Below are 144,179 nucleotides of genomic sequence, written 5' to 3' on the forward strand. Positions count from 1 at the left end.
TCAAATTCTACCAGAAAAATAGCAAAATACATCTGCCTATACTGTGGGATAGAACACAATACCTAGGATGTGGCAGAGATGCTAGAAATGAGATGCATTGCCTTATAGTACAGGAATCTGGAAAGCAAGCGCTTCATGGATAGAGAGGATAAAACGGCATTTCTCTTTTAAAAGAATTCTTCACAGGCTACTTCCAAAAGGCCAAATGGGAAAGTGGTGCAAAGGAATGCTAAACTGGGTCAGAGAGCTGGCACATCACCTAGCTGCCTGCTCCTTCCTGCCACCAAAGCAAGCTACTGTCCTCCAGCTTTCCTTCCTGGAGGAACAGAAAGCAAGTTTTAGCACCTTGAGTTTTTCAAAAGTTGTGTTAGAGACTGAGTTTTGAGATGATATGAGAGTGAAATTAAATCATCCATAAATGGAAGGTATGAGTGCCACTGTTTTATAACTCTATGGTCAAACCTGCATAATTTATGCATCTTGAGGATACTAAACCTGAGTTTCTATATGCCAAAACAAAGAAGGAAACTTGGCTTCAGTCTATGGGCATAAACACTGTCATGTCTTCGTTTCTTGGAAATAAACATTATAAGCCATGGTACTGCCACTAACAAAAGAAGCTTGTCAAACAAGCTCCACAGTAACTTTATTTTTTAGTTTACAAATATGTGAGAGGTGAACTCAACATAAATCTGGGAAAACATTGATGATTGCAAGCATACTCTCTAGAGCCTTTGGGAAAAGCAAAAGAAGCAAAGTTCAGAGTTAGATTTTATACATATCTGTGTGTATATATATATATGTCATATATATAAACACAGACAAAAGGAATTTATTCAACAACTGGTAAAAGAAGCTTGAGCTTTACTATATTTTGCTATAAAAGTTGCAAAAACTTCCCGGTTACTATTTCCCCAGAGCAAATGCCTTCTGTATATCATTCAGGTGGTGGACAGTGATTTCCTGATTCTGGTCACAGCCCAAGAACTTGGAAAAGTTATTAAGGTGTTTAGCATATTGCAGGGGCAGAGTGTGCTCTCCATCCTAGGGCAACTGAAGGATGTATGAGCACACAGGACCAGGTAAAACACTGGGCTTCAGACAAACAGAAGCACTGTGGAGACATGAAGGCTTGTTGGACACGCAAAAAAATACAAGCCATCTTATATGAAAGAGCCAGTCTTGATGGCAAAAGAAAAGTTTTTGCAGCCATTGTCAAATTAAGGCAGTAAAGCTAGGGTCCTATTGCATGAAAAATTAAAAATGAAACTGTGCACTGATGTTGGGCTGCTCTTTTCACCCCCTGGGACAAACTGAACCTGGGCCTGAGCTTGCAAACCCGCACAGCAGGGCTGGCTTGGCCGTGCTGCAGCGAAGGGAGCAGCCTGCACCTGAAGATGAGTATTGAGAAGATGTCCATGACCTCCAGTTCAACGCGTCAGTAGAAAATAGTGTCAAAATTAGTAAAAAGCCTTCAGAAGTGAATGTGGTGTTCGCCTCCGACCGGTATTCAGCCCGAAGCATATGCGTCTCCGTGCTGCTGTGAATTGTCTGTACATGGAAATTCACAACTTTAAAAGGGCAGAAGTTATCATGCCATCAGATGCTCATCACATTTATATTCATTTTAGCAAATCCAGGATTGGCCACAGACTCCTTACATATTTTATGATTTACCAGAATCTGCTTTAGTCGAAGAGACCTAATTCTTCCATTACACATATCACCCATCTTTCTGGCAGCATAATTTACATCTCAAACTGGAATAATTTTGCATACTTTTCATTTTAGCATTCTGACATCTTAAAAAAAAAAAAAAAAGCTTTAATTCTGCGGAGTAAATTATCATCAACCTTGGGAAAAAGTCCTGGAAGTTATTAATGCTCCTTTTATGCATAGTTGTCTGTACAGTTTTGGTGTCTTTCTCCTCTCAGCTCTGTGTAGTGATATATTAGCAAGAGTGTCGGAGAGCATATGAAATACAAAACAGGACCAACTTCGTGAGGTTTATAAGAACATTTAACACATGACATGTAACTTGAGTGTTTTCCCAAGGGAATCGTGCAACCTTTGTTTACTCTTGGACTTTTCTTCCACAGTCAAGCTTCTAATCTTTCTGTATTCAAAGAACGTGTCTTTTACTGTTCAGTTCATTCACTGGACTGACACACATCAGTGCTAAAACAACCTAAAAAGCTGTAGAAAAAAAAAATACTGTTAAACAGGGACTTTGAAGCAAACCTTTGGTTCTGATTTTCTGTACTTCTGATATCACAAAAAGGGGGTCTTTATTAAAATTAACTCTGAAAACAAAAATACTGATGTTTCTGGGATGTTACTCTAAAACTTCAGTGAGGTCTTGTTTATTCCTTGTTAATCCTGTCTGAGATGAATGCACTGGAAGCACTTAACCAACAACAGCAACATTCTTCTGGTGTATTCAAGCACAAGAAAACACAGAGGTTCTCAATATACACAAGACGGCAAATTTTCAACATTTTTGAAGGTGTTGGGTTGTGAATCATTTTAAAATAAATCCCTCCTGCTTCCAGAAAGACAACCTTTTTTTTTTTAAGTCCAAGTGTTATGAAAACTTAATATTTGTGTGTTTTGTCAGTATTTTTTAATATTAATTAATTATATTTATGTAACATGTAGAAATTAAGTAATTTTACAAAAAATAAATCCAGCTTATACTTTTTTTCCCCCAGTAAGATATAGGCAGTGTATATACACAGAGGTGGAAAAAATAAATCGAAACAGAACTGTATTTAGTAGTAGAAGTCAAATTCCTGTTGGTGTGTGACTTGTTCACATCCAGCACCAGAAAACTCCTGGAAAGATCCCATATTATTTAAGCACAGGAATCAGGAGGTTCAACTTCTGGCAGGGCCTTGTCATACCTGAGTGCTCCCCAGCCCACCTGCAGCCATCCTTTCCAAAGAGACAGGCTATTGAATTATTAGCTGGGACATACGGTAATGGCATATCGGCAAGGTAGATGCTCTGTATACTCTTGGGCTGGTATAGAGGGAAAGGCACCAAATGGGCAGGAGAAAACCATCCTGGCAGGGTGATTCCTGTATCTCCAGCATCTCTGCAACGTGCCATTTGCATCTAGCTAGAGCCCAACGATGCCCCTGCATGAAATAAGGTCTGTACCCTGGCTACCCCATGCACCGGGCAGGGAGAAGGGAGGAGAAAGACATTTCCCACAGCCTCCTCCACCCCTGCTAAGCTACAGGCTCTCACAGAGATTGCATGTGTTAAGGAAAAAAAAAAAAAAAAGTCTTTCTCAATGCTAGGATTTCCTCCTGATGTAAATTTTCCCTGCTGTGCTTGAGTGTAAGAGAAAGTATTTGCTGCTAGTCACCTTTGCGTGTGAGGTAATGTGCACTGAAATCTCCAAAGGGCCCAAAAGAGGCTTCAGCAAAAATTCTGGGACCTTTGCAGGGTGCAGCATAACCTCTTTATCGGCACTACACTGCTTCGTGTGGTGCAGGAGACAAGAGAAAGTTTTGTACTCTCTAACGTATAGCCCATAGGAAGACTCCTCTAACTGTACATATACAACGCACCCTGGCTTCGCTAATCCTTTTATTCCTGGTACGGCCAGATCTGAAATTTCCTCAACGGCTGCAAACATTTTAGGGGTGGATTTTATAACGGTAATCAGTGATTCTAGAGGAAATAAATCTATCCCGTAGCCCATAGCTCTGTATAAAGCATCCCAAGAAATAAGTCAGGGAGACCATCAGCAGTGAAGAGTGCTACATTTCATGTGCTGCCACAGAAATGCTTTCTGGCTGAGGTCTAATATTAATCTATTTTGTCCCTGACATCCAGTAAAACTACAGTGTAGCAAATGCTTTTAAAACATACATATTCAATAGCAGACGCAATAAAGTATTCAGAACTGTTGGTATGAAGAAGGTTCACACACACACAAATATCTTTGAAACTCCAGTTAATCAAGGTGTCAAAGTAACTAAAGCAGTTTTACAGATTTTATTGAAAATAAATCACTTTATTATATACTGAAATATATATTATTGTTTCCCCATAGAGTTTTACTATCCAGTTGCCTGCATTTATTTTTTAAATAGAGTATCTCCTGCCCTCTTTAGTCCAGTTTTTATAACTACATTTACAAAGGAAATTCAGCATTAAAACCTATCTTTAGTCTGCCTTCTCCTATTGCCCTATGCAAATAGCCCATTATTAGCCATTTTCTGGCAGAAGTAGCTGAGAGGAAACAGAAGAGGAAATGATATAATGGCTCCAGAGCCGCGCGTTTCCTTTCTGCCCAGCTGTTTGCGGGATGACCTTATGGTTAACTGGGAAGCTGTGAGGTGGCATTGAACCTCAAAAGATTTACACCTTTGTCTTCTCATTTTTCAGACTGAAGCTTCCATGCAGGAATACATAAAACTTCACAGAACTCAGTCTGGGGAAGGTTAAAATGAGTGAAGGGAAATATTTGATTCGATCTAATGGACATCCTAATAGATATTTATAGACTTCACAGGGAAACTTTTCACTGAACATTTTTAACTCCCATTACCAAGTAACTGCTTGCTTTTTTAAGTATGAGATCTGGTTCAGATCTAAAATAGCCAGCGTGTTGTTAGACAATGCATTTCTTTAAAATTCAGTATTACGTGAAGACTCTTATTATTTCATTCACTGGATGATTCTTTTTTTTTTCCGCCACAGTGCACAGTTTCTAACAGCTTAATGCTATAAACGCACAAATAATCACACGTCTATAAAGATACTGCCTCTACATGAAAAGCTTCACAATCATTTTTTTTTTTCAACATTTCTCCCTAAAGTTAAAGGATGTCTAATACAGTCCATGTATATAAAAGAAATGCTTTCAGCATTTTGGACTGCTTTCTAAACTGATAAATTTCACATTGATAAATGTAAATTCAACAGCAGTTCTCCTGAGATTACATTTTTTCACCCCCAAACTCGTTTAAAGTTGAGGCACAGTATCTAAAATGGATTTTAAATATTAAAAAATTACATCTATACTCAGAAATTTTATACATTTTGCCAGTGGACAGGCATTATGAATGCAATATATTGGTACCCTAAGTCATGTAAGTAGTTGTTTTACCCATATACTATATCCTAACTACTAAAACCAAAATTGCTATACCTAAATAAGCATAAAGGTGTTTCTTATTCCCCACCCATGAAATTCAATGACATTTTCTGGTCAACAGAGTGATGAGGACTCGTCCAGGGCTCTATCTCTACTGGTTCCCCAGTAGGGCAGTCTGCAATGGGGTGACCCAGGGGACTGAGGAGGATCGCCTGCAGCATCTTCACTTACGGACTGAATTCAGAGTCACTGAAATTAGTATTCAGGTTCACCCCTGGGCATTTCTAGGTTGTATGTCATGTTTTAAGACTGATCGTTACAGATCTTTACCTATGTAAACCCCAGTGACTTTTAATACAAACCTCAAATTCTACAGTACCTATAGAAAAGAATTTTATCTTCACCTCAACCTTCAAGCCATGAACATGCCAAAAAATACCAATTTTCCTGAGAGGGTCCAAAGAAGTGTTTCACTGGACTCATTATTTGTCACCAGGAAGCTCCCAAGTAATTTCGACCACAGAAAAAAAATGTACCACATTTGTAAGTAATGTGTACATGTTTTCTTTCCAGCTGATCAGCCCTGAGAGCACATCAGATTCAAAGGATTTTGTCCAGCTCTTACATTAGTTTTTAATAGCAAAATGCGAGTGTGCCTTCCACACTTTAAAAACTGACTGTAATCAAAATCTAATTAGTATTCTATTTTACTAGTGGGAAAACTGAGAGAAATGCACACAGACATACATGGTGTTAGATATTAAGCCAAAAGATGTCTCCAGAAACCAGCCATTCATCTTTTGCCTTTTTTTTCTTTATCATCAACATCTTGTCTCTTGAAATATAGACATCACTAAATCAAAAACACTTACCTTTTCACATCATTATAGAATTGCTCAGATTAAATAAGAGCGCTGTACAGCTTTTCAAATCTCAGCTCTGTTTTCAAACCACCAGGGAGGGCTAGTTCTTCCTGCTCAGACAATTATCAAATTGTTGCCAATGTGAGCGTTCCTTGTATCAATCTCATTATTATTAAGTAGTCTAAACCACCGATGGATCTCATTACCATCACTTTGAAAAAAGGTCACAAGGTAGCATCTGCAATTTACTTAAAATTTATCATTAAAAGTAACCCTTTTTTAAAGAAGATTTAGGCTGCTTTAGTGTATTTCTGATGTTAACAAACAGAACTCTTAGAGACCTGAGGAGTCTGCTCGATTTTGTTTGGTTGTTGTGGGATTTTATTCTTTGTTTACTTTGGAAGTAACAAGGACATCATCATCCGTCCTTTGTTTTCCTGGTGGAACTCCTGAGGTTATTGGGTGGTTCACATTGTAAAAGAAAGCTAGGTCAAATCACTAAAGATGAAGTCCTTACTGAAAAGTTAATTAGTCACTGAAAATGCATGAGCATTAAGGAAAAAAAAAAAAAAAAAAAAAGGCAGTTTTAGCAGGACTTTCTCTTAGCAACTGCTCAGTTTTCATCATTTCATTTTGTGATGGTATCACTTTATCAATTTTCCAGCCATAATAATAGTCTTAAGTAGGTAAGAAACAATTTTTTATTCTGAATAAAAAGTATAAAAATTCCCTTCCTTATTTTTTTGAAAGAAAAAAAGACTGTCAGAACTTGTTTATAAATTACAAATAAACACAAAAGAGAACAATCCTTGCTGTCCATCTCCCACTCACTTTTAAGTAGATCACTCTGCAAAATATTTTGCAGTTGGTTCGATATTTTTAGAGGAAAACATTTTTGCCCAGTAATACAGAAAAAAAAATAATTGCTACCACTTCCTTCCTCTGAGAAAATGACACATAAAATTTTATATTTAAAATTCAATTGAGAAAGAAACTATTTTTTACCCAAAACCTTGTAGCTATGCAGCCTTTTTTTTTTTTTAATCTTTTTTTTTTTTTTTTTTTCTGGTCTGTACAGCCTTATGCTGCATTTTGGATATGAACTTAATATCCAAAGATGTTGCAAAAAGTAGCAACTTCAAGTAGAGACAGAGACTTATCGGACAAACACGCAAGGGCAGAACATACAAGATGAACGGAACAACACTTCACAAGTTCAGAATATGATTGCTCCAGATAACTATATACTCTTAGATATTTTCATTCCTGTGTCTCATTAACTCCCCTTGCTCCTGAAATGGTATCAAGTGTGATTTCTTTCTAAAATAGCTGATAAGATCATCCAGCTTTTTAGGCACAGATCTGCTATATTTCAGCTGTGCAAATCAGTCATCAAAACACAAAAATGATCCCTATCAACATTTTCAACTGTTGTCATTTATAACTATTTAAAGACCATTTTACATTTCTTCACTTGTTGTGAAGAAAGGGAAGGTGCATATTTTTATGCATCTCACAGCAGATAACGCAATACAGCTTTGCATCAGGCTCTTTGACCTGAAAGCGTGCAAAGTATTAGCTCGGTTTCTACGTCCTATAATGACTCAACACGTTCTTGCCACAGACAAGCAAATGCCTGAAACAGTACAGACCGAAATGTAAAATCTACAAATACTTTTATGAAACAATGGATTTGTCTGTTTCAGAAATGTATTCGCCTAAAATGTGAAATGTCGCTGTATAGACACAAACATTTCATGAGCAAACCATTTATATATCTTTCTATTTATACTTACTCATGCAACTCTACATAACAGCTCATAAATGTAGGTCTTGTAGTACAAACATCCATAAATATACAACACACACACTATATATGTATGTATATTAATATTTGTAATAGAAATAATATCTTTATATCTTCTAAAGGCATCCTTTGTAGCTTTCTTGCCTTTTAAATTCAGCTATTCTTGAACACAGTTTGTCTTTGAAATATGTCAGGATAATGCATTATTGAAGTACTGTACTGCTCGCTTTTTGAGACTGTACATAAAATCAGTCACGTTCAACAAATTTCCATTTTACTTAGGTCTTTTTCATAATTATTCCTCACTTCTATCACAGCCCTGTCCTCAAGAGCTCTCTGGTTACGCCACTAAAATTAACCGCACACTACAGGTTATGCCTCCAAGGGACTTGCTATCAAGAGAAACCTAAGGTAAAGGAAGAAAGCAAAATAAAATCCTCTACTTTTTCTGAAATGGATATGACTAATATATGAACCAGGTTGCAAAATTAAGCACCGGACAGATGAACTAGATTTGAAAAAAAGTTTCTTATTTCACCAGATGTGTCAGAAACATTTGGTTTATTTCTTAATGTATGGATTTTGAAAGCCACCGGGGATAACATATCGGGGATTTAAAACCTGTCTTAAAACTTCTGGCTTAAATTGGTATCATTTTGTTCAAGAAAGAGTTAAGTCTAACAAGCAGAAAAAAAGAAATTAACTAAAGTAAGGCCCTTGTGATACAATGACACTTGCTCTATGCTCTTACAGAGAAAAACATGATGATAAAACACCACAAAGAGGAGTGTTATGAATTTTATTAATGACTAGAAGACAGTGTGCAAAACATCAAAGGTCTGTGGAAAAGATTAATGACCCCGTGTGAGACTGTTTAATTACCTCCAGCTAATTAGATTCTTGACCAAATTTTTAATATCTGCATTCCTTCTAAAGCCTAATTGAGATTCCACATTATTTATCAATCTTTCAAAAAGCCCTTAGTGTGCTGCTTTTTTTTAGGGTTTTTTTTTCCCTTTGCACTTTGACTCCATTTATGGTCAATTATTAAATAAATAGCAAAGTAACTGTTCTCTCCAAACTGTATATGTGGAACACTTTATGCCTGTTTATTTTGACTAGGAGACTATCATTGGCATCTTTTATACATAATGAAGCACTCTAACTAATAAACTGACTGACTTCACTGTAAACAACGTTGATAATATTTTTGTTATCTGGGCTGTGCTCAGGAACTCCTCATGTGGTTTCTGTAAATTAGCCTTTGCTATTGTCAGTTAATCCTTATTTCAGTTTACCTTGGTCCAGTCCCAGGCCCGGAGTGGAGCGTTATCATGCAAACTGAAGAAGACAGCCCTCGCCGTTTGATTATTTTCCCCCGTTCATTTGGAAGTACTTTAGTGCTATAAAACACCGCTATTAAATGACTTGCCTTTATATAAGGAAATTGATGTCAGAAGGCAAGGGACACATGTAATAATTACTTATTTTTTATACCCCTTCAGAACTCCCCAGTTAGGCACTGGCATGAAAAAAGAGGCCAATGTGTACAGCACATCTAAAGACTGAACTTGGTTTAGGGTTTTCTGCAGAAGTTCTACCATTTCAGTTTGGAGTGGAAGAAATGGGGAAAAGTCAGGCATTTCAAGGTATGTGATGGGGAACACATTTTTTGTGTACAGATTGATAAACAAAATACTTCCCAGTTCAGAGGAGGCAGGGGACCCCCCGGTCTCCTGCTTTGTTTTAGGTATAAAACAAAGCGCATTTGCTTTGGAAATCTTTTTTTGTCATTTTTAATATAAGTAAGAAAAATAAAGTGTGCACATGTGAAATTATATATTTATAATGCATGTATAAAACAAAACACTTTGGGAAAAATTATTTGTAATTCCATATAGATTTTTTCAAATTATCCACTAGAGTTTAGCTCATAAAATCATAACACATTTACAAAAATATATGGAATAGCTTAAAAAAAAGAAAAAAAACATATTCTCTATTAAATTTTAATAGGTTTTATGTTATTTGTATAAAATATTGTTGGCTGTACCCCTACTAAAATACACAGGATTTTTTCCTGTGTGGTAGACATGAGTGTCTGCATGTACAGACAGTCATCAAAAAACCCCACTACAAGATGATCTATGCCACTGTAATAAATGTAGAGGGGACAGGGCTTTGAGGGAGGGATCGCTTTTTTCATTATCATGTTTGCAAGAAGCCTTGTCCAATGGGATAAGAACATCTATGCAGTATCACAAAACACATCATTTCATAATATAAAAAGTATATGTCAAAATAGCAAACAACGTAAATCAATACAAAAGTATAATGAACCAGGCATTAAAGAGACACATAATACATTATGCTTAATTTCTTGAGAGTGACAAGAATATTTGGTTGCTTACTAAATCACTCACAGGAATACTGCAGCAATGAACTTATTTGGGATCCAGTAGTCAGAGCTACTTGATCTTTCTGATGCAATAAAAAGCTTAAAGTGCCTAAAATCTATGTATCCAGATATTTATTCTCTGCTCCAGCTGGTGGAGGAGTGCTTCAAACCCATTAAAGATTTTATCCTTATAGCTATGGATAATAATGATATAATTTGTATCATATCAGTGCACCAAAATTGAGGGTCATGTTTTTATGCGAGGTACTTGGTAAAGAAAGAATTGGGAAAAACAGGCCCTGTTTAAGAGAGCACCCACGTTTTGCAAAACTGAGGGTCCGTTTAATAGTTTCCCATGGGAAAGGAACTGAGATTTCCTACATCTCGCCCTCCAGACCACCCTTATTTCTTTCACCCAGCCGTCAGGTTCAGCAGGGTCAGTGGTTTCTCTCTTACAGACTGTACGTACCTGTCTGGGACACTCTCTGTGTGCCTCTTACATCTGATCTACGACGCCAGCCCCAAAGGCATGACAGGTGACGGATACTCCTCAGTTTCTGGAGGACCGTGATGGATATTGGTACTGAAATAACTGATCTGGAGAGACAAGCTGGTAATGGGATTAATTCAAATGGCAATTCAGGCCCGGTTTAATCAAATGCTGCATGGATGTGCTATAGATCAAGCATTTAAGTCTGGTGTTAGAGTCTCCGTCAACCCAGGGAGACTCTCCTTCAGTCCGTGTGGGCATCCTCTGCCCTGCCCGCCACCAGGCATCCTCCAGCCCCAGGGATTTCCCTTCTCCCGCCTGCCACAAGCACAGGCTCCTCCGGGGAAAGTTCACACTTATCACCCCACGCTCTGGCAAGCTGAGCAATTTTATATTTTCCAATACTCCATTTCTTTCCAGCGGTATGGATGCTGCTGATGCTACAATAATAATAATAATTAAAAATAAATAAATAAAAACCAACACAAACCAACAAACCAAACAAAGCAAACGAAAAACTTTGTCCAGCTTAACCCAGTAGGAAAAACATCTGCGATGAGGAGGAAAATCTGGACAGTTGTATAGCACCCAGAAAACATAGTGCTAGGCTACGGGGAGGGCACGAGGCAGCACAAGCATTTACTTACTTTAAAAAAGAATTTATTAGCCCAGTCTTGCCCCTGTGGCCTTTGAGAGACTCAATAACGAGCTTGTCTCCTTCTTCATCACCCTGCTCTTTCACCTAGGAAAGACGGGCAGGGGCTGGCGGATACCTCCCCTGCGCTGATCAATAACCTGCTTCCCCCGCAGGAGGGACGGTCAGCCCACAGGAGGACACACGGGCAAGAGCAGAATTTCTGCATTTTCGCTAATATTTATTCTCAATATTCTTCTCTGAGAATCTTTGTTCCATCTCATACGGGATATTTAAAATAACAGAATAATGGAAGCCAAATAAATATACTGAAAGAATACAGTAAGACAAATTCTGTTTGAATTTTTGGTTTGTTGCATTTTTAAATAATTTACTTTGTACTAATCTGCTATATTAGTTTTTGCCTTTATACCAATATGTTCTTTTATATCGGGAATTCTTTCATAATTTTACATCTTTCTACACCAAGCCTGCCCAAAACCAAGATCACTTCTAACTTAAAGTGCTCCTAAAAATTTGAAGTGCTCTATTAATTTTAAATTGCTCTACATCATGTCTGCTTAGAATTCCAACTGCTTTTTCACGCAAAAAATATTAAACTATAAAATGCACATCTGCAACATAACAGCTACCCAGCTTTTTTTGATTTCAAACATCAACTTTCTCCCGTTTTCCTTTATCTTTGAAAGAAAAGAATGCTTTGGGAGAAAAATAATAGAACGACTCATCACACGTTTTATTACGAGCCTCCCTCTATTGAAAACCTTTTAGGTATGTCACAGGACTAAATATATTTTATGTCTACCAATTGGTAGCACATAGTCCAGCCCATTAACCCGTTGACCTCAATAAATTATGATTTCCTAGCACGAGCGGTATTGCTAGAAGATTGACACATCACCAAACGCGCACTGAGGGTTAACAATACTCCCCAGGATTTTTACAAGACGACTTCTGATCTGAGACTTCTGTCTTGCAGGCAGTTCTTTCGAAAACGCAAACAAAAATGTTTTTAAAGCCTTTGGTGTTTTTAGAAATCTGACTTCATCCTCAGCAACGAGAAAAAATGGCATCGCTTCCAGCTGAGCCCCTGTCACATTATCTGCGGAACAACAAAGGCACGGTGCAACACCAGCACAGCCTTTCCCACGGTGGACCTTTGCCAACGCAAACCTCTGCTGCGGCACTGCGCGCTCGCCTCCCGCTGCGAGGTCGCGCAGAGACGTCTCTCTGCCTCCCTTTGCTCACATCAGTATTTCCACGGAGCAATACTCTCACCTGACCCTTAAAGGTCTATGCAATCCGGTCCTGGTTAGTGATCGCTGGCTATCTCCTACCACCTCCGTCTTCTCTTTGATGTTCTTAAATGGATGTTGTTAAAAGGAACTTGTTGAGTGAAAGACACAAAAACTCTATTTACTGAAAAGATAGGACTGACTCAATATAGCAGTGTACTTTGGCGGCCAGGCTGATTTTTAGGAAAGAGTTTCAAACTGAAGGCCTATCGTTTCTTCCACTTGCATAGCAACTCAAGCGCCAACAAGTGGATTCACTGTCAAAGTCATTTTACTTGTGCTACTGTATCTGAAGCACATTATATTAATCTATCAAAGGGTCACTGCTCCTTTAATGAGTGACCATAGATATACATAAATACAAAAAAACCCCGTGCTCTGTATATCCCATGTATCAAGCACTTCCAGATCCATATATATTTGCTACTTTGCCATGCAGATATAAAACCATCTGAGTGATGTGATGAAGCAGTAACCCTTCCCAGCTACAATGCTTTATCATGGGAGTAACTTGGGAGGTGCTGATTATTTACACACAGTCTATCACAATAAGCTGCTCTTGGGATATCTTCCAAGCAACAAATTCAAGCAGAGTTTCTTGACTTTAAATTGGAGCTTGGTCTCTACATACACTATGCTTTTCAGAGCATCTGTCTATTACCAGAGCAGCCAGGCTCCTGCTGAGGACACGGACTTTTGGTCCAGAGGGGCAGGTCATCCAAGATTAGATGTACATTCCCAGCTAATAGAGGAGTCACCCCCCCTGCCTTGACCAAATTCCAGTTTCTTTTCTGATCCGGTTGGATCTTGTATTCTTCCCTGTCCCATTTTACACAGCCTGGAGCTGAGATAATCCCAATCCCATCTGCATGCTTCTCTGTAGGAGAGCAGCATCAGTTTGTTACTGATGTAAACAAGACTTGTACCTTAAAAAAGGTTGTGATTCTTTTTTTGGCAGCTGCTGTAATACCTTCTATCCATTTAAACAATTTCCTTTTTACATTATCACAATGTAACCTGTATTATTCAATGCTGAATCCTATACTACTTGTGCATCCATGTAAGTTCATGGTGGCGTTTCTGCTCCTGAAGACTTGTTTGACACTCTCATTTTTTCTGCGTGCGAGCACTATCAGGTGAAACTTTTTTGGTCATACTAATCTTACCAGACATACTAATCTAAGGGTAGCTAAATGTTTGTTTGCTCTACTTCAAAGACAATTTCTATGGCAAAGGCATTGAGGTTTTTGTCTCAAATGAGATTAGCGATCCATTATTCACTGGATCACGACTTCATTTCAAGGCAGAGGTGGCAGCTTTATTTATGCAATGTGGCTTCTCACAAATAGTAAGCATTAGACCACAAACGTTGTAACGAATCAATAGCAACAAAACGAGAGGGTGATCTTGGCTTTCACTCTGGGAATTACATCTGCCCCAGCTGAGGAGGAGCCACCCACAGCCATCCACGCTGCCTGCAATGGCGGAGCTGCCTCCTGCAGCCATGAACAGCCTTCTGCCAGACAAATAAATGCCTCTACCTGTAAATGTGATCAAAACACCCCATGTAACTTTCAGTTATAACTCACAGCCAGATTGCATACTTATTCTTCCTTACCTCTCAAGGCAGTTATGGGGAAGTTATGTTTTGGGAACTTCATGGGAAAGTAAGCCTTTGTTAGCAGAAACAGTGCGACGTTCCCATGAATCCACCTTAGCTATAATACCTCCGCCACTATTGCGATTTCCACTCTCCAGCTATTTTACCAGGAAACACTGAACTCAAATTTCCCCTTTACCCAACTGCAAGATATTTAAAACAAAGTGGCTACAGTTGCCATAACAAACCACCCATCTCTATCCCATCCCCTGGGTAAGCCTTCTGCTAACTTAAATGTTCTCAGTCAGAGCCCGAGAGAGGCAAAACTTTCCTGTACAAGCCAGTGGTCCAATAAAATATTTGCTGGATGCAAAACATGTGGTTATATTGCGTTTTGTTAAGCAGTTTCCTAATAAAGGGCAATGCATGTTCAGCCTTCATAGTAACTCAGATGTGACACAAATAATACAGCAAATAATTACGATGACCTTTCGCTCACCTCAAATTTAAACAAAGGTTAAGCTGCCCTTTAGAAAAGTAAATATTTTCTGTAGTCAAATAAGTGTAGACACCTTTAGAAACAAGGATATATTGCCAAACTAAACTAAACTGAAAATGGTTGCAATAGAATAATTTCAAAACATAAAGGATGCAGAGCTGCTCAGCAGAAGCAGCAGCCAGACATCCTGGCATCGCGGCCGGTCCCTTACCTTACAAAACTCCCAGGCTGATCTCCATATGTTTTCCAAGAACTGTTGCTTGAAATTTCTGTCCAGTCACAGCAGATAGGAAAGAGAAATATTAAAAATAAGAAAGTGCATAATCTCCTTGCCCCCTTAAGTCTGGTAAACAATTTATATTCAATTTCATACAACAGAATGAATCTACGGACCTTTAAGTAATTAAGAAACAGACACTGAGGCTTAAAAAATAAACTTAATGGAAAATCTCACATCGTGGCCAGGAAATGGCTCATAGGTTTTATTTAGTTCTCATAGTCTAAGGTTTAGCTGTTAGCTAGATAAGAGCCAGGTGTGTTTTACACATCTAATTTGTTTAGTCTGAAGCTAATTCAAACAGCGCTTTTTAACTACAAGTCCGCACCCGACTTTTAAAATCTAAATCCAGAATGAATGGGTGTCATACATATTCAGGGTCTCTAAATGAGAAGGATCACCTCTGGGGAAGGAAATTCTCATTTATTTCTGGTACGCTTGGTTTTTGGGGGGGTGGTCAGGCATCGTTCTGTTAACTGTGTTAAGATGACCAGCAGAAAGTCGGTGTTGCCCAGCGCAGCCTCTCATACCAAAGGCAAGAGGAAAAACCACATTGAAGACCACTTCTGAGTTTTCAGGGCCAAATAACGTCTTTCTGCTGACCTGTCCAGCGAAGGGATGAGAAATGCCCTAAGAGGTCTGATCTTCTATTTTGACATGAGCAAGCCATGAATCCCCCGTGGCCGGGCGAGGGGGAGGCGGCTGAGTGTGCGGAGGGAGCTGGGAGCCGCGGGGAGCTCTGTCGGGAGGAGATGCTGTCACCTCCGGGGACGCGTGGGGATGAGGGGCCATGGCTGCAAATCTACAGGCAGACATCGCATTGGCAGGGGTAGGTAGAGGCTATATAAAACATGCACAGATGTTAAAATCTTGGATTCTTAACGTTTTGACCTTCAACCACCTCTGACGATAAGAGAATTGCAAAATATTTGGTCAAGAATCACTTCATACATGAAAAACAATAGAGTAATTTGTGGCAGTAACATTCATAATGCTCTAATACGGGGCAAATCATAAGAAAACAGATGTAGTATCCATCATTACCATTACAGTGTTGACTAACCTGGCTTTCAGACTCTGATTGAGACTTCCGATCCTATTGGGTATTAGTAACATTCAACTTTAACTGTACTTTCCTTTTGACAAGTATTAATCGTGCCCTTCTCTGTTTGATCTACTAAAAAAGATAGTCAATGAATTTACACCCTGTTACTTATTCATGAACAAGTTGTGCCCCTGAATTTTAACATGCTATGCCTTAAACTGTTAGCTGTATATCTGCTTTATGTGATGTTCCTACATAAGCTGGCAGTCCATCAATTTAGTGTCCATACATTTCTTTGAAAGCTATATTATAATTAGAGCTTAGGTTAATACTATTCAGTAACCATAAAACAGACATAAAATAATTATAACTCATTTAGTGAAATTAGAAAAAGAGCAATTATTAGACTCCCATTGTGAGGCTTTGCTGTGAGGGACAGATAATCTATCTGCAAGATGTACTTTAAGAACACCATTTTGAAAGAAATAAACTAGATAAATTACTGTTTTGTTTTGGTTTAAGAAAACTTAGACCTATAAATACAAGTTCAACAAACATAAAGGATGTGTGTAAGGGAAGTGAAAGTTCTACTGCAAGAAGAGAGATTAAAATATTTATATGAAGTTTTCCTGGCATTACCTCTCAGGATGTTGTGAAGCTAGATTTGTTAATATTTGCAAGGCATAAAATACTACAGTGATGCGGACACAGGCCTATAAACTCTTACAATTAAACGTGAGGATGTGCACAGTTTGATCAGGAGGGAGTGGACTCACTGATGCTAATGTTCGCCTCAGCACACTTTGAGTACAGGATTTCTGGTAGCTTTAATGAAGTTTTTATATATCAGGAAACCTGGTTTTGAAATTGCCTGTTTCTGATTCTCTGAGCTCCTGGTATGCTGAGATATCCAGTTATACAGGAAGAAATTACTTTTCGCTGGGAATGCACCTCCCTGGCTGAAATACAGCTTAGGACTGTATTGAGCTGACAATTTGCCCATTTTTTCCTTCTTTGGCTGGAGACTAGGATAGCAATCTTTCTGATGAATCAGCAACTAAAATAATATCTCTTCCTGATGGACTATTGTCCAGCTACTGTTTGCACAGATGCAAATCCCTCAACATCTGTATTTCCAAGTCTTACAAGGACAGACCCTTCTTCAGATAAGAGGGATTTTTTTTCCCCCAAATACAGGATCTTTGCATGTCTGAATTGTGACTTTCTTTTCAGGTCTTTGGTCATATGGGTCTTTCTTTTTTGTACTCTTTTAGTAATAGAACGTCACAGATTTGTCAATCTATGCCATTCATAAGGAAGTTTGACTTTGTTCACCTCGGAAGAGCTCTGTAAAAGCCAAATGTTTCTTCAAGAGTTCCCGTGAGAGGAGAAGGAGGACCTGAAAGAAAATGCTCCACGTGGTACTCGGAGCCCAACCGAAGAATGAGAGAGGCCCAGGTCACAGGGAAATCAATGTGTTCATGATAATGTGTAAAACACATTGCTATAGCACAGCTAAACCAAAACACAACCCAGAAAGACTACTGTTCTAACTGCTAACATTAAAAACCATAATGAATTAAACACCAATTGGCTTTAAAGTGTCAGTAATTTATTCAAAGCAATACTACAGTGATATTTCTCATTGCTTTTAGGGTCAGCACATTTAAGATTCATATTTTCAGTCTTATCTCTATAGTTGAGAGAGACAGAAAAAAGTCTCTATTATCAGGCTGATTTCAAAAGCTGGAGGTAAAAACATCAAATGTCACACAATATGGCAAAAATTTATCAAACTATTAAATTCTTTATTTCTTTAGAATAATATCTCTAGAATGCTTTTGAACTTTCAAAGAATCCTATAAATTCCTCCCTACTTAATTTATAGGAATACTAGAAATGAATCACAATTAAAATCAAGCTTTTTCGCATTAACACACACAAAAAAAGAAAAAGCACATAGAAAAGACTTTTTTTGTTGTTTAAATGCATGTGTGATTCAGTTAAGACTTTCCTGTGTTCATGTAAAACCTTATTTATTGGTTTACATTGAAACATAATTTCTCGTTAAATGAACCCTAGGAAACAGAAGTCTGATGAGAGAAATTCATCACTACCAACATTTGTAAAAATGGAAAGGGTTGTGTTATGCTGCCTGTTTAAATAGTGTAAATGTACTGTTGTAACTGTAGAAATGGGGGAATGACCTGACTTCATCACTAATTTTACTTTCCAAGTGACTAGTAAATTCTCCTATGCTTCCTGTTAAACAAAACAAAAGGCAAGTTCAGAGAGCTAGTACCTCTGACAGTTGTGAAAGACAGGAAAAAAATGAATGACATTCTCCAGAGAATATTTTTCTGTCACTTAAGCAGTTTACATATTTCTCTATTTTTACCGTATTTTTCTTCTTCTGATCACCAGGGATCGTATGTGAGTTTAGGGTCATTAGGGCTATGTCTAGTGTCAGACAGATTCTGCTACAGTCAGATTTTTATGATGACAGCATGAAATTTTTGGAATGCACTGGTGAGTTGTGTGACTATTGTTAGACTGTCATTAAAAATAAAAAGAAAAAATATATATCTCTTCCCTTTATTTTACTGCAGGCAAGCCCTTGATTTTAAATTTTGCAAAATGTAGCAGGATTTCTTAGAAGACATGAAAAAAGTAGCAAGTAAGTTTAGTAATTAGTATTCCAAAATATATTGCAACTGATTTTTTCCCTTTTCCATCAAGAGAGAGTGAGAGAAGAGAAGATTTTTTCAGCGTTAAGAGACAGGGAACAATCATTGGGAAAAGGCAAAATAAAAAAGCAAATTAAGAATTTGACCTTTTTATTAATTCTTTCTTTCCTTCTGCCTCCCTCCTCTTTCTTTTCAGTGTTTCAATCTGTTCTCCCCATCCTTGGGGAACACTGCTTGAACCTGCATTTGTGAATTATAAGCTCTCTGTACTGTACATAGCAGTTGTTAAGGATCAACTGATTAACCATTTTATAGAAGATTTAGAGGACTCATTCCAATTTTTACTACTCCATGTGGTTTTTAAATATTGTAATGTTTTCAACCAATATGTTTTCTGCCTCCCAGCTGTAAAACAACATGTATTGGCTTGGGGGGAGGGAATTTGTTTTTATACAATTTTGTTATAATACAATTTTTTCATGCTACTAACAGTATCTTCTGGGAAAGAATAAAAACCCCTCAAGATGAAATACTGTGCTCTTCACTCTTCACTTACTCACTTAGGTCAGTGAATTACGGTAATCCAAACATTAGGTATCACAGTATACACTGAACAACCTGGAAGGGACAGATTATGGGATTCATGAATTCGCTTGGTTTTGTTGGTTTAGCGAGACCCTTTACATTCTTTCCTATATTTAATATCCTGTGTATTTTTTAATGGGACAATAAAGGGCTCACATAAAATATGTCAAGCTCAAAAGACTTCTCTGCATGGGCACTTTTGTTGTACATGTGGGTTTGTTTCAAGACACTGGGGAAAACAGACATGGCCCAAATTCATCCTCTCTGCAGCTTGTAGCAACAGTATTTTCTCTTGGGGTGACTACGGACTCCTTTACCTTACAATAACTCAAAAAGTTGCAGAGTAAAAGCTGGCAATTGTCCTAAACAAGGTGACAAGTAATTTTGACACTGGTGTATTGAGCTGGGGAGGTGTTCTGAGCACCTTAGTCTTTGTTTTCTAATGGCCCTAAAAGGAAAGCCTTTCCTTCAGGAAGTTCAGAAGTGGTTTTCTGTGCATTTTATGGATCTAAAATTCTAAGGGGTGATTTTCAGTAGCGACTTTTAGATCTTTACTCCTTCTGCTGATCTCATTGCAATTGTTAAAGTCTTTCATCCCATCATGTTCCTACCATTGCTCTACAAAGAATGTACCTATTTACAGAAATGGATGTGTATCACTACCAACATCACTGATAATGTTATAATATGATCATATTATCACAATATAACAGTTAATACAATGTGAACTATAATGATTGTGATTATAATTTTAGTTAATGTTGTTTAGTGCAATATAGTAATGCTCTAACAAGTACAATAGCAAAACGAATACTTAAGGTCCTGACAAGGAGCAAACATGCTCCTTTGGCTAATGTAAAATGTATACTTAACTATTGATTTCGCAACAAAATCTAAATACTATCAAAGAGTATCAATGTACCTCACATGAACTAACCAGGCAGGACAAATTTAAATTGGTTTATCCTGCTTTCTCTGTGAGCTAAGCTAAAGTAAATAAATTCACATTTGCCACAGAGCACGTACATGGGCATTCACTGCAGAGCCATTGATGCCCAGTTAACTCGTGTCTAAGCTCTAAATCAGGAAGGCATTTCTATGCGGCTTAATAGACCCTTCTTAATTAGCACTGGAGCATCTTCATTTCACTATAAACAGAAGAGTGGCTAATTAAGACATGATCAAATACATGATCAGATCTGGGATTCTGCAAGACACCACCCCTCTGACTGAATATTGCTTGGAATTATGAGCTACCAACTGAATTTACCTCTTGCTCTGATCCAGAAAAGCGAATCTCCTAAGGAACAGCCTGAAACCGGCGACATTCAGTTAGGATGCAGAAGATCCACATTCAGATTCAAGCCTGAACCACAGCAGGTCTCCTGCAGTTTTTAGATTAGGAAGAGCCTCTCCCCTCCAGACTCTCTTTGCACCGCATACTCCATCTGGGACCTGGAAACTTTTCCACATGAAAATTCTTTGAAACTGGTATTAATTACTAATTTGGCTCCTGATAAAATAAAAGCCTTTACACAAATAATACCCAATAAGCTGTACAAAGTACTCCCCAGGAAGACAACAGGAGTTGTACAAGCATTGTACATGTAAGGGAAGAACTTGGATCTGCTATGTCCTAGCACTTGGACTTCCATGCCAATCACTTACAGATCTTCTTTTTTCCTCTATATTAAATGATGACATTTTCTTCCTAATTTCATATTTCTTCAAGTGGAACTTGGAGGTTCCTGCAGGTACCAATCCAGAGGGCACCACAGAAGAAAGAAAGACTAGTAAATCATACAAAGCTGCAAAGAAAAAGGTCAAGAGAGTCTAGATATATTAGTTTACTAATACCTGTGAATCTTATAGAATCTGTGTGAAACATTTCATGCCAGGATCTCTTAATTCTTTCTGTGATACTCTGCTACCTGTAGAATTTTACTGCAGTACTTCTCCCAGCACTCACTAACTTAAATTTCCCATTACAGAAACACAGATTGCACAATCAATGCATTCTTAATTTTTTAGTTAATGATATTGTAAACGCCTGCTGTACCTTTCAGAGAAAAGCACCAAAAGCTCTTTTCTTATGCAACAATTTTTCTTATATAATTTTCTTTTGCAACAAATTTCTTCTGCGTGCAATATCACACAATTTTTTTACTGATATGCTGTTCCTAATACTAACACTGCTAGGAACTCAACAATATTTAAACTTTTTGACCGCTGCATTTGCATATGTGTTAAAAAAAAAGTTAACACAAGACTCTTAAGTGAAAGAAAAATGTGAAAACTTCAAGATACAATCCTGTGAGCTTTTGATTCAAAGCATCACCCACTCTGCTACAAAGATTTTCACAATAGATTTGGTAGGTTTGGGCCTTCAGCTCCCATGAGGTATGTAAAAGAAAACATCTTGTAAGGTGTACATCAATTTGACACAAGCCAACTGCTATGAGAATCAGATAAAGCTGCCTTGAGCTTGGAAGTGTACTCACAATCCAAGTCATCTGCTTGATGGCTCCATTACTGCCTATTTATAAAGTATTTGCCACATATTTACAAAGGAGTTACGTGATTATAGGGATCTTGAAATAGGAAGCACTGCCAAATTATATAGCTATAAAAGTGAAATGAGAATCCAAAGTAAGGTCAGGATGTCCGTGTCTAAATATAACAAATACTGCACAGGATTGGATGACACAAATGGTGTTTTCACAATCAAAGGCATTGCCTGTCCTGTTTCTGCCAGATAAATCACTCTTGTATTTCCCCTCTTCAAAACTAATCTATTGTGGTTTGCATAAAACTGAGCTCAGTGTTATGTCTTGCAGTTACTGTATCTCCAATGTCAAACTTGCATTAATCAGCTTATTAGACATGGCTTAGATTGTACGTCACCTCCAAATTTATTCACAATTTTCCTTGACTTTATCTGGAAGACTTGGTCCAATCCATATTATGTCTTACCTTTTGGCTGTTAACATTGATAGCATCTCTTTTTATTGGACTCTTGATGCCCACTGATGTTTTATGCATAATGATGCTCAAGTTTAATTGAGCTGTAAGCTTCAGTTTAATTATGAGCCTTCATGATACCTTCAGCACTTTTTCTTCTCTGATTACTGTAACTGGTTCTCTCTAACCCCTTTAAAATCCTTAATCTATTAAACCACTTGTAGACAAGTCATTTTTAGGAGAAAGTCTAATTAGACTATTGCAATTATCTTAATGCATCCTCAGTATTTAGGAAAAAAAAAAAAAAAACCCAAACAACCTGAGTGAAATGCACTTTGTGGAATATTCCAAACACTCACATTTAATGATCTGATTCACTGCCTGTGTCTTGTGCTTGGAATGAATTTATGCGGAGAAAGAAAAGTGACACTTGAAGAAGTCATCTCTTTGGGTAAGTTTCTGTTCATTAAATTTCCCACAGACTTTATAGCTGTGACTTTAAGACTTACTGTGTAATTCTGCTTCTTTCAGTTTCAAAGGAAGAAGTAAAAAATGGAAAAAATCATGGCAGATACATACAGATACATAAATTGCATTTCTTTTACACAATTCATTTACATATGTCTCTAATGTAATTTCAAAAAAAACCCAACCATGAAGTATTCAATAGATCAGCTTTGCCAAAAGTCTGGTGGTTTTTCATGGAGTTGGAATGACGGAAGCTGAAATTATCCATATTTCAATAAAAATAATGAAGGAAACTAAGTCTGGACTTATATTTACTGCTTTTGTAAAACCAGATGTATCCCAAAAAATGGCGTGTTTGATCCAGTTCATTCTTTCAAGTACAAATTCTCTCTATACTTTCTATACTTATAATTTTACATATTATATGCATAACCCCTTCCAACTGACTATGAATAATTAGTACAGACATTAAATATTTTTCCTCACAGTTTTGAGCAGGATCCTCGGTGTCATTTGACTATCATACACTGTGAACTGCTAATGGTAAGAAGCGTTACTTATATTGGGATCCGTAAGTGTTTTCTGGGATCAAATTACTGCATAAAAACCATCCATAAAGAGACATGGAGCACTGGAGGGATGATTTTCCTGAGATGGCTCCAGACGAAGGCAGCAGCTTATTTACTGCAGAGTGTATCACTCAGAAAAAAAAACCAAACTTAAGTATACAGGCAATATTTCATCAATTTTGAATTATCTATAAAAATTAACACTTTATAATAAATTTCGTACAAAAAAAAAGAAAATAAGTAAATTAAGTAGAAAGCACTAACCCCTAAGTCTTTTTGGATCCAAATCCTATGGGCTGTTTCTGAAACTGAGATTCCTAGTTAGCTGACATACTTTAAAATGCTTCCTGAAAGTCTGAATACAAGTATCAAAATAAGCCAATTACATGTTATTCAAAAACCCAAAGAAGAGATATCTGACTTTGAAATTCTTTTGGTACATCTTTTTTAATTTTTTTTTCTCCTTTTAAAAATATCTAAGAAATTTTGTAAATTTTATGGCTATGGGTCTAGTAATTAAACCCTAAAATAAAAAAGATGTCACACTAAGGAAAAAAAACACAACAGCCTAACAAATGTGTGTATGCAAGAGAGAGAGAGAGAAGGGAGCTGTACATTGTCTGGTTTTGTTCAGTCAGACTTGAAAATCAAATAAAGTCTAAGCTCTCTATTTTTCTATGTCTTAATGTTGTTTGTGTTAATAATGCACTGTGATTTATATTGGCATATGCATTGTGAATGTGGAAAATAAAAATAAATTCATTTTAAAAATTAGAAGGGCAAGGTTCAGCATTAATGCTGACTTTTCTCTCTTTAGTTCCAATTTCCTTACTTCTCATTGTATAAGCATAACCTTAATGTTACACAAGTTGCATGCATGAAATAGTACTTTATTTAGTATATTGCTTTCCTCTTCAGGATTCGTCACTTGTTCCCTAATTTATATACTTGTTTTCTGCAACAGGGATCTTGATGGGGTTTTTTTTCCATTTCTTCACTTGATGGCCATGTAATTATCTGCCTGTTTGGTTAAATTCCTGATTTTGGGATCAAATAAATTTCTTGCATATAAATGAACATATCAAGTACAAGGAACATATCAATTCCAAATCAGTGATTTGTCTTCTTGCGTTATAGGGTACTTTCTCTAAAGGCATCACTTTACATTACGCACTTCACCAAGTGCAAGACTGAGCTTGCAGTTCTTGAGATTGCTAAAATTTTCTGCTATGCCTATCCGAATAGCGTGATTTGCTGAAACAATCCTTATGGAGGACAATTGTGGTTGCCTAAGGAAATGCAGTATACAAAAGTTTACAGCTTATCAGCAAGTCATGAATATGTTTTTTTCTGTATTAGAGAAAGGGGCTGATACATTTCCTTGTCTCTTTCTGCTCCTGTTTGCTTTTTTCATTTAAGCTTTCTGCAACTTCAAGGCTGTAATTCAAAGTACTGGCCAAATGTGCCCAGAGTGTATTCATATTTTTGTAAGAAACCTATTTAAAATATTTAAAATCTATATGACCCTTCCTAAACAGCAATCTCATTTTGTATCAGGGAAAGAGGTATAATTTCTCATTTAGAAAAGAAACGGTCCCCGTTTGTCTTTATTCGTTCAAAGCAGTATATATGACTTTCCATAATATATTTATAGTGTTTGTATTGTAACGCAATTTTTCAGGCAGGAGGCTTGTTTTTGTTTCTTCCAGATCCATGACACAGAACACTAAATCTTGTCACGGGGCGACGCAGAGTGAGTTTCGGTAACGCTCAAACTGAGCCCAGACCAAGAGGAGAGCGAACAATGGTGGGCTGACAATTCTCAAAAGCAGAAGCACTTTTCTGCCAAAAACATTCACAGCTGCCTTCTCATTTCCTGGGAAAGTCAAGGTGTTCCCCTGGACCTACTTTACAGACTTGTGATTATGCGAGTATTCTGGTCTTCCTTTGTAATATATGCAGATCAATTCAGTCTTGTTAGTATTACCCCATCCTCATTCCTGCAGTCTCATGCCAGCCTCATCTGCGAGGGTCGGCAGCTCTTAGCAGCTAAATATGCCAGCATCCACAGCTGCTCTCACTTTGCGTGGCTCTCTCTGCAGCGGGGCAGTCCTTGTTTAGTGCTGTCTGCTGCTCGCTGGATGCCTGCGCCCGTGCATACCAAATGCCGGGCAAAGAGGGACACCGGCAGTTGTCTTTCCTTCTACGTGCTCCTCGCTCTTTGGGGGACGCCGAAGAATTTGCCTTACTCACTCGTATCACTGCTAATCCTGACGAAAACCTAATTAATAAGCCTCCCCCGCTGTGCTGGTAATCCTATTGCGCTCTCCATTAATGCCGTTCACCAAAATTTGCACCTTTACCACTTTTGCATCGACTGTACTCCAAAATCCAGCCCCGGAGTAGCCAATGTAATCTGCAGCCATTCGGGTTTTTAGTACTTAAAGCACCAGCTCAGACAACCCATAAGGAAGAGCTACAGTCTGAATATTGCAACTTCTAGCACACAAAAAAGCAGTACTCGGGTACTGAAATGTTATCATAGCTCAAACTAACCGCTTGCAGGCTGCCAAATGATTCTCATGCCTTTTTGTCTGGCCCAGGTCTTACCTTGATGCATAGGGAGTTCACTTCCATCATTATTCCATCCTCGGAAGAATCAGGCAGGAAAACATGCATTATCTTCTGCCCCTCTCTGTTTGCTACTTCGATGCCACAAACCTGGGAAAGGTTTAAAAAAGTGTTTCTGAATTTTTTTGAAGATGTGTCTTCTTGGGGAGAGACTTACTAAGCTAAATCCTTCTTACTTATCCCTAGTAAAAGACAAGTGCCTCTACCAGAAGGAAAATACAAAGTTCAGTCACTATTAGAGAAAATGACACAAGTAGCTCCAAAGTTTGGCAAATGCAAATACACACACTTAAATCCAGAGCAGAAACACAACACCGTTCTTTAATAATTAATCACAGAAACAAATCATATGGATCGCCTTCACTCAGGGTCTTTAAATCAATTCACAATATTTTTCTAAGAGGTTACGCTCTAGTTCAGCAGAAGATATATGCATGATGTAGAAATGGCTGAGATCTACAAGTCTATGCTACAGAAAATCAGCCTAGATATTTTCAAAAGTTTATTGTGCTGTTACAGGTATGCTATTCTGTACATAAGAAAATATTTTATTCTTAGAAGCTATATTGAGCAAAAGGAAAATGTTCCCATCTATGCATAGTATATATTGGGGAAAAGACTTAAAAACTATATATGCAGTTGACCATAGTTTTTAAAGAAGTGTTTTAGAGGAGATCAGTTCACACCACCAGCATGAGCGATGGTTGATGTACCTGGAAAGTGTGCACTTTCCCAAACATTCTTAAGTCTCCATTAATATTTTGCCAAAAATGTGGGGTTTGACTAGGAACATAAATCTCTGTGAATGAAATCAACTACCAATAATTCATAATTTTGATGGAATATGAGCCACTGTGTCTAAAACCTGGAGAAAAATAAGATCAATAACTGGTTCGCTGTGTGTTTAGCTGGCTTGCTGCTCAAGCCAACATTTATTAGAAATTATTTTTCTTCTGGAAAATGGCTGAATCTGATGTGTTTACTCTTTACACTTTCAACATATTAGGAAGTGGAACACAGTTCTCGTTTGGCAAACACCAAAAACTGAGATTCGGTTACCAAAACCAGGGGTTTTCTTCTTGCTTGATTCAATATTTTTGTAATAAACTCTTTTACGCTTCAGTAAAGAGTCCTAGTGAACTGTTGGAGCATTTATGTCAAATGGTCAATGCTAATGGCACCAAAGACCAATAAGGCAAATGATTTAAAAACTAAGAGCTGAAACACTAACGTGTTGCAGGGAACGTTTATTGGTGAAACACAGTATCAGAGAGTCAACAGGAGAGACAGAAGAGTCTACCTACAACTGCTCTGCATGGCGCTCTACATCTCTACATCTGCATCCATACAGATGGTAGGAAACACAGACACGGGTCACACCGACAAAGGACAGAACTGAATTCAACCTTCTAACATTTTGGCTGAACTTGACCGTTATATTTTCTTCTCAGCTGGAAGTGTTATGCACACTCACAAGTTGGGGATGATTGCAACCACATTTCCCTACCTCCAGCTACAGAGTACCCTCCAGCAATCTACTTTCTACTTGCTGTGCCCCAGAGCAGCTCTTCTCCTGTGAATGTTTCTTGTGGCTTGTATGAAGCACAGACTTTTAAATTTGATAGGTGTGAATGTTGTATTAGATCAAAGTAAAATTAAATGATATTTCTCTGTTTCACTATCAAAACTGTGGAAGCTGGTAATTTGGCAAAAAATGTTACATTTGTATATTTTAGGGTCAGTAAGGACTATTACCACACCCTTGCTAACATGCTAATTGTGTAGCCAAATGCATTTTATTCAAGACTAGATTTTTCTATGCAATATACACTTCATAATTTCCCAAGAAAATATTTACTTAAAAACTCATAGGAAAAATATATTTCATGGGGAAAAGGCTGCTGAATTTAAGTAGCATGGCAAAATACCATGTTTTGACTGGCATTCTACAGTTATTAAGACACTATTTTTTCATAACTTTTAATAATGTGTTTCACTTCTGGTTTATACAATAAATCTCTCAATCACTTGATACTGAAATCACCCTCAAAATTTATTTTCTTCCATCAGGCATACGCACCAGTTTGTTTTTTATAGGATAAACATTATTATTGTAGGGTTTTCCATGGATGTTGACTACTCACTACTGACTGATTGACTGACTTTGGAAAAACAAGATTGCTATGACTTATTTTAAGACACTATACCAAGAAATTCATAGACTTTATAAAGACAAAGTGAGAAAACAGATCTAAATTAGTGGGTTTCACTTAAGAACTCATTTCAGTCCCTTTGATGTTGTTTCTTTTTTTTTTTTTTCTTCCCAAGGAGTCAGAAGTATTTAAAAAAGACTAAATTTGATAATTCTTTCTGCCCATGTATATGAACGACCTCTGACAAAGGTTCCCTGGAGATCTTCAGTGTCTACCCCGCAGCCCAGGATCTTGCAGCATGCCCAAGTCCTCTTGGTCTGCTAGTCAATGAAAGACACTTCTGCTTCTCTTACTGCTTTAGTGTCCTCTCCTGGCAGTCAGAATCTCCTTGGTGTATACCTTCTGCCTCATAAGAAAAAGTTCACTTTCAGAGATCCTTCACTGAAGGATGCACCCAACCGTTAAAGTGAGCTTTCCTTTGAAAAGCTCACATCATGTAACAGCTCCAAACCCTCATTTCAGCTGCACGAGCCAAATGGAAAAGAAAGGCAGAAGTTTTTTTTCCAGGGAAAATCAGGACATGTCTCTGACACACAGCAAGATATTGAGACATATGTCTGACCTCCCAGAGGAATCCAGAAACTATGTCATGAACCCACTTAGAGTAAATGCTCTGTCTCTGCATAACTAGTCTTGTATCGGGGGGGGCTATTTTAGACCCATACTTTTATTTTTAGGACATGTAGAGTTACATATGTCATACATCCATAATGACTGTAACTATGAGTGTACTTACAATAAATTCATTGCAAAGAATGGATGCAATAAGGGAAACTGATCCCACAGAACCAGAGGAAAGAAGAAAGAAATTACAAGAAAATTAAACAACATCACTGTTAGAGAGGGGAAAAAAAAAAAAAAAAAGAAAGAAAAGAGAATATTACAAGAGCCTTGTAGAATTATATTATTTCTCTTTTCCTTCTGGAAATACCTCTCTTGCTAGTGTCTAAGCTTTTTCATAATAGTTTTGTATGGGTAGAGCTCAATCACTTGCTAATGCCCTTGTGCAATCAAATGCTTTTTTTTTCCTCTTTTGTTCTTTGTTGAGAACTTCCAGTTCACAGAAAATTTCTTTCACAAGTAGCTAAATTTTAACAGTGCTAAATTTAATCACATATAAACTGCTTCAGCATTCAACATGGTCTAGTTCTTCCTGTATATCTCAAATCAGTTTTGAACTGGTGATGTTTCCAAACTTTGTGCCAAAAAATACGTCAATTTTTTGTTGTTGTTGCAAAGATCATTCATTAAAATATTACATAAAATAAGTTTTAAGTCTGATCTCTGATAACCTCTACTCTAATTTTCTTCCAGCATGTCTCTCCACCTTTTACTGCTCCCCAACATATATTTGCTATATCTGGTCCTATAGCTATATCATAATTCTCCCAATTCTTCTTACCATTTTCTGAATGGTACCACCTCAAATTATTCACTGAAATCGTTCAAGTTGTAAATATTATGTTTGGCCTTAAAGGTCCTACTATTTTCTCTTTAACTGTTTGTATACATTATACATGTGTTGTGTAGAGGTACATCTTCCACCTCTCTCTGGTCATTTAGTATTTTGGCTATTGAAAACATGGTCTTAAACAGGTCATTAGAGCTGAGCCTGCATTGCTCCTGTAATTTCTCAGACTGAAGTACCTAAGCTGAAAGACTCAAAGTATCACAGATGAAAAGGTTTAGGGAACAGATCCTGAAAAACGTAACTGTTAGACTACAAAGTCCAGACTACAGGTTATATATACTGTAAATAAACTGAATAGATACAACCGAATGTACAAAATTTTACCAAATTAACATCTGAGTTAATGTAATCAGAGTTTTTAAAAAGGTTATTCAATTCACGGAGGAAAAGACTGATATTTCTTTGTGCCAGCCTCCAAAAGGTATGGAACTACTTTGAACTTTGTATTATAAACATTTCAGACACCAGTTAAAAACTTATGTGTTATGTGTACAACTCTTTTGAAGTCTGATTGCAGCAGTTTACATTTAGAAAATGTAAAAACACTCCTGATCTCCAAAGCTAAACCTAATCACCTGTTTTAGCAGTTACAGGCTCCAGCTTCAGAGGCTGAACTTCTAAACGGGGCTCAACTTTTGACTACCATCAACACAAAGACAGAGGAGTTTCATGACTGTAACACCAGCATGCAGCATTTTCTAGTCTACAATTTGGCCACATAGGTAGACTTTTGGTCTCAGTCCCTTATACAATGGAAATCTCCACGTGTACAACAGGTAGAGCAGATATCAGCTGGTACACTGAGAGCACTGCTTTCCATGCGGACCACATTTGGTCCCATCGATGGATACTGTTATGGGATGAAAGTCATTAATAATTCGTAAGATCATTCAAGTTCATTGTCAGACTGCGTGCCACCAGTTTACTCTTCAAATTCTGGAATGCTAAAAATATACATAAACCTACCATACACTGAGATTTATTTATTTTTTAATTCTGTTCTACAGATCACTGTTGTAGAAGCAGACTGCCAACTAATGAAGTTGTGATCTCAGCAGCAGACTTCCACATAAAAAAGGATTCTGTATTTGGAAATCGAAAGCTTTAGTCTCTAACATTGTATAGACTGCTCAACACTTGCCAAATTCTTTTCTAAATCAATTTACACCAGCATAAAGCAGATGGCTAATAATATTGAGTAGCAAGTCATTACTGTCATTCATATCACCTTATGAAAGCTATTACTTTTCTTCATGGTAAAGGAATATCTAAAAACAGCAGGATTTTCACAAACTGCAACATAAAACTATAAACTCAACAAATTCACCCCTTATTCACTATTTTCTCGATTTCATTATCTTACTTTAGCTGCCCCATTTTAAGCAGACAAATATCTAATATCTTTCCCTTTTCAGTAAGAAAATGATGAACCGTCTTTCCATTAGGGCCATTGCAGTAGCTGGTGTTTAAAACATATTGGCTCAGAAAATGAACTTTCTGGATTAGAAAACTGGTAATTTTTTACAAAGTAAAAAAAATTAAAATTCTCTGTTTTGGAAAATCACGGTTTCTGCACCAAGGTTAGTGACAGAAATCTTTAAATCATATCTGATGCAAACAGAAAAGGCAAAAAAAAAAAAAAAACCACATTTGGGCAAGTTTGCTGTGTTAGTTCCAACAGCACAGAGAAGCAGAATGCCTAATCTTTGGCTATGCATGAGCTTCATAAACTGCCTGAGGGACTGGCAGAAAGGGACAGAAAAAACAACAGTACGACCATTTTCACATAAGAACACAGCTGGAAGGAGAGATAATAATGATGCCCTCCTTATGCATAGCAGTCCTGTGTTTGGAGCACTTGGGAAAGAGTTTACTGCTTCTCTGGAGACTACGCACAAAGTCAAGCTACAGATTAAGTTGGGAGGGGGTCATCTACTCTTCCAAATGAACTATGGACCTCTTCTTCTTGCAGATGAACAAATGTGGATAAAGAAAAAGGAAAGTCACAAGGCAAGAAGTAGAGTGTGGAAGAGGAAGTCAAGCTTTGCGTCCTAATGATGAGGGCACTCAGTGTGGGGGGACGGATAAGGGATCTTTTCTGTACTATTCTGTTATCAGTGGTTTCTCTCTAGTGGCTGAGCAATGGAGAACTGGCTAAATCATACTCCGGGAGGCACATCCTCAGTGACACAAAACGTATCCAGCATTGCAAACCCTAACAGGTCAAAGCTTGTTTGTCTTGCAGGAAGTCAAAAGGCTTTATCAATTACATAGCGCTATTCTATTCTTTATCTCCAGAAAATTAAAAGCACACCCAGTCTGTCAGGTTCACCTGAGTTCTCTTTTACACACTATTCCGCTTCAAAATGCTAACAGTTAGCTTCTTAAATTGAAACCGAGAAGAGAAATTTCAAGATAAAACTGTGGAAATAGAGAAATGTAGAGATCTGGCTCTTATTCTAGTTATCATCCGGGCAGCTCTGTGGCCCACAGTAAAAAGTGCTGAACCCATACCCTGAGCCCTTCATTTTTGGAAACTCTCTGGATTTTTGGAGCCAGGACGGCAACAGAAATCACATTCATCCTGGATGAATCCACTCCAGTGGTACGGTGTGGTACAGTGTGGTTCTCAGCAGCGGGTGCTTCTCCCAGCAGGTCCACTCCCACCACACTGGACCACTTTTTCATAGCCCAAGCTAGGAGAGCCAGGGGCTCCCACACCCGCAGTGTTAGTGTGGCATTAGATTTCTGCAAACACAAATCTACCCAAAAGTTCTTGCAGCTGAAGTGACCTTCTTAAACAGCACTTACAAGAAATATAGAGGCCCTTGTGAAATTGCTCTTTGCAGATAGGATGGAAACTAACCCTCAGTCACTCATTACACACCTTGGATAACTGGTTCTATTTCAAGTCTTCCATATTCTTGTGGTACGTCAGGCTACGATTTTACTTTTATTTTTTTCCGATGACTCGAACATTCTCCATTAATCATTTGGATGCATTTGGCATCAATACAATAGAAAGACTACGTTGACCAAAATATAAGCCATTTATGCCTATGAATAGAACTTCCTGGATTCCCTTAGCTCACTCTTTAATTGTTGGCTGTTTGTTTCTTCTCATGTAACTATTGGTTTTCAGAGCAAAGCTGGTCACTGCATTTTGCATTGAGTAAACACAAGTCTATCTGCTGTTTCAAAATGCTGGAGATTTCTTCCAAAAAACCCCACCAAGTTTAACTTCATTTTTTTAATAAAAAACAGTTTCTTCTGATCTTCGTATGATAATAAACTTTCCTAATATTTTCCATTGAAGATTAATACACTTCTCTAGAAAGTTATATCTAATTTATGTGACTTTAAGGGTCATGCTTTAATAACAATGATGAAACACGATTATTACTTCCTAATGCTGAAATTACAGTTTTTACATTGTAAATTTTTCCTGCTATGCGCCCTGTGGCACTAACATTTTTATCACTCCATGTGTTTCTAGTTTTAAAACCTTTACCCCTGCTGTTTGAAAAATATTTCTCATTTTCGTCCCCTATGGAGTACAGAAATCCCTAAAGGCAAACCATTAGTGATCTTTCTGCCTTTTCCCAAACACTTATTATGATCACCAGTGTTGCTTCCACTGCCTCATTGGCTTTTGGTAAAGTATGCAAATGAGATGTTCAAAATACACACTTTTTGCAACTGTGCAAGTTCATACTGATTTATAAAATGGGAAGGCTATTAAAGTGACTGAAAATGTCAGCAAGATTTATGCATGGGTGACAAATTGTATTGGAAATGCTCATTTTTAACATGCTGGCCTGGGTTCCTTCACTTTTTTAAAAAGTATTGTATGTGATACATTTGCTTTAAGGCCACTTGCCCCTCCCATCTCCCCATTTGTTTTAAATATACTCTGACAGTGACTTTTTCACCAGGAAAATAAACAAAACTATTCGCATTGATTGTTTTTATCATGGAAAGCAGAAATTATTTTTCTTCTTACTTGTGTTTTTCCATGAAGCTATTTAAGAAGTGACTTTCACCTTTGCTTTACGATGAAACACTCGGGGACCAAACAGCTACCTTCCTGGAAAAAATAATGCACATTATCTGAAACAGCACAATTCTTCACATACTGGTATAGCCAAGTCCTGTCCTTGGGTACACACACACGAGTAACACTCCATTTGAGACTGCAGGGCTTATATTTCAAGATAGAAACAGCCCTGACACATGTAGGACCCAGTCTATGAGACCAATGTTCATTCTCAAGCAACAATAATTCCATATCCAAATATCATAAAGACCATTAAAAAAATCAACATGTGCCGCATACAAATATTATAGCTGTTGAATTTGCCAAACATGGATAGAGCAGACATGGAATCACATGAAAACTAGTAAAGAAACCCTATTTTATAATTGTATGATAAAGAAATATATTATGTATCAATGAAAACACTATAGTACATTTCACAATAGCAAGGAAATGATGGAGAAATTTATGAGGGTTCATTTCAATTTCGGCACCGAAGGCAAAAGGAACCTTGTCATTGATGTTAAAGAGAAAAGGTTTAGGCCCATAATCACACATCATATTATCAACATATGTAAAGGTCAAAATTTTATAAAGAAAGAAAATCAACAAACTATTGAATGTCTTGAAACACTCATACATAATCTCAGATGTATAATGAGAAATGCTAGTCTGATAGAAATATATTTATAATTTCTGTCAATGCACAATATTATGTGAGGGTTTTTAAATAGTTTAAAGCATAGCGTGTTCTACGATGCTAATACTAAGAAAGAAAAGCTGTGCTTTTGTGATTACTTTCTTCTATTCCTCTGCGTTCAGTTTGGTGCAAATGCCAGCCCTATGAAAGATTAAACCAGTGTTTGGGTTTATGCAGCGATCCCAGTACGCAAGGTTTCATGTCACCAGTCTGCAGGTTCAGCCACCTAAGCCATATGCTCAAGGTACTTAAGCACCTACTGACCACAGATATCAGTATTTCAACAGTATTTAGGGGCACATAAATGCAAATGCAGCTTTTAATGATCTGGTCCTTACTTGTTTGTTGTTTTTTTTAAAATTAGTACACGAGTGTACTTACACAGCGAGTTCAGTACATGAAACAGCAGATCATTTGGGTACCCACAGCAACTACAGATGCAATCCTGCTTCTCCCCAAATTCAAAATGCTTTAAAAGTTATTATATAACCCTTTGTATTGAAAAATTCAATACTGAGAACTTAATTCTACTTTTTATATTCAGATCAGTCAGTACCAGTACCATTATTGCTCTGATTTTCCTAATTAGTTCATTAAGTTGCATAATAATTGGTTTACTGCCACCCACTTTTTATGATGCTAGAACTGTGAAAATAAAATTGATTTAGGGCTTTATTCTGATCTATTATGCTTACTCACTCACATATCCTGGTGCTTGCTGCAGGTTTTTTTCCCCTTCGTCTCTCAAAGTCTGCATATTTTTCCCTGGTTTCACTTAAAATGCAGCCCATATTCCAGTTTTATATAGGTGGGTTTCAGATGTGCATTTTACAAAAATAAACAAATAACCAAAGCATTGCCAATGGAAAACATCTGTCTCTCACCTTAGGAGGTCAAGATAAAACTCAGTGTGTGAAATACAATGTATGAATTTAAATTTATTTCCATTGTGTTAATGACATATATCAATGCCTTGACATAAGTATCTGGCATATTATAATAATGGGGTACCGTCCTAAAAGAGACGGCTTGTCGCTGAAATATCCAGACAAAACCATGAAGCATTATATGGAAAAGAATAGGGCAACTATCTGTTGCTACCCTGTCTGAGTAGCATGGTGTACGATCGCAGGACAACAGAGAAGGCAGCATGTGAAACCCAGCATGTTTCTCTCTGGAGGACAAAACTAACTACGTAGTCGTAGAGAGTATCCATTCAATGCAGATGCCTGGTGCGATGAGAGAGAGAGAAAAAATTCAGGTCAGGAAGGTGGTTTGGATTTGGAAACAATTTGACATGAACCCGGGTTTCATCAACACTGAATTTATATGGATGACTGGAAGAACACTCATTTCTTTGCAGTACACAATAAAGCCGTAGCATCCTCGTTCTGGGTAGTCACAGCCAGAACAGGGCAGCAATACCACACCAAAGGATGCAGGAAATACGCTCAGATACAACATACAATCAGCTGTGGAGGTCACTGTTTTGGAATAGAAGTGAAGTGAAGTGAAATGAATTGACCAGGTGAAGTAAATTGCTCTTCTCATATTTTTTTTTCCTTCCCAAAAGCTACCCTGCCAAAACAGAACAAGGAATGTTTCATCTCTTCATCCACTATGTGAAGAACGCACAGCAAAAAGAAAAACAAAAAGAAGAAAAGCTCCGAAAAGTTATATATTTGCTTCTGACTTGAAGCACTTATTGGTTGGAGGCACTTCTGCACATTCCCAACACCAAAGCCTCAAAAAGAACTCCTGCCATCTCCTCCTGTGGAAAAAACAAGCGAGGTCCACACCTTGCAGCTCCCAGTGGCCTAATCCAGAAGCCCAACCCCAAGCTGTATTGGTAAAATGAATACAACAGAATTGGAAAAACAGTGAACAGAGGTTTTCATGAGTTTTTCCTGCTCTTGGACAGCTTTTTTATTTTTGGCTGTCAACTTCGCACCTCTTGGAAATGGAAGTATACAGACGCTATGTAAATCTGATATTCCCTCCAACAGAAGCAAGGAACTGACCTCTGTGCATGTGTTTCAAAAGTTGTTTATTGAGATTGCAAACCGTTTAAAATGTTATTGGGAATGCAATATGGTGCATTATATTCTCATGTTTACCAGATGGCTGCCTTAAACAAACACCATTAGTTGTGCCACTAACGCTTCCAAATGAAGAGCCACCGGTTTAGAGGTGGCTAAGACCTTTCAGTCCTCCCTGCCAGAAACACCTTTTTCCTCCCAGGTTCCAATACACGATCATTGCATTAATTGCTCTGGACCATCGAGCCTCAAAACTTTTGTGCCAACCGACTGCTGTCCACCCTCAAAATTTCTCTCGGACGACGAAACACTCATCTCATCAGAAATGTAGTTAAAAGCACTCCTGAAGATGCAGTTGACTGATTCTGACTGTAACCAGTTGTTAAGGCATCTAGATAACAATGTCTTCAGACTACAATTTGAGAACCACTGTCAATCCCATTTAATACACTCGTGACAACCTGAAGCACAACTTTAAAGAGAAAGAGATTAATCCACGAATACTGTGCTGCAGAACAAGTTCTGTAACTTCTGTCTACACTGAGATATATTCATCCTGCTATATTGATATTACCATTTTCCGGAAAAGGGCTATCGAGTCAAGGGCCAGTTCTTCACCATGTAATATTTCACTTACATTACTCTATTTTCCCTGTTCTCCCAGAATATGGCCTCATTTGATGAACATTTTTTCTTGCTGATGTAAATATTTTCAAACATTGCCATAAAAATTTCATTACAAAAGTGATTGAGATGTTTTGGGTAGTTTTACTAAAAAGAGATGATTTGCACATTTTTTTCATATATACACTTGAAGGGAACTGATGTGAAGTTAGTGCTATAATAAAAATGTAAATAAAATTCATTATAGTTCATAGATTTCCCGATATCATCTTTATTGACTCGATATTATTGAAATACGTAAAAATAAATACAAAATTATTTTGAGAATACATCAGTACACCTTATTTTATCATCATAAAATAATAATGGAAAATTCCTTCAGGAAAAAAGATGACATTTACAATACATGAATTTTCTTATGTTTTCCACAAGTGTGATGTTACATAAAATTAAATGTATATAATTAATGTTCCTCTGTTTATGAGCAGCATTGCTTTATTCTTACTGCATACAATGTCTCAATGCCAAGACATAATATAGACCCATTGCAGCCAATTTCCCTGCAGTATCACAACATTTTTACGGTTTCTTGTAACCATCTAAATCGTACTACTTGAATGATGCTTGTCAATGAATCTTTTAGCTTAATTGCAAGATGTCGTCTGTGCTTCACGACCTGTTTTTGAGGTCAAGTAACATTTATATCTCACTGGAGCAAATATAACTGTTAGCATTGAAATGCAATATTCAGTGGGTTATATGCTGGAGCTGACAGACATCAGAGATGATTTTGGATTCTCATTAGATATTGTAATTTACTTTTAGCATGTAACTCAGAGCTGACAAAGTGTGGCTCGGATTTACAGATTTGGATTTTTTTGAGCATTTCCTCACATCCATGGGATACAGAGTAACGTGGGAGGTTAAGGGACGTCTCTGCCCTGACCTCCTGCCCCAGCAGGGTCAGCTCTGGGGTCCGACCTGGTTGCTCAGGGCTTGATCCACTCGTGCGCTGCAAACCTCCAAGGATGGAGATTGCACAACATCTCTGGCCAAGCTGCTCCCCTGCTTGACTGCCGTCAGGGGGAAAATGTTCCTCCTTGTATGCAGTGTGGAACTCTACCTTTCCAACTTATGCCTGGTGTCCCTCATCTTCTTGCCCCACACCAAGTGCTGAGTACCGGGAGATAATCAGAGCCCTTAGCATCCTGGCCACATCCCTGCTCCTAGTGCCCACCAGCACCTGGGCATTTTCCCCAGACCTGCTCACTAACCAGATAGTCCCCAGCAGAATTGTTCACAGGAATTATTCCTTCCTGGGGCGGGATTTTACATATCTCCCTGTCGATTTTCCTGTAGTTCCTACTGAACCACTCCACCAGGTCCCTCTGAAAGCAAGCCCTCTGACTTGAGTGTGTCACCTGGATCCCTAGTCTGGTGTCATCTGCAGGCGTGTTGCGAGCGCATCTCATTGCCTTCTCCACGTCATTGATAAAGATGTTAGCACGGAATAAGTCCCAGAGACACCCCTGCGGGTTCTATCACTTTTCACAGACATCCACGGGTCGGGATTTAATCCCCCCTTTAACTCCTGCCCCCTCCGAGCCTACTCATCCAACCAGGTTTTGTTTGGTTTGTTGGTCTGGTTTGTTTCCAACTTCAATTGAAACCACCTGAATTCTTTCCTAGTTCATATTCTTCAAACATTGCCTTGCATACGAAACTCTGTTCGGACAACATGTTACCAAATTTTATGAAATTTCAGTGAGAAAGGAAAGCTGAAGTTTTATTGTCTCCACAGACAGAATAGGAAGATTCTACTGCCTGGATAAATTTAAGAGTCTGAGTAGGAGTACTATAAAGTTCTCTACTCTCTTAGTCATTCTGTGGTTTACATCATATGGGAGAGGTATGGTCTTGCGAGCACCAAGTGAGCACAAGTTTAGAAACTGGGGAGTTGAATTCCAGTTCTGTTTTTAACATTAATTTGTCATATGTGTGGTCAAGTGAGCAACTAATCTCTGACCAGGGTTCAAGAGTATAATACATAGACTTAAGAAGCTGTAGTGCCAGCTGAGAAATGCCATGACTGTACGGCACAAAGCCCTGATCCAGTAAAACTTCGTTCTGCCCCCCAAAAACTCTTCAATGTGTGGCAATGGATCAGCACTCCCTTCACAAGCTTTGTGCCAGAGCAGTTACCATCAGCCCTCCTCCAACCACTATAAAACCAGCAGAAATTTCTCTGAACTGTACAGTTCACCAGGAGTCAATAATGTGTACACGCTGATTGAGAACAAATTGATACTGCCGGGTAACCTGGCCGTGGCCACCACCAGTACCCATGGTCACATCACTGGTCCACAGCCTCCGCTTCCCTGCTCATAACAAAACAAGTCACCAAACAAAAATCACCACTTTGAGATTGGCAGTGAAGAATCACAATACTTCTTTTCTGAAGAATTATTTTAAATAAGCTCTGAATATCAAGAATTACGCTCTTCCTATTGCTAAATACTCCGTACAGCTGTAACATTTAACCCAGCCCTGTAATCGGCTCTGGGTAGAATTGAAGAAGTATGACACCAAATCCGAGGATAAACATTTTTGGTTTTTTACAGTGGATAAACAGGCATTCTTCTCTGTGCACTCCTCACTGGATCATCAAGCCTTTGCCAACTTGATTACACAACTCTTAACTAAATATTTGCCAACTGCAGCTGCGGTACTAAGTGGTGCTGCTTGAAAATTCCTTTAGCAAAAAAAAAAAAAGAAAAAAATTATTACATCACTTTTATTTCCAGCATCTTTTCTTTTTATGAAAAAAATCCATTTAAGAGTATTAGATGGCATGTTGAAATGAATAAGAACTTAAAAAAAATATATATATCTACCAATAATTTTATATTTATTGCACTTAATTTAACAAATTATTGCACAAACTACATAGACAGCATTTTTCTGGTGAAATTATTATACTTAAATGAACTTTTGACAATGTATTAATTACAAGGACATGACCACATTTATTCTGCTGATCCGGTAATTACATGCATTAAAGAAATATTTATTCAGAAACCATGTAGTGTACTTCAAAACAGGCTTTTATTGCCAAGTTACATTTCCTGTACACAACTGCCTTTTTGCCATTTATAAGCCTTTTTCAAACTTTTACAGAGGGCAGAAAGGGGAACAGAAATGCTTAGTAAACTCTGGAGTGACAACTTTCTCTGCACACTTGAAAGGACCAGCAGTCTCTCGGTCAGACACAGATCTGGGGCTGGATGGAGATGTTGGGGCAGCTCTCTACAGATGTGTCCTACCTGGGTTTTACACTGCTGTCTAATGAGAAAAAGATAAGAAATAGGTTTGATAATTTGCGTTCTAGCTGGCACAAAATTACTTTGTGTTCTCTAGATATGAAATCGATGCAACCCAGCATACCTGTTCTTTCGATACTAAAATTGCACAATATTTGCCTCGCTAAATATGTAGATAGCCCTGATAATAAAGTTTTCTGCCATCATAACATGCCTGACCATTCAATATGCACAGGTGAAATGGAAAAGCATTTCAGTCTTTGGCCTTGTCACAGAGAGAGATAGAGAGCGATAGCCAAATTGACCACCAGGTTTATTTTGCAGTTTGTGGCGCAGCCTTTGAGTTTCACTCAACATTAAAACCTGTGAGCGACTAAAACCTGTGAGTCACTAAAATAAGAAAGCCAAAATCTCAAAACCACAGGTCTCATCTCCAAAACTGAATCTAATTTTTCTTTTTAGCCAGTGTACGTAAGCACTCAAATTTTCAATTAGTTTCTTATTTTCTTTTAAGGCCATCTAGTTCTGTTGCATTTGATAGCCAGTGTAAAAAAGTGAAATATTCTCACTTGCATCACAATCCTTCCATTAAGCAAAGGAGAACATCTTCACAAAAGGAGAATGTTTGTCTAAGCTAACACATTTCTGTCCTTTTCTCTAAATGGATGTTTCAGAATGCCAGGAAACATATTTATGCAGTCCTCTAGTAATGAGCTGTTCTTGCCTATCAGCAGCAGCCAAAGGTTAGAGCCACCTGAAAAAACTACTGTATGTTTAAATAACCTAATTCTGCTCTATAATTGTTCTTAACTGTTACTATACAGACCTGGCTTTGGATTCTTTTTTAGCATGTCATTACTTTCATTTTAAGGAAAACTTATGATACAAGTGAGGAAAGAGTAAAATTTGGAATTCTGAAGCAACAGCCTTAATTATCATAAGCATACCAGCCAAAAGAAACAATTTGTTATAAAAGAAGGGACGTCACCTGCTATAAGTGGTCTCCCATTAACAAAATACAAAGGAAAGCACTAAGGGAAACAGGCACGGTGGTCCAAACATTCTGTATGGAAAAACATGGGTTTATGTTCATTCATAGTTTAAGTCTCTAAATTAATACAGAGGGACCTTTCCTACCCATGTGAAAAGATTTACTCATGCAACTTGGTGTGCAGAATGTTATTCTAAGGTAATTAGGACTGTTCCATTGTATTTCTGCCTTAACTATTTTAATGAATTTTTTTTTTCTTTGACCGACTGAGAAATCCTTTGAATTGAAGTGCAATGGATCAAACAGATAGATGGAGTTACTGTACTAAAAGCAAATGAATATTGACATAAATAATCCTCATTTACTTTCAAATACTACGTTTTGATAAACTGACTGCCACAATAGCATGGTTACTTCATAATCTCTATAAACCAGTTTAGAGGAAAAATACAGGCACTTTTGTTTTAAAATGTAGACTTATTTAATCATTTATTTTACTCATTACTAGCATATAAATACATATATATATTCCACAAAAATAAAATCACTAAAATAGTGGGTTATTTGCTAGAGCTGACATCGAAAGAACTCTCTGGTGGAAAATATATCAAGCTGATCTTAACATTACAGGCTCTTTTTCAAACCAAATTTTAATTTTTATGGTTTTCATGATTTCTGGTAATTGATTTTCATAGCTAGCTGAACTCTACTGCTGTTGTTTTATAAATTATCTTGATTTTCTGGATAACATTTAAAAAAGTGACATAACTGCCAAGCTACTACTTGTCTCCATGCCTAAGAAACATTTTCTGAAAAAAAATATAATTATGCAGAACATGACTGGAAGAAAGCTAAGGAAACCTCTGACCAAGGACTTGACAGGCTGATTCACATCTCCTTTTCAATACATAGTTAACCTGCAATCCTTTCCAGCAAAAGTGCTGCCTAGCCCACACGCACTACATTGCTATCAGGGAAGGAACCATTTTCCACCCATTGCCTTTGCCAGCCACAAGCATTTTTTCAGGAAACTGTTACTTCTAGCCATTTGTCCTGAAGGCTTTCCTTTTAGAAGCATTGGCAATGAAGTAGATTAAGTTGAAGACAGTAAAATATACTAGAAGTAGAGACAGTAAAAATATTGTTCAACTCTTGGTTTCTCAGGGACCTGTTTTGTTGATCAAAAACTTTCTGTTTTGCCCCAACGCCTAACAAAGATAATTGTTCAAGCTATGGTATTTCAGAGTTCCACTACTACTACTATTCCTTATTTCTTCCTTTATTTTATAACCACTCCTCAAAGAGCATTCCTGATAGCATTCTGACCTTGAAGCAATATCATCCCAACACTCCACTTAAACTAACCACCTCTTCTGCACCCAAGCAGAGTATCTCTGCCCGAGACCGCATGCTGCCACAAAGGCATAGCTGCGTACTCACAGGCTGAGCCAGTGAAGATACGATACAAGAGGGATGCAGATGGGAGTTGAAAGAGGCTACCAAGAAGAGTAAAGTTCGTTCTCAGGGAAATCTCGGTAGGAAGGCTTTCAGGAATATGTGTTTCTGAAGGAGTTCAAAGCAATGGAAAAAGCTCAGTGAGTGAAAAGTGAAGGGATATGAGACATTTAAAAAAAAAAAAAATTGAATGTGTTGAGAAAAAAATAAGTAGCTAAAAGAGAGGAATTAAAAAGAAATTACTGCAATGTAGTTGAAACAAGGATTATGGACAGCCCTGGCTTGACTCCTGAGTTGTAATGGGAATTGAGGGTGAGTACAAGGAAGGAAAGAGGAGCTATGTGCTAGTAGGGATGGAGAGTAAGGTATTTTCGTAGCTGCACTCTGGAAAGAATAAAGAAAAGGAATGAAAAGCTTAAGGGGAAAAGATTACAGTAATCAAGGGAGCTAACAGCCATGACAGGCATGGTGGAGAAAGCGGAGATATAAAGAGGGAGCTGTGAGAAGACTAAGCTGGAAAATGAATATGTAGGAAAGAGAAAAGGATTAAAATCAACTTGGAAGCTGCAATCCTGGCACCGGGGAAAGAAAAGCAGAGAAGCCTGCCATGATAGTTTCAGGATGGGAAAAGAAAGCATTTGAGGGAAAAAAAGACTACCTGCACCCAGTACTGCTCCACCTGATGTTGCCTCCAGCACAGGAACCATCTAGTCTTTTCTGACCGTGAGATAACTATACATTATTTAAGTGAAAACTGGAGCAGATTTTCTTTTCTTCTGGTTACTGTTAACTATACGAAAAGGCCAGTAAAAAGTAAAGAGCATGCTTTCTCAGAGTAATTGCCACGATAGCTGACAGCAATGCTAGACTTTTTTACTATAGCTATTAAGACAGGCGGGGTAATGATCACTCTTATCCTTCTTTAGTCACCCAAAATAACACAGAGAGGCACCAATCCTGAAGTCATATTACGATACCTGCATAAGTTAGCTTGGAGTCTGGCACACAGAATTAAAGCAGAAGTTCTGATTTACTTAAAAGAAATGTTGACTCCCACTGCAGTGGGGCCACAATTTGGCTCTAAGCAATTTGCCTCAATTTGTACTGCAAGACAGCCAGACAAATAAAGCCCAGGTGTCTTAACTCCCAACCTTCTAGTCAAAAAGGTAGACGAAGTTTCCCTAGTAAATAAAATTGGACTGGTACGTTCCACATAGATGTTATCTAGTGCTGGTCCCTGGTGTTAGCAATGGCACTTGTCATAGAATCAGACTCCTAGAATGGTTTGGGTTGGAAGGGACCTTAATGATCACCTAGTTCCAACCCCCCTGCCATGGGCAGGGACACCTTCCACTAGACCAGGCTGCTCAAAGCCCCATCCAACCTGGCCTTGAACACTGCCAGGGATGGGGCAGCCACAGCCTCTCCGGGCAACCTGTTCCAGTGCCTCACCACCCTCACCATGAGGAACTTCTTCCTTACATCTAATCTGAATCTACCCTCTTTCAGTTCAAAGCCATTACTCCTTTTCCTGTCACTACATACTCTTGTAAAAAGTCCCTCTCCAGCTTTCCTGTAGGTCCCCCTTAGGTACTGGCAGGCTGCTGTAAGGTCTGCCCGGAGCCTTCTCTTCTCCAGGCTGAACAACCCCGACTCTCTCAGCCTGTCCTCATAGGAGAGGTGCTCCAGCCCTCTGATCATCTTCGTGGCCCTCCTCTGGACTCGCTCAAGCAGGTCCATGTCCTTCTTATGCTGGAGGCCCCAGAGCTGAACACAGTACTGCAGGTGGGGTCTCACCAGAGCGGAGTAGTGAGGGAGTATCACCTCCTCAACCTGCTGGTCACACTTCTTTGGATGCAGCCCAGGATATGGTTGGCTTTCTGGGCTGCAAGCACACATTGCCGGGTCATGTTGAGGTGCTTGTCAACCAACACCCCCAAGTCCTTCTCCGCAGGGCTGCTCTCAATGCATTGTCTGCTCAGCCTGTATTTGTGCTTGGGATTTCCCCGACCCATGTGCAGGACCTTGCACTTGGCCTTGTTGAACTTCATGAGGATCGCACGGGCCCACCTCTCAAGTCTGTCAAGGTCCCTTTGGATGGCATCCCTTCCCTCCAGCATGTCGACTGCACCACACAGCTTGGTATCATCATCAAACTTGCTGAGGGTGCCCTCAATCCCACTGTCCATGTCACCAACAAAGATGTTAAACAGCGCCAGTCCCAATACCGACCCTTGAGGAACACCACTCGTCTCTGGTCTCCACTCGGACATCAAGCCGTTGGCCACAACTCTCTGAGTGCGACCATCCAGCCAATTCCTTATCCACCGAGGGCTGCATCCATCAAATCCATGTCTCTCCAATTTAGAGATAAAAATGTTGTGTGGGACAGTGTCAGATGCTTTGCACAAGTCCAGGTAGATGACATCTGTTGCTCTTCCCTTATCCACCAACACTGTAACCCCATCATAGAAGGCCACCAAATTTGTCAGGCACAATTTGCCCTTAGTGAAGCCATGTTGGCTATTGCCAACCACCTCCTTATTTTCCATGTGCCTTAGCATAGTTTCCAGGAGGATGTGCTCCATGGTCAGGCACAGAGGTAGGACTGACTGGCCTGTAGTTCCTCAGGTCTTCCTTTTTTCCCTTTTTAAAAATGGGCATTATGTTTCCCCTTTTCCAGTCAATGGGAAGTTCCCCAGGCTGCCACGACTTCTCAAATATGATGGATAGTGATTTAGACACTTCATCCACCAGTTCCCTCAGAACCCACAGATGCATCTCATCAGGTCCAATGGACTTGTGCACCTTCAGGTTCCTTGGGTGGTTTCAAACCTGACCTTCTCCTACAGTGGGCAGTTCTTCATTCTCCCAGTCCCTCCCTTTACCTTCTGCATCTTGGGCAGTGTGGCTGCAATTCCTCTGTGCTGCTCTTCAGGTGCTCTCCTGCTGAGCTGTGATCCCTCTCCAGGCTCTGGGCATCTATTGCTGGCACTGGCATCAAACTGGTAGGAGTGGGATGGATTGAGGTTCCCCTCCCCCAGCAAATCTTCGCCAGCTTGGCAACCCTACGGCCGAAGATGCTCTTCCCCTTATCTGACAGATGGATCCCATCAGCCCCCAGGAGACCAGGTTTCTCAAAGCAAGTCCCATGGTCTAAGTAGCCAAACCCCTGGCTGTGCCACCAGTCCCGTAACCATTTGTTGATTCACCAGATTCGACTGGCCCTTTCACACCTCTTCCCTTTGACTGGGAGAATTGATGAAAAAACTACCTGTGCTCGAGACCCTTACCACCGCTCCCAGGGCTCTGTAATCCTTGATACTCCTCAGACTGCTCCCAGCTGTATCACTGGTGCCTACATGAAACAACAGCAGCGGATAACGGTCAGTGGACTGTACGAGGCTTGGTAGTCTCTTGGTGATATCCCTGATAGGAGCTCCCGGTAAGCAGCACACCTCTCTAGAGCGTGTCAGGTTAGCAGATGGGTGCCTCCGTACCTCTCAGAAGAGAGTCGCCTACTACTACCACCCATCGCCTTTTCTTAGTTGTGCTGGTTGTTACGCAGGGAGCAGATGGGGCTGCCTTACTCAGCTCCAGCGTCTCTCCCGATGTGGCAGGTCTTTCCTCTTCTGTCTGCAGAGCAGTGAAGTAGTTCTTCAAGGGCACCTCAGGGTTTGGGGGAAGTCTTGTCCTCCTGCAGGTCCTTGCTCTTGCAAGCTTCCATTCTTCTGCATTGTTGGCCCCCCTCCCTTCTGTGTGTGCAGTGGGGGAGTTTTTGGCTGTTTGGCTGTGGGTCCACTGCAGACTGCGCTTGGAACCAGCTATCTAACTCCTTCTCAGCCTCCCTGATGTTACGCAGCCTTCTCACCACCTTCTGCAGCTCAGCCACCCGCTGCAGGAGGTCCTCCACCCCCATCAAGGACGTGGTGGAAGAGCTGGAGTCGCCAACCTGGTGACAGCAGCAGCTTAACACACCTCTTGGAGTGAAGAAAAGTGTAATGTATAGCTTTGGTGAATTCTTCACTGATTATATTTATTTGGGAACTGCGTTATACCTAATCTCATTGAAACCTTTAACTTCTCATAGGGTTTTCCCAATAATATGCATACTGAATACTTAGGCTTAAAATTCCCTCCTTAGAGAATTTTAATACATTAAATGAGTCATTCCTCCTTGCTCTAACCCCAACTTGTTTTGTGACAATGAGAAAGTGACTTTTTGGAAATGATGACCCTCTCTAGGTCATCCACAGGTTATCTGGGCTTGATGGAGATATTACAAAGTGATGTATGACGGTCTGTGCCAGAGCATGTGACCAAAATGGTCTCTTTGGGCCTTAAATGTCATACTAACTCATGCCACTTTTTCCTAGTTTTTAAACATTTCAGCAGTAAAGTGGCTGTTATGTACCTGACAATAACTGGAATGGTACCTACTGATGAGGTTAGCTTTTGCTTTTCATCATTTTGCAAGAACAATAACCACGACTGCCAGACTAGACAAATCTTGTTTCTCTCTCTTAAGAAGAGCCAACAAAGTCAAACAGACGTATGTTTGGTTTAAGGAAAACAGGCCATTTGACAGAAAAACAATGTCATTGTGTGATTTCAAACCCTTTTACTACTATAACAAACATCAATTTTGAATATAGAATAACCACTGCAAGGTGGATCTAAAGTGGATGCTGCTAAAGGTTATGCAAATGTAGGAAATTATAATTCTATCTCAATGTCATTACATGTGTCTACTTAGATGCACATTTTCTGCTATGTTTAAGTTAAACAAAACACTAAATGACTGTGTAGTATGACATCTCATTAATATGTTTCCATTCACATCTGTGCCTTTAGTATTAAAAAAATAGGCTGTTCTAGTGATAAGAGATTAAGTCCTTTAATTAGAAACAAATGACAAATCACTGTTAACCCCATGTGATGCTTTCTAAAACTTCCATCAAATATTCCCCTTAAAACATTATTAAGCACAAGTTCAGCAGATCTACTTCCTAGAAAGTGCTATTTAACAAAACCCAGGCAGGATGTTAATACTGAGGCCGAATTACAGGTTGCCAATGCATTTCCTCCAAGGGGATTGACAGGGGATCATTTTGTTATGGGGCCACCTCCAGCGTGTTGTGACAACCAGTCATTACACCTCTGAGCACAGCACTCAGCTGTAGGTTTCTACAGGATGCAAATAGCTCCAAATGGGTTCAATTTAGAGACAGCAGATAATGTATCATTCACTTCTTTAAGGTAGAAGCTTTTAATTTTCAAGGAAAAAGAAAGAGGAGTACATTTCAGTCTCTGGAAATAAAGATCTACTTAACAAAGCACGCCAGAAAAAATTGAGAATAGAAATAACTATTATAAAAATAAAAAGCTTAACTTGCTCTTTTTACTTGTCTCAGAGACATACAGGCTGTGTTAGCCAGCATCCCTATATATTTAGGATGCCATACAATTGTTCATTTAAAATCTGTGCTTTGCAACTAGTGAGAAATACTAGGGAGTAAGATTTCATATTTGCATAGCAACCCTTTCATCTTGAGTAATCCCAACAGATTTTGCAAAGTACCCATACATGAGATCAAAATGGAGAGCAATAAGTAATAAGGACAACTAATGCATAGCATAGGCACAGTAATAGTTACAAAAAATAGTTTAACCCCCAAAACCAGGGATAAGGAATGTCCAACCTGTTTAAAAATGGCCATGTTCATGAAACACAAGTAAGAATTTGCTAGTCCAAAACACAAACATACTCCCAGGTATTGCAAGCTTACACATTTTTAAAAGTGCTGAATATATAGTGAACAGAAAACTCTAGGTATGTAACGGGCAACAGATTCACAAAGTTTTGATTGTAACTTATGTACTTCTATCATCTTATTGCTGCCATTAAGCTCCAAACAAATACTTTAAACAGTGCTGTAGTTTCTCAAAGTCCACTTCTTCAGGAAATATTCCACAGCTAAGTCAAGAGGCCTTAAATGTCTGTGATTAACAGATCTACTCTCTCTCTTTCTCCCTCACTTTCTATGTATATATATACATATATATGTATACCTACCTAACTATCTGCGTGTGTGATATACTTTTAAGTATCTTATCTATGTAACAACAGGGGAGGGTCGTTTTGGTTTGTGGGCTTGGTTTTTTAATGAAACATGGGTGCCTACAGAAAGACACTTCAGAAAACTGTTTTTCCACAACTACCTGTCCATCGCAGATTTTAGCAAGCACTACAGACAACTTCAAGAGTTTGTATGTTTATTCAGTTTTGGTTTGGGTTGGGTTTTTTTCTGATCATCCACAACACTCTGACTTAACAAAAATGGAAGTTAGCATCTGACAAAGCCAGACAAAAAATGCTTGCCTACTGAAAAATGCTGGCCAAAGGTGCAAATGTGGGTACACTTCTGCAATCCTGCCATAAATACAGTCCAAAAGGGAGGTATTTAGCTATTACATGATATATTAAAGAGCTGAAGATTTGGTATCAAGTGTATTTCTCTTTGTCTTCAAAGTAAAGGAAGGAATATGCAAATCAAAAGCCAAAGCAAATTAAAGGTACTTTGTAACTGACATTTTAATTATCTTGTTTGGATATTATTCATTTTATTTATTCTTCTAAATGCAAACAATTCTGGACCACTGTATAAATATTATCTCCATTGGAAGTCTACAGTACCTCTAATAAAAACGTACAATTGCTTGGCTACCAAATCCAATGAAACTTATTCTAAACATATTCATTATAACAATGTAGTTCTGCAGAACACACAAAAGACTTTGGAAAGAGGGACAGTTTAAAACAGGCCAGTGAAAAGATGTAATTAGGGCTGTGTGGGCTTGGCAAAACCCTCTCGACAAACAAGCTTGAGGTTACTTTTGCCAAAGCACTCCAGGCTTACTGAGGTTTCATTACGGCGAGGAGAGATTAATTCTGGTAAGTATCAGATACAATAGGATGTAATCAAATATAAAATAATAATAAAAAAGAAGCCAAATGGGAACGAAGAAACTGAACCCTACTCAATGAGAGAGTTAAAATACAACCAGCGTATTAAGTGTCTGTGTTACAAGTGATTCCAGTTGGTGCAGGTTTGTTTGGAAAGAGGAAAATCTGCAGATGAATTAGTAGGATTATCATGAGCAATTTATTTTCTGAAAACACCGTCAGGGCCCTTGTCTGTACTTGGACTTTGCCCACAAATATACAGGGAGTTTCATATCTTCTGATCACCACACAGATGCGTTTGATGAACACAGCGTGCCCACACAAACACACTCTCATGACTTGCTCACGTGGCAGCCATAAGCTTTTCGGGGTTGTTTCATCTTCAAGGGGGAATGAACCTTTCCAAAAAGGAGCACGTAAACAACTCATCCAGCTTTGATTGCCGTTGGACGAGGGAGAGACCAGAGCATGTATTTGAAGTGTTTCAAAAGATTTAGAGCTTCAAAGGCAAGCGTGCAACTCCTGGTGCTCAGGCACAGCAGACAAGGACCTTCCTGTCCTCCAGCAAGCACGCTGCTTTCTGCAGGGATATTCCCTCCCATGCACAAGCAACATCCTCAACACTGAGCAACATCAGTGGAAGATGGCTTGTCCTTGTAAACGCTGGCTTCCAGCAGTTATCCTTTAGAATTGCCCCAGCCTGGATCCTATACATCTGGTAAGAATGCACAGCTGCCCAAACCAGGATCCTTTGGCTCTCATTTGGTCCACGTAGCTAAATCAATCCCCCCACCAACGAAACACAAGATGCCATAACTGGACCTCCCCCTGTCCCCAGCTCTAGGTACACAGCTGTCCTGTTCTCTTGTCTTGCTCCCACTGGTGTCCTGAGCAAAACGGTCCCCGTTAGGAAAACAGCCTCTGCACCACCCCACTGCCCTTTGGTCTTTGCAGCAGCGCTTGCCCTGCTCTACCTGGGATGGAAAAGGACCAGCCATCGCGGTACCTTCTGCCACTTGGAAAAGGAGCATTTTCCAGCATCTGACAGAGCATAAAAGCAGCTGTATTAGCTGATGGTCCCCCTCTGCCTCGCCGTTATTACCAGGAGCTCTGAAATACTGCACCCAAGCCATAACCCATGAGTACACCAACAGGTAAGCCTTATGTCACACATCCATCTCTTGCAGACAAATCCTCTGTTAAATGAAACTGAATTTCATTTCCCAGAGAACAGGCTTTTCCCACATCAACCATTAGCAAGAAAGAATCAAAATGGTCCAACCCAGTCTGCTAAAATTAGGCTTGAAACCCTATATTCTGAATGTAAGCGAGACATGAGCTGGAAAGGTGCAGCGTGCTCGCACACCTGCCCATTTTGGTGGGTGCTGTGTGCAGCCCATCAGGGTGCTGGCGGGGGGGTATCATACCACTTCAGTTTGGATACCTAAACATAGACCTGGGATCCTAAATTTAGCTTCATCGCCTTAAATTTTGGCTTAGATTTCTTTGGGAAATGAAACAGCTAAACCAGTTGTTAAACCACAACCTCGGTCAGCTGGGGAAAAAGAAAAAAAAAAAAAAAAAAAAAAAAAAAGGCAGATTCCTGTACAATGCTATTGCATTACAGCTCACTACAGGAACCAGTGTGGTTTTAGCAGTTTTCTTGATTTACTCCATATTTCTGCATCACTGGAGGAGGCTCGGACAGCCACCAGTGCGATGGTGTGACCGGTCCCAGCCCACGGTCTTGCTGTGCCACAGCAGGAACTCAGCCCTGGCATCCCAGAGCCACACTGGATGGCAAATCGATGGGGAAAAAAGCCCAGGGATTTCCGTCCTCCCAAACACCGCTGGGGAAAGCAGGGCTGAGGCCAGCCCAGCACCACCAGCCTCTGTACCATGGCTCGATTTGCCCCATATCAGGTCCTATATGCATGTTCCTGTGGGGCAGAGGAATTGCTTTCAACTTTTCACAGCCCACAAGTTATCAAGATACTTTATTGTTAGGCACAAGTCAGAAAGGTGCTGTATAATCACAGTAATCACTGTGGACAGCCATAATAATAATAGTAATAAGAATATTTAGATATTTTCATCTTCAAAGCACTTTTAAAACATCTGCTAACAGATCTCCCCAGCCACTGTTTAAAGAAGACAATAATTATAACCCTGCTGACACTCAGGGGTGGCAGAGATTTCTGTGGGGATTAATGATGCCATTCTCATCACAGCCAGGCTGCCTTGCTGCCATTTTACAGATGTGAAAACCAAGGTTCAATGGAAACGGGTGGTTCTCCCTGTCGTACCAAGAAGCTGTGTGGGGATTCACATTTCAGTGCTCTCAGACCTGTTCCATCCTCCAGCCCACTAAGAAACACTGCACTTAGTAAAGAGTCATAATTTGGGGGGGGACAGAGGAAAATTCAAGAATCTATGTTTTGTGACTTTTAAAGTTTTTTTTAATCTGAATTACGGTTTGCAATACCCTGGGATTTTATTTCCCATGCACTCTTACCCAGGGGCCAGGCGGGACATCTAGTACAACTCTGATCTTCCCTTTAAATTTAATTAATAGTTCAGGGTTTGCAAGCTTCTTTAGTTGCCTATTCAAACCCCAGCCATTTATTTTTAGGGAAACTTGTGCCAGTGTTCAAAATCTGGACAATCCCTTTATCTGTAAGGAGTTGCAAGGACGTCTCCAAGGCAAGCCGTGCTAATTTATGGTTGACAAAATGGCTGTGGGTGCATACAGCAACATACAAAGTTACCTTGTGAGCATATAGGTTGATTTTAGTTCTAATCATTAGGGGTTTGGACCTGAATCTTAAACCACTTGAATCCAGATGAACCGCCTCCCTGGAAGAAGAGTCTCAAACGGGTGGATTGCTCACAACCATCACCTTCCCTAGCTGTGACATGGCTCCACCACCTCCCCTGATAGTTAAGTTCCCATTCTGGCAGGGAAAATAATCCAATTTAGAAAAAAAAAATGAAATATTAAATGTTAATAAATAAAATTGTTCAATTAACTCAGGTTCTGGAGACGGTTTTCTTTTGTAGAAGGTTGTAGTGCAAAGCCACAGCCTGATAAGAACCTGAGATCTCAGGGGTAAAACACTATTTAACCCCTAGTTCAACTTCTAATGAAAGGAAACATAGAAATGTAGCTATAATTCAAGATATTGTATGGAAGTCTGTTCAAAGTTTTTTCAAAAATATAAATTACAAGAGATTATTGATTTTTAAAAAGCTTACTTCAACAATCAGCTTTCTATCTCATTCTATTTCACTCTCTCTCGTTTATTCATTTCCTTATGTAAAAGAATTTAACAAAAGGAAACTAGCATTTTAATTCAATTTCTCCTATAAAATATATAATTTTATTTTGTCATAATGGCTGCTTTTATTTCCAGAGTCAGATTTTATTTAAATTTCAGTCCATTAGGAACAAAACTTGCCATTTTCTGATAAACAAAATCAGCAGGGAAGCCTCTTCAAACTAGGAATGTATTTTCTATCAACCTTTGTTCTAGCTGGTCTAAATGACAGGTATATTCCACTTTTCCTGCGTTTAGTTTTAAAGATTCTATGGGGAGGAGGGCGAATAAAGAGAGTGACATTTTTAACAACAAAACTAGCAATCAGAAAAGCAGCCCCATGACAGGCATATGGAAGAAATGGGGGGGGGGGGGAAATGAAAAAAAAAAAATATATATATTCCATTGCTTTGGACCACCAAAGAGGACTAATACGAGTCATTAACAGAAAACCGTTAATTTTCTTCCCTGTGACTGTTGTTTGTAGAAGTACTCAAACCTTTGAGATTCAGTCACTTAAATGTTTCTTGGTAGGCTGGAAAATAGACTCCAAGGAATTCATTAAAAAAAAAAAAAGGGGCAGAAAAAAAAACCCAAAATAAATGTAAATGTAGAGTTTGTTAAAAAATAAAGAGTATTGCTTAAAGCTGCACTTAGTTTAGCCAAAAATCAGATGGTGACACGACAGCTTTCACAAGCGAAAATAACATCCTGCGGTGTCATGTTCTGTTTTAGTCGAACCAGCATCGCCAAAGTCAGCATTCGACCCGATGTGCTGAAATTTAGATCCCTGGCCCAATGTGACAACTGGTTTTCCCTCAGAACTACCTTTCAGCTTGGTGTTTTTCTTGGAAAGAGGCGGTAATCTAGAGCATGAGGGTAAAGTGAGCAGCCACGGTAAATGCACGTAAAGCCCTCCAACATGCTGCATAGAGCTTTGGAGCTAAAATTAAAATGTTTATTGGGTCCGTGGGGTCTCCCGTTCAAGCATGAGGCCATGCAGCCCCTTTGGGGCATTTTTAAAAATTGTTTTCTTGATTTCCAACTTTGGCACACATCCCACAACACGGCACAGAGGTGACCCTCTGACCGCCTGAGAAACAGCAAACACTGTAGACCTTCAGAGTGTCACAATTTCTTGTAATGCCCAGACTGGAGAGGAAAATGCTACCGAGACCTTTGCTGGAGAGCAAAGACACAACCCCACGGAGGGAAGAGCTGTCCGGAGGATGCTCCGCGTCAGGGTCCGGCATCCCCCTTCCATAGTCACAAGCCATTTCAGAGCAATGACTCGACTGATGCTGGACAGTTGCACGACAAGGACCGAGAGGAGCGACGGCACACGGCTGTCTTCGTCAGCACTTCCCACTGTTGCTTGATGACTGCAGTTTTAAAAATCCTTAATCCATACGTTGGGAAAGCAAATAAATTAGGCACAATTTGAGCAAATCTAAGAAACTGGGTGATGCAGGCAGGACCTTGCTTCTGCAAACCTGAGTAGCTTAGGGCAGCATCATCTGATGATTTGGAAGTAGAAGACTGCCGCGGGAGCTAAGGAGAGCACCAGCGAGTGGGTATTTCGGTGCATCTAGCTCTAAAATGTTTCCTGACCTCCGAGCAGCACTCCTCCTGGGCAATATTAACGATCAAAATTATAGATTGAGCCTGTGGGCCGTAAGCCTGTTTCTTTGAGGTTTAGTGCAACCAGTACAGCTCCTCTGCAGGTCATTACTCCACGTTTTCACTACGGTAAGAGAGAAAGACATCTGGATATATCTAGACCACACTCAGCACGTGGAGTGTAACTCCACAAAATCCAAGCCCCGGTAGTCAGTGTGGGAGGGATGGAGGGACCCTAGCAGTTCAGTGTCCGACTGCTTGAGGGGGTTTTTCAGTCACTGCTGGAAAGTTTTCTTTTCTAGCACTGGCCTTTCTGGTTGAAAAAGTCCAGATTCTTCTAATCTTTTTGTTGTTTTTTACTAATTCTGACATGGGGATTCACAGGGTATTCCAAAAGGGGAGAAAAACTAAGGAGTTATTTCAGTCCTAAGAGACTTAAAGGATTATTTCCTTGTAAAATACGAATGACAGTTTTCCTGTAATGTTTCTCCCACATCACGCACATGTTAATCCTTAATTTCCTTTGCCAGATGCAGTGTAATCCTTCTCCTGCAAACACCACAGCACAACTGCTGTTGAGAAAACAGGAGCAAGAGAAGTTCATCCGTTCAAACATGGTAAAATGCAGCTTCACCATCCAACTTTTTGGGTTATCCTTGAAGGCAGTCATGCAGCCCTAATACAGAAAGATGCAACTCTCTGCCTTCACAGTTTACTCCTCTTTTGAAAATAGTTAAATTGCTTTTGGTACCTGATTTCAACCAAACTCCTTCTTTAAAGCAGGAGATGAGTCAGCCAAAGAGCTGTTATTACATCACCCATTGCAACAAACTGGAAGAAAATCTACATCAATAGAGAGAAGGGGGTTTCCACAAATGTGTCACAAGCCACCTGTTTAGCAGTTGCTAATGATTTGTCATGCAAAAAGACCATGCTATTAATCTGATGCAGGTTCAGTAAATTAGTCTGTAAGCAACATCTTTAAAGTCTTTAAGTAGAAAAGCAAATCTGCCACATTTAGGAATAAGTCTATCACACCCCATAAAAAAAAAAAAATAAATAAAAGGGAACTGGATGTGTTTGCAGAAAGGACAGAGAAATGGTTGGTAAACCACACAAAAGTCCATTTTGTGGTTCTATAAGAGTAGTTCCTAAGCAAGGAGTTAATGCACCCAGCACCAGCCTGTTGCTGGAGATTTAGAGAAGAGAAACATTAGTTTCACAACCGCATATGGGAAAAAGAAACATGTTCACCTACATATTTCCCACAAAGATCAAAATATCTTATACATGCAGTGCAATACCTTGTATATTTTATATGCATAAATGCATGCTCTCTTTTTCTAAAGACACCTTACAGAAAAAATAGTGACCCAGCTCCTGACTCTCCCTTTGTACATACAGTGGAAAGTTTTCTACTTCATTTTATAGTTCTTTGGGGATTTCCTCCGTGTCTTTATTTCTTTCCTATTTGATCACTGTAGGGAGAAAAGTGTAAAGATCTCCATAGCAATCAGCCTATCCAGCTCCTTCATTTATCCTCTGCTGAAGTCAGAGGGAAATTTTCTGAGCAGCACAAGGCGTGGGGCAATTTGCCTGTTGCTGCTCTGGTCTGCCCTTGGGACCGACCCTGCACCGGGAGGGAATTGCAGCCCCTTCCCCTGCCCCACAGCGGGGGCACCCCCTCGCAATCCCAGAGGCCGACACATTTTTGCTCTATTATGGGTGGTTATTGTGCCCATGGTAATTGGCCTGGGTTTCATTGCGTTCTCACCATATACATCTTTCAGTGGTAATCATCCTTTTCATGTATACTGTGAAGGACTTAAATCTCATCTGCTTTTCCTATTTTCAGAGAAATTCAACAGCCCGGTTTCAAAGTTCTGCTTTCTCCTGCTCCATCTTCTTTTTTCCCTCCCTATATCTTTCTATATGATGTGATCTGCAAACAGCGAGTGCCAACAGAGCCAAGAAAGTCCATACTGCAGGGTACTTTAAAGTCATCCACGTATTTGTATCCACTCAGGTAAGGAATTAATCAAGCAGCAACATAAATTGGGCCACAAGTGCGAAGTCCAGCAGTACCCACCCCATCTCTCCAACTATAGCACCCCAGAGGCTGCAGAAAGAAACTCCAGAAGAAGTTTGATTTAATCAGGGTCTTTGCAAATGGTTCCTGATGGACTCCCTAAAGCCTCAGTGTCCCCACAGGTGGGGGAGAGACCCCGAAGCGACACCGAGCTTTAGATTTTAAGGCGTGAGATTATTTAAGTCATGCAAAAGAGCTGCAAGAGACACAGGAGCAGCACGGCACCAAACCCTGCAGGGAGCAGGCACTCAGCGTCTCCCTCTCCCCCCAAACGTGGGTCTGGCACACACCCACAGGCCCCACGGACACCCTCAGATCTGGGGGCAAAGTCAGGGAGATCTGTACAGGAACTTGTTAGACCTTGTGCATTCAACAGCTGAAGGTTATAGACCACAAATAACGTAGTATTGTGCACTCAGTCTACCCAGTTCTCCACGACATCCTGCTGATATCTATATTCCCACTCCATCTCTACAAAATATACTCAAGCAATACATATTGCAAAATAGTTGTCTCGAGTAATTAAAGTGTAAGCGGTAATGCTAAGACACTGTATTGTCTAAAGCATGAAATTCAACAGTTCTCTAAGATTAATGTCCTGTTCCTGTAACTTGGTTGTTCTTGGCTTAAGTATTCAACATAATGCTAGTCATTACAGAGAGCAGTGACATCTATATCCAAGGGGGAAATATGGTTCAAGTCAGCTTTCGTGTTTAAATATTAGTAGTAAATTCAAATTCAATTTCACATGATCAGTGTATGTGACACTAACTACATCAAGGTAGACTTGGGGATTTCTCAACTCTATATTGAAGAGAATTACATGACTGAAAACTAATTAGGGAAGCACATAAAGTGAATTTATTTAGTATTCTCTTGTATGTAGTTAACTTAAAGTAATGTATCAAATTTCCTACAGAAAAATGTGGCTACATAACACTGAACAAAATGCATCAGAAATCAGATCAAGCAAATTATCTTTTTTTCTTCTTCTTCTTCTTTTAAAACTGAAAATGTTTAAGCTGTAATGAAAAAATTATAATAGTAGGGATTTTTCCTCTGGAGGAGTGCTTTGATACCGCATCTCACACGGGGAATAAGAAACAGCTGCAATGCAAATAAGAAAAAGCAGTCAAATGTTATTTGTCTCTCCTGACCAAATAGCACCTGAATTTTGCTCCCCGAAGCTCCCGGGTGCCTTTCTGCAACAGCAGTGCCCGACGCACAGCCGGAGCAAAGCCCGGCGGCCGCTGTGCAAGCAGGAGCGCCGCGCCAGCATCCCGCAGCAAGAGCAGGATTGCTCTACAACGGCGTTCGAAATGAACGTGTGCGTCATGCTAAAAAACACTCCTAAATCTTTCATCTCATCCCTCGCACGGACCTTTCCTCCCGTCTACATCGTGTTTGAGGATGAACCCGGCTCCCCCCCCGCCTCTCCTTCTCCCCTCCGCGGCGCGGCACCGTGATGCCGCGCTGTCGCGGTACCGTGATGCCGCGCTGTCGCGGTTGGGCTCGCCGTCTTCAACCTCTTCCCCCGGTCCCTCTGCAGCAGGCAGGTTACCTGCCGGCGAGGCGGAGATGAGCGCTGCATCCCGAATGCATGGCGCTAGTGACAAAATGCTACCTACAAATGCATAATAAATGTTTTATAATGCTTTTGCTGCGTGTTATAAATGATAAATAGATGACAATAGATGTCTTATAAAGTATTTATACCCTATTGTCGTTATTGTTGTGCTACGGTTTTGAATAAAGCATTAAAGCAAACGCAGGTCTAAGTGTTGGGGACGATATGTATTAACAGAGCCATTTACGATAAATGGACAAACCTTTGAGGGTCACTGACACTTTGACAAGCACTACATAGGAATTTTTGCCTGTAATATTTTTGCTCCATTTTTACCACCCAACTGAAGTAATTGCATTTTAACAACAATAACAAAATATTTTATTAACTGGGAATAAACTAATAAACCCGACTCTCCTGAAGGCGATGGCACTGAAATAAGAGGGCGATGTGCCTGCAGTGGCAAAGGGATTCATCCCATTCACTACCTGCAATAGTGTCCCGAAGAGCAGAACAGAGGACCACATTATGTCGAAAAAGTTTTTGCACTGCAAGAGGGTAGTTCCTTTAGCTTCAGCCTGAGTTTGTCGTTGCTCTTCCTAAGGCAAAGCCCTTTTTGCACCCTATCAGAAATTATATCCACAATAGGAACTTTGTTAAACTTTGCTTATTGACACATTCCAGCAACATTTGTGGTTGAAAGCTGCCTGTTATGTACAAGGACATGGGAAATGGAATATTGCACTCGGGTTTTTGTGGGAAAACTCCGACATGCAGCCGTTGACCCCTGGATCAAGACAACGTTGCTCCAAATTTTTGTTCTGCGTATACGTTCAACAACAACATTCAGGTTCATACATTGATCAAGTCAGATGAACCAGACCAGGTCAGCACCTGTCCGCAAATCTGCTTTAAAACAAGTAAGCAAAAACCCAGACTTATCTCCTCATTTTGTAACCATAGCTGGGAGTATAAAAGGAAATCTCAGCAAAAGCTGATGGGAAGCGTGCTCGGGGAGTGCCCATTTCTTTCCCTGACTCAGAGGGCAGTTGGGTGATTAGCTCGGCTGTAGAAGTCTGCGTTGCAAACACCAGAAGTCAGATAAGGCAAATCCTATCCTGGGGGATAATCTATTTTTTACTTAGGCATGCTCAAGGAAGACTAAAGTGATGAGTAAACAGATTTCTGAGGACGCAGTTTTAAGCTGTGTTGACTGTGGAGCGGGGGGACCATCCTCTTGCATCAGGAGATGAATTTGCCCACGGTTGGAAAGTCAAACTCCGCTCCCTGCCAGCCTGGGAGCGTGCTGCAGGGCCTTTGTGCCCCAGAAGCTGGGTTTCCTTACTCAAGTAGCACATTTCTTGAGACAGAAAGCTAAAGTTCGCAAAATAAAATAAAATAACTTTCCAGTTTCTAACGTGCACTTTTGGTAAATGCAATGCTGCTAATTGCTCAGGATATTCCAAAATGGGACACTACCAGTCTTAGAAGCCCACTCTTTTGGTACAAGAGGCAGCAATTCAACTATTAGATTCAATAAAAATAGCAAACCCTAAATTTAAATACAAAAATCATGGCCAAAAATAGATGGTGAATGGAACAGGGAACTTTGAAAAGAAAAACAAAACAAAACTCTATTTTAAATACAATCATTTAGCAAATATCTCAAAGATCATCTCAATAGCTAAGTGCTTGTCTGGTAACTTAAGTGTGTGTGTGTGTGTGTTATATGAACACAAAAATGAATGGACTTTATTTTCTTTCTAGGACCGGAAATGTACATGAGGTATTTTTTTCTCTCCCTCACAAATTAATTTTCCTGGGATTAATATGTGTAAAAGAATATTCAACCATTATTTTTCCTTAAGCATGCAAAAATCTGGCAAGTTGTTTTGTTTTTTTTTTTTAAGTTCATAGTCTGTGTCATATATATGAAAGTGCAAATCAAATTTTTTGCCATGAACTTCTCTGCTTTCTTTTTTAAACAAAGTTGTCAGATCCTAAAAATTATGGTCCTCCATAGCCTTTAGGACATGGGTCTCAGCCACTAGTGATGGTTTCCTACACAAAGTGACAGGAGAGGGGAAAGCAAGAGACAGAGGACAAGTGCCCTGCACCCTACTCTTCCAGTTCTGCTGTGAAGGCCCTTTTGCCTTCTGCAAAACCAGTTTATATTAAAAATAGTTGTTTCAGAATGCTTTCAGAGAGGTGTTTTGAATGCCACCTGATTCAGCATTGCATTTGTTGATAGAATCAACAGGCTTAAGGATAAAAGACTGTCCCCAGTTTCAAAACAGTCCATCCCCATCCCACATAACCAAAGGACAGAGTGGGGTATGATATTGGACCACATATATTCAGGGCAAAGTCTAATAAAAATAAACACACACACACACACACAGAAACAAACCCCAAATATCTGCACTCATTTCTAATTATTATATTTGATTGTTTGTGGCTTGAATATTTACCTGGCTTAAGCACTACTCATTTTTATGTAATTGTTCATCTAGTAATTATTCCCTTACCTTAACTCTTGAGATAAGAAACAAAAGGCTGGTTGGCCTGGAAAACATGATCTGTATAAAAACGATAATAACTGAGATGATTTAACCTAAAGGGAAGAATAAGCAGTAGTAAGTTTGTACATAGATGGTTGGTAGCTGCAAAGGAATTGCTCGGCGTGTCCACTTCAAACAGAATAACTAGTAACAGGCTTGAACTGCTGAGAAGGAGATTTTGGTTAGACATTAGCAAAAAGAGCCTATACAGATTGTGGAAACTCCATCACCGAAGATTTAAAGAGCAAGTTAGACAAGTATCTGTCATGAATGATTTAGGTAGAGTTGATCCTGCCTCCCAGCTATATTTCCTATATCTATGCTCTTCCCTCTCTACTTGTATTGTTAATTCATACCTTGTTTTTACCATGGCTAAAGTGAGAATATTTTTGTATTCTTACTTAACTTGTAAATGAAACACATTCAATATTCCTGGTTGTCATATCGTTTTCTGAAACTTTGGGCATCTAAGAATTCACTAAGTATTTTAAAACAGGTACAGTCTTCAGTAAAGCAAAATAGTGGTTTCTCTTTATGTATATATTTAATTTAGCAAATAGCACACACGTTAATATAAGCATTTTTCAATGTGTCACACAAAAGACAAATTAAAAAAAGGATAAAACCTGAATGGAATGAGTAAATGACACTTGCTAAAAGCACTAAAATACAAAATCAAACTGGCATCAGACATCTCAATGCTGAAGAGTAGACTTTCCCTCCTCCTATTTTTCAGATAATGCTGGTGAAAAAAAGAAAAAAAAAACATCTTGCTAAGGAACACTACCCTTGACCTAATTTAAATTGAAGATTAAAATGAAGATGCAAAGATGAAAACAAAGTAGTTTTGGTCAATGGACAAACAACTATTCATTTCCATAAAGATTACATGTGAATTTATCTACAGGATCTATTGCTTTTCATCAGAGATGGCTAAACCAGTCTCGGAAATAAGAGACAAGTGAAACTGCAGTGCAAACTGAAAACTACTCAGAAAATTTTCCTGAGTTTTGAAATAGTTTGAATGACGTTCTTGGGGCATTTCCAGAAATAGAAGTGCCCAGTACTCAAGTACAGCAAAGAAAGCAAATATTCCTGCTGCAGCAAAATCAAAAATAGTCATGGAGCTTTCAAAACCTCCTATCATCATTTCTTTAACCTTGTCCCTCTTGCCTGTGTGAATTCTCAGTCTGCGTTCCTCCGATCCACCCAAAGTGTTGGCATCAAGCACAATTAATGGCACTTTAATGATGCAGTCGTAGCCACACAGACCTCCTTCAGCTGGAACTACTTCAAATCAAGCTCTCCATCCTTCCTTTCTAGGCTTTTCAAAGCCTGTCTCACTTTCAGATTTTTTTCTGCTTGCCTAACACATTCCATTTTGCAGTCAGTGCTGAACATTGTTTCCTTCCTAGTTTTTTCTACTCATATAAAAATAATAATTTTTTTTTAATTGGCTTTTATCTATACAGACCATTATATTTAGATTTCCTCTGTTATTTCTACATACCATATAATCTGTCTCCTTCTTCGTACCTACCTCATCCTTCCCCAAACTAGCTTGCTACTGCTTATAGTCCAATCTATCGGAACATAAGCAATAAAGTGAGACAATGTATTTCTCCTATTTTTTGTAACGTGGTCTACAATAGAAGTTACACATCAGAAGTGACTATTAAAAAATCAGAATCTGATGTATAAATCAGAAAAGTGTCTCAGGTTTTTTGTTTGTTTGTTTGTTTTTAAATTCCTCTTTGTACTGTTACTCCGATTGCAGCATTTGCTTCAGGAACTGCTTGTTGGAGCCTACTACCCATGGTATTTAAAATTATATAGATTAAGATGAAGTTTAGAAAAAGTTAAGCTGATAATTTGGTCTCTAATCACCTAATACAAAAATCCCAGTGTTTTATAATGACATCATACATAATCATAAGGCAAAATGGAATGCCATGTATCTGTTTTGCACCATTTCCCTGTCTTATTAATCAGAACATATTTCTGTATCTCACTTTTTCTACTCTGTGTAGATAATTCAATACATGTAGCCCCTTTTATAATTCATGATGTATCTCAACTTCAGGTTTTCACTATTCTGTCAGCTCATCAATAAATTCAGCATAAAATTGGTTTTCCTTATTTGTTATATTATTTTAGAGGTGTGATTGGGTCATAACTAATTCCAAGAACCCACAAGAAATTTCAGTTACGGTGCAATGGTACTTCAATCATATATACTAAAGACAAACATTTTTTTACATTCTCCTCTTTTTGCTCAAAATTTTTAAGGATCAAAATGTTTCTCGTGAGCAAACTTTATTTCATGCTCATGTACAGAACTTATTACATCATTGGCTGTCACTATTGCTTTACTTCAACCTCGCGTAATAATGACTACTGCAGCCAGATCACGTAGGCATATTATTTGTCCCAAACATTTCTAGCAAACAAGAGACCCTGATGTCAGCCCAGCCCAGAGAGGTTTTAGGGTGTCTGGGCTGGCCATCCAGACACTTTCTTACAGCTCTCATCCGAACCCTGTTTGTGCCCAAACCCCTTACAGCATCTGTACAGACTCACATCCTTTCTCATAGATGGGGGCTGACTGTTAGCATGCAAAAATACCCAATGTGTGGTTTCTAAATGAAACTGCTGTTCCAGTCTGAAAAATACACTTATTTTTCATAAATCTGTTTCTGTTGAATGTATACCCACCTCGCCCCCCAACCACGAATAGGAATATTCCTCCCAGCATAAACTCTTTGGGGTACAAACTACGCCTGCATCTATAATTGAAATTACCTAGCACACTGCAGCATTCCCCAAAACAAAATAATAATATGCAGACTGCAGAATGTGCTTCTCCAGCATAAAGCATCTGGTTTCACAGTTCATTAGAAGTTTCTTTTTCTCTTATGGCTTTGTGGATAACTTTATACATACTATTTAGAGCCAACAGTAAATTGGCATTTCCAAAGTCACAGTTTGAACACTTTTCAAAAGCTACGGCAGACGCACGTCGTGTTGGCTTTATCGACTTATGCCCCGCTCCCCTTACTCTCCTGATAGAGTTTCCTACACACAAGAAACTGATGTTTTCAGTAAACTCGTGCGGTTTGCTTTTCACTCTACCTTTTTAACCATTTCTTTTATACCCTCCATTACAGGCTGTTCAGCTTTCTGTGCTGGGCAACACTATTTATGCAGATGACTGAGATATCCATTCCTGGAGTTTCATGAGTTCAGGCTTGCCTTCTCTCCTTTATTTAGGAATAAATAATGTAGGGAAGCCCTAAACATGGGGATAGATCTGATTTACCCCTTAGCTCTTAGGTATACTATGTTTCCTCCAGTCTTGATGCTTTTAGCAGACGGTCTCTCTTACTGTTAACCACGTTTTAGGGATCCCCTGTTAGCAGCTCGCTCTCTGCAAACACAACCGCCGCCTTGCAAAAGCAGACCACAGGGCTCCACGGGGTTTTGGGGAGTGATCACAGGGGTGATGTGCTATCTCCCAGATACCTACTCACTCGTGTAACATGGCATTAATTAACTGGGGGAGGCGGGGAAGGTGTTCATTCCAGGCTGGGAGTAAGCCTCATACTGGCCGCACTGCCTCCCTCCCCGCAACCTCATATTTGACTCTGGTAGAGCTAGAACCGATCTGAATTCTTCAAACAAATTCAAACCAGCCTTTGCAAACGTGGGGGTTGAAAACAAGGCTTTAACACAAACCAGCTTGAAGCGTAAAAAAACCCACCCGGCAGGCTGCCAGGGCGACCGGGCTCTTCAGCCAGCCGAGGTGATGCCGAGGACCTGGACCAGCGTGGCATTAGCGCAAAGTCCCCGAGCATCCCCCATCCGCCGCTCCCAAGCGGTGGCCACAGCCAGAGCCTCTCGCCATCCTACAAAACTGAGACGGGCAAATTCTTGCTCCGTAGGAAAGGTTCAGAGCCTGATTTTGTCTTGGTTTTGTAGCACTACCACCTTCCCCCACTGGTTTGTCGGTGTTTTCTGACAGAGCACAAAGTCAGCTTTGAAGCTCTGTCTGATAACAAGGCTCTGTCTTCCAAAATAGTCTAGATTATTATATAAATGACTCTTCCCTTTCTTTATTTATCACTCCTCTAATTCTTGTGTGATCCGCAAGCTTTAAGAGGAAAGGGTTTTTTCCAGATCATTACTCATATCGTGGAAATGCTTTAGGCCGGGACTAGATCCCTATGAGACGCTGCTGAAAACATCCCAATTACTTTTTGCAATTAGTTTACCAGTTTTAAATCTGTTTAATATGGGCTACACTAATTTTTTATATCCTAATTTCTTGTATTGAAATGTCATGCAGTACTAAGTCAAGTATAGGATTTTAAGTATATTATGACAGCTCAGTAAGCTTTATCAGTCCCTTAGCTCAGATCTTTGCTCCCAAAGTCTGAAATCTTGGAGCTAGCTGGCTGTCAAACTTTTCCGTATATCTGTAATTTTTACCATGACCAGTGCCAAGACTCATCCTTATTTGAAAGCAGTTCAACCAGTGTCTTATATACAAATCACATGAGGGATGATTAAATAAAATAAGTTAGGATTTATCAAAATTCAAGTGTGGGGTGGGCTGCTGGTTTGGCTTGCTTTCTTTTTCACTGTTTTTGTCCTGTTTGGGTTTTTTTAAATACACCATCCTGGCAGAAACTATTCCCTCTTGGGAAAAGACCCTTCTTCAAGAAGATAATTTAAGTTCTTTTCTTACAACAAAACCACTTCCAGTTTCAAAGGAGTCCACCTTTGAAAACAGGTGTCACCAAGCTAATAACTATTTCTGACTTAGTCAAGGGGTAGGAAGGTCCCTTCCAGGCAGATTTTTAGATGCAATTAGACATCTAAAGATAAGATTTCTCTCTCCTAGGACTCTCTAAAGAGTTTAGGTGTTTAATTTCTTTCAACAAATCTCTAACTAGCAGGAAAGCCCTTTTGTTGTGATTTTTTGGTTTGTCTATCACCAGATCATAGCAGCTCACAATAAAGGCCAGAGGAGGGATGAGCTGGGAACCTCAGCCCAGGCAGCTTTTCATAACCACATCTTACTATTTTTTTCTTCCTTGTATTATTAATTACATATTAAACCTGTCCTCATCCGAGTACCAAGGATCACATAATGCTTTAACACCACCAGAGATGCTGTAGCCTGAAAGTCTGACCATCTGACAGCACGTGATTGCGAGCATCCCCTACGGGAAGGAATGGCTCTATGGCAGGGTCAACAAATTTATATGGGAACAGGCAGTTAAAATTTACATTTTTCTGTGTATTTAAATGGCTTTGTTTGAATGAATGACTTCTAGCTTCCAGTGTTTGAGAGCTGCACATTAGTTTTGGTGGTGGTGTGTTTGTGGAGCTGCAAAAGCACAGGAACATTACAGCAACACTCAGATCCGTTAATTCCATTTATGCTTATTTTTATGTATATTAAAAATGTATATGTGTGTGTATGTGCAAATATAACAGCTTTCTATACCAGTTTCCACAGTTGTTCTGTTTTTTCCCTATTTTTCTGTGAGTATAGTTTGCTCAACTAAGAAAAAAAAATAAAGTCACATGATTTAACTAAGAAAGGTAGATATTTTCACCAACAGTCTGTGTGTCCAGGGGTACTGCACTAACACTAATACATGTTTCCAAGGGGCAGTAAGTGTCCCCATTCACTCCAGGTTCAGTATTTCCGTGGTTCTCTTCATCTTCCACAATACTTGTGTGTGGTTTGTGGTACAGAGTCAGTTCTAGTGCCTCTAAGTGCTCAGCCAAGGATATATCATTATACTTGCAGCAATTAGATTTGACTTTAAATCAGCAAAATGGAGATTTCTCCCAATCCCATTTACGATATTCTTGGAGAAAATAGGTATGCTTTCCAATCTCAGCCTCCCTTATGCTCCATTATTATACAAAATGGGCACCAGAAGCTACGCATAACTATAAAATGATTATGATTTATCTGGGTATTTTGTTCCTTTAATATATTATGCCAATTGTCCTAATTTAACTAAGTAATTCTTTTAATTTAACTTTGGGGTTAATCTTGCTTTAAGAACACTTTTTGCTGAACAGTAAGACCACACTCAGTTGATGCATTTTCTTTCCTTTTTAGACCTGAATGTAACCTTTTTAAAAAAAACAACAAAAGTTTCTAGTATATCATGTGATCAATAGATACAAGTACCTTCATTTTTTAAATTAGTCTAAGGCTATTTTCCTTTTACTGTTGTATAAACAGGGAATTGAAGGGTAAAATAGTTAAAACTTAATGCTATAGTGCTAATGTGGCTTTTAAATCACGTCAGCAGCAATCACTGCATTATAATTAACAATTTATTGAACCAGCAATAAAATGAACATCACATTACTTCTTAAAGCAGCAGAATAAAATGGCTAATAAATAGCATAAGCCAGACAAATTGCAGAGTAATAGAAATTTTCTTAAGATTTATAGTGTGCAGAAAGATGGATGTGCTATTAGTAGGAGCTCCAATACTTGACAAAATTCTTTTGCAAAGACATAGTTACCATGCATGTCAGAGTTCACAAGTCTAAGTGGTTTATCCAAATTTCAACTCACTGCTATTACAGTGGAAAATACTCATTACAAGGTTTTGTAACTGCAAGCAATGTGTACATTTGCCAACATTCAAACTGCTACTGCCAAAAAGATACTAAAATATTTTATAAACTGTCAAATAACAAGTCTGCTAGCTTAATCTGAGTCTATTTTATACTTCACAGGCGGTAAAAACTCCTGGGCCTGATCCTGAGGTCTTCACTCAGGCAAAACTTTCCTTGGCTTCAACATTTAAAAGTTACCAGGAGTTTCTGCCTATGAGAATGGCTGGATTGGGCCCGACGTTACAAGGAAAATTCATTAGGGAAGAAACATAGATTCAGTGAAGCTGGAAGCTCAACTAAATACCTCATCTCTATCAGGGCTGGGGTTACTGACAACGAAACCGTGTTGAGTTTTAAATGTTCCTGCTGTTAAGTTGTGTTGTGATTCGTCATGTCAAAGTGTCTCTCTTATGTTCTTATTTCAACATAACAGATGCAGTTTTACATGACATGTCACAACATGGAGCATCAACTGGAAAGAGTCTAAAAGAGCTCTTTTTTTTTTTTTTTTCCTTTAAAAAAAAAAAAAAAAAACGACAAAAAACCCACTCTGCTTTTCACTGAAATGTGTGGCAAGGGAACTTGCTATGCAGATTTTGTGAGCAGACAGTACATTTAGTCACTGTAAGGAAAAGACTTTCAGTCTTCGGTTTTAAATTGAAATATATCCATCAACTAACTCATGTTCAGATTTATTTTACATACAAATTTTAACATGAAATCTGGAGTTATCTGAGGTAATTAGCTGCTAAGACAATAGATGCTGATAAACACATTCATGTCTTTAACAATGCATTACTCTCTGAACCTTGAAGACAAATTACAATTAACTTACCGGTTAAAGGTGTTGTCAATTACATGATGAGATTGCTATTTTGCCATTTTCCAAAAAAAGCAGTTCTCCTAATGATGGTGCATTTCCAAGAGACTATTGTACGGAGGAGCATCTTCCACCTATTCTGTCGGAGACCACGGGGTGAAGCTGAACGGACACCATGAACACGCATCCACGCACACAGGAGGAAATTACTGGCTACAACCTATAGTCATGGTGCCCGTATACATTAGGTACACTAAAACAATAATAAAAAAAAGCTGGACCAACACAGCTGTCTGCTTAAATGGGTAAGCACCGGTCTAGCTGCACTGAAGTCATTATTTACAGTAAGTGAGACTTGGGAGTTCGGTCTCCACAGACCAAGCAGGATTTTACTAAGCCTCCATTCAACAGAGCTGTGAACAGAAGGAGGTATTTCTGCCTTTATTAATTAACTCCTCGAACAGGGAGCCCCCAAAGAAACAACAGCATTTGCCTCCCTGAGACCCGTAAACTTTTCTCTGCCCTCCATCCCCACTGAGCATGTTCAACAACCATGTTTCTAGCTCATCCCACACCCAGAGCTTTGGAGCACCAGGTTTTGGAGGTGGTTGAAACACATCGCTTGAACAGGAGCAACCACGTCTCTCACCTGAAGATCCAGAGAAACCCAAATGAATCTGAATATGCCAAAAATGTAGATGCAGCCTCACATACTAACAGGACTAATGCTCATTAAAATGATACCAGACGTGCTGGGGTTTAGTTCATGTGACGAAACACCACAGCATGTAATTCAGTACGTCATGTTAATATTCGTAATTTCTGCAGTGGAGTGGGGTACCGTTCTTCATTAAAAAAAGAAGGCGGCATTGCCAACCCCAGCTGAAAGTTCACATATTGCAGAGTGCTTCATTCACCCAGAAAATCAGAGAAGGTACAGAGAGGCATAACTCCCTCTGGCAGTAGACAGGAATAAACCAAAGCCATAGGGATGTTTTTTTCCCTAACATTAGTTCAGCTGTAATTCATTGCTGGCAGCAGCTCTTTTCATTTGCACAAAGATACAAATTCTTCTATATCAGCTAAAAGAGCTACCAAAGCATTCAATAATCTATTGAACATTAAAAAAATGCTTGATTAAGAAAGTATTTAAGTTGTAAGCCTTTCCCTTGTTTATATTTAAAGGATTTGCGATCAAGGTACATTTCGTGACACAATGAAACTGGGAATAATAATGGTAAAATGAATTAAAGGTATTTCAAAAGAAGGTCTGTTCTAATGTTTTGAGGGTAACTGTTATAAAGAACTACTGAGAAATTTGGGCAAGTCTTTTATTCCATGTCCAATCCACCCTCTCTAGTAGAATAGGTGTGTATTTGAGTAAGACCCTAAACTTTGGATGATTGTCCAACTTGAATTCAAGAAACTGTGCCTGTGTACCACAAGTAAAAACTAACATTTAGTGTGAAAGGAATGGAGGAGTGATACAAGGAATCTAAAAAAAAGTTAAAAATAAAAAATACATCACAAAAAATTAAAAATTCCATAATTCCATCATACGCAATCTGTGTCTGTGTTTTACATCATGCTGAAGATATGGCTTGGTAGACCAAAGTTATTTTGCTGCATTGGTCTTAAAAGGAACAAATACCAAAAAAACCACATCTGGTGGAGTTTTGCTAAAGATAGGCACCTTCAGGTCAGTCAAGTTAGCTGGAAAGTCACTCATATAAAAACAGATCTCCCTGAAATTCAGATACTGCCTACCTTTAGCGGTACCAAACATAGCAAAATGTCAAGGTCTCTCAACACGGGAAATGTAGATCAGCATGGAAATTAATTAATTCCTTGCATCAACTGAACCACACCAAGTTCTGCACTGTACTCAGCTTGGTTCAGGTTTTAGTGACCTACTCACAACAGCTCAGCCTTCCCTGAACTTAGAAAAATTTGAGAGCTTTTAGATCTGGAGGGGTATCATTTGTATATGTGTATAGACACAGACACACACTTATTTTTTGGAGACATATATAGATAAAGAAAAACTGGTTGTATATGAAGTGTAAATACTAATTGACACAGACAACTGCATAATCTCATCTCTGATCTGTGTACATTCTCATCACTGTCACAGCTCTTTCACCGGCTGTGCTGCTGATACCCAACTAAATCCATAGGTAGTGCCCTGTTTATGCCTCAAAGTTGGGGAGAAAACTAAAAAAGAAAAACAGAAAAAAATGTGGGGTGGGATATGCTTATTTAAAAAAAAAAAAAGCTTTGCTATACATATCTTCTATAAATATGTGCAGATACCTACAGTATTCTAGATTACATCTAAAGAACATTGTCAGCTTCTCATTTTAACAGGTCTAAGTGGCAGGTGAGAAGGTAGGGGATGGTAATGACCTGCTCAGTAAAGAACAAGATGCCTCTCTTCACCTCTGAAGTTACATCTGGGATCGTGACGCGCTCCTGACCTTGTACAGCAAGGAGCAAAGCAAAGGACGCTGGGGAAATTGTTTTTCCTGATTACCTCTGCAACTACAAAGGGCAACTGAGAACTCTGGGTCCATAAAAGTGATCCAAAAGAGAGAAGGGGACAGATGTTGCTGCAAGATGACAGCCACCTGATCGCAGGTGGGTGTAAGACTTCTACACAAACTACGGGTGCACCTGGATCATTTTATTGCAGTTTGTGCACGTAGATCATAACATACCGAGACTGTTCAAACTAAGCCATTCTTTTAATCAAAGTCTGTTTGGAAGCAGTGTATTCAGCTGAGCCTGTATGCTCCATTTCTTTTAAATGTGGATCGCTGCATGCGGCCAGGGCTGCTGGTCGGCATGCAGTGGGGTAGAGCCTAGAAATTACAGGGAGTTCCCCCGTGAGGTTTGCTTTCAGGGTTTTTTTGTTGTTGTTTGCTTTCCCCCCAAAAAAACCATGCACATAGAGACAGTAGACAGGGATCAAGGGTGAGAAAGCTCAGCATCCCTGAATTAGATCCTCTTCCTTCATTCTGAGCCTTTAAATACATTCAAGTCTCATATCCAGATTTTGGTTGGAAGCTTGCTGTTTTATATTAGTCATAATGAAAATATATGTTCATTGGATAGGTCTGAAATTAAGAGACACCAAACATCAGAAGACTTGCAGTATAATCAGGAGAGGCCAACAATGTTTTCCCAAACTTATTTCCTAAACAGAAAAAGCAGCACCCTTTGGGATACGGAAAAGGCGATAAATAAAAGCCCCAGTGGTACATCAAAACACCAGTGCAATCCTCCTGCATCTGTGCAGGCAGTGGAAAGTATATGTAGCTGTCTAGAATTTCATAGCAAAAATATATAGATAACTGCATCTGACTGCCTTTCAAGCTCTCCATTACTACATGGCAAATTTCTTTAATATATTTTTATTGGCAAACTAGAAGGCAACATGCATTAAAGTATGCCCCAAGCCTGTTTAATCAATGGGACAGCTTCCATCTTCAGAAGATGGCATTAGAAATACTTAGGTACTTGTATAAATAAATGTGAATATGGATCACCTTTTTTGTTTGGGTTTTTTGTTTTGGTTTGGTTTTTTACTCCTAAATATGTTCTATGTGCAACAAACTACAGCTTAACAAGTTGGCAGACAGATATTGGAGGCATGAAAAGGTATGGCAAAGCACTATATTTTAGATCATAGCTAGGAAGCCAAAAGAAATGAAGCAAAATGAGAGTTTTGTGTGAGCTTATACTAAAGAGTTTTGTTATCCCGTGATATGTTCGATAAAACTCTAACACACTGTACAAACTAATAACAACAATTCCAGTGTCACAAGTGGCTTATAACAAGATTAAGGTTTTTACGGCCACGGCCTTTAGCAGCCGACGTCCACGCACAGAGCTGTCTCTTTGGCCATCGCAGTATTTATTTTTTGAGCCATTGTAGATGGTCACAGGGTGCTGCGTAGTAAAACCAAAGGAAATATAGAACTTTTGTGTCTGGTTTTTACATCACTCATTGTTGCCACAACTGCATGGATTGGCATCGCAAACCTCAGAGAAACAGCACACATTTTCCAAAGACCTCAAGCTCCCCTATGATCAATGGGACTCTGTTGGTTAGCTCTAGAAAGCAGAGTTGATGCAAAATAATTTCCACAAAAGCAGAACACCTTGTAATTTTGCTTACAGAGAGCATTTTACTACACATTAGCATATCCAGAAAGACCTCTTAGACTACAGACTCTCAAGCTAAACGACTGTACAGAGCACCATTTCTCCAAAGCATAGCATAACAAATATCAAAGATATCATGGAATTGTCTTATGAAGTATGCAAATCATAAAGACACACCAAAGGAGTACACTGGGGAGATGAAGGTATAAATCTCAGCTGAAGGTTTTCTAATACCCACTGTGGTAACACAACCAGTATAACGCTAAAAAGAACCCCATGTTGAACATTTCTTATTTTGGGTTCTAAAGAGTTACAATTTCTTACCCAGTTACAATTTCTTACCCAGTAAAGTCAAAGGCTCTACCAAAGCTGCAATTTCTAGTGAAAAAAAGTCGGAGACTGGGATCTCCAAATTCAGCATAGACGTACTTAATTTGCTATAACTTAGCTTTCTGTTTGAAACAGCACACTGTGCCCTGACAAGTACCTCCTAAAGGGGCATACAGAGGACATTTTATCACAAAAAAAGCTATTGTATAAGTGCCTTATAAAGTCTAAGTCTCCTGTTGATCTTACTCCAGATGAAAATAAATAACTGGGGGGAGGAAGGGGAGAGGAACTAGCAAAAATGTTTATTAAAGAAGAAGTTTGTGTTAAGAAAGCAAATTTTTATAAGATATAAGTTCACTGAGGCTTTGAAAGAAGGAGGTGATTTTTTAAGATGATCAAGTGATAGATTGTCTTAGTAAGAATTTTTATTAAATCTTATTAAATCTGCCCAAATAATTTTAAAAACTTAACCAGGACTCTCACTTTTTTTTTTTTAGTTTAGACAAGTCAGCTATTTCTGATGTTAGCAAGTTTTCCTTATGCTGCCATCTTGTGCCCCTGAATCTCAGCTTACTCTAAAAGAAGGAAGAAAAAAAAAAAGAAAAAGAAAAACCCCAACATATATATTTCTGGCCTTCACAGCTCTAAAAATACCCTTCAAAATATAAGCAGGACATACAAGGTATAAAAAAAGTTTGCCAGTGCCCACAGATAGGTTGAAATAACAATTCAGATACTTATGAACCAACTCAATGTTAGGGGAAGGGGGAGGTTAGTCTAAAATAGCATCACACTTTTGTTGTCAACTTGCAATATTTTCATTTTTAAATGCTTTTTTTGCTAATAATATTCAGTCTGACAGAACCACAGAAAAGAGCAGTGCACCATGAGGAGTCCGCAGGAGATGGCCCATCTCAAGTTAACACAAGCAAAGTTCACAAGAAAAGTTCAGCAATGCTCTGCTGTTATATAACTGCTTTTCTTTACATTTCAGTGTTTATCCATAGCCAGCTAGATTCAAAAGTTGTTTCAATTATGTATTTCCCTTCACACTTACCTTGGCTTTCAAACTCCTAACCTATTAATTATACCCACATCCCTATTGTATCATAAAAAGTTCACCCACCATCATATTTTAGTAAGTCGTACCAGATCTTTCACTAGTGCCTTATCTATTTTTCCAAAAGGAAACTATTCAACTTCAACTACTGAAAACAAAACTGCATCACTGAATTCACCTAATGCATTTAACTAGTGGTTATAGTAATAGTTAATAGAGAGAGCTATTGAGTTATTTTGAATACGTTTCATATTTCATGGATAAGAATTTGTCTGACCAAGGTCCCCAAGGCTTTGCACAAGGACTAGTGCTCCATTACGTTGGGTGCCATAGAAATGCGACATAAAATTCAGTCCCTATTTCAAAATACAAGAGAGGGATATGGACAGCTGGATGCGAGCCAGTAAACTGTACTGAACCATCAGTAGTACACATGTGACTGACTTAACCTTTATTAAATTTCCCTAGACATTTCAGAAAGGTAGGAAAAGGACTGTTTTAAAGCAGAATTTGAAGGAAAACACTGAGATAACATGAAAGTTAAGGGATGATAGGACACACACAGTGCTAGTTAATTTATTATGTGCAGAAACAACATCAGGCTTTGTGTTCCAATGCTTTAGATCAATAAAAGCCAAGCTGTCTTGTTTTGAGGACAGTAACAACAATGTGACCAGAGTGCTATAACATAGCATTAATAATCAGTCTGACTAGTTGTAGTAGTGCAAGTAAAAGGAAAGATGGCTCCACAGCATTACTGCCTCTTCCTCCTTCTACCTTTCTCCTATGATAGTACCTTTTTCTTTCCCTGTCCTGGCAGAAATGATATAAAATCTATAACTCCTATGAAAGAAACTTTTTTTTTTTAACCTGAACTACGTGAATTTAATCTTGCCCTCTACATTCTATCAGTGTGCCAAAAATTCAAGACAACTTCCTTTTCCTGTTTAAGTTCCCCCTTTAAAGAACAGGCACACGCATGCTCCTCACTGTCCACCTTGTATAACTTCTTCACTCCAGAAAAACCCTAAAAATCTCCCAAATCCCCCATGCTCAGAACCTCTACCAAATGATTTTTGAAAGCCCACAAGGGTGGAGAACCTCAGAGCAGAGCCTCCATGCACCTGATGCCACCATCCAGGTGGTGACAACACTTGCAGAATTGCACGGGCTCCGTCGGCAGCTGCCCTGGAGCAGCACTGCTAAGTCGTCGGCTGCTGGTTACACCTTGAACAGTCAGCTGCCGTGATTTTTGCTCAGCAGTTCAGCCAGTTGGACACCCACCTGGCAGACCACCCACGCAGGCTAGCTTTTATGTACTGGTTTCCCATCTCTAGGTTGCTAGAAAGCTGGCCTATGTGTTTTGGTGTTGATCGTAACAGTTGTGCAGAACACGAAGCCCATACCTAGCTCTTGCTACATAAAGGGTGGACAAGCTTCCACAACCCTTCCCTGTGTTCCTGATAAATGCCAGGAAATAAAGGTGATTTTTCTATCAATGCCTATACTTGCATATCCTGTTGAATGTCTATCGGGAGATACTCTTTAAGAAAAATTAAGTACAGAAAAAGATGCTACAAGATACCCTCATTTCCAAATGAAATTTGGAAAGAAATGACCAAAGTGGACACAGAGCTACAAAGTTTTCCCAGACCCACTAATGCTACAAAGAAACTGGAAAGGATAACATTCTTCCCTCTACTCCTATCTCTGACCTTCATAGTACAGACTTTTGGTACAGAATAAAGCTAAACCAAAGGAGTTAAAGAAATTCTTTTGTAGACGGTACAGGTGCCTCGAGCACTACCCTTCCTGAAACAGATTTTACTCCACCGTAAATTCACAACTTTTGCACTTGCTTGAAAAGCCAGAAATAGCTTAATATTTACTAGCATAAACCGGTTTATTAGGAATATAAAGAATATGTATTGGTTCTGGGCCCCAGTTATTGTACAATAATATCAGACTGCTAAATCTAATCCATAGTTCACACCCGAGAAGCATAAGGCAAGATGTCTTGTTCTAGCCAAGAATGAATAAAGTCACCAGGGAAACATACCCAAACCAACAGAACTTCAAATCATTTTCCCGATTGCCTATACGCATATATGACACAAAAGGGAAAAAAATTGCCTTGGATTGGCAATATTATCACTTATATTAATTTAAACTATTGAACAGCACATCTAGTGTCAAAAGCATGAAATGTGGTGTTTACTTCTCATAGGATTTCACAGGAGCTTATACTGGAAAAGTAACTTGCAAAGCGTGGTGAGATTTCATTTAGTCAACTTCAGTTCAGATAACTACATCAGGAAAGTATTACGCACACTGAAATGGACTACAACACACACAAAAAAAGAATTTGGCAAAATTATTCACTGTACATAAGAAGAACCCAGATTTCATAAGTAACAAAAGGAATGGCAAACACTGATACCCATTCAGCACTACAGGTGCAGCACATCCTTAAAAAAGGAAAAAAAATTACAAAAAATAAAGGCAACATTATCCTCATTTATAACCCTGCTTATACCTACCTCTGTGGGTGCATAAAAGAGGACATATCATGAAATCCAACCCAGCCAGCATACTAATCCCATGCCTTAATGCAGACAGAACACCGTAGGTACAGTGGCTAGCTTAAAAGCAATAGCCTAAATGCCTCCCTGGCAGGACTAAGCTAGCTCAGCAGGTGAAACCAATACTGCTTCCAGGTGGTGGTAGTGGTGGTGGTGCCTTCTGGGTGCCTAAATAAAGGATGACAGGAAAAAAAAACAAAACTGGTGTAAACAATAAAGAGATGGGGGATCAGAAAGCCACTATGTTTCAGAAATTTTTGTTTAATGATATTTCACAATAAGGCCAGATGTTGCTCACCCTTATCAAAGAATCCAGGCCAGTTGCTACATCTGGGATTCAGGATTTTTATCTATTTTAATTAACTGTCTGCATTACTTTCTGTTTATTGGGTATACCACATTGAAAGTTAAATTTTTTAAAGAAAGGAGGCATCACCTCTTGGAGATGGACAATTCCTGCAATGGTTTCATACTTGCAACCAATGCAAAGGTCAGCAAGCTGGGAACCATCAGCTACACCATTCCTCTCTGCTTGTTCACGGTGGTCCCGTGCAAGGGACGGCTTTATGGAAGCAAAGGAAGGAGTAGATGTGGGTTCCTCAAAGGCAGAGATGAGTCGTTCCCTTCCTATGGCCTTCGCCCCACCACAGGGAAACAGAGGGTTGGTTGTTTTTTTTTTTTTTTCTTTTAAGAGGAATAGAAAACTGGGAGGGAGAAGTCATTCAGCAACAATCCAGAGAGCACAGGGGGCTTCCACGTGAACTGCAGAGCCCTCCTAAAACCACCTTCAAATGAAAGGACCTTTCATGTGCAACCAGAAGGGTTATATCACGCTAAAAAGCCACCATTTCTTCAGAAGGACAGAGCCGTGGAGCCCGAGCAGCGTGGCAATTTGGGGATAATTATAGGACCTTCTGAACCACAGCCGAACCTAGACACCCGGCAGGTTGGTGGGTAGGGGTGTGCGCATCGGGGATGGGGTCCCGCGTCAGGCTGGCCTCTGAGCTACGAAGATAAACGTCCTGAGTCAGCCGCCACTAAATAAAGATGGGACTCCACCGATTTAAGTGGACGTCGGGCTGGAAAATATGTCACTACGTGTCCAGACGCAGCTTTGGCGCAGTCCGGAAAGGTTTCAGGGTCTGCGCTACAGGCACCTCCTCCGGCTCCTCTTACGGAGCTGCAGCATCCGACAAGGCCATCCATCCTGCAATGCATTTGGGAACGAGCTTATTCTTCGGGAGGGTATCTGTGAGCATTTTAATTCTGTTAAGACCAAAATAATGCTAAACAAGGATAATAGTCACAAAAAGCTCCCCCTCCCAAAAGAGTCCTAGAAATCCTAATTTACTGACTGGTAGCTAGTTTCACTAAATAGAAATACAGTAATTTAATAATCTTAGCATAGCAGTTTTCAGTAAGGAAAATTAACTAATTCATTATCGCTTATAATTTGCTGAGGCATAGCTGCCATATTTGTAAAATCAGCAGGTTCAGAAAAAAGCAAGTTTTTAATGAATGTTCTTTTTTTTCCTTCCTAGATACATAAATGATACAATTACTTAGCTCCCTCTAGTGCCAATTTCTAAAATAAATTTCCCACTAATGACTGTATTCACCAATGTAATCATAGGAGCAAATTAAAAATTCACTTGGCAATAATTAACTAGTGAACTCTCAAAGGATTTAGTAAATTGCCATGAACTAAAGCAGAATTCAACTAGTGTCACAATTACAAAGAAAGGTCAAATGTAGGCTTTTTGCAATAACAAAAATATGACATCAATGTTCAGACATTGTGTAGTTTGAACAATCGAGGCACACATGCCAATAAAGAATAGCAGTCAGGGAGCAGTGATAGCAAATGCAGTAGCTCTATCATTCCTCTGACATTTCCAATGCCATTATTAAAGTTGCATTCATTTTTTTGTCATTTGCAGTCTTCATTTCTAAGGCTCTGTAATTTGGCTTTCGAAAGATACTCCAGGCTGAAATAGCAGGCACAAACCTAAAAATACATTCTTTAATCTTAAATAGTAAAAAACGTCCCTTTGTTTGTTCTGGGGTTTAAAAATCAGCACAAAACAGTTTCATATGCAGTTGCCCTGTTCTTAGATTCTTCCCTTGGCATCTTCTTTTGGCCAGAGAAGATGCTGAGCTAGATCAAACTTTGGAATAACACCATATAAGTACTCTAAAATAATTAATAAAAATAATAATAGACACTGGTAGTAATAACAACACACAGACATGCAGTACATCCAGAGGACTGCTTGTGCTCATCCAGATGTTGGAGGAAAGAGGCACCACGGGGGAAGGAGGGGTCCTTAACTTGTATTACTGGTATGGCTCCTATGAGTTACACTGTAAATAAAAATAAACATAAACACAGCCACATGAAACAGTTTATTTGTAAGAATATTTGGGTTTTTCTTATAATTGTGGCGTGCTTGTTCTATGCCCCATTTCTAGATTTCTTTCCTTTGCTATCTTCATACAACACACTTCAAGACAAAACAAATACTCTCTGTGCAGAACATATGCTGCAATTACATTTACCTGGAGTTTTAATATAGTAGCCATTCTGCAAATATAGGTCTATAAAGTAGTCCATGCTCAACTTGGAAGAGATGTCACAGCCTGCCAGAAAACACATGTGGATGCTACAGTAGAAGTTCTCTTTTAATATATATTGAGATAAAACTGAGGACTGAGGTGGGTTGAGCTTCCATCAGCATGAGTTTGCCGTGCCCCATTGCTCAGAGACGCCAGATTAAACATCAGTCTGGGTCAGGCGGCTGATTTATGGTACAGAATCATCTAAAAAGCAACTGATTTCCAAGAAAAATTCATCTCTCTCTTTTGAGTTACAAAGAATATAAATCCAACAGCTCTTTACAAGGCCTGTTAGACACCATGTGCAGTGGCACTGCAAAAGGAGGTTTTCCAACACAAAGACAGTATTTCTTTTACGTCCCATTTTTCTTAATCTCTCCTTGGATTTGCTTATGAAACACCTGCTCGACACACCACAGCAATGACAGTAACCAACTGACAGAGCTGTGAAAGCCCACAGAAAGGATCCAGAGAGCTGCGTTTCCTTGGGAAGCTCAGAAGTGCGTTAGAGACACTACAGTGGGCTTCTGGGCATCCCCACCACCCCGCCAACACCTCTGGGAAGGTCAGCCTCATCTCAGCGACACTGAGATCCCGTCAAAATGGTCCTCTTTGGGGAAAACCACCTCATTAAACCCTTTCCCATCCAACGCTTCCTACCACACTGTCCTGCACCCTTTTCCAGCCTGTTCCAGCTGCATTTCTCTGCTGCTTGGGGTAGAGCAGCCCGTGTGAAAGTAGTTGTGACTACTCATGAAAGGACAACTAGCTTTCTGCAAATGCCAGCCTTAGGGTGTTCTGTCGAAACTGAACTAAACTTATATATTTAAAAAAAAAAACACCAAACAACTAAGCTCTTGTTAAGGATATGAAGGAAAGGGTAGTCCACCACGTCCCAGTGATGTGATCCAGACCTCAGTCACCCTTTCCGCCAGAAAGCTGAGTCTCAATTCCAGGCTGAGGTGGCCTAACTTCAACTTCCAAATATTACTGTCTGCAAAGTCAAAAAATGAACAAAACCTCCAAAGAGCAGCCAGTATCTTTCCATTCCAAAGCAGCTCAGCAGCACTCAGCTCACCTCGGAACCACCAACGACATGAAGGCTGACCTCCTTAAACCTCATGTTGTAAGGCTCATTTTCAAACAAAACTGTTCGTATTTGTAGTCATCTCGTGAACTCTTGTCAGCAAGTTCATGTTTCTCCTTGAAGCGCAGACACTGGAAATAAAAGAGCAGCCCTGAAGCCCTCTTACCAGAGCTCGCTACCTCTGGGTGATAACCCCCTTTTGTGATTCAGGGATTGCATGAAGCTTCTCGTGAGGGCTGATGTGAGCCAGCTGGCGGGGGAGGTCCCCAGGAGGCCCGAAGGTCCCCGTGTCACTGAGCCAGGGCAATGCCCCAGACTGCCGCCTTTACTTGCAGACGTAGTTCCTCGTCCTTGGATTTACCGAAAAACGTTTCAAACACCGTGTCCAAGAGATCTTACAAAATAACCCTAGCAGCTCATAGAGTTCCTCACCTGCTTCCTTGAAGATTCTTGAATAGAAGTCACCTGGTAATATGAAAATATTCCATTTAAACAGATGTTGTCTCATAGACAGGAGGTTTTCATATTTCATCCATGCCTGTCTTTTTTTTTTTTCCTTCTAGCATTTCTTTTAATGAAATGGGTAATAGCAATTGATTTTAATATTCCAGTCACACAACCTATCCCACAAAATGTCAGTCGTTCTATCAATACCATACAACAGCATCTCCACCTCCTCTGTTACTGCCTTTTCATTGAGAGAGGACCTAAATAGGGAGACACCTAAATTAGCTGTATGACATAAATTATAGTCTACATTGAGATTTTCCAGCTCGGCCATAAGCACCCCATATTGTTTCTGTTCCCTTAAAAGAAAAAAAAAAAGCTTAAATAAATATTACTGCAGTTGAAGAACATATCTTTATTACCTGTAGAGCAAAAGAAGAATCTGAAATACTCATATAGAGATAGACATTACAAGCTACAGGCAACCAGTAGTGTGTTACAGTCCCTCAACACTAAAACACATTGCTTGCTTTGTGCAAAGGACTAACAAAAAAAAACCCCAAATTATATGAAATAAAGTGAGGAGCACATTTATTAATTTCCTGCAAACATATGCAGACAAAATATTTTAAAAGCAAGGTGATCATCTGGAATTTTTTAAGCTGTGTTAAGTTAGAATAGGAAGAGAAGAGAAGAGAAGAGAAGAGAAGAGAAGAGAAGAGAAGAGAAGGAAAAGAAAAAAGAGAAGCAAAGAGAAGTGAAGTGAAGAAAAGGAAAATAAAAGAAAAGGAAAATAAAAGAAAAGGAAAAGAAAAGAAAAGAAAAGAAAAGAAAAGAAAAGAAAAGAAAAGAAAAGAAAAGAAAAGAAAAGAAAAGAAAAGAAGAATGAATGCATGGTAAAACATGAAAATTCAACTCAGGGTAAAATTTTAGATAAATTCCATTTTCTTAAAAACTCACAGAAATCTTTTTTCAATCTTCAGAGAAAAATCTCATAAAAAACTGGTCCCAATTGAACTATAACTTATACAAAAATTTAAATTTTCCATTTCAGGGCCAAAACTTAGGTTTCTATATCTATTTTTATTATCAAAATTATCCAGTTGGGTTTTTTTCAGAAATGCCAAAAACCCCACCTGTACCTGCAGCATCAACTAACAGTACCTCAGAAATCAAATTATTTTTAAATGTACCCAGCTACTAGTCACAATTTTCTGTTCTAATTTTTTCTATGCAAAACTGTATTTTACTGAAGATAAAGATTGATCAGACAGTATCACTTTCCTGTAAATTTTTTTTTTCATTAAAAAAACCCTAAAAAAAAAATATAAAACTTTCTTTTTTATCTACTTTTGCGTTAGAGTTTTTCAATTTAGGTAAACAGTATTTTAATTACAACTGAAATTTTCTACTCAGAATGATTAAAACCAAACAACTTTCACTAAGATTTTTCTAACCTATTCAGATTTTTTGGCAAATTCTTCTAAATACAACTGCATTTGTCCAACTTTCATTAATAAAAATGGAACCGTTTAACTCCAGGTACTCAGTTTTGAAGGCTGCGTGCTTTATGCAGATTCTGCATGTTTTCTTGCATAGGGGTGCAACAGGATTAAACACTTTTTTTAACGAGAGTTACAAAAATATTTTGCGGAGAGCTTTGCTTAAAATAATTTTAAACTCATGCTTTGTCCATTACTTTTGTCTTCATTCTTTTTGAAACTTTTTATTAATCATCTTTTATGCTTTCCTTTTTTGTATTCTTACGTCTTAACATCTAGCCAACACTCTGTTATTCATTACTGAAAATCTTTGCATATTTTTATTTCAATTTTGTTGAGCATTTCCATTTTCTAGTGTCTTAAAGGTTTTTATCCATACCTTCCCATTCACTTCTCAAACTTTTTTTTTTCCTTTTGTATTTTTTCCTTTTGTCATATATGTTGATGCTCAGGTTAAGTTTAATTTGTCTCTTACCACCTTCTTGGGGAAGAAAGCAAGGATGAAGTGAAGGCAGCATGTATGTTAGGAGGAAAGGCATTAGTCATAATTCAGGCAACATCAGAAGTTTCAGTTGTTTGGCACTACTTCAAGATTTTTTTTCCACAGTGGTTATTGCAGTCACTGTAAGAAATCTATATATTAAAAAAAAAAAAAAAAATCACATATAACTGCTGTGACTTCATTAAATCTCTCAACTGGCTTTTGAAAACACAATTCCTCTAATCCTCCCTTTTGCAAATTCTTGCAAGCAACAGCAGATGAGTGATCAGGTCCATTTCCCAATAAGCCCATACTCACCTCCTCATTTTTTTCTAAGCAAACCGTATTGGCTTTAAACAACAAACTTATGTCCCCCCCATATATTCAGAGTGGTCTGAAACGGTTTCTTTTATATTTTCTTTGTCATCTAAAATGCAGAACAGCCTGTGGGTGCTACTGACTCTCTTCACACGTTTCAATGGTTCCTTTCTCTGGACCATGTTCCCATTTAAAAAACAAAACCAAAACCAAACAAGCAAAAAAAATCCAAACAGTGGCATTTGGTAATAAAATACTGATAAAGCCTACACGCCAATATCACAGTAGTATTCTCCATGAACTAAACTGATGAACTGTTGAACATAATTCTATTAAAAAGAAAGGTGCATTATAGATAAATTGTACAGCAGTAATTTCTAAAACGCATGATACTTTTTCCAGTGCTGCCACAGCACCTGCTGCTAAGTATAAAGATGATTAGCCACAAACTAACCCACTACAGAATTATTATCAGTATATATTTGCGCGATGAAGAACTAATGGGAATTATGCAGATTGCATTTCCTTTCCCGCTGAAGGCAACCAACCTTCACCATCAATAGCAAAATGAAAACAGAACTCAGCTGTGGAAGAACAACGCAGGTTTTATTTTATTTCCAAATATGTATTGTTGATTATTTCAAGACTTTAAGACACATGTTTCTTTTTCACATAATTATATGACAAGCAGTCCGGTATCATTTTTAAAGGCGTACAAAATTTTCCGTGCATTTTAATGGCTTTAAATACGTAATAACTCTACCGCTGTATGTAGAAACCGGTAAACACACATCAAAGCGGCTTTTAAGAATTATAACGTAATCAGTAGGTAGTGCAAACCAGTAGCGATTGGCTTCCTTAATCTGATTAGAAGTGCTGCTTTAACTGCTCCGCCTCCAGTCAGAGGGCGAAAGCCGGTTCCCGGTCGCACTCCTCTTGCGGATGCCCCATCCCCGGGTCGGGTCGGGTCGGGACGAGGTTCCCGGGAGCGCGCGGGGACCCTCCGCCTGCCTCCGTCCCGCAGACCGGCATCCGAGGCCGGGCAGGGTCTCCCGCCGGAGCCATCGGCGCAAAGGGGCTCCCGGGCTGCCCAGCCTCGGGGACCGCTGTCGTTCAAATAAATAAAGAGCCGTTGATTTAACAGACCTCTGCCCCTACTTTGTCCGACTTGGGTGCAGCACCTTAGAAATGAGCAGTTAGGAGGGCCATAAAATTAGGAGTTGGGAGTCTACGGGCAGAAGCAAAAATAGGACTACCTAGAAAAGCGTTTGCGTTTTTTCGAGGCAGCGTCTTCAGGCGGGGGGAAGCGGCTGCAGGATTTAATTTGCTGTGCTTTGATTTCTTGTTTCTTTAAACTTTTGCCAAAGGTGATGGGAATGCCAGATGCACATTTTTTGGTATACTTTAAAATCCAAATAAACACAAATAACGTATGCTTGGGTTTGGTGTTTGCTTTTCTTTTTCTTTTTTTCCCTCTGTGGAAAAAGCATTCCGTAGAAATGTAGGTATTTCTAGTCTGTCATAAGGGCAGCCACAATGAGGATTCAGTAAATCTTTCTTAAAGAATCACTTACAGAGGGATTGCAAGATGAAGAAACATTTTTATGCACATGAAGAGATGTGTAATCAGTGGCTTTCTTTTGTACTGTAATTGACGCTTCAAAAAATACATTTACTTGAGTACCGGTATTTAATGTTTCAGACTGGAAAAACAAATAGGAATGATCAGAAACAAACAGAGTTAAATTCTCAGATGATCAGCTCCGTTGCATAGGTCCTCTATGGTTCACTTGAATCAACTAAACACGCAAAACAACTTCTCTCATTCTAAAACACTTCATGACAGTAGTCTGAAATGTTACATTCATTGTATGGGAAAAAAGAGATTATTTAAATATAACCTTAATGTAAACTGACCAGGATACCTTAAAATGAATTTTTGTAAAGCAGAATATTTTAAAACAGCAGAGAATAATTTACTGGATTATAGTTAGTGCATCGGCTCATTCTATCTCCATGTACAATTTAAGTTCCTTAAATGCACGGAATATTCTTCAGCATAGCCTGAAGTATTCAAGGGTTTACATCACTAGAAATTTCTTTGCACATGCTGAAAATATGGACTGCTTACTGGAAAGGAAATCAAATGTGTATTTGATTAATTGATGTAGTCACATATTAAAAACTTTTGCTTCTTATCCCATTAAAAGTAACACTAATGAGCAATGGCTGTGACCTTCAAGTGGAAAGCCACATGTGCTTCAACCCCTCAATATTTACCACCCAAATTTAATCTTTATAATGGACACCTTAAAAGGAATCTGATAGAAAATTCTAAGAGCTGCTCCAAAACTAAAACACTTAAGGAAGATTTTGATTAATGCCTCGTGATTAATCAATTGATTAATATAGTTTTCAATACAGATGTTAGGACACTGTCTACTTTAATCAACCATCCTGAAAACGGTGAAGACAAATGATCTATTTTTTTGTCGATTTAAAAAAGAAAGCCTATTTTAGCAGTTATGTAAATTATAAGACAAGCCTTCCTTACAATGCCCAGATTTTCCCTTTTATAAAAACCTTACACATTGGAACTGTTAATTAGGTAAGTGTCATCCTTTTGGGCAGGAACTTGGTATAAACCTAAAAAAAGTCACACATTCAGCCAAATGAGTGCACTTTTTTAAAGAAATTGTTTTAGAATTGCACTATAATCCATATTTAAAGTCCCTCTCCCTGATATTTTTTTATTCTGAGACTGTTTCTAATTTGTGATTATGCTTTCTACCATACTAAAACTGAAATCTTTATTCCAGTCAAAAATAATCACCCCGTAATTACTGTGACAAACTGCCCAAGCTGTATCATTGTGGCCATTTCGACTAATGATATTGTATTAGAATGCCTAGCAATAGACTTCAAATGGAAAATATAATTATGTGCATTAGTTTGTCTAAGCATTTATAAGATCACATATCCATCAGTTATCAGGTCTCATAAAAAAAGCCATATATCACTGTCACCGCTAGTTTTGTTATTGGAAATGTGGGCCGTTATGAACTCAGCTTAAGACGTGTGTCTTAAATTTCACTTATTCTGTTGTCCAGTAAATCCATGTAAGCTGAACTCCTATAAAAGGAGCGGAATTTTCAGCTGATGGCACAGGAACAAATTATTTGACAGTCTCACCAAATGTAAACTAAATGTTTAAGGTACCATTTAAAGCTGAAGGCCTTAATCTTGAAGACATGTTTAAGCTTACACACCGGACTACTTACTGTGCATAAAGTTAAGTGGTTCCATACATCTTCTCTGAACTGAATCTATATGTTCTCCTGTTTTGCAAAGCTAAGGCAACATCTGAGCAACCTCTTCGCATCCCGGGCAAACTGAGCATCCGACCCAGCTTCATCTTGTCAAAACTGCAGTTCTGCAACTGCCTTAATTTCTCTCATGCTCTTTCTCCATATGCTTTGCTTTTCTTTGGAAAACCTCAACTGAATATTTTGCATTTCAAAAGTAAATGCCGCTTCGATTTATGATCCCCAATATCCAAAAGCTCTGATGGAAGAGCTACCAAAACCTCAAAACGAAATAAGTAGAGTCAAAACAGAAGAAAGTCATGCCTGTCTGCCGAGTTACTGGCACTTGACTTGTCTTTTAAACCAGGCTAGAGAAGAAGCAACCCTTTTGCCATTAAGGAGTTGTCACGGTGATAGCAATGGCACCTGAAAATGCCTGGTTTATGTCAAGGAGGACACATCTCCCAACATTTGATGTCATCTTATTGCACAACAAGGATAAGTTACTTCACCAGCTATTATTGCGTAACAATGATGAGTTACTCTCAGAAAATAGAACATTTTTCTTCCACTTTTTGGGTCATCTGAGATGCATATCTGTGGTTTTAACACCACACTTAAATAATATCGCTTGCTGTCTTTTGGTGCCAGTATAAATTTAAGCCATCCAAACAAGATTGTATATTTGAACTGACAAAGAATAAATTATTTGCATCTGGCATAACTGATGGTTGTGTCAAAGCCCCGGCATATAATTCTTAATCTTATAGATGCCTGTTTACTTGTGCATAAGATAGCTGTGCTGAGTCTCTTCCCAGAACAATTATCAAGTTATTGCTATGGGCTAGCCTGGAACTTCCAGGGGAAGCCACCTATAAATGCAGCCACCCCGGAGCAGTCTGAAAGGGATATTTTGAATTAGAGATCACTGCTCTGTTTTTTCCTCTGTGCTGCTGGTAAAATGGGAATGGGAGCGTGCCGGGCGGGCACAGAGCCGCAGGTATGTCTTTGGCTTCCATGTGCTTCCCAGCACAAGGACCCCCAAATATCACATCATCAGAGGAGAAATGTTATTCACGCTCCTCCATGGCTGAAAAGGTTCAGTGATAATCTTAGCCTGTGTAATACAATATATTTTTTTAAATGAAAAATGTCTTTCAATGGACAAGGAGGTTTTTTATGGTTGGTTTTAATTAATATTGATTTTACATGTTTAGAAAGAAAATCCACCAATTCAGACCTGGGAAATGTTTAAGATATGTTGTTTTTCTAGGAGAATTTTCATTGATTTTTATTAATCCTGTAGTTTGCGATGGCTGGGTTTTATCTCCTATTGTGTATTTTATATTAGGATGCTAAAATTATCTACTGTATTTGATATCCAAATATGTAACAGAAGACATGTGAACTACGAGTCCTCAAAGGAACCGTCCTTGCATCTACCTGTTTTAGCCCAATAAAGGGCCAGGGCCCTATTTTGAAAGATCAATAGGCTATGAAATTTCTGCCTCCTTATTAGCGGAATTAATTTTAAAGTGGCAATCTACATCCTAGAAAATTTGTTTCATATTAAGAAGTCCAGATGTTTTTGGTCTCTCTGTCTGACATTCCCACCATCAGAATAAATTGTATTTCCAGACTAATGTAATAGATAAGAGATATGAATAAATCTCATACAGTTCAGTTGATAAAATTAACATGCTGATGATATTTTAATGTTTCCATATAATCAAGGGGGCATGGATCATGCCTCCACCAGCTCCAATGTAATTCTGGTCTTTTAATCTTTTCTCAAGAAAAAAAAAAATAGAGCATTAGAGAGGATTATACAGTAAACAGTATGTGCTCCAGTCTTAAAGCAAGTTGTTTGTGATACGGTTGAATGGCTTTGCCCAAAGGTATTGCAGCAAAGCAACTAATATACTGGAGACTTGGGGTCAGAACCAGTATTCCTGCAGTGCAAGTGTGTCACTTACACATTGTAGCTTCTGGTGGAGAAGCTCCACTGATCTGGAGAATAGTATTAACATATCAGAACTACTCATCTTCCATATGACCTTATACAGAGGACATAAAATCGTACTTGTCTTACGCATAGGAAATCTAACTGACTTTAAACCCAAGGCAATCAGGATTTGGCCCAAAACGCATATGCGGGTTTGCTGGAGCAGGGCACGGGTATAAAGCGACTTGAAATAAAATTATATTTGATGACCAAAGACAAACTAAAGACAAAGAAATCAAAGGGAAAGGAGACAACAAAAAAAGGAAAGGAAAAAAAAAAGTCTAAGTCTTGAACCTAAGAAGTATTCCTATTTGGCAGAAATTATTGGTATGTGGTGGAATTCATCAGGCAGAAGTCTCAAATGTAGTTGAAGGGGTTTAAAGACCCAATTCCCACTACATTTTGATGCTGCTTGGGTATCTAACTGACTTACACAGCTTTAGACTCCTGACTTTAGTCTTTAAAGTGAGACACATCAGAACACATCCCCTTCAAATATTTGCAAGGGAAACGTTAATCAGCTCCAGGACTAAATGGACTTTGAGATTGATAATGCTTATTCTACATTACTTTTTCTACCCCTGTGATCTTTTTAAAGTATAGAAGAACCCATTGTTTTTCAAACTAAAAATGGACGCAATTAAGTGTGAATATCATTAAACAATGTTGACAGAAAAGGAGCAGGTGATCCTGTACTACAGTGCAGATCAACATGATGAGCACAATATTCAGAAGGGAACAACCTTAATTTTGCATGTTGAATCCTCGTCTTGCCTTCTAAAGGCATTTTTATGCTAAGTCCTAATATATGTTTGAATTTTCACATGAAAAGAATATTGCAATCCTGTTTACCATCGCTTTTATGAAGAATCTTAACATTCCATTAAAACTGACAATTAGCTGGTGACATTCCGAGGCCTAAAAATTCACATGCAAATAATCTGAAGAGATGTAATGAAGGTGAAATTAATGAAGATCAGCTGCCAACTGTGTGCACAACCCCTGTGCTGGGCGATACTGACAGGAGAAAGAAGCAGGCTCAAATAGCCAGAGGTTCCTCTGGAAACTAATCTCAAAGTCTTATCCAGAATCAACGCGTTCCCTGGAAAACCTGCAGAACATTAATAGGCAACATGCAAAAAGCACACACACACTAGGACTACGAACACAGCAAAGAAAACCGTATTAGGAGAAAAGGAACCCATCGGAAGTGGATCTTAGTGAATGAAAGCAAAACTCTCTCCATGGTAATTTCATCAGCATCTCTTCAGCCCTTTTCCCAACATACCCGTATAATTCTCTATGGGAATGTCTCCTTACCGTGCCAGTTCCTCCATGGTTGGGTGTCCAGTGCCAGTGGATGGCAGCTCTGGGCCCCTGAGATGCTCTTAGTGGTCCCAAGTCTCTCGAGAGCTGGAAGTGTGTTTCTGGTTCCTGCCCTGGTCATGAGGCTTTTATCTTTACGTAGAGGTAAGGAGCAGCTAACACAGCTCATTTGCTTTCTGCTTAGGAAAACAGCTCTGTAGCAGCTTCCCTCAAATATCTCCCAGCATTTCTTATGCAAAAGCCTCAGTGTGTGGCCTTCTACCATGACAGATAGAAGACATGAACTTTAGGCAGAAATATTTCTCCTTGAGCCAAAACATTACTGCAGGATAGAAGCCCTGTTTCACCCACCTCCATTTCAACCAAGCAATCAATTTTGACATGGGTTTGACTCATAAAGCTGGCAACTGTGTTGACCTGGAAGAATCATGGACAGCAAGTTCATGCAGGTGTGTTCTTTCTGTTGCCACCAGCTCCATCTCCGCCAGGAGACCACCAAAGGATGCTCCTCCTGGCAGATGCAAGACACCGACCTTTTCCATGGAAGGAATATCAAGTGTCAGACTTTATTTCATGAAAAAATTACCAGTCTATTCTCTATTATAGCAAATAATCTTTGAAGAAGAGGCAATATTGTCTTTACCTAAATGCGCACCCTCGCATGCACACATGTATATAAAAAAAAGAAAGCGTCTCACACCAGGAATGAAAGTACCTGGAGGTCTTCCACTATTACTGGTGAGACAACTGGCACCTTAGTTTGAAACCTACCACAGAAAAAAACAGTGGAACAAACAAACAAAAAAAATCTTGTGTGTATACATAACTAATTTTTTTATAGCTAGGTGCACTAATAAGAATCATTAGTAGATCCCTCTAGGAGGGGAACTGAAAACAAATTAAATACTTTGCTATGTGAAAAAGGATAAGCTTTGAGTGAACACCTTCTCCTATTACCCTGAAATGACTGACACCATATGCTAGAGACACAAAGGAATAAGAGGTATATAAATTTTTACAGAACACATCCTGCTACCCTTTTTAATTCACCCGCATATGAAGATCAGCAATCACGATATATTCATATAATCTTCTACCGTGAGCACCTGTACACAACTTCCTTTGGCATAGCTAAAAATAGTGGTATTATATGAAGAAGTTATTGTAATTAAGAGCATTGTTAAAAACTGTTTTAGCAAAACAGCAAAAGAGAGGCTGTTCCGGCTGAAAAATACAGAAACTTTATTCCAAAGTAATCCTTGTACCTTTGCAAGTGGTCTGTGAGTTTAGCAAGAACCTGCTCAGGAGGAAGGGAAAGGCAGATCTGGCAGAGAAATGGTAATGCTGAAGACACGCAGCTCAGTCTTAGGCAATACAAGACCCAGAGAAAATCCACACAGCAATTGTTTCAAACCATCTCAAAATAGTTCCACATCAGGAAAATGAGAATGTTTAAAGTGTTCTTGGGGGTGTAGGAGGATGAGGAAGAGGATGCACAGGTTTGCAGCTAGGTTTATATTCTAGAAATTCTTAAAAATTATTTCCATTTTCCTACTGGTGACCAGTGCACTTGCACTTTCATCTTTCCCTCTAGCATTTCCCACCCTTGGAGAGATGGACCAGACTCGTGCCGTTTCCATCAGAGCACAGGTTTCCTGTGCGCAGCGCATCGGGACCGTGGACGCAGCGCTACCAAACACGCGTGTCAGGTGCTGCAGAAACAGAAAGCTCAACCTTTTGCCTCATAAGTCATCTCTCTCAAAGTGATCTAAGAACACTACACTCTTTGAGCAGCACAGCACATTTTAGACACTACAGAACCACTCTGAGCTGTCAGCATATTTCCAACAGATTGATGACTTTGAAGACCTCCAGTGTAGAGGGTAATGTTAAGGATCTGCAGTTACTCAGCTAAAGTTGAGATGAGGGATGCCTTCTTTCCAGTCTTGGTTATTGAATTTGAAAACCCTCATAGGTTTTGCTGTCAGAGTTGTTGCTTAAAACAGACTATTATAGGAATGAGTTAAAAAGGAATGACTGGGAAAAGTTTAAAGGAAAACGAAGATATATCTTTATCTTTTTCAGGTTAGCGCAGTGACAAAAAAGTAGTTTCACAGTAAAGCAAAAAAATAATCATTGTGTTAGATTCTTGTCCTTAGAATAGCTTTTTTTACAGCCAAAACCTCCTTAATGTAGAAGTAAGCTCAGGGCCAACACATTTTACTATATAAAAGTTTACCATAAGCAGAGGCTCACCATGACCTGAAACGCAACTTACATATTGTATTTCACTGTTTTTATTCTATTTCACAATGAATAGCCTTCAACACCAGATAAAAAACTAAACATAGAAAGTAGACTGTAAATAAATGCTAAGCCAAAGAAACATTAGAAACCAGAGCAATAAAAAATATTTAAAGATTGTCTAACGTGTTACATTTGAAAGGTAAAGAACTATAGCTCTAACGCTGTAATTCTTTCTCATTTTCTGCATAAACCCATTTATATTACTGAAGTAAGATATTATACTAACCATCTGCCTTCCCAGTCCCTCACATTCCTTCACTTACCCACCTACAACTCCATGAACTAATCACCCTGTAAAGTTGGCCTTCATTGTTCAAGGTATCTTCATGTAATCAGCACTCTGTGCAACGTCTGCTAGAGTTTAATGAGTATAAAATGGCAAAAATGTGAATCGGAACATATGAGAAATACTGGAATAGCTAACAAAGTTAATGCTTATGTGGCGAAGCTGGCTGTACATCTGGAAGTTTGGGAGCAATGTAGTTCTAAAAAAATAATATAATACTGAATACATATATGTCTCTGGAGAGTGGTTTCATTGCACTTGAAAACTACATATTTGTTAGATATAAATAACAAGTACATTTTTTATTAAGCATCAGGAAGGTAGCCAAAATAGTCTAGTATAGCTGGAACAGAAGGCTTCACACTAAAAGGAATAGTTTGAAAACTGCTTCTTCTATTGAACTTTCATCTGTGACCTAAAATTGAGGGTTGTCGTATCATTCTGACATTGCCCGCTGGAAGGTCCACGGGAAAAGCAGGACTTCATGAATCTTCTTGAGAATTAGTGCTTAAATTTCTCCTCCAGAGGCATTTGCCTTTGCAAAAGAAGGCTGCCTTTCTTTTCTTCCAACCCCATGGTGATATTTTATTTCTTCACCCTTAATCAAGCTTCCAGTACCTCTTATGAAATCACCAGCAGCATTTTGGATAGTTCCATCAGGGGCATTAATTATCTGCAAAATGGGCTCATAAATTCCAGAAGTGATATATTGCTCTGACGTCCCTCTTCCCCTCTCCAGCCCTATCTGGAGGACAGCCCACCCCTGCCTACCGCCGGTCGTCACGCACGCTCCTGGCAGGCAGCTGATGTGGGCAGTGCCCACCGCTTACCCAAGACACCGTGTAGAGCTTTTACTTCTTCAGTGAACCATTGGTGTAAAACTTTACATATAAAACACAAGGCAAAGCTGCTCACAAGGTTTTTTCCACTGCTTTTCATATGACAATGCAATATTTAATGAATCAATCAATGTAAAGTCTCTAAGCAGGAGGGTTCTAAACTTACTGTCGTAGGTAGGCATTTAATTTTGATTTACTGAGGTAGTTATTGCTTATTAATCGGATAACATTATGAAAGCTGAGTATGTGTATGTCAGTTATACGTTAATTAGTTAGTGTAGTAAGAGATACTAAATAGCACTAGAAGCTGCTTACACATCCCTTGAATAAATTTAATTACAAGGAAAGAAGTTCAGGAGCACATTCTTCTATATGGGTAACCATTCGTATGAAAAACAAATTGTAGCAAATAGTAAGGTTCTTCAGACAAAAAATGGCTTCTGGAATTCACATAAGTTGTAGATACATGATAAAAGTGTACACAGAACAAATTTCAAGTGATATTTTTTTTTTCAGCAAAGTTATCAGGCATGTACAGGAGTATCAGAAGTTAGATTTTTTTTTTTCAGAATTATCCAGATGTTATGACTGTGACTTAAGAACAGTTTAGTTGCAAAGCTGGATATCCCATGTGAGGGCAGGATCACATCATGAATTTCTAATTCCCAATAACTCTTAGTGGCCTACTACATCTCTACATATTTTCACTTTCTTTTTAAATGTTTCTTTAAAATATTCATTGGACACAGCTCACCAATGGAAAAACCCAATATTGTCAGCGTTTAACCTGCCAACCCACACTGCTTCTGTAGCAGGGAAGCAGTCAGAGACTCATGGATTTATTCCCAGAGGTGAGAAGTGCACTTGCTCGCTGTAGTCACATTAGCTTGCCTCGCTTTGCCCACCACTCTGGTTTATGTTCCCTCTCCAGCACGGGCTAAAATTAATTTTCTTAATTTGGTAATAGTTTTGCAAATGGCCTTTGGAAATTTGGCTTATGTAAGAATATTATTACTTAGAAGGTAATCCCATAGTTTCACTCAGACATCATGTTTAGAGTATTTACTGCAGCTGAACGTTAATCCCAAGGACTGATTTCAATGACTTTCCTGGTGATATCCTAACGCAACCAGGTACTGGCTCTGTGAAAGGACAGCCATCCTGTCCTCCTTCGCCATCTCCTCACCAGCTAGCCCGATGTTCGCTGAGAAAGTCAGCACCTCTCAATGCACACACGTCCTGGAGAATGTAAAAACAAGTAATAGTCTGTGTCATACGGTGACAAATACAGTTCAAAGTACCATTATTGCTCGTTCTCATGGTGATAATTAATCCCATCATCATTATCATAATGAGAAACCATGTTCAGAAAATGCTGATTGAAAAACTCCAATATAAAAAATACAAGTCATTCACTGCCCTATCAACCTAACTGATTCTCAACCTGATTCTTACATTTGCTGTTGATTAGCACACAGTCTTCCAAATAATTTCTATACCCCAATCCAAACTTTTCTAGTGTTCTTATGTTTCACTTCATGATTTTTTAAACTGTTCCACTCTAGCATGAAGTGCTAGGATTGCACTTTTGTTCATTAATTTATGATGGATCTTTAATCAGAATCTTTTCCTGATTCTTCTCCTCTCCCAGTGATGTGGTGACAAAGAAAGAGAAAGAAATTGAGAGAGACAGAGATTTTAAAAGTGAGAGAGAAAGAGCGAAAGGAAGAAGAAGAGAAGAGAGAGAAGTGAAGAGAGAAGAGAAGAGAAGAGAAGAGAAGAGAGGAGAGAAAGGAGAAGAGATATCTCTCTCTCTCGCCTCTTCTCTTCTCCTTCTTCTCTTCTTCTCTTCTCTCTCTCTTCTCTTCTCTTCTCTTTCCTTTCCTTTCCTTTCCTTTCCTTTCCTCTTTCCTTTCCTTCTTCCTCCTTCCTTTCCTTTCCTCTCCTCTCCTCTCCTCCCTCCTCCTCTCCTCTCCTCCGCTCTCTCTCCTCGCCCTCCCCCCTCCCTCTCCTCTCCTCTCCGCTTCTCCTCTCCCTCTCCTCTTCCCTTCTCTTCCCTTCTCCTCTCTTCTCTTCCCTTCTCCTCTCCTCTCTTCTCTTTCCTTTCCTTTCCTTTCCTTTCCTTCTTTCCTCCTCCGCTCCCTCTCTCTCCTCTCCTCTCCTCTCCCTCTCCTCTCCCTCTCCTCTCCTCTCCCCACCAGAGAAGAGAAGAGAAGAGAAGAGAAGCAACAAAAAGCATAGAAAAACAAAGCAAAGCAAAGCAAAGCAGAGAGAAATGAAAAAATGAGCTAGGAAGTGCCACAACTATAAAAAAGACATGGTTTTAGGAAGTGAATTGGTGTAATGCCATGGACTGGCGAAGTGTTTCCAGCCCTGCCCCTTCCCACCAGGCAGAAGCTCAGAGCCTGCCCGCGGCTGCCGAGCATCCCTCGAACACAAGCCAGCTGGGCCCTCGGTGCCCCAAAAAATCCCTTGCAGGGTCCCCCATGCCAGCCTGGAGTCGGACACGGCTCAGGGACCCGCTGGGGTGGGACACGGGCTGGGAGGCTTCGGGACGGAGCTGCCAAGAACACGTCAGTGCTCGGACGGCTCCGTCATCTCCACGCGTCCTCCAGGCTGAGCCGTGCAGAGGGCTGCAAAGGCAATTAATTAAAAGCATGCCGGCTCTTTGCTGCACTTTTGAAATGCAATACAGACTCTCGTTTCAACTTTTCATACATCTTCCTGTATTAACAGTCTGAGCCTAATAAATAATCCAAGCCTATCACTTATAGACTACTCTTCAGCCAGGCTGATAAGGCAAATCTAAACCACATTAGACAAGCATTACATTTTTATAGGCCTCAAATTTTTTCTCCAGTTTTAAGCTCACAATTAGACTGCGTAAACGCAAAATGAGGTGTCTGAAATCACAGGACGTTCGACGCCGTGGGGAATACGGCCCTATTTATATTTGGCCATAGGTACACACACAAATCTATGTAATACTATACAGTGCTACTTTTTAAAATCCTGTACATCAAGAAGGTTTCTGAAATATGTGCTGCATATAGAATATATCTATATTCTCTGGCAATATATCTATATGGAATGACCTGATACTGGTTGAAATTAAAGGGTCGCACTGTAAACAAAGGTAGATCAGTTGAACAGAGTGGCTTTTTCTAACATTTTATCTGTTCTGAATATATGAATTCACCCGCAGCATGGCTGTATACATATGCACAATCATTATGTGACAAATTAAAAAGGGGCATATAATAAGCTTAAGTCATCATAAATCATATAATAAACATCTGAATGAGAAAATTTAATAAACGATATGTTTCCACAACAATTTCATCCCCTTCCATTAAATCCATATCCCCCTAGGACTTGTTCTAATATTCTCAATTCCTAAGTACACATCATCTATTCAAAAAAAAAAAAAAAAAAAAAAAAAAAAAAGCACAACTCACCCTGCCAGGATATGTTTCTTCCTCTCTCTTTCTGGTCTGGCATTTTCTCTTCTGTGGCCAGAATTCAGCCTCCAGCCCGTGGCTATTTTGGATGGAACATGGTTTCCTGCTCCATGAAAACTTTCTTCGTTTTAAAAATGTTTCTAATCTGCATCAGCAAGAAACCAAGTGAATGGGTGAATAGGATAGTCACAGGGAAAGACCTCCTTGTAGATTGTTACTATGCCTTCTTAAGGCCAACAGCTTGGATTTACAATTCCTGCATCCTGTATGAACGCCTTATGCACTGAATTTTTGGCCAGCAAAGCAGGCTGAGTTTCCTTTGGTGTGAGCTGAAACTCCAGCTTAAACCCAACAAGCTTCTCCTATAATAACTGATGCATATATTGCAAAAAAGTAGTTTCTTTTTCTGCAAATAGTTTTGTTGCAGCAAGTTCTGTCTTTGCTAGGAAGAAACTTTTTCTTAGCTTACAGTTTTCTAGTACATGTTTCCCAGTAAATTTTCCTTTAGAAAGAAAATGAATGTTTCTCTAATATAGAGAACACACTGGGATTTCGACCATCTTCTTCCCAGCACTCCAATGTGACTTTGGACAAATCGCTTTCAATCCCATGTTGCCTAGGTGTCAGAACTGATCTTATTTAACAGTTTTGATAATTAATTTGACAGAGAATGCTAGTATACCAATTACATTTTTTTCATGACATGAATTTGGAAGGCATTCCCAACCCAGAGGAATATCGGACTACAGGTAAATTAAATGATCTGGGGACTGCAATGACAGCAGTAGGATAACATTTAGCAATACAAAACTGCAAGTTCAGGAATTTAGGGGTGAATAATCAGTATTTTTGCTGACAGTTTGAACTTATTGCTTGGAAATGGAAGAGGAAAGCTAAGATTTCACAATATGCTGACTATAAGCCACCGAGGCAATGCACCCATGAACATTCAGGGTAGGTACGTGGTAGGATAGGGAAGGAATAGTGTTCTCATTACAAATAGGAAAATATTCATACTGTTGTAAAAGGCCATGTTAGCACCATGTTGGAATTACCTGGTGCTTCAGATTGTTCACACACAGGAGGAAAAGCCATCAAAATATGGAAAAGGGATACTCAGGCAAAAGTCCAACTTCTCTTTAGTGATGAGAACGAAATAAAAAGTGCTTTATTTAGCCCAGCAAAATGAATGAAGGCTGGAGTTAGAACTATTTTAAATCACTAGACAATGTTGGCGCAAATATGAACAAGCATTCACTGGCTACAGATAAATTTGGACTATTAGAAGAATATGTCTAAATGACATCTTCAGACACAAGAGAAGTTCTCCCATAGTAGTAGTGGAGGCAAACAAATGACCTGACTCTAAATTAGAGTGGTCACTTTATGAACCCAGTTCCATCGTATACTTGCCTGGAAAAGCTGGGGACTGAATTTGACAGCCCATGCTGTCACTTCAAATATGTTGAGTATTTCTAGTCTGTTCAATGATGTTGGAGCCAAGAGCCTGACATCCTTAGAGCCGCTTGAAAAATCCCAGGCAGAAACAAAAGTTGCAACTGCAGGAGTTGAGTGTATCGGTTTTATTAGCACTTGTTTGAATTGGATCTGTCACCCAGGAGAGACGTCTACATTCCATATGTATCCTCATAAAGGGCTATTATAGCACTTCACATCTCTATAAATATAGATGCATCATAGATAGTACATACCTGCACCCATATAGGTTACAGATATGCACATGCTCACTATATAAGAAGGGACTTCAAAACGACGGGTAAGTGTATGTTTGAGATTCATAATGTTATTATCACATTAAACAATAAACATGTGTGTAAAAGATCTTGTTTCTCTATTTCCACTAGTTCAAAATACAAGTTACAGAGTCCCTCCATTTTGCTATCCAGCCAAACAGCATAGAGAAACCAGGATGTTAAACTAATTTTTCTTACACTAAAACCTTCCATCTTTTGCAACTAACTCATCTGATTTCTATGATCATAAAGAACTGTATAATATTAAATTATAACAACAGCAATCAAAGGCATGGGGAGCAAGAGGATTCTCGATTGCAGCCCATGCATCACTCAATATCACCACAGAAGAAGAGATTGAAAAGCACATCAATTCACATAACTTCCTCCCAGTGCCCATTGTCTTTTTCAGTTCCTAATGATGCTGAAGTGTCTCCATGATTAAAATTTAAAGGTTTCCCAGTAACCAAGTAATTTGCCCAAAACTCCTTATCTAGCACTCACCATGAAGACTCTGATTTTAATATACCATTAATCAAGCTCCAGCCAAGTTTACTACTGATACTTTCAATTACAGAGGAACTAACTTCATTCTTCTCAGTGTGTCAGTGAGAGACCACTTCCTTGATTAGCCACAGACCCTAAAAACAGATGGATAACAGGGCTGGGTTTGATGCACTTTACTGAAGGAACTATTTGTTGCGAATTACAAATCGGTAAACAGAATTGGATCTCTCTGCTGCAGGATAAACTCCAGCCAAATTTTGAGCCATACATACGCCATTATAATAAAAAACATTAACTGATTTCAAGTTTTACAGTGTAATAATAATATGTGATTTGATTGAATGTAAATTAATGCAATGGTGAATCTAACAGGCAAGTTCTAAATATCAGCATATTTCACAACACAAACATTTACACAAATGCGCATGATGCGTGCTTAATTTAAGCATATGAATGGATCCACAGTCTTCAATAGGACATCTCATGCTCTAAGTGATGCACGTGCATAAGTGATTGCAGGATCAGTTATCAGAAAATGATCCCCAGTACAATTTATAAGAATTCCAACAGATTGCAAATAGCTATGATTTGTCACACAACATCTGGTCTCTTCTCTCCGCAATCAAATGGACAAATGGAAATAACAATACAGACTGTGAAATCGCAGCTTGTAAAAAACAATTAGAGGGAAAGGGACCCATACCTTACCCTGCCAGAGTGATGGAATTTGCACAGGACTGTCTGGCTCAGCTAACAAAGAAAGAGTCAGCATTTGTTTGAGCTTGAGTGTGATTTCCACAAAACAAAGATTTAATTCTGAAGTTATTTCCCCAGCTACAGTCAACACTTCAGGAAAGCCTCTGGCAAAAAAACACTGGAGGTCCTGTTAGTCCCCCAGCAAGCTCCAAAAGCTTTACCTGTTCTGCAGGACCGACCTCTGCGTGGCAGCGGCGACAGCACACCGGCATCGTGTCGAGACGGGTGAGGAGGAGAAGTGGCTAGACAAAATTGTGAGGTTTTACTTAAATATAGCAGTAAGATCATTCCAAGGCACTCGGTTCTGAATGTACCTGACCATTAGGTGACAATTTTTTTTTTTTTTTTCTTCAACTAGAGGACATTATAGCACTTCCAGTCATATTGCAAAATTGCAAGAACTGTCTCAGCAGTGAAATCGAAGGGACAGGTAACAATTAACTTGGCCGTGACGCCATGGTCATATCTTAAAAGCCACCTGAGAGTTACATTTAGGAATATCCATCACAAAGCTCAGATTTATGCAACACAATTTAAACCAAAAGGATATATTAAATTTTTGAGAAAAACAATTAAGAGAGTATGTCTCTACAATAACAGCAAATGAGATACATTTTCATTCCCAGCATTATTCAAAGCCTCTGGATGGCACCGTCTGCTGGCAAGCTTGATTATCTGGCTTACCTGCCTAAAAATAAGATTGATATTTAAGAAAAGAGCAATGATACAGTTCTTTGAAACATCTGAGTCTACTGTCATTCAAACCTAGCCTTCACATATGAGTTGGCATTCTCAACATTAATTAAGTACAAGTTTTAGCTCATACGCGTGTTGTGAGGTACCCGAAGACAAACCCCAGCATCTCTTTAGGACAAGGCTGCAGTGTATATGTGGAAGCCTGTTTTACTAAGAGGAGAGACATTTGGGTAAGATAACAGACTCGCTTTAGAATGATGTCCAAAGAAACTAAAGATTTGGGTGTTTTTTCAGATGATGAGCAAATCTGCTCCTTTGGAGTGCCCAACCTCACCACGGACCTCCTCCCAAATGAAACCCACCACAGCTTTGCAAGCAGCGAAGACAAGACAACGTTTAGGCAAGAAACTTAACTTTTTGGGTATTCATCCAAAACAAAGTTCCAAAATTTCTACTGCTTACTCTTCCTTTGGATTTTTTTTTTTCTGCAACAATATAAAGTGGAATAGATAAGGCACACACAAAAAAAAAAAAACCACCACACTACGATTTTTCCTGAAGTTGTACTTTATCCCAAACATAGTAATACCTTTTTGTAAGATTTACAATGTTAACCAATTCTTTTCTGTCAACTAGCAATTTTTTGGCAGATCCCTTTTGCATGATTCATGAAGGACCAGTAAAAGGCTAATTGTTCAAATTAATTTGCGTAAATGACTAAGCAAGAGATAACAAAATTACATCTGCACTTGTTTGGCAAAGATTCAATAGCAGCGGCCCTGTACTGCCAGCTGCTTCCAGACAACACTCTTGCAGAAATTAAAAGCTACAAATATTAATTAATACACTTTTTTGGTACGTTAATTTGCACTGAAAGGTTCCGGAGTACAAAACTGCTGAGAAGATGAACCATGATAATTAGAATTAATGGGATGGATGCATGTTTTTTGCAGCTGAAGTTTTAAAAACCCATGAATGGAACTGGGAACTTGGAACTGACATTCTCATAAATCTCTATGATAATGCCGCTATTAGTATTAGAAGGATTAAGTACTGTGGCTCCAGCGTTATCCATCACATGACACGTTGTATCCCATCTGTCACTGCAGCAGCTAAGACATGATAGCTGTCCTTGAGGAAGCCGTATGAAAAGCTTTGGGAATTCAAGGAATTGTGGTGCTGAGTGTCGGGCTACAAAATGAATAGCTCAAACCTCTGACTCTCAAACAGAAATAATGGCCGGTGCTCTGTACTTGTCAGCTTAGTGCTTTAACAAATACTCTGACTATGGTATCTGTATTTAAGTTAAGTTAAGCAGTCTGAATTATAGATAAATCAGGCAGGGAAAAAGAACAGTCAAATGTCACAGATTTTTATCTTTAACTCATTTCTGTCTTTGTAAGTTGGATGTCTCTGGAACTGTTTTTACTGATGTTCACCCCATTAATTTTGCATATTTTAGGGCAGCGAGCACCACTGGAGCCCTACTCAGTGCGTTGAAATAACAATGAGTTTTCACAGGAAATCACTAATGAGACCATTTACCTACTTCACAAGGTTATCTGCACATTATCATGATGCAAATCCCCTTCTACATGGAAAGGCTGTCGTGAGAAAATGAAATTTTAGATGCCTTCTATCTTGAAACTTTGCCTGTCAAATTAACTTTAAATTTTGTCTTAGAGCTTTCCGGACTTTAGAGAAATTATTGCATTTTTAAATTATACAAATACATCACAGGGACACAGATGCAGCAAGACTATGCTACCTATTTTACTAATTAATTTTTCAATGCTAAAAAAAGTCATGGGACAGGAACTTCCAAGCTTTCGAAGGTAAGAAATTCTCAAATAGCATTTTTACTTCTATTTTTAATGATACCTGTGTACACAGGCAATCTAATTGGTGTGAAAGGCTGGACCAGAAGGCAGGTCTAAGAAAGACCAGACGCTGGAGAGGCAGGAGAGACTGTCTTGCGAAAGAGCAGCTTCCTTACCCTGTTCACCCAAAAAGCCACACCGTGGTGTTCAAAGCTGGCCAAAGCAGGCAAAACAAGCCTCCACTAAGTAATATATGCCAGAGAGTAGGCTGCCAGGCTCCATCCAGAATGTATTGCCCCTGGATAGTTTGGATAGAAAAAAAATCAAAATTATGCTTTCACAATTTCTGACTCCCGGAACGTTACTTTACCTACCGAGGCTGACCGTGAAGCCCTGTGTCCTTTTAAGGGACAATCACCACTGAATTTAATCCATTCAGCTAAAAATTTTGCAGAATAACAATAATATTTTTTTTCTAGTGAAGTTTGTAAATTAATGTCAGCAAAGGCAGACGATCAGCAACGTAATTTTATCCCCATTTTCTAGCATAACATTTTCACAGGCCACCCATGTTATTATTCCTTTACTATGAACTATTGGATCATTTTCCTCTTCTACAATGAGATGTCTGCTTCTATTCAGCTTTTATTCATCTGCATGAGCTACAAAAAAAAACCAAAACCAACTTGTTATGTCCCATTTCTGATGACATCATTGAACAAAATAAAAAATTCTTCTTGACCCTGATCCTCAGCATCTGGGTTGTTAATATTGTGCAGTCAGACTGCTCACAATCTCACAGCACACAAAGTCAACGCAAATCTTTCCATCTCTGGGCACTGGATCAAACCGAGAGCACAGCAGCAAGGGCTGGTGCTGAGTGCTCCTTTCTTGCTCCCCAAACACAGATTTTCAGTGCCCCATCCAGCAGAAAAGCCTGAAAATCACAAAGTATATGTGACTTTAAGAGCTTCTCTGTATAATAGTAATAAAAGTAGATTATAATTTATTAACTATTGTGAATTATAGTATGTGAATACTTTTTCCTCACCAATGGTGTTAGATTTACAGTCCAAAATATTCACCCAGCTGGGTGGGTAGCAACCACTGAGCCTCAGAAACTAATATCTTTTCCTTTTCTGCACTCTGAAGACAGAAGTGTTTACCCCTACACAGAGATGCGAGACAGAACTGCTCTGTTGGCATACAGCTGCCACATGGAGTAAACTATTCAGAGGTTTTGAGTCAAGTAAAATCAGTGATTAAAGAGAAAACTGAATAAGCTCGTGAAGCACAACACAATAGATAACATCATAGAAGAAAATAGGAGCATGGCTAAAACAGAGCACAACACAAAATCAGTCCCTAACCACCTAAATTGTTAAATGTTAACAGAAATTGCAGGGGAAAAAAAAGATAAAATCAACAGTATTTTGCATTTCTGTAGCAGCTTACATGCGGAACATCCAAAGCACTTTATTGATGCTTCTGTGGGTTATGATCTCTAAAATCCCAGCGAGTTAACCATTACCACAACAGTTTTGCGAACTGGAAAATGGAGCAGTAAGGGAAAAAACAACTTGCCCAGAGCACAGGAAAACCCAAAGCTGCAAAGGGAGGCAGTGCCCCGGCTGGGCTCCGGTGCTGCCTGGGACGCTGATCTCAGCGCTGGTCCAAAACGCTCCCGGGGTGGCACCCACTGGGACCTGGGCACAGGTTTTTTTCTTCACATGACAGCAAGTGCAGTTGGAGAGCCTGCCAAAGATCACCCTGAGCAATAAGCAGTTTGGTGCCCAGGGAATTTGTCTGAAATATAATTATCACCTCTATGCTGTCTCATTAAAGCTAAGAGTAATTGTGGTGGCTATTTGATACCAGTTCTTCTAATGTGGATTTTGCTCTCTTCCTCTCTGGCTTTTATCAGCATATTGGACCTGATGAAACTTTACAAAGTAGGCATCTGTTTTTGTCAACAGTTTTGGCTTTTTTGATGATGCTGGTTTTTCTGACTTGCCTCTGCATCATAAAATAAATTTCTAGCCATTTCTGACGCTAAAGTTCATACTGAGAGCAACTTGAAGATGAGGAGCTTAATTATTAATTAAATGAACTTCCTTTAGGCTGTAATAATAGACCAGCATTACTAAAAAGAGTACTTAGATTCGCCTTTATGGGTCTTTACTGAAACCATTTTCTTCCCTCGAGACAGTCCTTTCTTCTTCCATCTCATCAGTCTTATGTCCCAGTACAGGGCATCAAACTTGTCACTATCAGTCTTAGCCTGCTTGATGCAGAAACTGGAAGTTTGTTAAAATGTCACAGGATGGTACTAATCTGTACATTTGCTACAGCAAAAAGAAAAGCAATGCAGATTTTAAATATGAGACTGCCTGCGACTCAGATAGTCTCCATCTTCTTCCAATAGCATCCTTTACATTGAACTTCTCAGGAAGACTTAGGGAAAATTAGACGTTTCCAGAGATCTAATGGTAGACAGTAGGCAGCTGTCACCCAAAACTAGGGGAATTTGTGCCACAGGGCAGGTAGGAAACAGGTTACAGTGGTCAGTGAAAACAGTATACCTAACCATGCTCACTCACATCCAGTGCCCACAAATGCTACTGAGATTCTGTACGGGTGGAGGAACCAATTTTGTGGAAGAGGTTGGTGGCTGATGGGTCTCTTCTTACTAGATTTCTAGACACTTCCAGAACACAGGCGCTAAGAATAGGACGTTTTCTAAAAATGTAAAAGCAGATGTAAAAAAATAACCACATTGTGGGCACTGTGGGTCTATAATGTTGTGTTTATATAGTTTAATTTCAAGAAAAATATTCTTAACACACAAACTGAAAAATCTGGCTATTTGTGATAAAGAGGTTTACCCAGCGCTAGTTGTCGTCTCCCCAACACTACCCCTCACCAGACAGCAACTGAGTAACTCCCAAGTAACTCCTTTATTTTGGATCTTGGCACTACCAGCTCGTAACTCTTGCAGACTGGCAAGGAAAAAACATCTATTTCTGAGATCTCCAAGCTGGCCTTGTCTGGGATGCTCTGCAACACTTTTCTGTATGGGCTGGTTGCCTGTGTGAACACATCTGCCTTGGACTGGTCAGAGCCCTCTAAGATCACATGGACCACTAGAGAGAAGTCAAAAGTGAAAAGAAGTTGTCTTCCAGCAAAATAAAGAGTTACATGCTCGATAATAAATAAAAGATTCATCAGGCACACGCAAAAAAAAAAAAAAAAAAGACTTAAATAAAACACCACAAAATTGGAATATCCTTGGCACCAGTCTCATTTCCTAGCAGTCTCCTGACGACTCTTAGAAGCCATTCCTGGTGGCAAAGGCATGGTGTTAACTCGAGACTGAATTCAGATATGGAGAATTCAGATATGGAGAATAGGAAGCATCTTCGAAGAGCCCATTTATATTCTTCCAACGGAAGGCCTTAGCTGTGCTTTCCCCTTGACTGAACAGGTTGGCCTCTGCGGGAGCAGTAAAGGAGCACGTGCAGGTTTGTTTGAGAACAATTTCCCCGTGGACATGGCAGGGAACCCTCCCGAGGCTCCTTTTCTTTAGTCACATTATTTTATTTTCCCCTTAGGAAGTCCAATGAATTACAATATAATAACCTGCAAACATACACCACAGTCGTGTTTCCCCCATTTCTGTTACACAGCAGGGCCTGTTTTCTGCTGGTTTACCAGGATTTTATGGAGAACCCTGGTGACTCTTTAATATGCCCTGTTTGTTATCGCTGTCCCTGAGCCACAGACTATAAATAGTAGCAGGTGGTACCTGCAGTATATATAGCACACTGTTACACAAAGCATTTGCAAATACTCATCCAGTCTGGTTTTGCCATCCAAGCGAAGGCTTAAGGACGGAATTTTTAAAGTGATAAGAGGTAGTTAGTCTTTCATCACTTTTTAGTGCAAACATCTCTGTATCTAATACGTTGCTCCTATTTTCCTCACCAACTATTCAAAGACCAACCCTACAACCTCACCCAGCAATAAATGAGTGTTCAGGGTTAATGGTCTTAGCCAGCACTATGCCCGTCAGTACCTGCATCCCTTCCATAATCACCATTTGCACGGGCATTTCTTTTTGTTCTATTTTCTTTTCCACTATTCCCTCTAAATGCCCCTGCCGTGCTTTGCATATTTTGGTTGCCACCGTAATGAAAACAGGAGGAAAAAAAGTCCCAGACAGGCAGCTGTACGAAATGAAGAAGTCCTCCGTTTCTACACAGAGCAGATGTAACGTGTGTATCAGAAGGGCTGCCTCGAGCCGAGCAGCTTACACCATAGCAGCCCCGTTCTCCAGGACCATGCCAGAGGGTGGCGAGGAAGAAATGATTTATATTTGTGCATCAGACATCCTAATTCCCTCATGCACAGTTTCAATAGAAAGAGACACCAAGAGCTTTAGAAATGTGTGGCTAATTATACATCTCATCAAATGCTCAACACTTATACTCACGATGAGCACAAAGCACTTGTCTACTCCGCCACCTATCCCCTTCCCGGGTTGTCCTTTTTAATGGTCTCTTATGTAAAGAGAGTTGGCCGCTTAAATATTTGAAGTCTGCCAGTTTAAAAGATTTAAAGTATTTTAAAAATGCAGAATAGATTTTTTTTGTGCCCTTATCATTCAAGAAAACCTTCACTGATACTTTTTTTTAATTAAAAAAATCCCTTTGGGCTATGAATGCCAAGTTTTAGCCCAGAGGGAATTTTTATTGCAGATATAAACCCCTGGAAATCGGAGTATGTATACATATACTACAGAGCCTGATAAACCCTTGACTGTGACACTGCTACTGAGGGCTGCTATAATATCTGATGACAAAACTGACAGATTACTTCTGATGAGAATGTGGAACCCTTTTTGTTTTTAACTTGACCCTGAAGACATGTCATAACATTTGTAATATCTGCAATAAAGTGTCAACTATACTGCTGTAAGACTGCTGGAGCTTGGAGTTAAGCATTCAGTTTAGTGCTCCTACAGCTTTCAATTTAAAATAAAAAAGACTCTTAATTTCCTTTTGGACAGTCCAAACCTAGTATAACTACACTAATTTGTCTTGGCAAATATGAAGCAGTAGTGGGGAACATGACTACTGGAAAAGAAATCCAGAGCAATAGACAAAACAGAATAAAATAAGCCTATCAATCGTCTCTACATAAATTCGAGATTTACAGTTCAGTAGAAATAATCTTAAGAAGGGATTGCAATAAAGCGAGTGTCAACGACCACCTCAGCAGCAGGGCTAACTTGATTTCAGTTGGCGGCGAACTAAAATTTTGCTCTAACCTCCAAGCTACGCGAGGTTCATGAAGTATTTTAAGACTGTTTCAAGAGGGATAAAAATGTCAATAAAGTCTCCCGTTCCCTGTAGTCAGATGCGCTGCTTTGGAGCCCGGTCATTCAATTAGGGAAACGGATCCTCCTGGGCTGGTCTCACCAACCCCGTTATCTCCCACGCATCGTTTATGTCCTGCTGTTGAACCACATTAGTCATGATGACCATAAAAAGCCTAATCTTGCCACTGATACAACGCGGGCTCTTTGACTTGGAGATGGTATTTCTAAAGATGCTCCCTGCAGACTGGAACAGAGAAGCCCCACTTCTCTGATAAACTTGTCCTAAAATTAATAGCGTGATATAAAAGTAAGCACCAGGCACAAGTCCGTGAAAGACAATATTTTCCTGCCACTAACAAGGGTTGATTTCTTTGTCTAAGCGTACAATATAGTAAAACTAAGCTTTATTTCCCAAGAGATGAAATACTTCATTTATTTGTGCAACTTCCTCAGACTTTATATTCTTGTGTGTTTCAGGACTTCAGTAGTTGCCTTCTTGTAATATTTCAGCTTTTAAGCTGTTTTCTTGCCTCACTGAACTCACATAAGATACATCTGAAAGCTTTAGTACAAATTTACTTCGAATAAAGTCTTCAATTCATTTTCATGGCACCAAAAAGACAGCTTTAATAACTGCAATGACAAATAAACTGGAAATCATTCCAGGCCTTTTCACTTAACTGACAAGTAGAACGCTCTCATAATGAGCCGCAGGTTTTACGTTTTCTCTTTGACCATAATAGCTTCATTTAAGAGCGTCAGACCCTGACACTTCATCATTTATCTACATTATTTCTCATCTTCTTTCAAATAAATTATGGAATACTAGACTGAGCACATAAAAACAAAGTGACTTGTTATCTGTAAACAGCAAGATAAATTGTCCAGAAGTTCCTCATTTAGTTCCTTTTAAATTTAAGGGCAAGTTATTGGTTGTACCTTTTTTTTTTCTATCCCAATTTTTTGCATTTTTTTACAGCCATCTTATTCTGTTGCCAGTGGCCTTTGTGCAGCCATCCAAAGCCTGATGATAGTGCAGAAGGCATAAAATAATTCCATTATCCCAAGGTTGGACAGGGTAGTACAGAAAAGAAAAAATATTGGAAAAAATCAAATAAACAACTTACATGGATATTTCTCGCCGTCTGTAAAATTCCTCGTCCATAATACATCTTGTCATACTAGCAAATGTGACACATCCAAAGTAATGAACAGTGGGTCTGTAACTGTCCTCGCCTTTAGAAAGATAGCTCTGATATTTACCATCACCAAAGCCCCTTTTCCCTGGTGAAACACATTAATTCTTGTCTTAGAGCGGTGTTGAACACTTGGAGTTCACATTTATTTTATTTTAAAATCGTATTGTCTGAAACACAATTAGCAACACTGCATTTACATTTTAATTATTAGTGACAGATGAAATTAAGAGAGGTTCAGTTTAATAATACCATGCATTTCCACCACACCTCCCACTGTGAAAAATCACCGAGCGTGTCTACCCAACGTCCCGGGGTGCGGAGACCCCCTGGACCCCGAGCCACATCCTGAACCGAAATCTGTAAAGCCACACCAGTGGCAAACAGAACGTCAGAACGTTTAACCTGGCCGTGAGAGGGATTCTTTGGGAGACCAGTTAGATTATTCTTGTTTTAGAGATGGGGAAACAGAGACACAGTGGGTCTGTAGTAGGATTTTGATGGCTAAATCCAATACCCTCAGTTTCAACTACAGATTTTAAGCCCTACATCTCAGGACAAAGTAAAAACCAGAAAAGCAAAAAGTAAGTGGGAAGCATTTTCAGAATTGCCCTACTTTTTACTTTGAAGGATTTCCTTAAAAAGTACAACAAAACTACGATGTCAATGGATTCCCTGTGTCTTCCTCATCCCAAGAGAAACTTTCTCTCACCACTACCCTTGAGAAAACAAGGAACTGAGAAGAGCCTGAAAAACTCAAACCACTGGGAAGGATACCTCACCCAAGTGAGCCAGCTTGGCTTGAACTTTGTCTTTTGGTAGCAATTTTAGATGGAATCTTCATCGACCAGTGCGCTCCACCATCCGCCAGGTTGAGACATGGCAACATTTCCTGGTGTAGAGCAAACAGTCCCAAGCTTTGCGTGATGCTCAGGTTTGGTAGCAAACTGGACAGCGGAATCGCAAGTTTTATTAACAGGCTGGTGAACAATTCATGCATGAGTCGCTTCGAGTCCATGGTGCAGAAGGGCACCTGCCCATCACTGCCGCTCTCACCTTGGACCCCTGGAAGCCCACGAATCCTCATCCTCAACCCCACAGTCACAACCAGCTTTGCAGAAGAAAACGGTATGGTTAGAGAAGGACTTCTCAAAGGATTCCTCAGCACATTTAAGGCCAGACCTTGACCTGTTTGATTTTCCAGGTAATTTTTCTTTCAAGCTCTTCCCTCCCTTCTCTTCTCCAAGCTCCTGGTGCTGGCACTGTGGGCACACAGCCATCTTGCAATTCAATCATGTTATCTGTGTAGTGCAGGCAACAATCAAATAAAGACAAAAATAAGAGTTTAAGCTGAGGTTCCCATCAGTTGCAATTCCATATACATAACATTTTAATTATATCTCATCTCCAGTGTAATAGTTAGAGATGCCATTTGATACAGCTTTTTTTTTTTTATTTGAAAAATTAAATCTAACTAAATTAGCAAAAATAAAGTAGTAAAAGTTAATTGGGAATTATCTACTCCAAAATAACTCTTACTGGTAAATGCTTTGTGTGGTTATAAAAGGCTGATAAATATAATTGTATTTATGTAATGAGTATCATGTTTAATTTACTGTACTTGGTTGTTATACACCATTTTATGCAGGCCTCATAAGTGAGCTTCATATTATTGCTTGTATCGCTTTTTAAAAAAAATCACAATCAGATGCAGCACACAGGAAATGTCCAACAGATTTTGAACAAGGTAGCGATTAGCAATTTGTCCAGAGAAATATTCAGGATGATCTGCATCTGTGTGACCTAAAAATACGAGTGTTTAGCAACACTCTGTACACTGATGGTTCATGCCTAAGTGGTTTGACACGACGCGCGCCGCGGTCTGGCATATGTAGCCTATGGTTTAAGAACGGTGATGTTAATCTCCGAGCTCGCCGTCAGATGGGCAATTACAGCCGAGTGCATGACAATGGAGTAATGCTTGCTCCTGGCAGGGCTGCACTCTGGAAAAGGGTGAAATTTCATTTTTTGCACTTAGTCTTCCGTTAATACAATTTTGGTCAGATGTTTTCACATTCCAGAAAGCACAAGTCAACCCAGCCGCTGACTTCGTGGGTTTCTCAGTTTGCTCTGGTTTAGGAAGGGACTTGAGACTGTGCCACTTTTCTGTTACTGTTATTAAAAATTATGCACAAAAAAAGCCTTGGCATAACTCCCCCGGTAAAGATCTTTAAAAGCGAGTGGCACTACATCTGACACTGGAGGTCTGTACATAATCCATGCATGTGCATACCATTTACAATGCAGAAAATATCCAAAAGGAAGGTAAGAATTCTCTTTTCTAAAGTTTTTCTTTTCCAGGGTTATTTTGAAGTGCGTGTCATCAGATACAATACAAACCAGCTGCATGACCCCAAGCAATCAGTGGGAAAATAGCACTCAACTGAGAAAAAATACACATAGGACTGTGGTTTGTCTGAAGAGAAATTTCACATGGAAGTAACAGGACACATTCTACCTTAAATATCTATGTTCAGCTCCCTCTGAAGTTCATGGTAGGAACGTCTTTGCCCTACAGCTTTGTTCAAAGTCTTATCTTTAAGTCACTGTTGGGGGACTGAATCAGATACATGTATTTATCTGCCCAGGCCCAGAGTTTGCCAAATAAATTCAAATTTCAATATATATAAATGTTTATCAAATCTAAGTCATGTTGTCTCCTTCTGCTTTGAGGAATAACTATGTTCATTGGTCCTATAAACTTAATACTTTTACATCATTTTGGTGTTGGCCTTTAATTTTGAAAATTACCTTCTATTTAACCCACTAAGTACTGGAAACCCTCTGCATATACAGGATACTGGTTTTTATCTCACAGAAGTGTTTAAAGGGATAGGCAGCTTGCTTAATCTAAGCCACCATTCATGAGACAAGTGAAGAGTTTGGCTTAAATTTGGGCCTTTCTGTTTGCATGTTCTTGAAGGAGCAACTGTCATTTTCAACTCATCCATCTTGTAGATAGAACAAGGCTTTTCACCGCAGGAAAAAAAAAAAAAGTAAAACCAGATCTGCAGCAAAAACCTATGTGTTGCCATCCAAATCCTTCTAGGCTGACAAAGACCAGTATAGAAATACAGAGCCTCTAGTAGATTTACCAGTGCTCCTCATCATGATGGTGGGAAAACCACAAAGTTAATTCTTTCTCACCTTAGCAAGACTTAAAAAAACAAGGTTATACAAAATGCTAGTATTGCTGAAAAAATACATCTGAAGTCCAGGCCCTGAACACTATTGAGAAAATCAGCCTCAATGTCAATAGTCTTAGGACCATCCTTAATGTAGACAAATAAAGATGCCAATATGTGCTGATTTTTATCACAATTTTAAGATGATTCCATGATTTTCTTCATTTCTAGCTAAAGCTCTTTGAATGTAGGGTGCCGGCAATACGACGAGGCCATGAAAACCCCTAGTTCCCATTACTGGTGTGTGACATATGTAGTAGATTAAATTTCTTCATTCTGCTAGCCCCTATGCACACAGTTAAGGACCTGTTCACATCTTATCCTGCCTTCCAGCCATCACGTGCCACAGGACACCACATCTCGCACTCTCCTCCTGGTCATCATTTACACTGCAGAAACTCACTATGTCCTCTATCTGGACAAATTTTTGCCAGCATCCTTGCTCCCGTTCAAAAAAAACTCTCAAAAATTCATATTATAAAAATAATTAATACTGGCCTTTCAGATTTCCTTTTAAACCACTGCAGTTCACAAGACAGCTAGAAATCTGAGATTCTCATATAATTCCAGCACTGGGGTCTGAAGACCAGCTCCCAAAATGAATACTGAAAATTCCAAAGACCATGTGGATTTTGAAGCTCTGGCAATGCTGCATTGCTTTTAGGCGAAGAGTCCAACCAAAAAACCCTTCTTCAGAGCAAACTGATTGGCAGCAAGTTGGCAGCAATGACTTGTTGACTTTGGAATACCAGAAAATCACCATACACTTTTAATTAAAGAAAGGGCATGTTTCTCTCCAACTCCCCCATACCTATTCCAGCTTGGCCTGGTTTCTGTTATTTCTGTTGTGGATACATAGCTGCAAGATTTATTGTATCAGATTAAAAGTAAAGGCTATTAATGTCGGATTCCATAGGGATTTTTTGTTAAGGCTTCTTAGTTTTCGTTTATTTATAAATTATCATCCTGAGGCTTGTAAAAAGGGCCTTCCTCCCCCCTCTTATTCTAGTGACACTCTAATTTATATTGCTGGTATTTCTATAGGAGAAGTCAATTAAGAATCACAATTTGTTTCATTATAACAGGAGCTAAATGGGGGCTGTGCCTCTATATGCAAACTATTAACAGATTTTACACTATTAGAGTACCAAAAATTAATATATCCTGCACCAAAACCTACAAAAACCCCACAGTTAAGTCATTTCGCTTCTATGGACCACAAACGTGATCAGGCAGTTTGCACGACGTTTCTCTACCCACCCCAGGGTAAAGAGCAGAAGCCACAAAGGGCTGTAATTGTAGGGAGCAAACACATCTGCCTGCCTTAGCTGTTGGCCTACCATGAAATCCAAAAGCTTGCTAAATGTTTTTTATTGTAGTGAGGGAAAGAGGTACTTGATTATTGGCTATCACCCTCTTAGCTGACCCATTTAATGTTTTAAAACACTAGTCCTGTTTTGGTAAACCTTCTGAACGTGTAATTGCGAGCAAGGTGCTACGTCTCACTAAGCATCCCCATGGCTTAATTTTATTCTGCCAAGTTTCTGCTTAAGGTTTGGACAGATATTTACTGGTGACTAGAAACCTGGCGCTTGTCACTGCCAACCACGGCCCAACAGAGGGGTTATACCGAGATTTCTAACAGCACTAGCTGAAAGATGTATAAAGCATTCTTCAGCTCATCTTCCTCTGCTCTCATCTGAGCTGACCTACTCAGATCTCTTAAGTCTTTCATACATTTTTACCTTCAACTATAAGGTTCTTTTAACAGAAATGTACAAAGTCAAGTACTCCTGCATAAATCATAATATCATAGATCATAATATACATAACTATACTAAACCCCACAAGATGGTCTTATAACCTCATTTGCACCAAATATTACTTTTCCTATAGCTTGGGTTCAGAAAATAGTGTGCTTATGTTTGCTTGACTTTCTGCATCAGCAGACTTGAGAAATTTCATGGCATAAAATTACTATTTGATACAAACAGAGAAGATAATAATTAACCAAGAGCCAAAATTCAATGGACAGAAAGCACTTAGGAAAACAGAGAGGACAGGTCTTGCCCCAGACGGTATGTCCTCTCTTCCAGTTCAGTGCACCAGCACAAGCTCATAACATCACCCAGCTTCCAGGGTACCAGCGAAGGCCAATGAGCACAGCATAATCATCAAGTGTATCATAATTACAGAAACATCTGTTCCAAATGTTTTTGATGCATTGTGCATCACCATTTTTCACAATAGCCTGCAAAAGTTTGCATTTCTTATCTACAGCAGATTGATGATTATTATTCTTACTATTTCAAGTAAAATTAATTCTCATTAAAGGTACTAGATGACAGCCATAAAGACTGAGAGCCTTCATTTATTACCAGCCAAATAATATTACAATGGCATCAGCAGTGCAGGTTTTTCTCAGTGTTGCACCAACACACATACTCACAATATTATGGAAGCCCCAGGTATGGGAAATTTCAACGCACATGGTTGGACCACCCAGAGGAGCCCCGAAATGGGCACACCAATACACAGCTTCACTCAAGATAGCTGAAGTACTGGTCTGGGTTTGCTCGTACGGTAACTGATGTGGAAGACACAGAATTGAGCATACTGGTTACCCGAGTTCTAAAGTAAAGCCAGTGGTTCAAGAGAAAATTATATCCTTATAAGGTCTTCAGAATCATTTGCAAACACAGCGTTTGCAATAAAATACACCAAACCTATTCTCACATGAAAAAATACTGATCTTTTTCTTTTCAAAACAGTCATAGGTGCCTTAGACATTGGAATAAGGCAGTGAAAACTAAACCAATTAAGTCATGATGAGCTTGAGAAGGTATGCATGCATTAGTTTCTTTTTCCCTTTTAAAGCTGTCACATTTCTCCTGCTTCTTGTGTTTTTCAACTGTAAAGGATCCCTGTGTTTCCCCGAGACAAAGGATGGGCTCTAAAACTCTGTCTTCTGAAGTGATGAGTTAAAGAACACTGCAGGAGTACTTGCCAAATCATACCACCATTATTAATTCAGGCATGATGAAAGTGTTCATTTTAGCTATAATCATGTAATTCATCAAAATACTACTAGAGCATATCATTCTGAACTATTACACTGATATAGCACCTTATTGCACCTTCACCGAAAGCAGGAAATGTATTTTTTGATGCTTATCTACTGAAAAGCAATTCAGTTTGGGATTTTGGAAGCACTATCTTATGTTACAATAAAAAGGAAATTTCAAACATATTTTCTTGTACTTGTATGATGTTGTTATTATGTACTTGGGTGATTATCTCCAACGATGAAGTTTAAAAATGGTAGAGCACTGAAACAGTGTATTTATCCAGTGCTGACAGAAGGAAAGATGGGGTTATGAATATACAATATTATATGAAGTTTAAATGTAGATTTTGGTCTGAGAGCCCACTTTTAAAATAGCTTTAGAGGCCAAAATCTGTCTGCTGCAAGAACCTTTCAAAAAAAGGGTTCTTTGGAGTTCTTTCAATGACAAACAATACTTGTAAAAAAACTGAATCCCGTGATAAATCTCAGAATGTTAAAAGGAATAGCAGCATCCTGGGCTCCAAGAGAACTGAAGATCCTCATCTCATCGTCTCGCGCCGTGATTGCCCTCTCGCTCTGCCTATCTGTCTCTTGCTCGGCACACACTTTTGTGAGCAAGTTGAAATTACAGGGAAAAAAAAAAAAAAAGGATAGAAAGAAATGTGAAATTAAATAAAGCCCTGCTAAGCACAGGCCTTGTTGATTCTTTTCACGAATTAGCCGAGGCGCCTTTGGCACGGAGCTGGCTGGTGCTGCAGCTGTGCAGACTGCTGAGTGACGCACCTAGATAATTTCCAAAGAACAAAAAGTCGTTAATTGTCCACATCAGGAAAGCTTCATTATTACAAATAGAAAAGCAAAAAGTTATCCATTCTCACTCTCAGGCAAAATCAAAGAAAACAAGATTAATGCATGCTAAACGCATAAAGGGCTACATTTAGAAGAGCTGGCAATGAGCTCCAGTACCCCTTTTTCTCTCTCCCCTTTTCCTTCCCCCTCAGCCCTGGAGTGGGCATCCTCCCACATGAATAAAAAGCAGAATTTGGGGACTGGAGGTGGGTAACTGAGCATGCAACAGATACAAATGCACCTGAGCTTGCCGTGCGAAGATGCCTGACGGGTCCCTTTTTCCCTACACAAATTGGGTGTCAGCCTCTCCCAGTTGGGCTAAGAAGGTCAATCAGGATTTATAAAAGCATCTTTTCATCTGGAGCAAAATACCCATAGCAAAGGAATAAAATGTAAATTCACGACTAACAGGGAGGCCGTAAGCTGAAGGCATATACTTTCACAACATGACAACAAGGTGAAGGACCAGGGCTTGGATGACAGCGGAGGAGGAGAAAGAAATCTTTTCTGAATTGCCCCTGTCTATTCCACTAATACAATAAAGCTACAGTGCTCCATCCTCCTTCATCCACACCACTCCACGTTGGCACAACAGATACATCAAACTAGACTCAATGCTTTTAGTTGAAAGTGAAAACAGAAAACACAGAGAAAAGAGGCTGTTACTGTAAAGACTGAGGAATATAACCAAGTTATACACAGGGAGAATTCAGCAATATATTAGAAATTTACCTTTTAGAGGCAGCTGGCAAACCGAGAAACGGTTGGAAATGCTGTCCTAGTGGAAATCTCAATGTTTAAGAGAAACTCAAAGCAGCCCAGAAATGGACTGAATGAAATGTATAGGAATGGAAATTTAAAAAATTAACCCACAAAAATGGAGTGAATTAAAAGGCTCTAAAAAGGTAAGCAGCATAAGAAGAAATGCAGCATAAAAAAAAGTTATCATTATTTTATGCTCCATTATTTGATGGTTATGGCACCATAGAATTGCTATTCCATGGTTCTGAAGCAAAAATAAAGAAAATGAATATCACAACTGGACATTTGAGGGAAACTATATATTTGTTATAAATAGAGCCCCTGCTTTGGGGACTTTGAAGGTTTACAAATTTTTCTGGATATTACATGATGCCCTAAAGCTATAGCAGGTTTTTATTCTTGATACATCAAAACCCAAACCCTTTTCCTTCAGGAAAAAAATGAGGTCTCAAGTCAGTTGTAGAGGGCAGAGATTTGTACAAACTCTCCAAAGACGATGATGCAATATAAATTAGGCCACTAAGTCAGGACAAACTAATCAGCTCCTTCTGATAACATATATCTACCTGCCACTAAGTCAAAATCACCAACAGAGAGTGAAATCACAGCTCTGCAGACCGCAGGTGCAACACCTGAGCTATCATTGTGCTCCCAAAATCTGGAAATCAGAACCATACTTACACATCGAACTCCTATTCTCCTCCTGCTTGGGGGTGGGTTGGTTGGGTTTTTTTCTTTTTCAGTATTTAAGTTTCCTTCCACAGTGAAGGGACTAGTAGTTTAACTTCAATGCAAGCAGAGTATGGGCATGCAGCATATAGGTCTCCTCCACAGAACTCTGACAAGAATTTGATTTATTAAGAATATTTACGAAGTAGCCCAGTTTTACATGTGTATATATTAAAGCTGAACAAACAGTAAATTATTGTTGGAAGCAATGTTTTATGTTCAATATTAAAGTAAGCTAATAACATTTACTATTCTATTCAGTAATTATTTGAGAGTAATTAGAAGCTAATAGCTACCAGTTTATAGCTATTAAGCCTCTTTAGCACTACAATTTGGCTTTTATATGATCCTTTTGTTTATTTTCTCTATAATAGTCTCTGCAGCCTGTCTTCATGCAAACACAAACCCCTTCTTCTCCACTTCTTAAAGTGCCCAAAAATGAGGCAAATTAGTAAACCAACCACAAAATAAAATTGTTTCCCCTTCAAGGAAGCTCTTTCTATTCTACAGCTGCAAAAGCGATTAAATTTAAGCATGTGAGTAATTATATTAACAGATTTACTGGGACGATCAGGAGTGTAAGGTGCATCCACACATGCCTGGCTCCTCTAGCACAGAAAGCACTTTTCTTCAAGAAGAAATTATGAGAAACAGCAGACTATGTATTTTACGCATCAGGGAATGAGAGAAGACTAGAGTTTCTTTTGTCCCATTTTCCAGCAAGAAATGGATGCTGTTCCATTGCTGGAGCTATCCCACACCAGGAGGATGAAGCAATTTCACAGCATGTGGGTACAATATGAGGTTTTCACATGATTCCCTTTGTTTCTAAATGCTGCACTGGATCCAAGATTTTCCATATCTTAAGTAGTTATTGTTGTTGTCCATCTATAGGTGTGTTGGCACTGCTGGTGTAACACATCCGAGCTAGGTACAAATTAACTTTGCAACCCACACTGATCTGCAGCGTGCCACGGGTACACAGATATATCCATTTGGTACCCAGTTTGCCAGCAAAAGTTTACTTTCATAATACATAAACCTCACGTGTCAAGCATACAAGTTCCTATGGAGCAAGATATAAAGGCATGCTTAAGTTTAAATACATCATCAAGTCGACCAGGCTCATAAGCCAGTGTCAGACGGTGTACCTCTCCTGCAAGCTGATGCAAGACCTAAAATGTGAATATTTGGTGCCTGCTACCTCGCAGACATTTTTAGGTAAGAATGTTTCATTCCATTCAAGGATGCTGAAAAATTTCCTGACAAAAGCATAGAGTAGCAAAAGCTGAAACAACTGCATTTTCCAAAAGCAAACTTTGATATGCCAATATTCATCTACTACCATCTGTTTTATGGAACTAAGCCTGTCGACGGGATGCAGCAAAGCCCTGCTGTGCTCTCCAAGTTTCTCCACACCCATATCTCGAGGAAGAGCTGTAGGAAACAGAACTGCGTCTTCAACCGTCAGAAAGTGCTCTGGAAGAAAGCACGAGCGGTCAGAAATACTCGAATAAGGTGTGACAAGAATGTCCCCAAAGCATCGCTTCACTGGGGCAGGGGCAGCAGCCTGCGGACCGACCGCTCCTCGTCTTGCTCATCCTCGAAGCCATCAACGAGGGTGTCAGGGATAACTGTGGCATTTAACTACTCCTGAACTTTTTCACTGGACTAGGTTTTGTTATAATATAAGCTCACTTGTTTTTTTAAAAAAATCGTCATCTAGGCTCACAAGTAATATTTCTGAAAGAAGAGAATCTTAGATATAACAAAATAATGATGAAAATCTCATTTGCTTAATAAAATTCCTTTGATTTTAAATCAAAACTGATCTCCATCCATTTGAACTTTAACTACCTAATTTTGTCTCGCATTTCAGATAACACATAGTAAATGTAATTTGTCATCATAAATGTATTATTATTTAATCATATGAAAGTTTTGGTTTATCTTGAGAAAATATTTATAGTAGTTTTAATACACAGGATCCATTCTTGACAGAAATGATGAAACAGATTTATCACCCTTGACAAATTATATTGCAAAATGTCCTCTCCTGACTGCTTACAACAGAAATATTAACAACACACACAACTGGAACACCACCTGTGATTCTCATTTCTTTAGGCTAATGTCATGGCACCCTCGAATCCCTTCCACGAAGGCTATACAGTACTTGGAATGTGAGTTACTTGTAAGAGTAATTCTATGAATGACTGAAACCTGTAGCCCTTTAAATCAAACTAAGTAGTGTTTTATTAAAGTGCCCAGCAAATCAATCTAAATCCAAGGATAATAAAGCCCTAATCAGGTGGTAGAAAAAATAATAGGTTGTCATGCATGAGGAAAAATAGGCAATCATGGAATGTTTTCTTTAATTAGGTTGTGTAAAGTGGAAGGACTGAGTACGAACTGGCAAGACATTCATCATGAGCAAGGTGGGAAATTATTTAGATTACTGAGGAAGGAAAATCGAGTGTGAAATACTAAGATTTGACTGGACAGAAAATTAAAACTGTTTTGCTATTCGTGTCACTTACTTTTGGCAACTTATTGGCAGGTATGGCTTTTCAAAGTAGTGTGAATCCAGATATTTCTGTAAAGACCCTATACAACTCGCTCTAACTTTTAATGGCATTAGCATATGCAGATTCTGCCCGTGCCTCCCAGAGGGACAGAGTGGAAATTCATGTCCACAGAGTTTTAGCTAGAAAAATCATGTGGATTCAATTGCTACTTTAAAATAAAGTGATTACCTCTACTATCCCAGGTCATTAGTACATTGCCATGTATTGAAGCTGCTTTACAAATGACGAACACCACAAGATAGATTATTTAGACAGTCAATGAATTTTCCAAAGTTAAGGTAACTATCTTAGTACATTCAATAATGATGATGATAATAATTATTATTGTTATCATTTATTATTATTAAATTATTTCTGAGCCATCCAATGCTGCATTCAGCTCTGTTATGTATAAAAATATTGACAGTACTAAGATGAGCTTATAAATGTTGTCAAAAATGAATAAAAAATATCCTAGAGCCTTTTAGAGACATTCTAATTAAGGAAATGATAATGCACTTCAATTTGGTGAGCATTTTTAATACCTATCCTAAAGTCTTAGGCAGCACAGCATACACAGAGGACTCCTGAATTCTTCCCAGCTGTGATAACACTTCAGTATCAGACTGAGAGACGGTCTCTCCGTCTTCTCTTTCATTTCATTGAGATGTTAAAATGGTACATCAGTGATTATTTTGGAACTCCATAATTATAAATGTTATCAAAACAGGGTTTTTACATTATTGGCTAATGAGAAAGAGAGATCTGGACTCTTAGTAGTCCCTTCTCTCACCATTATGCTTGATGGTGGCTTCCATACCATAAATGCGGAGAAAGTTCCTAAACATCTTTAATGCCAATCTTAACAACGAAAGCTGCTTCCTCATAAAATCAATATAATAGCAGAAAGCTTTTACACTTAAGCTGACTTTAAAACCATCTTCTCCCAGGCAGAGTTTTAGTTTCATGAAAATTACATCAATATCTAAGAGCTTAAAAAATTTTTCTCAACTGAAATCTCATTATTTTGTTGTAAAAACTGCAGCTGAGGGGTATCCAGGAATGAATTATGCTCTACAGATTTCCTTGGAGCAATGGATGCTGGAAGCCCTGAGGTCTTCAATAAGAGGTAAGTGAGATGTTTGCCCACTTTTGAGCCAGTAACTCCAGAAAAACAGACACAGTAGTAGGCAGGAAATCAGGGACTAGAAAATCGTGATGAAAATCATGATGACTATGGAATCATAGCCATCAAACCCCAACCATTCCTACGTGGATGCTGATGAAATGGCGAACTCCAGTTCAGAACATGTTTCAGCAGAAACATTTTAACCAGGTCTACTCTGGTAGATACTCTGTGCAGGAGAGGATATGACGCAGTTATTGCCAGATTTGTACACAAAGTTTCTTTGGAGAAAGTCTTCAGAAAAATAACTAAGTTTGAGTTTAAAAGCTGGTATTGGCCCACTCCAGATCAATGTCCTCTGGTTTTCAACGGGAGTACTACTCACACCTTTGAAAAATGGTGCTGTTTTCCCTTCCATGGTTTTTTAAGAGTAAACAGAAATGCTTCATAGATGAATTTTCACATCAAAAATGTTTCACGATAATTTTCTCCTTACTAACTAGCCTGAGCCTCCGAAATGGCATTCGAGGTTTTCTTCTGAGGCTGCTTGGCTGAGCAAGGCTGTGGGGGGCCGCCTGATTTAGCGGTTCAGAGCGCCAAGCAGAAGAGTTGCCACCTCCAGCCCACCAGTGCCAAAGAACAAACCTACAAATCACTTGTCACCAACTTTGATCTACCTTGTTTCAGGTGGTTTCCCCTCTGTCTATTATTTCTGCTAAGAGACCCGTGAAAATTAAATACAGACCCCATCAATGCTTGAGTGACCTAGTGCTCCATCATACCAGCAGTGTAATAGCAATAAATCATTTCAACTTTAATCTATTGTTATTGATGAATGTACAATTATTTGTCATCTAATATGCTGAAAATGATGACCAAAGAAATAGATCAACTTTTTTTCTTCTTCCAAGTACGGCATTGATGGATTGTATCCCTAAGCTGTTATTACACTTATAATGTACTCTTCTGCTATGACAGCACAGCTAGTTTTTTAATCATTCCATAGTAATCAACTTAAGACAACATAGCAAGACTCATAACTCATGTTCTTTTCATTTTTGGCAGTGATGGGAAATGAAAATGGTTTTATTCTTTTGAAATAATTCTTACCTGACTAGGCTGAAGATTGCTTTAAAATTGTAAATAAATGGTTGTTTATTGAGCTGGAACTGAAAAGTGACACATTCAAATGCCCGTTTCTGAAGAAAAAATAATAATTTAGGCCTGAGTAGAGTTAGAGTTGGTTAAAAAAATACTTTTTTTTGCTTTTAACTGGTTCAGTGCTAACTAAAATCTGTACTTGCTGATTAAGTTATACAAGCAAGGCTCCTATCGCCATATTTAAGAGCAGAGTAAGTCTGTAAAGACAGACTGGCTTAGTAAATTAATCTCAGGGTATGTTTTCAAAAACTCCTTTTGAAAATCTCTGGGCTTAGGAGCCACTTTCCACTTTCAGTAGCAACTCAGAAGTAAGACGTTGTAGAAATTGTGATCAACTTAAGTTTGGTAGATTAACTGGAACTTGTAAAAATCTCTCGGAAGAGGAAAACGCAAGTCATTTCTCAAGGCATTGTAAGGATCGGAAGACCAGACGCTGCTTTTAGGAGTTACCATGCTTCTGAAATATGTATGCAATATAAGAAGAGAAAATACTTAAAGAAACTATTTCTTGATCATATGTCTGGAAAAACGTGGCATTGCAACACTACCAAAAAACACACACTAATAAAAACACCTTTTATTTTTAAATGCTGACTCTGATCTGATGGGGTTTATATGAAAAAAAATTACAGGATTTGCCCCATTAAATGGGATTTGGCTTTTAGTGCACATCCCCAATATTTTATTTTAAAATCCCTATGCTAAAAAGACCATAGAGAACTTTTTGTCTTACAGCATATACAGGACTAATGAGAGGTCTTTAAGTGTTTTATTGCCCAGCAGTCTCAGACAGCCTTCACACCACTCGACCACCTGCGCAAAGCAGCTTTCTCTCACCTCTGTCATCTCACTTCTATCTTTATATATTTCTATCTATTCTTCTGCTCATTTTTCAACTGTTTTGCAGTGTCATACCCTTTGCTGGGCAAAACCTGACCTCCTGCCTTGCTTCTGCTGTGGCTCTGGGACTCGTCTCACCCCACTTGGGTGCTGGTGGTTGCTGGGCTGGGAGTCCCCTGTCCCTCCTCCGGCTGGTGGTGACACCCTCTGCCCTCCCCGTGCAGCAACACGTCTGCTGGGTTTATTTTGCCTCTGAGAATTCTTAATTGCAACCCTTTCACCTTATTTCTCTCTTGTTTGTAAATAATAAACTCGGTCATTTGCTCTCCTGTCTTTCATCTATCTGTCTTCCCTCACTCTGACGACTTCGGTTTCTGGGAATTTTCATTTTTAAACACTGTTGCAGACCAAAGTCTAATATTAGGCTGGGAAAAAAACCCCATCATTCAAAGTGCAGTTACCGTATCTGAATTGGAGGTTTCACTGGACTTTTGTGATAGTTTAATGCAGGTAACATGTCTAGCTTTTCTTTCAAGATACTAAGCCATTCCTCCCCGATCTCAAGTCTTGGTGAGGAATCCACATGATTACAGCACAGAAGAGTTTAATTCTCCAAAGCAAGAATTTGACAGTGAAATTTGATGTTACTTTTGTTTTGAAATCCCTTTACTGTTATGGCTTGTTCCCTGTGGCAATTTAGGAACAAATGAAACTATATCAGAATTTTCCTGACAACCATTATGACCAACTATTTCCTCATTCACCAAGTTGCTTTTTTTTCATTGCCATTAACACAACTTCAGTACATGAAACAGAATCAACGAATGGGGCTAAATGTTGAAAAAGGACACTCCGTTTATGAAGCAGCAGCATAATACACCTTCAGGAAGATGCTTTTCAAAGATTCCTAAGAAAACAGAGAACTCAAAACTTAGTTTTCTGCATCAAGGACGCAACCTGGTTCAAAACCAACATCGAATCTATGAAAACCACCTGCTGCTTGCACCCTCATCTCTAACCCAACTCCAAAACTGCAAATCAGCAGCAATGATGACTGCACTCCCTGAAGCCCATGTACCTAGTGATGAGTATAATTTTTTGCTGATCCTATAACAACAGACCATTTATGGCCTCCTCTGTATCAAGGTGTCTGCCAGCCTGCTCCCGCCTACAAGCAAAGAACCATTTTTTAAGCGATCGGGGTTCATGGATCCTCCCCTCAAATGATTTAATTGATCTTGAACACCTAAGAAACGTACTTTCACACAAAATGAGCCCTTGCTGCTGGCAGACAGAAGCTTCACTCACTGCTTTGAGCTGGGTGGGAAACCATCTCTTGGCTCAGACTCAAGCAGCCCACCAGTACCTGGGCAGTTTCCCTCAAATCCAGAAAAAACCTCTTCCAGGAGAGGTAACCCTGGTGCAATGTAGGCCATATGTTCAAGAAACATTTGGGGGGGAAAAGAAAAAAAAAAATTTTAGGGTTTTTTAAATTTATTTGAGTTGACAGCAAAATTTCACGTGAGGAATTTTCAGGGAAGTTCAAGTCATTGTCAGCCTCTCCCTGCGAGGGAGCCGAGACGTAGCTACGGCTCTTCCATCCCTGAGTAACTTGTAAAGGAAACTCTGCTGGGAACAATCCTCCAAAGAAACCGGGATCTCGGCGCTGCTCTCAACATAAGTGCTCCTTTACAGCCTTTTAAAAATCTTAATCTTTCTAACTGCCAAACTCGGATACCAGAGCTGGTCAGCACGCAACCTCCCCCAAGAAAAAAAAAATGAAAGTGAAAATGCCGCTGTAAGCAATGAGAAATGTAGATTACCAACTTTAACAAGCCTCCACAAATCACCGACGTCTTAGGTTGCAAAGGTCGGCTCCAGCATGGTTACTGATATATTCCACTCGGTGATGGCTGCGCTCTTGTAAGGCTGAAATGGGCCCTATATGTCATCCAGATTGGGTTTGGACTGCTGCCGATGGAGCAACGGAGAAGCAAAGCAATCACTCTACGCACACACAAATACCGGGTATCTTGTTACACAGGAAAGTCAGGAGTTGAGTGTTTGTCTTCCATCCTAAAAGAGCCATAAGTACCATAAAATTCCCCCCCAAAACCTCCTTTAAATGTCTATGGTTTAAAAAGTTGTTAAAATCAATAAAGTTTTGTTCTGATCATAGGTATATAGCTTATGATAAAAATACAATATGCAATGTAATTTTTTAAAATGTGAAAAGTGATTTAAAACAAACTGGAAATGTTCCCCTTAATGCACCGCCTCCATTAGAAAGCTGGTGCACACTGATTCAAAAGCACCCATTAATCACTCCCGAAGACGGCCGAGCTACGGACAAAGCACTAGGCTGGCAAGGTTTTTTTCTGGTTCTGCAAAAGGTCAAGACCTTTTAAAATTATTTTATGGGGAAAGTACAGCAACGCTTCACATGCACGCATCAAGAGATGCAAGCAGTAAGTCAGAGCCCTTTAGTGACTCCAGTATTGCACTGCGGCACACGGGTACCAGTTCTCCCCATAACGTAATAGGAGATGATAGGAGATAAATTCAGACCTGTTTAACATCTGTTCAAAACTCCTTTGTATAGTCTAATTCTAAGACAGTCCCGTGATATAAAACACATCTTTCTAGAATGAAGAACATTTTCTTTTCCTTAAGAACCTTTCTCCCCTGCTTGTTTTGTTTGCTTTTCTCATCCCCCACTTGTTGCAAATGCCTGTTGCAATTTTCATTGCATCACCTCTACTGATCATAGCAAAACATTCCTTTATCAATACACAGCATTGAAGCAGCAGAGAGACAGACTCGGTAACTCTTTACCAACAAGAACAACTAATTCTGGAAGATAAACTATTACATCTTCATCAAAAGCACAGAATATTCAACTCCAGAAATCTGCTTTTTGTTCTTAAATGTTGGGACACCATTAATTGTGCCTTTTTTCATGAGAAATGACTAACAAATAATTAAAACGGAATGTTACACTTAAAACAACAATAAAAAGACCCAACAAATAATACCTAAAGTGCTGCCTATTTAGCGACCAGACACACTAAGCTGTATTTGCTTTTCCACAGAATTTATTTAGGGAATTATGAATGTTGCTAAGTTGCTCAGTGCTCCTTGCCTTTAGCCATCATTATCAGTTATCTTTAGGGGTAATCATTTTTCTTAAAATCATGACCCATTTGATATCTTAAAAACAGCAACATTAATTTTCATTTGTCACATAGTAGGGTATAAATTGACTAAATGTTAATAGCATTCTTCTTGAGTAATCAGTTCTACATGATTAACCTAAAAATTGCCAAAATATTGTTTACTATTCATTTGTATCTGAAGAAAAAGAGAGCCACGATCCATGAGTTAGAGTGGGATTAATTTAGTTTCTGATCTGTATTAAAACTTGCCACAATGATTCATAATCATTTTACTCAATATTTATCCTGACAAATCTATTTAATTCGGAGATCTCATCATAGTACAATAATGCTGCCCAAAAGCATCACTGCTTTCTCATGCTTGCAATCGGTTTCAATATATGCAATGGAGAGGTATGTATGTTTATTTAGTTAGGGGCTTGGGTTTGGGTTTGTTTTTTTTTAATATTTTCTTAACTTTTTCCTCTTTTTTTTTCTCTTGATACAGGAGATTACAGTCGATGGTCTTTACCACCATCTAGTGGATCTAATTACTTACAGCAAGCCACAATAATATCAAAGAACAGAGACAAAAAATATTTAACCTGTCATATATATGGAATTTATCCGTCTTATGGAAAATATGGCATTGGTTATCACATTGTGTTTATTTCTGTGTGTTGCATCCTGTAATACAACACCACCACTTCATTAAAAATGGAGAAAACAGACTCCAAGTGCTTAAAATTAAAAAAAAAAAAAAAAAGTGACATGGAATACGGGGCATAATTGAGCTTACAGTTATTTTTATAACATATAAAGAGCTTTGGGGTCAGAATACTACTCCAGATCTTAAAACATGAACAGCAATTAACCAGTGATTCTCACAAAAGAGCCTGAAATATAAATTATTTCCCCCTCTGAAGCACTGACGGAGTTTTTCAGAAGTTTACGGCTATATTCTCAGTTGTTGAACTAGCACCACAGCTATTACTCTACGTGTGCTTTTATCAGCCCCTGGCGTGTGTCCCTGGGCAGTTCTGCTGGAGCCCATCACCAGCTCCCGCGGTGCCGCTGCCCAGAAAAAGGCAGAGCTTCATGGCCCTAAGTGGGGAATGTTCGGTATTTACTTCTGCACAAAGATCTTCAGCCCAGGCACCTGCAGAAAAAGAGCATTAAAATCACGCGCTGTCAAAGCAGAGAGAATTTAAAACGTGCATCGGTGATGCTCTCCCTTTAAAAATGACTCTCTCGCTTCTTCCTCCAAGCAGCAAAAAATGTCTACAGCTAAAACACATCTTCAGGATTTTTATTTTCTTTTTTGATAGAGGGAAAAAAAGGAACAGTGATGAATGCCAAATTTCCCCCCATCATATCAAAACGGATTCCCACCCCACAGAAAGACTTTTCAAATGGACACCGCTGCCCACTACTTGGAGGTGGGAAAGAGGAGTGGGTTTTCCGTGCTGGGTTTAGTGACGAGGATCTGGCTCCTGCTTGTGCTATAGATTCCCGATATGATTTTTGAGACAGGACTTTTAGATTACATTCCCTTATCTGCATACTGGAGAAAATATCTCCATCACTCACAAGTACCAGGGTATAAGGAGCTCACCATCACGGGGATCATGTGCACTGTAGGAGGACAGGCAAAATGCAGATAACAAAAGCAGAAAAAGCTTGACCAACTTCATCATATTTAAAAAATAAATAATAGATTGGCAGGTATAGAAAGCTACTTTTTTTTTCTCCACATGTCGCAGAATGGACCTAAATCGACTCCCGTGGCTCCCACGACACCACAAAGTACGGAGCAGTATTTTACACCTGGAGAACCAAATGGCCCAGGCACTTCCCAGAGCTCTTCCCCCAGGAAAGGGATGGGCAGCATCACCTCGCTCCCCTCTCACAACACCAGCCCTGGCCTTCTGTGATACCTGGCAGGTCAAGAACTGCACCAAAACTCGCAAAAGCAGATTAATTTAAGATTTGCTTCCAGTCTTCTTCAAGGTGGGTTTTACTGGGGAGGTTTGTTCTCCTCTAAGCCCCTTTGGTAAGGCTGAGACTAGTGACACTTTTCTAAAAATGCTTCTTGTTCCAAAATTTTTGCTGCTTCTGAGCAAAATGTATTGGTGCTCCAAGGAAAATTATTCTTTTAGTGTCAGAAGGTGCATCTGTACTTTCACCACCACCATGCTTCTCCACACACTGCCAGCCACTCCTACTGTTTCCCTGAAACTGATATTTGCCTTCTTAGGAGCATGTGGTTTTATAAAAAAGCTTCCAAAATAACGTCGAGTGGTTCAGTTACTGATGTGGTGTTTTTCTCTCAAGCACATAAACGTATTGTCCAATTAACTAATCCATTATTTTTAATTCTGCATCACGATATTCATTTCTCAGCCCCAGCCAGGTTACAGGCTCACCGAGCCTTTGCTCACCCACCTGGAAAGAAATAATATATTAATTGCTGTGCCTGTGATGTGGTCAATGATCTACATCCACAACTGCTGTATACTGCTGTATACATAGCTGCACAGGCGTCACTATACAAATATATGGCTTCTGCAGTGTTCCTAAATGATTTTTAGCATTGCTCCACATCGGTAAAATTTGCTTGTCTTCTCCCTCATTGCAAACAGCACATTTTTAAGCAGTGAGCAGAAGTGTCACCGTGCCCTGCAGCCACTTGTGGCTTTCCCCACCTTCCTCCAGTCTGGGAAACTCTGATCACCCAGTTTATGAAGCACTCAGATGCACAAACGAAATTTTATGCACTTGCCAAGACACTGGAGGTTTCGTCTCAAACTTATGTTTATCTTGCTGCTTCTAATATTTGAAGGCAACATCACAGGTATGATGCCCAGGTCCCTTTCTCCGGCACTGGACCTAACGCCAGGGAGGGTACACCAGCACGCTCATCTGTCACCATGCTCAGCTGGGCTTGCTCCTGGCTTGCAGATGAAATGGTATTTCTTTAACCAAAATATCTCCGTAAAGGAGCTAACTGCATCCAGCAAACCCTGGTTTGATGCTGAATTACCAGCAGTCTCCTTCCCAACTATTCAGGGTTTTGTTTTAAACTCTGGCCTTTAAAAAAAAAATTAGAAAAAGGAAAAAAAAAAATTTAAAAGGAAAGAAAAAAAGCCCCAAGCAGCTTCTCTCACTGATACCCAGTAGCAGGACTGTGTCCTTCCCAGAGGGACCTCTGATTTTGCACCTGATTAAATAGTAACTCAGGGTTAGAGTCATGTTCTTGGTGACTCAGTGATCTGGTTGACTGGCTGGCAATCTCCACAGGGTAGAGTGCGATTTACTTGTGTGCCCCAATTAGCAGTGCTAATTGGGGCACAAAATCTGTGTAATTTTTTTTTTTTTTTTTAAGTCAACCACCATTCTAGGAATGGCAAGCAGGCACTGTAACAGGAGGGGGGGCTGATCTGCCCTGCTCTTCAATCGCCTGAACAGAGAGTGGAAAAAGTACTATTAAAAGTTACCTGTATGAAGGCAGAAGTTTTGGGGTGTTTTCTTAACTGCTTCACATGCCTGGGTTCAAAATTCTGCATTTCACCATGCAACGGGCAGAGCCGGGCAGGTGCTCAATGGGGAATTTCTCAGGGCCTGGCAAGCCCCAGACGATGCTCAGCTCTCCTGGATCTGCTCTGCGAACTTTGTGCATCTGTAATTTTGTACTGCCTACACTCAAGAATCCTGAACCTGGTATTTTAGCTCTGGTTTCAATCAGCTATTAAAGAATGCTAAATCTGGGGGCGGGGAGAGCAACACAGGATTTTAGAATAATCTGAAAGATTTCTTAGAACAATACAGCAGAGCAAAGAAGTATTTTTTATTAAAATGTGCGGGGAATTACTTAGGCTTACATGCAATTATTTCAGCTGTATGCCAGATACCACAGGTACTAAGTAAATGCTAGTAACTCTCTTAACATCATTATTCTGGTATTTGCATACAGAAATGGCACTTCAGATGCTTAACTGCCATTAGCATGCATTAATATTTGTTTTGCATCCACAGTTGTAAGTTAACTGTTTGTGTAAATATAGGCATAAAATAATTTGTACACTTTTGCACACACAAAAATTAGCTCTTTTAAGATCAAGCGATACTTATTGGATCATTTCTGTGGCTGATGCTCCAAACAGAATCCCAGATTTGAATATAAATATTTATCAATTCAAAGAGGATATGTAAAATAAACAGCCTAGAAAATGAGATGCTTTTTGCTTTTTTATTATGCCATTTGATAACACTGTAAAAGAATTACTGTACACTTCTCCAGCTAAAAAACTCTCAATTTCAGAAGCGCAAGCTGATTTTATTTTGATCTATTATAATAATAAAAGAACAATTATCTCTTTCCTAGAAGCTTCAAGCCTAAATCACCTCCTGTGCTTAATTCAGGATACCGTGAAAAACCACGGTATTAAGAAAGGGCCATCTCACATCGTTCCAGTCAACCACCGAACGGTATAAAACCAACAAGACATTTGAAACGTGGACTCGTTATTTGTGACTGTTACTTGAGGGCCATAAGGGTAACCGAAACAGCACAAGGGAAAAGCACTTTATCTATGGCAGCCTTGAAGAGACCCTGCACCAGCACCTCCGTCCCACCCGAGACAAGCCGAGAGATGGAGGAAGGGCTGAGAGCTGGTTTGGGGTTTCGGGAGCCGAGCGCTGCCCGGTGGCGGGGAGCTCTGCCGTGGGACGTGGCAGCACCACGGAGAAAGGTAAGAGGCCAGTCTGTCGGAGCTAAACAGAAAAACGTGGTTTACAGAGGAGACACTGATAAGTCAGCTAAACAAAAGTGTGCTCTCCTATTCCCCAGTACCTGGGGCTGACACAAATGCACAGTGTGCTGATGCTAAAGTTGGATAATTTTAAAAACCTCCACTACTTTACTACCCATGGGCTTTTTACTTCAAAAAAAAAAAAAAATCTGCTTTTATGGATCTATCATAAATGACAAGCAAAAAAAAGTTTGCTCCTAGCTTGCTGGGACTTTACTTGACTGGAGCATGTATGTAACCAGTTAAATCTATTCTTAACTTGCAAACTAATTAAGCTCACACATGTACTAAGGTACCGTGGAAGCAAGCAGTGAGCCAAAAAGCACACAGTCAAATAGTTTTTACCATCCCACGGTCCTGCTTGCCAGGTGGCGTGTCTGTAGGGCTGCTCCATGGTATGAGGTCCTGCCCGCAGATAAACTGCAGGAAGCATTTTCTCCACTCTATAAATTATCTCTCCTATAAAAAGATTAAACCAGGTTGCATGTGCATGCCCCTGGCACTTCGGCTAAGCCAAAGTGTGCCTTTGCAATGGATTTAGAAATAAGAAAGCGATGATACATCTTCTCTCTGAGCCAAAACAACTGTCTTTATCAGGAGCTAAGCAGGACCATGGATCTGGCCCATTTTAATTACACATACAAATATAGCCAAATGCTTTTGAAGCTTCTAAACAATGGTTTTAAAACAAATACAGGCAAAATCAAAAGCAAAGATAAACAGAAGCAGTTCCATTTGTATAACTGCTTTGGTCCCAACAAATTATCTATAGCTTACTCTGAATCACTGACACCCCAAAATGGAGACTTGTGACACTGACATTAGCATCCTTCGTCACCCACACGTTTAACACTCAGAATTGCATAATAAAGTTTTTATTCAGCCTCGGTGACTTATTCCCACGTCCTTGCCTGTAAAATAATTCCCTTTGTTCGGCCACACACGCACGTTGCTGCTGGAGCCCCCGCCTCACGCTTTGCAGCAGGGATAAAAGGGAACCTCAGCTCCGGAGCCTTCTCTCAGGACTCACTTCCCAACCAGCCCAGGCAGCACCCTGGGGTCAGCGTGGTCCAGAGACACACGCAAGTAGCAAAGCAGCCAGCCAGCAGATGTTTCTCTCCCGAGACACTAAAACCCGTCTAATTTTATCTCCCAAAATTGAAAGCAGACTTTCTGCCAGTCTTCCCATACCTGCCTTCCCGTCCTCCTCCCCCCTTACCCATGGGGTTTCACTCTAAAGGCCGAGACCTTTAAAAATGTTCAAAACTAAACCTTAACTTTGTAACCCGAGCTCATCTCGAAGTGAGGTACAAGCCCAGATTCCCAAATGCCCTCCAGGTGTTAAGCGGCAGCTCCCATGTGTTTTCACTCTCCCCTTCGGGCTCCTCTAAAACCCCAGCGTTCTTCATTGCTACTTTGATGCTTCACCACCTCCCAGCAGGTCCCTTCCCTTCTCCTTTCCCTGGAAAGGTCTGCAAAAACATCTCTCCAACGGCTTTTGAAATGACGTCTCTTCCCCTGTTTGCGTTACTCCCCTCCCTTCGTGTTTTCATCTTTCCAGAGCCATTACCTCGGCCCATTCGTTCCCCAGGGATCCGCTTTGTCCCTCGGGGCTCGCAAGTCAGCCGCTTTGCGCAACGCAGTCAATTTATTTGCATGCTCCTCATTTCAAAACAGAGGCCACATTAAATTTGATGAGACTACACAAATGCTTACATTTCAGCACACACCTCGTTAGACTGAGACCGACTGTGCTGTCCTTACGGGAAATTTGAGGAACGAAAAGCCCACGCAGTCACACTACACGTCACCAGCTGGGGTGGGGGAAAGGAATGTATATATGCATACACATTTTGAAATAAATATATATTAAGAACAATACTTTCAGTAAAACAAATTCTCAGCCATTCCTTTTTTCCCACAGTAAGATGAATAAGCTCAAAAGGGAAAGAGCGTGATAAAAAGGAAAATCCAAAGAGGAAGGAACAGACGGGAATTGTGTGCAGCTGGGAAGGAAAAACTTTGTAACAGTAATTAATATGGAAATAATCTTCACCCACTCTGCAGAAAGCATGACATATGTTAAGGTCATTCCAACTCAGAAAATCTTTTCTAAGCTGAATCCTTAAAGGAGGATGATTTCAATTAATAGGTACAAATACCCTCAGCTACCCGGGCTGCACAACAGTGACCGCAATTACAGGCACAGGCCAAAGGAGAGGAGAGCAGATTGCCCAAAGTACAGCCCGACCCGCCAGCACCCTCTCGAGAAGGACAACAGAAAGGCTGCTCCGTCAAAGTCCTATCTATCGACACAAAGATGTAGATGGGGAACTGTAAAATCGGTAGTTCCGTGTCAGATAGTACTCTCTCACAGTATATTTAGGAAGAGCACAGAGGAGTTACAGTGATTCAACACTACCATTATAGCCGGATGGCGAGGACAGCTCGCCTGGTTGACTTCCAGCCACCATCACTAAGGGCACAAACCCACTTGACTTGCACAAGTCAATCCGTCCTCCTGGTTCCAGCACAACCCCATCGTCTTCCCGGCAATGACAAACTCTGTCTGCCTTCACCACCGGGCTGAAAACAGAATTTCCCATGCAAGTCACACCTGCAAAAATATATTCAACATGACAGAGCTAATCAATGACAATACTGCGGAGACCGTTGAACAGCACTTCCACGGAGATCAGCCCTGGTTTGTAAAAACTCTGGGCCGCAAATAATTCATCGCCCCTTTATTAAATAATTAGATATTAACAGAGAACCACTGATTAGACTGTACTGATATCATAGTGTATATTTTCTCTCTTGACTTTGTCACCGAGGTCACCATCCAACCCAAAGCCGAGGAGGACAGAGGGAGACAGTGTATGGGCATGGCTATATAGAGAAGCCTTTCATTAACCTTGCTGATCCCCCATAATTTCATATGTCAGCAGCTAATCAAGGACTCACTGACATCATCAAGGGATAGGGAGAAAAGATGTCCCCAGGGACCGATCACTTCTCACAGGAGAAAATCTACACTTATAGCGGGAGGTTACGTGTATTTTGCAAATAAATAAAGTGTTCTTGCATTAATTTTAATTAGTGCTGAAATACATGTTTCTACTGTTGGCAACAGTGATTTATTTTCAGCGTGATGGAGATCGCAGTTAAAGGACTCAGTCCTTGATAGCCCGCTCATTTCGGACCTTGTCCAGTTGTCTTACTTCGTCACTTAAGAAACATAAGAAAAATCATCTTCTTACTGACTCCTAGCCCACAGTTTTACCAACGTCATTGGTTTCCCAGCCAGAAGAGGAAATACAAGGGACGCTGTGTTTTTCGTACAGCGTTGGATTTTAATCATTTTGTATTTACTTAATACTTTTATCCCCAAAGATTTTGTAAATCTAATCAACACAGCGGTTAATTCATCTACAGCCAACATAAAGCCTCCTCTTAAGCGGGATATAGATGCCTCTTTATCAGCGTGCCATGGTACCAAAAGGACAGCGCAGATTGCGGGGGGGTCACCCACATCAGCGCGGGGTCTGCAGAGCAGAGCTAAGGATGCTGGCCAGGGGCTGTGGGATTATATACCTGAATTTCAAGGCGGTAACATGGGATCTGCAGGGATAAGAGATGGTCAAACCCAGCCCATGTAATTCAAAAGGTTTCCGAAAGCGGTGCGTTTTCCCGCACCCTGCCTGAGCACCAAGGGAGAAGGGAAGGGCAACGGCCTGCGTTGGTGCTGCTGAACTCCCCGGGCTCTGCTCGGGAGCAGCGGTGGTTTGTCTGGCTGTCTGTCAGTCCGGCCTAGACCCTGCTGTATGTGTGATCTTAGGAGATCACAGCCTGGAGTGCTGTAGCTGCAGGGGTATTTCCAGCGCATGGCGTGGATGGGGAGCGTCACACAGCTCATTCATACTAACAGAAGGCACTTGCTAACAAGGAAGAGGCGGGCAGGTCCCTCACACCCCCAAAAAACAAGCCTTCAAACCCTGCATCACTTTCCATGGAGATATATTTTATATTTGGAAACAGGCAGCCGACCCGTGCAGTCTTTCTACAGCGTATCGTACAGGCATCAGTTTAACAAAACCGACCCATTTGGAGAGCCAGACGACGTTCTCTCCGGCACCGTGCTAAGGACGCACCTCACTCACCGCCGGCGATAACACACACCTCCCACTGGCACTCGTTACAGCATCCTCAAGACCAGCTCAGTATCATGTCGCACGGCCGTGAGGCAATTACCTCAACCAAAAATTATAATTAAAAACAAATTATTCCTTGGTCATCATTAGCCTATGGACTGATGGATTTGTGCAACCAGACCTGATTTTGCAGGATGGTGAATGCCCTAAATCCCTAATGACTACATGTGAGCTGAATGCCCAGTGTCTACGTGTCTCTATACATCCATCGACCATCCAGGAGGATACGCGTCTTCCCCCCCATATGGAAAAACCTGCCTTACCCCAATAAGGCATTGTATGTGTGTAACTACTACATCACCATCAACCATCTAAACAAAGGCTTTCCGAATAACCAGGTTAGCTTGAATGTATAAGGATACCTTGTATCCAAAAAAGGGTATACAAAATATAATTACAATAGGGCTTGACGACAGTTAAAGTGCAGAAGAACCTCACGTTGCAGTCTTTCAAAATCACCTGTACCGAATGGAAAAATAGACATTTCTGCCTTAACAGCGTGATTTGCCCTGCACTGGCAGAGAATTTTGAAGAAATACATATCCAGACAACAGATCATGGTGTGTTAAAAAAAGCATGTAAAAAAAAGTAATTATTTAAATGAATAATTTTAGGGTGGGGGGAATATTCGAGTTGAATTCTATTTAGAACCGGACTTTTTTTCTACTGTAATAGATGCTGCCCTTCAAGCAAGCAGATCTTACAAAGCAGATCTCTATTCATTTTTCTGAATTTTGGAGGGTTATGAGCTAAAAAAATAACTCAACAGAGGAAGACAGTGTACTTAATTTTACACAACTCTCTCTTAACAGCAGTAAACTAATGACATCCCAAATCACTGAATTAAGCAACTTTCAGGAACACGCCTAGGTGGTAACATGAAACATATTCACTTATATTGACTGCAAAACCACAATATTCTAAAATTTTATTTTTGTAAAGATTTGCGCTTTTTTTTCTGGCTGTAATTATATACATTTCCAAAGCTGCATTTCTGCTTAGCACCTCTTCTCCTCTTAGCACTGAGAGATTCTGCACCTACAGATCTCATGGATCTCAGCAAGCAGTCCTAATCTATAATTTAACATGCTGGAATTACAGAATTACTTACTTCTGGTAATCTTCATTCCGCTTCTTCTGTTTTGTTGAATACAAATATTTTAATTGCTAGGGAACTGTGCCTAATATGCTACGTTCTAGTTCAAATCATGACCATATGTATTATAACACAAAGCAATTAATAGCAGCATATCCAGGAAATTGCCACTTAGGATCAGCTGCCTGCCGACACATTATAACCACACCAAAATCAAAGTTGAAACAGTATTTGCCTGGTAATGAGAATATTCCCTATTTAAGTTGGTACAGAGGTTATTCCTTCCACGGTTCTTGTGAAGTGGAACATCCCTTATTGGGAAACTCTCCCAGGTATGATTTTTACGGTTGCTAATGTATCCACTTAAAACCTTTTTCTTGATTTCTGGAGTACAAGAGCTTGATCCAAGTGCTTAAGCATAGGCACCACATGCCACTTCTTTAGGGTATCCAAGGCGCGCGCATGGGACTAGCAGACAGAGCGCAGGATCTGCTCGCTGCTGCCATGGCAGCTGGGGACCAGCCAGAGCACCCAAGGGCAACTGAAACGGCCACCAAATCGAGCCCTAAATGCAATAAATCTTGAGGAATACTTTTCCATTAAAGAACTGGAAAAAAACACTCTCTAGAGTCAATGTTAAAAATAAGTAACAAATTAGCATTATACATGTGGGATAATATTTTAAGAATAAGACCTTACCTCCTTTCTTCAATGATGATGTGGCTACTTAGACGCATGAGAATTGCAGAAAGTTATGGCACTTCAGGTTTCTTCATTTTTAATTCTACCTATGTTGCAAAATTTGGAATTCAGAATAAAACAAACAAAAAAGTCGCATAGCTTTAAAATTGAATTCTGATTTTGGGTTTTGCAGCATGTTATTGATTTAGCATTATAGTGAGACCTAATTCCTACTTATTAAGGGGTTTTTTTACTCACATCTAGTTCTCTTACAAGGTCCATTTATAAATATAAAGCTGAATTTAACCCAGCTTTTACTTTAATTAAATTGTTATATAATTGAGAATAAGGATTTTTGAACCCAGGACCAAATAACCCCATTTGATCTCTGTGAGCTGGGTATCATCTTTAGGCATGTCACCTAAATAACCTTACACGATCACATCCTTAAACACAAAAAGAGATACAGGCAATAAATAGAACAAAATCCAAACCCCAGGTAAAAACAGTATTTTCCAAGAGTCATCTTTTCAATGGGTCCATAAGAGTAAGTGAATTTGCCACATGCAAACCAAGGTTTCCCAGTGTTCTGGGGTTACCATGGTATAGGAAATTCAGTAGATCTATATATAAACAGGCAATTCTCAGCATATGCAGAAGGCACATCTGATACCCTCATCATGGTTCACAGCCTTGTTATACAGTTTGTTCTACTTGGGATATAATATAATTTCACACCTAAAAATAGGTACTTTAAGGTACTAACTGTTAAATATCTGTTCTCTGTTCCTACCTACCCTGAAGTTACAAAAAACTTCCCTTTTTTTGCTGTCATTGCTATCTTAGTGCTGTGAAGAGAATTCAGTCAACCTTCTAATTTTAATTTTCTTGAAGAATCCCCGGAAAGATATGTAAATTGTTTCTTTTAAGATACTGAGCGCTTTGTTTTGCTTTAAAATACATCACTAGAAGCAAAGCCTAGGCTTCAATAACTTCTGAATGTCAGCACATCTCTGATTTCTAAAATGTGTGTTTTAGTCAGTGATATTGTGAGCGAGGAGCCTGTTCCAACTCTGCGATAATGCCGGCATTAATTTTCACTTATAATTGTTTCCTCCTTAAACAGCCCCACAGAGAGAGACTCGCATCCCTTCATTACACATAACTTATCATGGCATTAAATTTGCCTAAATTGTACTCTAGTGCTGCCATACTGCTGACCCTTAAGTCTGTAAACAAATACATTTGTTCTCCATATATTTATGTTTTGTCTTCTAAATTGTGAGAAAATGAGCCTAGAATCTTCATATTGTAATTGTATCATCAAAGCCTGTTGAGAATACGATAAAGTAACCAGAAGTTAAATTATCAATAAGAGTCATTTATTTTGCATTTTTATTTTAAAGAATACTTATGAGAATTGTGATAAATTAGCAGTGACAAACTACTTCTTGCAGGCTGATTTTGTGTGGAGAGTTTAATTAAACATTGCAGCTGTTTATCTCTATGGTGATTAAATTTTCATATGTAAATTACATGTATTAAGATCAAGATACTTATGTAAATGTCACTTGCCTTAATGTTTTGTGTTACTGTTATTAACATCTAACCATCAGCTTGTAATCTTCTTGTATTGCATTACACTGGCATGCACTACATGACTAAAATAAGTAGATTTATATCTTAATAACAAACAAGTTTTTAAAAAGAACATCTTACTATGTAATTGAGATGTAGATAAAAAATAAAAAATAAACTGTCGAGTGAAAACTGCTGTAAATTTGAGAACCTCATTGGTTCGAGCCACATTCTTTGAACGCTTCCCATCTGTCAGCAAACAAAAACTTGAACAGAAGTTCACTGGGTAGCGATGTTTTTCGATACAAGGGCCAAGTACAGACCCCAGAGGCAAGGGTGCTACTTACCGTGCTGGGAGAGAGCTGCACAATTTCGTTGCACGTACCCTGAGACCAAAACCAATTTTACCTGGACATCAGGGATCTACACGTCCACTTAGAACAACTCTCCCACTTGCCTGATAGCAATCGAGGGTCTGATGTTTTATTTGGTGTCGTCACTGCCAAATAAAAACAGAATACTATTACAGTTCTGATATGAACACTTTCTAAACAACAACAAAAAAGATTTCTATTTCAAGACGAAAAAAAAGCTCAAGATACACCCGCACCTATTCCCAACAACAAAAAGAAACCCCTAATAGATCACAAATGTTTCTTTAGCAACAGCATTTTAAAGGCCTGGATCTTATAGAGAGTCAACAGAAGAAAAGCGCTGGGATTTGCCATTTACTACCACATTTTTTTTCTACTTTTGCTGTACCCTCATAAGTATTATTCGTATTCACTTTGATGATAAAGATTAGCGACAACTTGGAGTGAAGAAATAGGAAGATCTGCCATCTGATCTTAGTTATTAGAGAGAGAGAAGTTCTTAATATAAAAACTTACAACTCCAATGCAAGGAAGACTTTTCATTATGCCAGTCATGCTTGGAGCCTACCGAAAGGCAGACACTCATTGATAGCAGGAAATCAAATTCATCATTTGCAAAAACAAATTAAGAGACCAAATTGCGGTAGGCAATACACAGAAAATGAGATAAAAACAGTTAGGATTAATTTGTTTTGAGGAATCTATAGGTTATATATGAACTCAGAGTTTGCATTTGTGTGATGTGTAGGAAGAAAGGAAAAGATCACTGTGAGGTGCGGGCTTCGTTTTCTGACATTGTCATCCAGGAGGCATGCCACTATCAAACGAGAGTGCATTATCTCAATGATCTACTCAAAAGCAATGAAACACTTTGAAGATGCCCCAAATAATTGTATGGATGTTCTGATGGGCAAATTGAAGATGAGCATTGTCTAGCGACTTAGAATAAGTTCAATAACTCTCTCAGCAACACAATATGCTTTGAAGAAAGAGCAGTCAGCTAGCTTGGCAGCATAAGAAATTAGCAGTTATTTTAATGGGTACTATCTCTCAGTGCTAATAACTTCATCAGATGACAGTCTGACTTTGTACTCGTAGGGTGTCGTATACGCATCTTCCTCAATAGCTGCCATCTGTAAATTCATTCTGAGTTTCCTTTTTCTTTTAGAGTCTTAAATTACATCCCAAACACTCTTTGGGGATTAATTCAATTTACTTACAAAATTTTCTATTTCCAAATTAAAAATACACAATATATCTCCTTTAAATCTATTCACACGATAAACTGTTAGGAAAGTGCTTGTTACTTTTCCCAGCACTGTATTTCAGGTCTTAACAGAAGATGATTGCAGTGTTCAAATTCTCCTCAAGTCTTTGACAAGGTTTTGTCATCTGGGCTTGATTGCTCCCAGAAATCTCAGCTGCTCTGCTCTACCTCTAACACATTTTTCCATGAGCCCTACCTTCACTTGTTAAGCTAAAGAGATGACAGTAACATTTTGGAGAGTAGCTACCTTCCTTTAAAAAGAAATGTGTTAAATTCAAGAACGAGAACAGGTCTAGGAGGAATTGGTGCTGCAAGGCATTTCATTCACTCTACTCATTTACCCTGAGGACCATTGTAAATTTACCCTTACAAATCTCTTTTTCAAATTACAATAACTCAAATTCCAACGAGTTTCTTTATTTTTCAATGAAAAAAAGTCAGGTTACATAAACTTCTGGGCTTGCAACTGTTCCTTCCCATGGACAAGCTGCTGTGGCAGAAAAAGAAATCTTTCCAACTTTTATAGATAGCCACATCTCCAATAAATTGGAAATAGAGTTCTGGGTATCATAACAGTTTGTGGTGGTTGTTGTTTTGGGTTTTTTTTTTTTTTTAATCTACTGTTTTTAAAACTGCTTCTCAGCAACACAATGCTAGTGACAGCAGCTTTTCTCTCCTGCACTGAGCACGCATCTTTGATGAGAAACCGCAACCCATCACTCTTTACCAGCTGAGATGGGATAGCATTTTTGCAGCTGTACAAAGACCTAATCCAGACAAGCAAAACTGCTGACGAGCTCCAGAGTGCCATCTCCAATGTGAGAGAAGTCTCACGGGCTACCAAGGGGAAAGACAAAGACCACAAGCTCATTTCTCAGAGCCATCTTCACCGGCAGCTCCTTACTTCGGTGGATTTCTTGGGCAATGAAGTGTCATTCAGCGTAAGTGAAGAATTCATTCTTGCATGCATAAATGGCTTCGTTTTCTATTGCTAGGATGTTTGCAGCTGCTCAGGCTGGAGTGTCTCGGTTTATCACTATTACAACCACCACCATGGTATAAAAAATGGAGTGTGGGACCATAAAAAGACAGCCAAGAGAGGACTGGGGTAATTGTAAGGGAGAAAGCTTGTACTTCTTCACGCAAATCTCACTAATCAATAATCAGGGAGAAAGAGTGAAATACTGTTTATAGGGTTTTTTGTAAATTACTACATTATCATAAAGATTGCCTGAATCTCTCAGAAGCTCTTAAACACAGAGAGATCATGATGAAGTTCACCAAGAGGCATTTTTCTTCAACAAGAAAACCTTCTTGTGCTATTTAAGTTTAGTTTGCCATAAAACTTCCTACATTCACTGGCTGACTGTCTACTGAAAATAATAACCCTGAATAATGATCATAGCCGGGATAGTTGGCAGCAGATCCACTACAATTACCAAAAGTTAATTAGAATTATTAAAATAACAAACACAAGGCCACCGATATTATACATCTACATTTAATAATGGAATCCAACAGTGCATCTGATTCATGAACTACATTACATTATTTTAAAGCCTTTTCTTTCTTACCAAATTAAATATTGATGGATTATCCTCTCCGAATCAGTTGGTGGATTGAATTCTATTTATACAGGCCCTAAAAATTAAGCTATAGAGCAGAACTATAAAGAGCCTGTTGTCTCCCCGAACAGTAAAATAACTTGCAGTTCATTTTCACTTGTTTCCCTATCCACAGTATTATGTTTGGAAAATGAAATTCCAGACTTAAAAGCAATTGGTCAGACAATTTCATCAGAGTTTCACCTCCTGTTGCTGATTTAATGTGAACTTATCTAGGGCCATGCTTAAAGAAATTTCAAGTTCAAGTTGCCAACATCTTTGCACCCATATGAACCCTAATAATTTTAACATGCTGTATATGTACACAGTCTCTCACAGCTTTAATTCTGAAGAGCATTACAACACCTCTCTGCTCTCAGAAATGCTTGTCTGCGGCCCTCCTGCCTTCTTCCTTCACACTAAGATTATTTTAATCAGACAACTCAGAACAGATTTAACACGTGTTTACTTCACTTCTGCGTGTGCACAGTATTGTAAAGAACCGCGCTTTATTTTTAGATCCTAAACTGAATTATGCAGCACATGGTATCAGAAGAGAATTTTTAAGCTTTTATATTGGCAAATTTGAAGAGGAATTGCTGACACATATAATGCTGCTTTACACAGACAAGTATTGCCAGGGCCACGCATCGGCATGTTTTCTGTTCACTTTTTTAACAAAATCAACACCATTTCGGGCCACTGCTCTCTTCAGTCATTTGGCAAAATGCAAACATCGGTTTAACCGCTGTAACTGAAGAGATACAGAGCTCGCTGAGCTGCTCAGAGGGTTTTCTTTCAAGTCACAAGAAAAAGTGCAACTCTTTCTCTAACCAGCTATCTTAGCCATCAGCCTTCCCAATTCTTCCTTTCTGTATATATAAAAAGAAAATATATAAATAGTCTTAATATTTTAAAGCAAAATATTCCTAAAGGGAATTAGGAACATAAGCAAGAAACCAAATACTATCTATTAGGATAAAAAAAAGTTACAAGCCAAGTAATGGATTTGCATCTACTCTCCCCTCTGTTAGTTATACCAATTATTTAAAAAAGAAAGAATATAAGATTCAACAGAACCATTAAAAATGCTCAGAGGTCTTCAGGCTGTAAATTGCTTTTCTGAACTTCACATATATAGCAGGAGTGAAAGTGTGGAAGAGGTAGGAGATACAGCTCCACTATAATCCCTTAGAAGTAAAGATTGCCACTTCCTATCTGAGTGCCTTCTCTCCAAATTATTTTCAGATCTTTAATTCTAAGTAGTTGCAAGGTTATGAACCCAAATTTCCCATGTGATGCTGTACTGAATATAAAACAAAAAGAAACAGGGGGAAAGATGATTGTTTTGAAAAATCCTTTTAACAATAACCACAAGCTTAAGTTATAGATAAACTGTCCTGCAGCAATCATAGTTTAGGAAAAAGCAATGAAACGTAACCCAGTCACGTCCAGATTTTGACTGTAAAGTGTAACAATTCTGTAAAGTATCTTTACACGATGAGCAAATCCTATAGCATATTAGATGAAACACAATCAAATGTATCAACCACTGCATGTAATATAGGTACAAAAAAATAAGATGCATATTTTAACTTTAAGTGACTTAATGTAGCTTAATTAAAAGCAAAACCATAAGCATTGAAATAAGATTTGTATGTATTGTGACTCTATCTCCTCTTTCATTTGCTATTGCAACCACAAGAATATGGAAAATAAAAGCAGTTACCTGGCAAATCAGTCAAAGAGAATTTAATAAGGTGACCAACTCGAGCTATCTAATCACCTTTCCTTCCTCACAGTCCAGGTCATGAAAAGACTGAAATAACAGTGCAGTGTTGTATGTTAAAGTTTAAAAATAATAGAGGAAGAAAAGAGCAAGAAGGAAGAGCGTTCCCTGCTGCTAGAACTTGAAGCAAATTTTAATGTCAAATATGGTCTAACCAACCCATCCAGGTGGCTGGTAGAGCAAAACACTAACCAGCCGAGCACCCAAAAAAGCTTCTACATGTATTCTGAGGGGAAATACATATAAGCCTGAGCAACAGGTTGCTGTGAGGACAAGTTAGAAACTCTCAAGCTTAAAAAAAAAAAAAAGGAGTGTTCATCAACAACTTACCATAGCGTTACCTGTAAAAGCCCTAATAAAGATCAGCCTCTAAACAGCAGCTCTCCAAAATGAGTAACACTTCAAAAATTATAAAATTGCAAATAACAACCTTAAAGCACAGGAATAACACAGAAATAACACAAGATGCTAAGGAAAGGGAGACGTCAGGAAGGGCTGAGGTCCTGGTCCAGCACTGGAGATGCGGCTGCCGTGCGCACGGACACCCATCTGTACAGACATGCCGTTGCACCTGCGTGCCAATTCCCCACCATGCACGTACAACAGAGCTAACAAGACTCCAGCTCACCAGAGAACAACATTTGCCCTTTTT

The 144,179-nt window shown here is 39.2% G+C and overlaps 1 long non-coding RNA gene across 1 annotated transcript; it reads right to left on the reverse strand.

Annotated features, from left to right (window-relative positions):
- Window positions 1-13,857: 13,857 nt before the first annotated feature.
- LOC115343193 lies at window positions 13,858-76,688 on the reverse strand. Its single transcript, XR_003924022.1, has 5 exons — window positions 76,485-76,688; window positions 25,923-26,033; window positions 20,585-20,776; window positions 14,932-14,989; window positions 13,858-14,162 (listed from the first exon to the last, which is right to left on the reverse strand). It is a non-coding gene; the product is annotated as an uncharacterized LOC115343193 (long non-coding RNA).
- Between the last annotated feature and the right edge of the window lie 67,491 nt (window positions 76,689-144,179).

The sequence above is a fragment of the Aquila chrysaetos genome, chromosome 6 (assembly GCF_900496995.4).
Source record: "Aquila chrysaetos chrysaetos chromosome 6, bAquChr1.4, whole genome shotgun sequence".
In the NCBI taxonomy this organism is placed as follows: Eukaryota; Metazoa; Chordata; class Aves; order Accipitriformes; family Accipitridae; genus Aquila; species Aquila chrysaetos.